At 30.4% G+C, this 144,179-nt stretch overlaps 2 protein-coding genes and 1 pseudogene across 3 annotated transcripts; all 3 read left to right on the top strand.

Annotated features, from left to right (window-relative positions):
- Positions 1-32,415: 32,415 nt before the first annotated feature.
- Positions 32,416-37,801, top strand: LOC111306655 (serine/threonine-protein kinase 52-like). Its single transcript, XM_022904440.2, has 6 exons — positions 32,416-33,709; positions 35,161-35,282; positions 35,483-35,691; positions 35,767-35,941; positions 36,586-36,720; positions 37,350-37,801. Exons 1-6 carry the CDS (start codon positions 33,376-33,378, stop codon positions 37,554-37,556), a joined length of 1,182 nt encoding a protein of 393 aa, XP_022760175.2. The 5' UTR covers positions 32,416-33,375; the 3' UTR covers positions 37,557-37,801.
- Positions 37,802-62,930: 25,129 nt separating this feature from the next.
- LOC111307107 (homocysteine S-methyltransferase 3-like) lies at positions 62,931-70,612 on the top strand (annotated as a pseudogene). The gene is made up of 6 exons (XR_016331978.1): positions 62,931-63,620; positions 69,120-69,403; positions 69,514-69,634; positions 69,762-69,965; positions 70,139-70,210; positions 70,300-70,612. The product of XR_016331978.1 is annotated as a homocysteine S-methyltransferase 3-like (transcript).
- A 131-nt stretch (positions 70,613-70,743) lies between these two features.
- LOC111306654 (LOW protein: PPR containing-like protein) lies at positions 70,744-73,406 on the top strand. Its single transcript, XM_022904439.2, has one exon. The coding sequence runs from the start codon at positions 70,792-70,794 to the stop codon at positions 73,318-73,320; it is 2,529 nt and encodes an 842-aa protein (XP_022760174.1). The 5' UTR covers positions 70,744-70,791; the 3' UTR covers positions 73,321-73,406.
- The last annotated feature ends 70,773 nt before the right edge of the window (positions 73,407-144,179 follow it).

Below are 144,179 nucleotides of genomic sequence, written 5' to 3'. Positions count from 1 at the left end.
TACAAAAAGTAGACATGATACAACTGGTAAGTCCACACAGCTATCATGGAGCATATATAACTGGTACTAGTTGTAAGTATCATAGTGGGGCAAGAGGCCACTCTATTGAGACCTGTAGACAGTTTCATCAAGAGGTGCAAAAACTTTTGAATTCACATCAGTTGGAGGTCTACGAAGAAAAAGAAAGCTTGAAGAATGCTGAGGTGTGCATGACTGATAGGCCTGAAAAGCTGTTTCCCAAACCAGTGACAATTCGGTGTGGAAACAAACCAAAATCAGTCATAGACAAGCTCCTCCCTAGGCCAGTAACTTTTAAAGTCCCGACTCCTTTTCCATACAAAGATGATAAAGCTGTGCCCTGGAGATATGGATGTGACACTGTAGTGCAGGGGCAAAAAGAAGAGGTCTCCAAAGCTGATGCTTCCAATATTACTGGTGTAGGAGGCATTACTCGAAGTGGGAGATGTTACACCCCAGAAATGCTAGAGAAGGCTAGAAGAGAGAAGGCTAAAGAAGGAGAAAGATGAAATAATCCAGAGATAGAGCCTGAAGAAGATCAGCCAAAGCAAGTATCAGAAAGGGAGGTTTGTGAATTCCTGAAGCTGGTAAAACATAGCGAATATTCAGTTGTGGAACAGTTGAATAAAATGCCAGCTCGAATTTCATTATTATCACTGTTGCTGAACTCAGAGCCACATCGGAATGCCTTGCTGAAAGTGTTGAATCAGGCATACGTGGCACATAACGTGTCTGTCGAATATGTGAATCACTTGGCTGAAAACTTAGTCATGCCAAATCACATTTCATTCAGTGATGATGAGATTTCTTTGGAGGGAAAGAGAAATGCTAAGGCCTTGCATATCACAGTAAAGTGCCAGAGCCATATCATAGCTAAAGTCCTTATCGATAATGGTTCTGCCATCAATGTCATGCCTATGTCAACTTTGGCAAGGCTACCCATCGACTATTCTCATATGCGAGATAGTCAGATGATTGTGAGAGCCTTTGATGGGACCAGAAAAGAAGTCCTGAGAGATATTGAGATGCCCTTACAAATTGGGCCATGCACCTTCAATGTAAAATTTCAAGTGATGGACATCTCTTCGTCCTACAGCTGTTTATTAGGAAGACCATGGATTCACATGGCAGGAGCTGTGCCCTCTACTTTACATCAAAAGATCAAGTTCAATGTAGAAGGTCAATTGGTAGTAGTAGTTAGGGAAGAAGACATGCTGGTGACTCAACCATTGAACACTCCATATGTAGAGGCTGCCGAAAAAGCATTGGAATGCTCCTATCGATCTTTTGAATTGGTCAATACTGTAGGTGAAGGATTCCAAAGTCAACCTTTTTCAAAGATAGTGGTGAGCCAAGCCATCAATAAAGGCTGGTGTCCAGGACTAGGGCTAGGCAAAAATTTACAGGGAATTAAAGAACCTCCAACAATAGCAGACAATAGCGATAGGGCAGGCTTAGGCTATGGGATGGCAGAGTGGGAAGTCAAAAGGAGGCCATCAAGAAAGACACCAAGACTGATGTTCATCCCACACTTGTATGAAACCTTCAGACCTGGAGGATTCATGAACCCAGATGCTAGAAAAAGTATGGAAGATGATTTTGCCCAGTTAGCCATTAATGCTGTTGAAGATGAGGTGAGGGTAAATCAAGAAGAGTGGGTTCGTCTCTGTCCATCAGATTACGAGATGAACAATTGGAGTGCTATCGAGATGCCTTCGACTTTTGATTTAGATGCAATGTAATTGTAACATCCCAATAGCTATTGCCCAAGGCATTGGGGTGATCTTTTTGTTCGGGCCATTCATCATTTATTATTTTTAATAAAATTAGGAAGTATGCATTTTCATTCATTTCTTCTTGTGTTTTCATTATTTCCATCTTCCCAAGCACATCTTGCCAACATATCCCATTTCATTCAATTGCAGGTCTTTAAATGAACATGAGGATAATCATGATAACAATCAAGAGGTTAGCTTTGAGAATTCAATTAACACTGATGAATTTGATAATGAAGAGAATTCTGAAGAATATGTTATGCCTCCGGACCTAATGAGGATGATTGAACACTAAAATAAGCCGATTGAGCCCCATCAAGAGTTAGTAGACTTAGTGAATCTGAAAGATGTAAAAAATAGGAAAGAGGTCAGAATGGGCACTTCACTTTCATCTGAAGATAGACAACAACTGACAAACCTACTCTGAGAATTTATAGATATATTCACTTGATCTTATCAGGATATGCCAGGGCTGAGCACAGAGATAGTGGAGCACAGATTGCCTCGAAGGCCAGAATGTAAGCCAGTTCAACAAAAACTGAGACGAATGAAGCCCGAAATGCTACTAAAGATTAAAGAGGAGGTGAAGAAACAATTCGATGCAGGTTTTTTACAAGTGGCTAAGTATCCAGAATGGGTAGCCAATATAGTCCCAGTTCCTAAGAAAGATGGAAAAGTACGAATGTGTGTGGACTATCGAGATTTAAATAAGGCTAGCCCAAAGGATAACTTTCTTTTGCCTCATATTGACATACTAGTAGATAACACGGCTAAGCATTCGATTTTCTCCTTTATGGATGGTTTCTCGGGGTATAATCAGATAAAGATGGCTGCAGATGATATGGAAAAGACTACTTTTGTGACCATGTGGGGAACTTTCTGCTACAAAGTCATGCCTTTTGGGTTAAAGAATGCTGGGGCAACATATCAAAGGGCCATGGTAACACTCTTCCATGACATGATGCACAAAGAGATCGAAGTGTATGTAGATGATATGATTGCAAAGTCTTGTGGGGACGGAGATCATGTCACCAGCTTCAGAAAGTTATTTGAGAGGTTGAGAAAATTTCAGCTAAAATTAAACCCAACCAAGTGCACCTTTGGGGTAAAGTCAGGGAAGTTGCTAGGCTTCGTAGTCAATGAAAGAGGAATTGAAGTCGATCCCGACAAGATACGAGCCATCCAAAATTTGTCACCTCCTAGCACACTAAAAGAAGTTCGAGGTTTTTTGGGTAGATTGAACTACATTTCTCGATTCATCTCTCAGCTTACCTACAAATGTGATCCCATCTTTAAGCTTCTTCGTAAAGATAATCCTGGAAAATGGAATGAAGAATGTCAAAAAGCGTTTGATAAAATCAAGCAATATTTATCGAACCCTCCAGTATTGGTGCCACCTGTTTCAGGAAAACCTTTAATTTTGTACCTAACTGTATGTGAAAATTCAATGGGATGTGTGCTGGGGCAGCAAGATGAGGCTAGCCGGAAGGAGAGAGCTATTTATTATCTGAGTAAAAAGTTCACTGAATACGAATCCAAGTATTCTTCACTGGAGAAAATGTGTTGTGCATTAGCGTGGACTACCAAAAGACTTAGACAGTACATGCTCTATCACACTACATGGCTCATAGTAAAATTGGATCCCATTAAGTACATCTTCGAGAAGCCTTCTTTGTCTGGGAGAATCGCTAGATGGCAAGTAATGCTCTCGGAATACGACATTATATACGTGAGCCAAAAAGCAATAAAAGGGGGTGCTATAGCAGAATTTCTTGCAGATCGTGCTACTGAAGAGTATGAGTCGATGAAGCTAGAATTTTCTGATGAAGACTTGATGACTATCTCTCAACTGGAAGAAAGGGAGCATGGAGAAAAATGTTGGAGAATGTACTTTGATGGAGCTGTCAATGCCTTGGGGCATGGAATTGGGGCAATTTTGATTTCTCCAGAAGAACAGTACTACCCTGTAACAGCGATGTTAAATTTTAATTGCACAAATAGCATCGCTGAGTATGAGGCATATGTTATGGGCTTGCAAGCTGCTATAGAAAGAAGAGTCAAAGCACTGAAAGTGTTTGGAGACTCAGCTCTAGTTATATACCAATTGAAAGGAGAATGGGAGACGAGAGACTCAAAACTCGTTCCATATCATAAGTATATTCTAGAGTTGATGAAACAATTTGAAGATGTCCAGTTCGATCACTTACCTCGAGAAGAAAATGTGATTGCTGATGCATTGGCTACTCTGGCTGCAATGATTCGAATTAATGATGACACTGACATTCAGCCTATAAAGTTAGATGTTAAGGATATACCAGCGTATTATTCTAATGTAGAGGGGGAAGAAGATAGAAAACCCTGGTATTATGACATCTTACAGTATGTCAAGGATCAGCAATATCCAGTTCATGCAACAAAAAATGATAAAAGGGTCATCCGAAGATTGGCTATGAGCTTTTTCCTGGACGGGGATATCCTTTACAAAAGAAGCAAGGATCAAGTACTATTGAGGTGTGTAAATGAGACTGAAGCGAAAAAAATCATTGGAGAGGTGCATGATGGAATATGTGGGGCACATACTAGTGGATATATGATGGCAAGACAGATTATGAGAACGGGATATTACTGGTTGATGATGGAGAATGATTGCATTGACTATGCTCGTAAATGCCATAAATGCCAGATATATGCTGATAAGATTCATGCTCCGCCGTCTGTTTTACATGTTATGGCACCACCATGGCCATTTTCAATGTGGGGCATGGATGTCATTGGTCCAATCACCCTAAAGGCTTCTAACAGGCATAGATTCATTTTTGTGATGATAGATTACTTCACAAAATGGGTAGAAACAGCTTCATATGCAAATGTGACACACTCTGTGGTTTGTAAGTTCATAAAAAAAGAGATCATCTGTAGATATGGACTTCCGGAGAAAATTATTTCAGACAATGCCAAGAATCTAAATAGCAAGATGATGCAAGAAATATGTGCTCAATATAAGATCAAGCATCATCACTCGGCACCATACCGTCCAAAAATGAATGGGGCAGTTGAGGCAGCCAATAAGAACATAAAGAGGATTTTGGAAAAAATGACCGAGACTTACAAAGATTGGCATGAGAAGTTGCCATTCGCATTGCATGCATATCGAACGTCAGTTCGCACCTCTACTGGGGCAACCCCATTTTCGTTGGTTTATGGGATGGAGGTTGTACTACCAGTGGAAGTAGAGATCCCCTCTTTGAGAGTCTTAAAAGAAGTCGAGTTAGAAGAGGCTGAATGGATTCGAGAACGTTATGAGCAGTTAAATTTCATAGAAGAAAAGAGATTGACTGCACTGTGCCATGGTCAGCTATACCAAAGAAGAATGATGAGGGCTCATGATAAGAAAACTCGGCCTCGTTGCTTTCGAGAAGGAGAGTTGGTTTTGAAAAGAATTCTCCCAATCCAGCACGATAGTAGAGGAAAATGGACTCCGAATTGGGAAGGGCCGTATGTGGTGAAACGGGCCTTTTCGGGTGGAGCGTTGATACTGACTGAGATGGATGGAAATGATTTATCCCATCCTGTAAATTCTGATGCTGTGAAGAAATACTATGCTTGAAAAAAATGACAAAAATGGAAAAATGGAAAAATGAAAAATGAAAAAATGAAAAAATGAAAAAATGAAAAAATGAAAAAATGAAAAAATGAAAAAATGAAAAAATGAAAAAATGAAAAAATGAAAAATGAAAAAATGAAAATGATGAAAAAAGGTGAACAAGGAGGACTCAAGGCGAAAACCCCAAAAGGGCGGTTTGAGTCATAGGGGGTTTGTCTAAGTTGAAAACCTGAAAAGGCGGCTTAGATAAGGAGAATACAGCATCGAATCTGAAAGTCTACTGATATGGAGGTTAGCAAATTTAGAAGAGTTCCAAGTTGTTAAATACATCAGAGGGTTGAGTTTTCAGAAAAAACTTTAAGATATGTTATCATGATTATCTTATTGTTCATTTTGGGCTTTGTCCCCATACCTATCCTTGTAATTCTTTCTTGGCCAAAGTTTACCGACATTTGCTAATAAAGAAACATTTTATTTCATTCTTTGCTTTTTTTTTTTTTTTTGATGACTGTTTCCCTACCATTCATATCCCTTTCTTCTTAATACCCCATCATGGAAGAAATGTGTAAATGCATTCTCCCTTTCTGAGTTGAAAATAATGATTGATGAATGAATAACAACATAAAAAGATTTTTACATTACATTGAATAAATCAAGAGTGATAAAGGCAGAATCGAGATGTTCAGCTCCTGATTAAGACATTGAATTGGAGAAGAGATTTTTGTTACAGGAAGAGTATGAATGGAAGAAATAATTAAGAGTCACACTGGTTCGATCTTAGAAGAACAGTGCAATTGGATCCTTGAGGAATCAAAGGGCTTGACACCCAAGAAAGAAAAAAAGAGCTTGAGAAACTTGAGTACCATACATTGAACAGGAATTAATTGGCCAACATTTGCCTAGCATGCATTGAAATTCATATGCATTTGCATAGCATACACTACTTTCAAGAAAGTATAGTGTACAAATTCAAGAAGCAGGGGTGTTCCAACATCTCACATGGAAAAGACAGATATGAAAAGACTTTGCAAGTTTGAAAAGAAACTTGTCAGGTAAGTTCCTAATCCTTGAAATAGGATGTCTCTTGGTATCAGGGTTGATTTATAAGACCTTTGGGCATAATCTCCTGAAATCCCTTCAAACACAACTTTCAACTCCTTCGGACATGATTGTCTAGGAGTATTTACTTCTTCAAAGTTCGTTGCCTCTGTTTAGAGGAGCAATTTACTTTTCCCAAAGTCGCGTTGCCTCTGTTTAGAAGAGCAATTTACTTTTCCCAAAGTCGTGGTGCCTCTGTTTAGAGGAGCAATTTACTTTTCCTAAAGTCGTGGTGCTCTGTTTAGAGGAGCAATTTACTTTTTCAAAGTTCGTTGCCTCTGTTTAGAGGAGCAATTTACTTTCCAAAGTCGTGGTGCCTCTGTTTAGAGGAGCAATTTACTTTTCTCAAAGTCGTGGTGCCTCTGTTTAGAGGAGCAATCTGTTTAGAGGAGCAATTTACTTTCCAAAGTCGTGGTACCTCTGTTTAGAGGAGCAATTTACTTTTCAAAAGTCGTGGTGCCTCTGTTTAGAGGAGCAATTTATGTTTCTCAAAGTCGTTGAGCCTCTGTTTAGAGGAGCTTTGGTAAAAAAAAAAAAAAAAAAAAAACACCAAAAAATGTTGAGTTGAGTCTTGATTGGGTGTCTACGTCTTTGCACAATTTTTGTTTCACAAAAAATGTGCAAAGAGGGGCAGCTGTAGACACCCAATTTGGTCCAGACCCGGATCAATTGGGCCTGGCCCAAATGGGTAAGTCTGTACATTTTTTTCCTTTTCTTTTCTTTTCTTTTTCCTTTCATTTTATTTTTATTTTTTAATTTAATTTTATTATTTTATTATTATTTTATATATGTATATATATTTTTTTTCTCTTCTTTTTTTGTTTTCTGTAAATATTTATATAATTATCTGTTAATTTTATTTTATTCATTTATCTGATTCTTTTTTTATCCGATTATTATTATTATTTCTTATTTTCTTTTTTTTTTTTTGGATGGCTAAGATTAAATGTGGAAGAATCCTACTAGGAGTGGGGATTCAATCAAAAGAGTCCAATTGGATTCAAAGATTGAATCCCCGTCCAAAGAGGAATTGGGATTGATCAGGAACTCCTGATCAATCCCTATAAAAGGGACCCTCTGGAACAATGCTGAACACACAGAAAACAGTAAGCAAAGCTATTGATTTGAGAGAAAAGGAGGCGTTTAGGAAGCTAAGAAAAGTTTAGGAGTGTTCTGGGAGTGAGAAAAATTTTTTAGAAATTTTTGGCGAAAATTTTTTCTGGAAATTTCTGGGAAATTTCCAGATTTCGACGAAATTCCGGCGAAGTTTGAATTTTCCGACGAAAATTCCGGCCAACCTTGAAGTTTTCGGTGACCTACCCAGTTTTCGGCAAAGAATCCCAGAAATCGGTGATCTTCCGGCCAGATTCCGGCGATATTTTCCAAAATCCGGCACCGGTGTTCTTCGGTTTTTAGAGAGAAGGGAGAGAAAAAAGGAAGAAGAGAGAGAGAGGGAGGAGCGTTCTGCCGAAAAAATGAAGGGGATTGCCTTTTATACCCTCCCAAAACGACGTCGTTTTGGCCTTAAGTAACCCAGAGGATCCGCGCGTTTTGCCGAACCCGACCCGACCCGGACGTCGACCCGCTTTCTGACCCGCGCGTGCCAGCCCCCCTCCGAGCCGAGCCAAGCCTCCAAGCCGCTCCCCCGAGCCGTTTTCTCTTCCTTGAGCCGAGCCGAGCCGAGCCGCGATCCGAGCCGCTCCAGGTTTTTTTTTTTTTTTTTTGAATTTTTTTTTATTTCTTTGTTTATTTCTTTGTTTATTTTATTTTTTATTTATTAGATTAGGTTTATGTAATATTCTTTTTTTTTATTTTTTATTATTTTATTTTCTTTAAATAAAAATAAAAAATTTCAAAAAAAAAATATTTTTAGGGAAAAGTTGAAAGTATCAATTTTCCTTAAAAGAAAAATAAATTTCCAAAAAATATTTTTGGGAAAAAGTTGAAAGTATCAATTTTCCTCAGAAATAAATTTCAAAAAAAAATATTTTTAGGAAAAAGTTGAAAGTATCAATTTTCCTTAAGAATAAATTTCCAAAAAATATTTTTGGGGAAAAGTTGAAAGTATCAATTTTCCTTAGAAATAAATTTTCAAAAAAAAAGGGGTTTTTGAGGAAAAGTTGAAAGTATCAATTTTCCTTGAAAATCGAAATTTTCAAAAAATATTTTTGGGGAAAAGTTGAAAGTATCAATTTTTCCTAAAAAAAAAATCATTATTTCCTTCCTTTCTATCTTAATTTTGATTTTGTTTTTTTTTCTTTAAATAATCCGACGACGGAGCCTCTGCAAGTGAAACAGTAGTTTTTCTTGTATACTCTTGAGGTGAGGGAATTTTCTCAATTTTCTGCTAAAAGTATTAGAGTCAATTGAGAATAATTTCCAATAATTAATTACTTGGTAAAATTTTAAGGCTTTTGGATAACACAAATTTAAGCTGGTACCATCTTTTGATGGGCATTGTGAGGGTGCTATAACCTTCCTCACACGTAACCGAACTCCCGAACCCTGTTCTGGTTAGCAGACCTGAACCTATTCTTTTAGGGACCCTTAAGCTTAGGTGTTCCCTGAAAGGATAGATTCCTTAGGTGGCCAATCGCACCTAGATAAAAAAGATTGGTGGCGACTCCCTAAAAGTCAATGTCTAGCGATAGATCCCCGGATCTAGACGTTACGACAATAGGCATTCTAAATTATCATTTATTTGTCATCTTTAATTACATTCATACATTTATATTAGATATTTGAATTTTTAAACCTCTTTCCAAAAAATCAATAAAAATTTGATTTTTAGAAAAGTTATGAAAATGAGCTTGCTCTGAAAGTCTACTTAGATGTTAAGGATTTTTAGAGAGGTTCGTAAAAATATAAAAAAACCAAAACCTTAAAACCTAACCTTGAAACCCTAAACTTAATGCCAAAACCCAAAGTCATCCAAATTTCTAAGGATTCATATGAAAATCTCATATGAAGTAATCTGTTTTCAAATATCACCTAAAGGATGGGGTATTTGAGAAATTTTATTTCATTAAACTCTTCGTATAACTCATTAACCCAAAATAATAATAAGATCAAACAAAATAATAGAAATAAAAATGTGATCTTAAGTACAAATAGTCACACTTAAATTCTACTTAGAGGTTGAAAAATCTGGTGATCTCTTAATATTTAAGGGTCTGATTTTAAAATCGTATCTCATCAACATGTATGACACGTATTTGCATATCTCCTTTTTTAGATTGTTGCTTGCATTCATTACGCATGTTCATGTCTTTTAATTATTATCATTTGTTAGTTATTTGTAGCATCATCGATTTTTTGCATAAAATGTTTTTATAGAAAATGTTATTCAAAAAATGGATTTTGAAATAAGACTAAACTAACATTCTGAAGGAAATAATTTTTAGTACTCTACCTAGATGTTAGAGAGTCACCAACAATTATCATATGCAAAGAATGTTATTTTCATTTTAAAACGAATATCATGGTGAATTTTAGGTAGAAAGGATTATCCTTAAATTCTACCTAAATGTTGGAAAATTTTAAGGTAATTATTTATCATAAAGATTTTCACAATATTCCTAAATAAAGACTTTTAATAAAATTAATTTTTTTTTTTTAAAAGTGAAAGAAATTATTATTAAATTTTAGATTGAAACTATTTTTATCCAAAACCAAAGGTAATGCATGATTAATTGATACCAATTTTAAATCATGCTTTATCTTTTTTATATTGGATAAAAATAGCTTCAATTTGAAATTTGATGATAATTCTCTTGACCTTTTTTGAAAAAAATCAATTTTATTTGTTTAAAAAAACCTTATATAGGAATATGAAAATCATTATATTAAAAAATTACCTTAAAATTTTTCAACATTTTAGTAGAATTTAAAGATAACTTTTTCTACCTAAGATCCACCATGACATTTCTTTTAAAATAAAAATAACATTCTTTATAGATGATAATTATTGGTAACTTTTTAATCTCTAGGTAGAGTATCAAAAATTATTTCCTTCAAAATGTTATTTTTATTTTATTTTAAAAATTTCCCTTTTTCTAGATAACATTTCTTTGAGGAAAACATTTCAGGCAACAAAACCAACGATGCAACAATTAATAAAGAAACAATACTAATTAAAGGACATTTGCATAGGAGATGAAGCAAACAACAATCTGAAAATAAAAATATGCAAATGGATGTCATGCATGATATTGAGATGAAATTTTGAAATTGAGTTCTTAAATATAAAAAGACTATACAAACTTCCCAACCTCTAGGTAAAATTTAGCTATGACTATTTATATTAAAGATTTCATTTTTATTTTCTTTTTTTTTGTTTAATCTTATTATTCTTGATCCTTTTTTTTTTTTTTTTGGTTAAAGAATCATAGGAAAAACATAATGAAAAAAATTTTGTAAGTACCCCACCCTCTAAGCAACATTCAGGAATAGATTGTTTTATATGAGATTGTCATACTAATCCTTTGAATTTTAGGATGGCTTTGGTGTTGAAATGAGTTCAAGGTTTTTGGATTGGGCTAGTTTTAGGGCTTGGATAATTAAGGGTTTTAGGTTAAATTTAAGGTTAGGGTTTAGAGTTTAGGGTTTAATGCTTGGTTTAAGATTTCATTTAAAGTTTAGGGTTTGGTTTAAGGCTTAGGGCTTGGTTTAGGGTTTTGTTTTAAGGTTTGGATTTAGGGTTAGGTTTTAGGGTTTGACTTTAGGTTTAAAGGTTGACTTTTGGTTTAAGCATTTTGGTTTTAAGGTTTGACTTTGCTGACTTTTGGTTTTAAGGTTATGGTTTCAAGATTTGTAATTGGTTTAGGGTTTTGGTTTTAGGATTTGACTTTAGTTTAAGGTTTTGGTTTTAGGGTTTGACTTTGGTTTAGGGTTTCATTTTGGGGTTTGACTTTGGTTTAGGGTTTCATTTTGGGTTTAGGGTTTAGGGTTTGATTTGAAGGTTTGACCTTGAGGTTTGACTTTTAAGGTTTGGTTTAGGGTTTGACTTTAGAGTTTGATTTAGGGCTTAAGTTTTAAGGTTTAGTTTTAGGGTTTAGGTTCAGCTAAGGTTTAAGGTTTGGATTAAGGTTAGGTTTTAAAGTTTGGATTAGGGTTAGATTTGGCCAAGATTTAGGGTTCGAATTACGATTAGGATTTAGGGTTTAGATCAGGGTTGGATTTTAAGGTTTGTATTAAGGTTAGGTTTGGCCAAGGTTTTGGTTCGAATTAGGGTTAGGATTTAAGGTTTCAACTTTGGGGTTGGGGTTTAACTTTTGGATCTAAGGTTTGACTTAGAGGATTAGGGTTTGACTTTAGGATTTAGAATTTGATTGTGGTTTAAGGTCTACCATTGTTTCTGTGAACGTCTCTAAAAATCCTCAATATCTTGGTGAACTTTCAAAGCAATCCCAAAAACCATGGTTTTAAAATTTATTTAGGGTTTTAATGCTTATGCAAATTATGTATGATTAATGCACTGAACACATAATAAACATGATATCAATATCAAATGCAACCAATTGATGAATGAAATGGAAATAATGCAAAAATAAATTATTATGATAATTTCACTAACATTTTGCAAACTAATAACTATGCATGAGACAAAAAAAAAAAAAAGCAAAGTAATAAGGGCAAAAATGAGGGAGGGGGTTCAACCAAGCCATGGGGAAGGCCTAGGCTAAACCTCTGTAAGGCCATGTGAAGGTATTTTTTTGTGTTGGCCATGCATATAGACTATGTACCCATTTTTAGAGTTTATTTCAAACATTTGGAAAACAAGATTAAAAACCACTAAAATTCATGCAAACATTATTTTTATTTTTGGTAAATTTTATAAACCAATTGGAAAACATGGAATTTTAATTAAGAACCAAAGCAAAAAGTGCATTTTAGTACAAGAATTTAGCCAGCAAGAGCAAGATGGAAGTCTTGGCCAAACAACGAGGGAGCTAGGTTGTGAGCTTCCCATGGCTTTTCCCACAATCGTGAACTTTTTTTTTTTGCTAGGATAGACTCCAAACACTTGGAAAACAAGCTTAGAAAAACATTTTTATGGTTAAAGGATTTTTATCAAACATTTAAAGAACTATCAACAATAAAAAAAACAAGAAAGGATATTATTACCAAAGTAAAAAGCTAAAGCACTAAAAAGACATGAAAGCATAAGGATAATCAACTCCAACATCACAAGTTCATCCTAAAGTAAAACGTTCATCCTATGGAGAGGGAGGTTTCCCTAAATCCTATAATTTAATATTGATTTTCATGATTTTAATACACCAAAATTAAAATAATATTTAATTATGATTTAGATTTTTTCGTGAAAAACTGACCTTAAACAGGTCAAAATATGAAAATATTTCTAAAAGATATTTTGGTAATTTTACCCATTTTTAAGTGCAATCTAGATTTTTAATACATTAAAATTTATAAAATAATATTTAAATATGATCTAGAGTTTTCACCAAAAAAAAGACTCCAAAAAAGGTCAATTATAAAAATGCCTCTAAAAGGCATTTTGTAATTTCATCCCTTTTTATGTGCAATTAATGCATCAAAATTCATGAAATAATATTTAATTATGATTTAAAAATTCAAGAAAAACCAACCTCAAAATAGTAAAATTACAAAAATACCCTTAAAGGTTATTTTTGTGATTTCACTCTTTTTTTAAGATCCAACAAGATTTTTTAAGAGCCCAAATCATAATTTTATCAATAATGAGTCTCATATTCCTATTCAATCACAAATTCAAAAGGTTGACCTCAGTTTGATCGAATTTGACCAAATTTAACTTTTAAGTTGACTTTTAACTTTTTTTTTTTATTTTTGCTATTTTCTTTATGTCATTCTAAAAATCAAATTATCCCAAAGTCCTAGAATATTTGTGAAAGCTAAAAAGTCTTAAGCAACACTTAGATCCTAATTTTAAAAGCATTGTGACTGACAAGAACATACATATACAAAATTAGGTGTCTACAATGGCTATTAAAAGGATAGAGAGATACCAAGTCAATCTCATTGATCTTCTAAAAGATTGTTTGGATTACATCAAATTCAAGAAAAATTTTATATGAAGTTTGTTAGGTGAAATTCATGAAATGTTTTATTAAATCGATTAAATTAAAATGAAAACCGAAAAATGAAAATTATAGATTGAAAGTTTTTATTACATAAATCAAGTATGCAAAATTTTTTTAAAAAATTTAATAAATTTGGATATGTTTTTTATATAGGTATTTTTATTAAAAATTTCGTATGTTAAGTAAACACTTATTAAATTTAATTATAAACAGCATTTTCAATAATTTTTTTTTACATATTATTGATTTTCTCATTAAATTCTATCAATTTATCAATTTGAATTTGTTGTTAAATTTTTATTAAATCATTTTTAATTAAAAAAAAAGCTTTACAAACTTTTTCTAAAGAATTCCATATAAGTTTTTCCCTCAAATTCATGGTGGGGTTTCAATTGTAATTGAAAATAGTGCCAAATGTATCAATGACATCCAAATGAGGTATCAAAAAGGTTCAGTTAGTCATTGTTAACCACCGACTAAATTTTCTCTAATGATTCATCTCACTGGTTTTTTCTTCTTTTTTTTTTTACTTTCTTGTGTTTTTCTTCTTTTTTTGTCCTTGAATTTTAGTTGTGGAGACAAAGTATTCCTACACTTAAGTTTTCATTTTTTTTCTTTTATTTTTATTTAAAAATTATGAATAAATAAATAAATAAAATTAATATTATATAATAAATAAATTTATTTTAATCATTTATTATCAAAATTATTATTTGATATAAAATAGTTTTATAGTTTCTAATAATTTATTTATTTTAAAAATTTTAAATTTAAATTTTTTACATACAAATTTTAGTCTAATATTCTTAAAGATCATTTCTCTACTTACTCTAATTGAACTTACTATCACTATTGCAATTACATCAAAATGCATATCCTCTCCATTGATTTTATTCTCACCACTATAGTAACTATTCTCACCTTTATTGTTGTTTCAATCTCATTGGAGCCAATCTCACTACACATCCAAATAGACCGGTTCCCAAATTCTAAGATTCCCTCCAAGAATCTAATTCTTTATAACCTAATTCCCATATTTAGTTAACAGAATGTGATTCCTTGAGAGTATCTAAGATTAACAACAATGTCAATAATGGGTAAAATAACTTGGAATAAAAAACCTTTGTCTCCCTTATGATTTCTTAAATTCCTAATAGAATGCAAAATTTATCCCACATTTTGCTCTCAATAATTGGCATTTAGTATCCATTATATCCTTCAATATCATAAAAATGGCATTATAAACCAAGGTTCAATATGACATGTGCAAAGGTATTGAAGTTTCAACATTTGATATTTGATATAACGCATGAAAAAATATCATTTTATAAAAATAGAAATTAATTCAGTTATTTTAGTTTTTTTAATTGAGCTTTTTACAATTAATTTGATTTTATTTAATAAAGATATAATAATAAAAATTATTAACCTATGTATATTATGTCAACAATATTCTAATTATTTGAAATGAAACAACTATTTGCAATAAGATATTATTTTTAATTGATAAAAAATTTATTATATTATGTATATTATTAACGTATGTATATCATATGTCAAGAGCTTTTTACATGTTAAATTACTTATTTATTTTTTTATTTAACATATAAGTTATTTAACATGTAAAACAAATACGTGACACTTTGCATGTTAAATAAATATAGAATAGATCACTTTACATGTTTATTTATTTATTTATTTATTAATCTTTTTATGAAATAAAAGATAGAATAGACGACGTTTGCTTATAATAAACATCATTTGTTATGAAATAAAATGACATTTGTTACAAATAAATGTCATATATTCCATCTTTTATATTTCATAAAAGTATAAAAAAAATAGAATGTTTGATGGAAAGCAAACCCAACCCACACATTGTTAATACACATGCACACATATCAAGTTGCCATTAATAAATTACATCTACTAATTATTTTTATTTAATAAATTACAGAAATTTAATGTATGTATGATCATAAAATTAATTATTATTATTCATAAATTATATTATTATTTTTATCAGTTATTTATGTGTTAAATAAATATATTATGAAAATCTTAAATAAATATTTTTATAAATGTCGTATTGTATATGTGTTATTAAGGATAATATGATAAAAAAATTTTAAGGTAATTTTAGATTCCACAAATTAACCACAAAATTTTGACATTTCTTAAGGTTAACAAAGCACAAGAATCATCTATTTTCTTCAACTGCCACTTTCTTCTAAAATCTTTTACTCTTTCAATATCTAAGAATCCAAGAACTAAATGATTTTAAGAAATTGTTCAATAATGTTATCGTGCCAAATAACTACTAGAGATGACAAATTCAAGAAGATATAGATGTGTAATATCATTTTTTTATAAATTAAATAAATAGAAATTGAAAGATTAAATATAGGTTAAAATTTTTTTTAATTAATGTCATCAATGCAAAAGCAAATATTTACAGATATCCCCACGACTGCAACTACAAGAATACAAGTGATTAGAAGGTAGGATTCCATAAATTTTGCATGCTTTCCTTATCCTCATGAAATAGAGCAAGAGACATCCAAATCTTGGTATTTTTAAATGTCAAGTTTAGATTCGAGTTCTTGTTAATTTTTAAATTTATTTATATTTAAAATTATTAAAATATTTGAAAATTATTTTATAAATATTTAATATATTGAAATGCATTTTAAAATTAAAAAAATATTTTTATCAATAAAATAATATATCAAATTGAACTTAAATTTGAAAATCCGGTCCAAGATTTAATCGGAATCAAATTTGGTAGGTTGCTTAGTCTAGGAACAAGTCGAATTAGAAAATAATTTGAATAAAATGGGAAAACATAAGAGAAGGAATAATAAACTAGCTAGAAGAAGAAAAGAGAACTCTCTATCTCTAATTACCCTCATTTCCAATGGTTTGCAAAGGGGCTTGCTAGACCATTTAATAAATAAGATGTCTTATACTATTACTATATATAAATATATTATAATATTCTACAAATCTTTGCATCATGTACAAAATTTGAAAATCGAATTGTACCCTTTATAGCTTTAGGACCAACTTTGTCAAAAAAAAAAAAAAAAAAAAGCTACGGTAAGAATTGAAAACAATGAATCAAAGCTAAAAACTTTGAAATCTAATCATTTTACATTCTTCAAATCGCCACTCAATTATTAACAGCTTTGCTTGTCATCTAGTTGTGCTCTTTGCTTTAGTTTCAGTACTTTTCATGCTTTTTCTTCCATTCATCGTAAGAATGTACGCTAGCCTAATAGCTTTATTTTTTCTTTTAATTATTCTTTATTTGAAATATTTAGATATAATAATTTTAAATATAATATAAAGATAATATAAAAAATATAAAAGTGATTAATTTAAAATTTTGCATGATTTTGACAAAAAAAATATTTCGTATTTATTATATTTACTTAAATTTAACACAATAATTTTATTATTTATATATATTTAACACAAAATAAATATGACACAAATATGAGTAATAAGAAATATTGGTATGATTTTTATGCCAAGTAACATTGCTGTAATCGTTGACTTCTATGAATTCCTAGAACTTCTTTTGAAAATTCCAACATTGCAAAATCAAAAGAAAGTTAAAGACTTTAGAGCTTGAGAAACACAATGATAAGTGCTTCAGCTCTTGACTACAAAATTGATTGTACTCTTAGAATATTTTCTGTTGTAATTTTTTCCATGCTGTAAAACAGCTTGCAATGGAAATTTAATTAAGCCTAGATACAGCCTATAAGTTGAACCTTTGTCGCTAGTCATCGTTTGTCTATGTCGAGCATCATTCCATATGAACATTTCCCGCTAAGAATGAGACCTTGTCGGCTCATCCCATTTGAGTAACATGCTTTAATCAAAGATTAACTGTCACAACTCACAAAAAACCAATACCAATAATAATTTAACTTTGGACAATCGATTCTTACCTGTTTAACAAAGGGTTGAAGATTTTTCTTTCTCTAAGCCTAAGGTTAGTAGAGGAGAGGACATATTAAAGTTCTGACTTCCAAAACAAGGGTCATTTGGATGGATCTAATGAGATTGAAAATAAGAATAAATGTGAGATTAATTATTATAAAAATAAGATTAAAATTAATAATATAATATATGTTTGGATTCAAACATAACGGTGATTGTAAAATAAAAAAAAATAATCATTAAAATTTTTACTCTAAAAATATACTGATAAATTATTTTTATGTATATTTTAATATTATTTATAATATTTTAAATCTTGAAATTTTTATTCTCAATCAAAATATTAATACACATTATTTATTAATTTATTCTGCAATAAATTTTTATTTATTAATTTATTATATAATAATAAATTTATTTACTATAATAAATCAATAAAGTTATTTTAATATTTTTAACTAAAAAAAAAATAAAAAATGAAAAAAATAAAGATATAAACATTTTTGTTCAATCATTAAAATTTCGAGAGTAAAAAAATGAAAAACAAAAATAAATCATACGTAAAATTGAAAATAGAGATACGGTGGAGCAATAAAAATTTTCACTGAACTTAAAAGGTTTAATGAAAAATTGGAGGTACAATTGATTTACTATTATCTTTTCAAATTATATCAGTGAGATTGAACCTCAAAAAAATGTTAAATCGCACCACAAATGGATCCAAATAATCTTAAAATTAGTGGAGAGGATGGATAAAGATTTGAGTGTGCTCATACATACATACATATATATATATATGTATGTATGTATAACTTATTTAATTTTTTTTTTTCAAACATTTTTAATAAAAGTTTAATATTATTCATAAAAATATCTGACAGATGTTAATAAAGGCCGGAGGGGGCCTTGGCCGCCCCACAAATTTTAAAAGCCAAGTAACACTTGGTGTTTGTTAAGAGAATCAAAAGAATCTTGAAACTCTGTTCCGATCGCATTATACCTGGTTGACTCAGGCTGGATTTGGATGCTAAGTGCATTTTAAATGACGCACAGTTAAACTCCAAAAATCTCTAATAAAAATCAAATGAAAACCTAGTAACGTGCCTTTGTTAAAAAATAATATAAATTTTTTATTAAAATTTTAAATTTTAATATAAATTTTTTTTAATAGTAATTATAATAACTTTTATTATTTTTTAATTTTATCAAAATTAATTTTACCATTTATCTAATTTGACTCTCAATTAAATCAATTAAGAGAACTTTGAATTCTAAATGGCATAGGCGCAGGCGGTTAGAAGGTCTCATCACGGTTTTACTTGGGCAATTGAAAAACAATTGATCCTGAGAGTCTTATCAAGAATTTTGTTTCATAGTTTTGCTTCAGTGTTTAGTGGCGTAGCCAGAAACAATTTTGAACGGAGTCATGTTTCAATTCTTGTAAACACAATATTTTTTTACATTATATTATTAAAATAAATTATGCCAGAATAAATTATGTTAAAATTTTTTCTATTAAGTAGCATTTAAGATGAGTTATCAAACATATTGAAAAATTAAACTGTTGAAAATTTTCCTTTCAATGCATTATCAAACGCACCTTAATTTTTGTGATAATATATTTGAAAAATGTCACATTTCACATTTTAATTGAATTTTCTTGTTAGTGTATTGCCATATCTTATTTAATAAAAAATTTAAAAACAATTATTTGATATAAATATAAAACTTTTTAAGATTTGTTTTAAAAAAATTAAATATCACTTATCTTCACTATAAAAAATATGAAAATTATTTGACCTCTCTCTATATATTTTTGTTTAATTTTGATGGATCAAGATAAAAAAAATTACACAAAAATTTTACATTTATATCTATATAAGATTAATTTTTCTAAAGTTGAGGGGAAAAATTGACCCCACTTTTTATATGTAGCTATGCCCCGGATGTCTATGTGGGAATTATAATTTAAAAGGATTATTATTTGTGTATTTGTTGTACCAATAAATCATTATTTCTAAATTTTTAAAATCAAGAAATTTTTTACAAGAATTGAATTATAATCATGTCAACAAGTTAAATTGATTTTTTAATTTCTTTGCAACACTCTAAACCTACAATCAAATATCAAATATGTTTTTATTTTTTTAATCAACCATAAGTTCTCTCCTTATAATTTTATCTTAAATTTTTCTCCCACCATCATGCAATTTTTTTCAATACAAAAATTAGATAGGAACCCTTTATAAAAGGTTAAAAACATTTTAACTTATTCTAATCTTAAAGTTTTAACTTCATTCTTTTAGGGTATATTTTATTTTTCTTATTTCGATGAAAAATATATTGTTTAAGTAAATTTTAAAATTGATTTATTTATGCCTTTTCTTATAAATCGCTCACAATTTTTATTTGATATATTATGTTTGTCTGTACATTTCTTTATAAATTCATAAAATTTATACTTTTGTAAGCTATTTTTAGTATATTTCTTTCATATATATTTATATAAAATTTATAATCTTGTAAGTTATTTTTAGTATATTTCTTTCATATATATTTATATTAATAATATAATAGTATATATCTAAAGAAAAAATTAAGATCCAATATAATATTAATTGGTTCTTGAAAATCGAATGTTAGCCACTGATAAAAAATTTAATATTTTTCACTTAGGGTACATTCGGCACATAAAATTAGTTAAAAGATAAAATATTAATTGTAAACACTTCATTTTGTCTAAGATTTTTCTGCAATAAAAAACAAAGCTTTAGGCCCAATAGGAAAATTTTTAATTTTAATTTGATTTGATTTGATTTTTTTTAAAAAAAAAGTCAAAAAAAGAGAGAAAATAAAAAAAAAAGTGATTTTGGCTTGATTTATGCAAATCTTGTAAAAGGGAAAACTCAAAATCAAATACATATTACAAAATCGTAATAAAATCATAATCAAATCAAATCACATGCAATCACAATCATAAATTCGATTTACTTGCCAAAATAAAGAAGGATTGAATCCCTATAAAATGGTATTCAAGCACACACACACAAAGGGGGGAGCATTAAAAAAAAAAGATTATACGGAAACTCTTAAGATAAAAGAGAGAAATTTGTTTAGCAACCAAAAGGTTTTGGATTTTGGGTTTGATTTGTTTAGATTTTTTAGAAATGGGATTTGGTGTTTTTAGGTTTGAATTTCTGTAAAGTTTTACATTTTAGGGATTTATGGGTTTAGTTTTCTAAACAATTTGTTGGATTTCTGAAAATTCTCTATCGACTTTTGGGATTTATTCATCAATTTTTTGGCACCTATAAATCAACTAGAGAGAAGACAAAAGAATAACCATTTAAAAAAAAAAAAAAGGCATACTCAAACACTTATAAAGAAAAGCCTGAAATTTGAGGCACATAGATCCGCGTGTTTCACCATTCATAACCTGACCCAGTTGCTGGTATTCTCTTTTCATTTTTCACTCCATTTTCTATTTTTATTTTATTTTTCTTATTTATTTTATTTATTTTGTTTATTTTTATTTACTCTTATTATTTCTTATTATAAATTGAAAAAAATACATTACTTATTATTATGATTTTTTTTTCTTTGTGAGTTTCATTTTACTTATTTACAAAAAAATAATAATAAAATGTTTCTAAAATTAATTCATGAATCCTACCAAACTATTGGAGGATTTTTTATGAATTTACATTTTTATGCATTATGTTAAACTATTGGAGAATTTCATAAATTACTTTTTGATAAAATATCATATTTTCATCATACCAAACTATTGAAGGATTATATCTTAAATTAAATCTTACCAAACTATTGGAAGATTTAATATGTTTTTTCAAAAAAAAAATTTTATAAATATCTTTCAAATAAAATCTCACTAATATATTGGAAAATTTGCATAAAAGTAATTCTTATCAAACTATTGAAAGATTCTACCGATTATGTTTTTAACTTATATATTAATAAATCTTATGATAAAACCTTTTTAAGGTGGGACATTGGTCTCTATGAATACTCTTGAGGTGAGAGAATTATCTTAAATTACTACCAAACTATTTGAGTAATTTTAGGATTAATTTTCAATATTAAATATTTTAGTAAATTATAAATATATTTAAGGCTTGGATAATTTGAAATCAAACTGATACCATCTTTTGGATGGGCGCTGTGGGAGTGCTATAACCTTCCTCACACATAACTATACTTTCAAACCTAAAATCTGATTTCATGGATTAGAGTTTACTATTTAAAGATACCTAAGTAAATCTTGGGACTCCTCTTTGAATAGGATACATTTGATCAAGTGGCTAATCACACCTAAACAAAAAAGATTGGTGGTGACTCTCTTAATTCATGTTTAGCAGTAGGTCCACAGATTTATACGTTATGACAATTTGGTGACTCCACTGGAGAAAATGAAAGTTAAGCCAGTAAATGATTTCTTATTATCCAAGCCTTACCTAATAAACTTGAGATTTGTCTTTTTCTTTTTCTTTCCTTTTTCTTTCTTTTTCTTGCTTATATTTTGTTTAACAATTCATTTATTTATTTCATAATCTATCATTCATATGCATGTGCATAATATAAGCTCTACACTCGAGCTCTATCCCTTAGGAGAAAGTCAAGTACCTATGTCTTTATGAGATTTCATGTCTTTATATGGGCTTGCAAAACAGTCCCACTCAGATTGAACCTTTTCCATTTGTGGTTTATGATGAGCGAGGATCGAGGTGCCTTACTAGTCTGTGATGGACAATGATGTAAAGAACAATTTGAGAACCTTTAGACTACCAAACTTTTGAACCTAACATGTAAATATACCCTAAAGGTCCAAATTTAGGTTAGAGCCATGCCTTCCCTTGTGTTAAAAAATTCTCAATAGAATACATTGATGGGACATTTATTTTGCTTGTAAATTTATGCCTTTTCTTTAAATACTAACCCTTTACATTATTTTATATATATATTATATTGTTCTTTATGTATATTATGTTTACTAACCCTTTTTCTCTTATTAGGTATGCATGCAATTACATTATTAAATCATTTTTGTTGCATTCATGCATCATTACATTCAATCTCATGCATAATTTGATGGTCATATAAACATCATTCTAAATTTGCACATTAATTATGGAAAATCAAGGTTTGAGGATAGTTCAACACCAATATTACACTCTAGCTAAAGCTAGAAAAATGAAACAAGATAATGCTAACTGTGTTGAGAAATTAGAAAACGCCTAAGAAGAGATTAAAAGAGAACTAAGCAAAACCTTTAAGGCATTGGACAAGTTAAATAAAGGAAATATGGTAGAAAAAGACATTTTACATGATGTTGCCGATCCTCTATATCCTTTGGGTTATAGTCCATATCAAGCCCAATCCACTCCAAGTCTTTCATCATAATAGTTTACATTTTCGATAGGCTATACTTATTCAAAAATGCCACATACACCTAGCAAAGAGAATGTCCAAAGCTACAACAACCCTACCCTTGCTGAAAAGGTAGTTTAATTTGTCTAAGTTTCTAATTTGGACATCTCAAAAGAGAAATTAAAAATGGTTAAGGCTTTAAAAGATTCAAAAACTGATTATAAGATGAACATGCTAGATCAAAGGTTGTGAGCTATTGAAAGAATAGATTTTTATGGCTCCATGGATGCTGCCAGCCTTGGTTTAGTCCCAAATGTTGTGATTCCTCTAAAATTTAAAGTTTCAAAGTTAGAAAAGTATAATGATACTAAGTGTCTAATAACTCATGTCATCATGTACTATCAAAAGATGGCAGTTTATGCTAGTAATGAGAAGATACTTATACATGTATTTCAAGATATTTAGTTGGTTTTACTGTAAAGTGGTATGTTCAATTAGATAGGATTCGCATTCAATCATTGAAGGATTTGACCCATTTCTTCATCAATCAATACCGTTATATTATAGATATGGCTTCTGATCACCTTACTTTGTAGAGTATAAAAAAAGGTGATGAAATCATTCAAAGAATATGTTTAAAGGTGGTAGGATGTAGCTGCTCAAGTTTACCCCCTTGACTGACTCAAGTTTACCCCCTTAACTGAAATGAAAATGATGGTTTTGCTTGTAAATACTTTGAAATCGTCCTATTATGAGAAGATGATAAGAAATGCAATAAAATTTTTTATTGATATGGTGATTTTAACGGAGATTATTAAAAATATCATCAAAAGTAGTAAGCTTAAGAAGGAAAAGATCGACAATCTCAAGAAAGGTGGGATGCCTAAAAAAAAAAGATAAAGCCTAAGTGGTGAGTTTTGATGGGTAGCAATATAGAAGTTATGCTCCATATCTACCATATGTTCATCCTGCTTACTATCCAATAGCCAATAATATTGCACAAGTTCCTTACGAGCCTTATTTTCTAACCATGAACAATATTGCTCTGAGTTCTCATCAACTAGCTTTTTAAGCACCTGCATATGGGCTTAATCCTATTACTACACTAGTTCTAAGGCCAACAATCAAGCGAGTGATTTGGAAAGATTCAAGGACAATCAAGAAAGAGCACGCATTGATCCTATCCCCATAACCTATACCGAGCTATTTTTAAAATTGGTCATGAATAACATAGTATTCCTAATTTTTTTGGAACCATTGAAGCCACCTTATCCCAAATGGTACAATGTTAATGCCATATGTGACTACCATAATGGGAATGTGGGTCACTCTATAGAAACCTACCTTGCTTTCATGCATAAGATACAAAATTTGATTCGAACAGGCTTAATGAGCTTCAATGAATTAGGGGAGCTAAATATCTACAAAGGTCTTTTGCCTAATCACTTAAGGGTATGATTTTAGGAAAGTTCATTGAAATTGATTATCATCTTAGGATTTCTTGAGAATATGAATCTCTTTTATATACTTGAATTTCATCTTATTTTTTATCATTTTAATAAAAGTGATAAATTTGATGCATTTTTATGTCATGTCCTCTTTTATGTGAATCACTGTTACATATTTTTACGTTCTTATATCTTTTTACTATATTCATTCTTTGATTTTGAATAATGAATGTTCAGACAATCATGACAATAACTCATGATTTGATTTTGAAAATGTCATTCCTGATGATTCGATTGATAAGTTAAGATTGTTTATTCATTGAAACTACTAAATAAAAAATATATAAATCTGGTGAAGAGCTTTAAAAGTGATGTAACATGTGATCTTTGCAATTGTTCATTCATAAGTTTACTCTTAATCTATAAATATTTCTCATCTCAAACATTAATACTCTCAATGAAAAATGATCATCTTTCTCCTATCTTTAAAAAAAAGTAAAATTATCCTTTGCTACCCCATTTGAGCTTGTTGAAAATTTCTTTTATAGAATCCTAACCAAAGATCACCCCCATATTAGGAGCAAAGTTGAAAAGCTTGTTTATCTTTAGTGATTTTAGGGGCAAAACCCTGTGTGCTCAAATTTTTCTTAAAAAATGATGAAAAAGGAAAAAAAAAAAAAAGGAAAAAGAAAAAGAAGATGCAGAAGAAATTAATGGGGCAAAATATCAAGGTACTCTATATCAAAAAAATGATTCTTGGTTTGATATCCTTTTAAATATAATTTGGGCCTGTTTTATCTATTTCTTTCATAACCCCTTGTTTGAGCCTACATTTCGTCCCTTAAAAGTCTATTTTGATCGAATATGAATACTTAAATTAGAGAATCATGAGTTGAATTAAAGTAAATTTACCATTAGATTGTTTGGGACTTTGATCAAAGTGTCACTGATAGATAAAGGGAAAAGAGAAATGAAAAGCAAAAATGAGAAAGAGGTGTACAAAAAAAATAAAAAAATGAAAAATAAAAAAAAGGAGAAAAAAGAGAGACTTAAGCTGGAAACCTAAAAAGGCAGTTTAAATAAAGATGAAAACTTTAAAAAAATCTTTATTGAAGGTTCTAGGAATGATGATGATTGGTTCAAAGATAAGGATATTGATGGAATGTGTTTTTAAAGAAAACTTTGAGTTGAAGTTTAAAATTGTCTGAATAGTCATTATTTTAGATGTTGATATCCCATTTACATAGTTACAGCATTTTACTTTCATTTATCTTTGAGTTGTTTTTTATCATATATTTTTTTTCAATAATAAAGGTCTATTTTTCTTATTCTTTACCAAGTGTACATCCCTAGAATGAATTAAGAAAATGTATCATGTTTGTCATGAATTAGAATGATGGTAAATAAATGAATGACATTGTTCATAAATGATTTTTTTATTCTTTTGAAAGAAATCCAAGATGAAAGAAGTGAAAGAAGCCCTAGAAAATAATTTAAAATGGTCAAACGAGGTGACCTACTGACGAATTCAGTGATAGATTGATTGACATGACCTGTGAGTTATGACCAAATGAAGAGAATGATATAGGTCAGTTGACAGAATTTGTTCTAAGATTGTTAACACTGAGAAGTTAAGAAGAAATGGTAGAATCTTAAGAACCTTATTACCACGATTAAAATTTCATGACATTGATTTAGTAACATCTGCATAACATACGTTATGTTTAAATCCTTGATAATTGCATTTATGTCATAGATAGGACATACATCTATATTGTTGCATTATCACTTATCATTCATTTTCGATCTCGGCTCGATCTAGATCATCTTTTTTACTTACGATTTGATCTCGATCATTCATCTTCGACCTTAACTCGATCTTGATCGCTTTAACTTTTTGACTCATGGTTCGATCTCGATCACTCATTTTTTATCTTGGTTCAGTTCAAATCTTTTTCTGACTCATGATTTGATCCCGATCATTCATCTTTGACCTCGACTCAATCTTAGTTACTTTATTTTTTAGATTCGTGATTTGATCCCGGTCACTTATTTTTTATCTTAGCTCGATCCAGATTATCTTTCTAACTTACGATTCAATCTTAGTCATTCATCTTCGACCTCGACTCAATCTTGGTCACTCTATCTTTCTGACTCTTTTGATTTTGTTATGAAACCTTTACGAATCTAGAACTTCTGTAAAATTTGAAATATTATGAATCTAAAAGTCTTTGCGAACCTAAAACCTTTGTAAAACTTGGAATCTTGCAAATTTTTTATTTTTGTGAATCTAAAAGTTCTTGTGAACCTGAAACCTTACGAATTTAGAACCTCTGTGAAACTTAAAATCTTGTGAATCTTCCATTCTTGCAAATCTGAAAACCTTTGCAAATCTTGAATCTTTGCAAATTTTGAAATCATATAAATTTTTTTACGAATCTTAAAATATTAGACTCTTTCAAGTTTGTTATGGAACCTTACAAATCTTTGAATTTCTAAATTGTGGATCTATGGATTTTAAGCTAAAATTTTGAATTTTATTTTTTCAAACTATGGTTCAATCCTGGTTACTTATCTTCGATCTTGGTTCAATCCAAATCATTTATTTTTTTGACCTGTGGTTCAATCTCAGTTACTTATTTTTTATCTCGATTTGGTCTAGATCATGTTATTTTTCTGACTCGCAGTTCGCTTCTCAGTCACTAATTTTCGGTATCGACTCAGTCCAGATCATGTTATTTTCTTATTTGAGTTTGATCCCAATCACTCATTTTTTATCTCAGCTAAATTTAGATCATTTTAATTTTTTGACTTGCGACTCAATCTTGGTTATCTTCATTTTAGCACACCACGTTCACTTTCGACTTTGATTTAGTTCAATCGTTTTCACATTCTAATTTGACTTCATTCGAATCATTTTAACTTTGAATTTTGATTTGATTTTTCAAACTCGAACAAAATGGATGTCTTTTATCTTTGCATAATTCTTATTTCACAGAAATTATGCAAAGAGGGATAACTGTAGACACTCTATTTTGTCTAAGATTTTTCTAGGACAAAAAAAAAGCTTTGAGCCCAATAGGAATTTTTCAATTTTAATTTGATTTTAAAAAAAAGGTAAAAAAAAGAGAGAAAAATTAGAAAAACAATGATTTTGGCTTGATTCATGCAAATTTTTAAAAATGGGAAACTCAAAATCAAATCACATATTACAAAATCACAATAAAATTATAATAAAATCAAATCACATGCAATCACAATCCTAGATTCGACTTACTTGCCAAAATAAAGAAGGTTTGAATGCCTATAAAATGGTATTCGAGCACACACACAAATGGGAGGGAGCATTCAGAAAAAAAGATTATACAAAAACTTTTAAGAGAAAAGAGAGAAATTTGTTTAGCAGCCAAGAGGTTTTAGGTTCTGAGTTTGATTTGTTTAGATGTACTAGAATTGAGATTTGGTGTTTTAGGGTTTGAATTTCTGTAGAGTTTTGCATTCTAAAGATTTATAGGTTTAGTTTTCTAAATAAGTTGTTGTGTTTCTAAAAATTCTCTGTTGGCTTTTGGGATTTATTCGTCAATTTTTGGGCACCTATAAATCAGTTAAAGAGAAAATAGAAGAATAACTACTTTAAAAAGAGAAGCATACTCAAACACTTTTGAAGAAAAACTTGAAATTTGAGGCACCTAGATCTGCGTGTTTACCATACACAACTCGACTCGATCGCTGATATTCTCTTTCCATTTTCCACTTCATTTTCTATTTTGATTTTATTTTTCTTATTTTATTTTTATTTACTCTTATTATTTCTTATTTTAAATTGAAAAAACTACATTACTTATTATTGTGATTTTTTTTCTTTGTGAGTTTCCCTTTACTTATTTATGAAAAAAATAAGAATAAAATGTTTCTAAAATCAATTCATGAATCCTAGCAAACTATTGACAGATTTTTTATAAATTTAAATTTTTATGGATTCTATCAAACTATTAGTGAATTTCATAAATTACTTTTTGATAAAATATCATATTTTCATCATACCAAACTATTGAAGCATTGCATTTTAAATTAAATCTTGCTAAACTATTGGAAGATTTAATAAATTTTTTCAAAATAAAAATTTTATAAATATCTTTCAAATAAAATCTCACCAAACTATTGGGAGATCTACATCAAAGTAAATCTTATCAAACTATTGAAAGATTTTACTGATTATGTTTTTAACTAATATATTAATAAATCTAATGACAGAACCTTTTCAGGATGGGACACTAGTATCCATGAATGCTCCTGATGTGAAAGAAATATCTTAAATTACTATCAAATTATTAGAGTAATTTTAGGATTAATTTTTAATATTAAATATTTTGGTAAATTATAAACATATTTAAGGCTAGCATAATTTGAAATCAAACTGGTACCATCATTTAGATGGGTACTGTAAGGGTGCTATAACCTTTGTCATATGTAACTATACTCTTAAAACTAAAATTTGATTTCATGGATCAGAGTCTACTGTTTAAAAATACCTAAGTAAATATTGGGACTCCTCTTTGAATATGATAGATTTGATCAGTTGACCAATCACACCTAAATAAAAAATATTTGTTGTGACTCCCTTAATCCATGTCTAGCGGTAGGTTCATAAATCTATACGTTATGATACTAATCATTTTATTATATGTTTATTATGCACTTAAATAAAAGGATTGGATTATTGAAAGGGTTAGATATCCTATGTCAATAGGATAACTCTATCCTTTAGAAAAGTAGTAAATTGTTTTCAATTCATAGGATTAGATAATTTATCAGAATTTTTAAATAATAAATTTTCTATTTTACCTTTAAATTTAAAAACCTAAATTTTAAATTATCAAATATTTAAAAATATTTTTCATTCTCTAAATTTTCTTTGCTATTCATTGATGGAGAAAACCCCTTTGTTCTCCATGAAAAAAAGCTCTCTGTTTCTTAAACTTTTTAGCCCTAGAGCGTCTTTTCATCTCTCTCCATTATTTTTTTTTTTTCAGATTTCTCACTATCAACTGGAGTTTTTTTTCAATTTTTTTAAAGATTTCTCGATAATAAAAAAAACCTTATCTCTTAATTCCATGGAGGGATTATGAGCTAGCTTTGATTCTAAAAGCTTAGATTCATTTGCTTGAATCACTTTCTCTGCTTGTGAATGAATACGATTGAAGATACAAATTTATGATTTTTTTACTTTTATTTTCTCGAGAACCAAATAAGAAAGTAAATTTTAAATTTGACCTTGAGGAGAATTAGGTGTTGGTTTCTAAAATGTTCCATGTGTTCAAGTCTTCCAAATGCAAAGGAAAGCGCATCATCAATTGGAAAGCTATAGCTTTAAAATCAAATTAGAATATAAAAGGTAATTTTGACCAATAAAAAATATTATCCCATTCTAATATTAATATTGTATATAACAAACATGATAAAAGATAAAATAATATTTTATCTTGTTTTTAATCATTACACACATTAAATATAACACAAGATGATATAATTTAATTTAATCTTATTTATAATATTATATTATTTATCATATCTTAATCTTATACACCAAACGTAGCTTTAAATCTCTAAAATAAAATGTAAAAAAATTGAATAAAGTATTTAAGTGTATTGTGTTAATGCATGTAACATTATCCTATACATATATATATATATTATAATTTATTATGTCAACAAGTATTGAAATATTTCTTTCATAATCTTATACACCAAATGTAGCCTTAAATCTCGAAAATAAAATGTAAAAAAAGTGAATATATTATTTAAGTGTAGCATGTTAATGCATGTAACATTATCCTATACATATATATATTATAATTTATTATGTCGAAGTGTTTCTCTCTTTTATTAGAAGAAATAACAATATGATATGTCTTATACGATATTGGGATAAAATTTCATGTTCACTTTGATATACAAAGTGCCATCGAAGAATAAATCAACATGTTGTCGTTTAATGGTGTTTGAGTAGTGAATATTTATGTTGTCATTTTTGTAATGTTTCAAGACCAAAATTGTGTCTATGGTCATAAAATCAAAACAATTTAAAGAAATTTGATATACAATTACACAAATGCTTGATCAATACAAGACAAAAATGGAGCAAATTTGTCCTAAAAAAATAAGGTTATCCTCGCTGGCACCACCGAAAGGCAGATTTTGATTCCTTATAAAGAAAACGTTATTTCAATATTTGTCAGTGTCATCAATTTCTATAATGCCATTGGATACTTCATGTCTTTTTCTTATTTAATTCAAGGCATTATGTATAAAAAAACTCTTGAATTAAAATTAAATAATTATTTAAATTTATATTATTTTATTACAATCAATTAAATTTTTAAATATTTATTTTTATCAATTGAATTTTTATTAGATGAAAACTTTTTAATCTTCAACACCCATTTTGTCCAATTAAAGACTTACTTAGATAAAAATAAATATTTAAAAATTCAGAATGATGAAAATAGATATTTAAAAGTTTAATTAGATAAAAATAAATATTTAAAGGTTTAGTTGATTACAATGAAATAATAATAATTGGGATAATTATATAATTTTTGTTAAAGTGCTTTTTTTTAATACTTAAGCCTTAATTCATTCAAGAAATATTTCACTTATAATAATTATAATATAATTAATCAATCATAATTTAAAATTGTGTGGAGTCCATCAAAATTTTATATGAATTTTACTCTTATAAGTTACAAATTCATACATAATTATTTATTGTGATCAGAAGATCGTTGCATTATGGTAAAAGAAATTATAAGTTATATGCTCCTGTTCGATAATGCTCGGAGATTTTGCTAAATTCAATTGGTAACTTAATAACATGTGACAATGTAAAAATAAAAAAAGAAATTACAAATATTAGAATTTGAGTCATAACAAATTATATTCCCTCCGTCCCAAAATAATGGTCCCCTATTGATTTTTTTTTTTGTCAAAATAATCCCATTTTGACCTTATTTTTCGAAAAATAATATTAAATTAAAATTTTTAAAAAATATGATTTAAAATTTTTTAAACTCAAAGTTTACAAATCTTATTCTTAAAATTTTTTAATTCTATTATTTTATTAAAAATGACAAAAATTGAGTTAATTTGACAAAAAAATAAAAAACAATAATTTCGAGACAAAGAAAGTATTATATGTGTGAAAAAATTAAGGCAGCAAATTACCATCTTACTTTTCACAAGTCAAAATAGTTTATATATAAATAGCTATTATTAACTTAATATTTATTTGAAACATTTAACTATATTTTTTCATGACTATTAAAAAAAATTCTCTTTTTTGTTATTAAATGCAATTATCATTGACGGAGTATATAATATTGTTGTTATATTTATATATATTTGAAAATAAGATATAAAATTATATTTTATTAAATATATTTTAATAATTTATATGCCCATGGTGGAGTTTGAAAATTCCATTACAAGTATATCAAATAATTTTTTAATATATAAACATTGAAGAGATTTTCTTCATTTTTTAAAATTTATTTGGGTATATATAAATATTGGGGTTTGAATAATAACTCCTTTTTATTTTATGAAATTCTATTTTTTTTCTCTTCAAATTTGAATTTGTATTGAAAATCTCAGAATTTTAACTATTAAGATGGATTTTTTAAATTGATGTATTGTATATAAATATTATATTATACATTGTTATTGAATTATGAAATGATACATGATAAAAAAATTAATTTTAAATATATTTTTAGGATTAAACATATTTACTTTTAAAAATTAAAATTTTTAAAATTAATTTTTTATGATTAGTGCATGAACTTAACATCAAATATAAATATTTTTATTTATGAAAAAATAACCATTTATATAAATAAATCTATTTTTTATTTTTACATAAAATATTCAAATTCTTTAAATAGAATTACATGCATATAAATAAATTAAAAATGATAAAAACAAATTCATAAGTGAAAAATTTTTAAGGGAAACTGATTTATATGTTTGAGGAATAAAACAGAACGAACAATGTAACAGAGCACTGGCTTTTGTTCTTTAGCTGTTCTATGTTTTTTTTTTGGGGGAATGCATTCCCTAATTTGAAGCCTTTTTATTTAAAGAGAAAAACAAAAGGAAACAACCCCGGCTCTTTTTTGACTTCTTCTCTTCTAAATAAAAAAATAAATATCCTTCTTCAACTCCAATTAATCTCTTCGTTTTTCCTTTGGATTGGTTTCCTCTTATTAATCTCCTCCATAGACAGCCCTTTCCTTTTTTTAGCCGCAAAAATAAAAAATTTTTCCTATTTCTCTCGTTTCCTTTAGCTCTTCAATGACCTTTTTCCATCTTTGCTTCTTTAAACAAAAAAAATTTCAATTCAACGGCACCACCACCGACCTTTTTGTTCCCTCCTCCTCCTCATCCTCTCATAGTCAACTTTTTCCTCTATCTCTATATATATCTTTAAATACCTTATTTTAATTTATTTTTCTGTGGTTTTGATTATTTTGTTATTGTATTTATATACTCAACTTTGCATGCCTGTTTCTTTTTCTTGGGTTTTCTTTGTTTTCGAGTTTTAGTTACAAAGTTCATTCCTTTTTTTTTTTTTTTTGTTTAAAAAATTATTTTTTATTTTGAAAAAACTTCTGGGCCATCGGTCTCGGTCAGCTAATGGTGGGAATTGGGTCGTTTTCTTAGGGGGCTTACTTTTTCGTTTTTCTTGTTTTTGTTCTTTCCTGTTTGTAATTATTTCAATAGTTGGTGACAGTGGAAATTTTGGTTTTTTTTCTTCTTTTTCTGCTACAAAGTTTCATTTATTTGGGGTCTAAATAAAAAGATAATTTTACTTTTTTTTTAATACAAAATCATGAATTTTGGGTTATAAGGTCAATATTGGATAGAGTCTAATAGGAATTGGGGTTGGTGAAACTAGGTTTCATAGCTGGGATTTTTTAAAAAAATTTTTTACTTGGTGATTTTGTTGTTCTATGAGTATGGATTTGAAAAGCGGAGAGGAAGGTGGTGGTGTGAAGACACCAAAGAAATCAGACGAACAAGAAGGAGGTGGAAATTCAAAGATGAAGGGCACTGGAGGCATTAGTAGCAAAGATATGATCTTTAGAGCTGATAAAATCGATTTAAAAAGCTTAGATATGCAGCTGGAGAAGCACCTGACACGGGTTTGGTCGAAAAGCATTGAGAACCAAAAGCCTGTAGAGGAGTGGGAGATTGATTTGTCTAAGTTGGATTTAAGGCATGTTATAGCTCATGGAACCTATGGGACAGTGTATCGTGCCACTTATGATAATCAAGATGTTGCAGGTACTTGTCATCAATTTCCCTTTCCCTAATGCTTGTTATTTGTTACTGTTTTAATTTGATCTTTTGTAAAGGACGGAAACAGAAGAAAAGAAAATTTGGAATCCATATCCTTCTTGTATTTCTGTTGGTTCTTATGCTTTGTAATTTCATGTTGATTAAAATGGCCAAATTATTTGATGCAGCTTGAAAATTCTGTTTTAGCAGCAATAATTCCTTGGTATTTCTAGTACATAAAAATATGTTAATATCTGTAATTGGACTTTGTATTGATGGTTTGTCGAGTTCAATTATGGATTTCTAAAACCCTTGTAGTCTCTTCTAAAGTAGTAGCATTATGCATTAGTTCAAAAGACAGAACTCTATTTATGTCAATGATGTCTAGATGGTAAATATTAGTTGTAAAGTTTGGTGGTGTAATGCGTGCAAAGCCAGATTGAGGCCTAACTAAGGCGTGATGTACAATATTTTTGGTACTTCATGTCTTCATGATTCATATAAGTTATAAGTTATAACTGTTTGATGGCAGTCTGCTTTTGGTAGTGCGTTGGTTCAAAAGTGCTCAATTGGAACTACCCTGACATTAGAGCACTTAATTCAATTGACTTTATCGTGTAATGGATAGTGTTCTTGGCTATTTCTGCTTGATATTGGTGTTCCTACTCTACTCTGTTCTATGTAGTTGATCATTGGTTGATTTTTGGAAAATTTTTGAAGTTTTCATCCTTTTAATCTGATTTTTGTTTTACTTTTTGATTGTCCCACCACCTAAAACGCTGACTAACAATTAAATATAATTTGTTTTCACTTATAGTTGAGAGAATGCAAATCTAATTTGGATGCTATTTTTCTCATTTGAATGTCTACAACCACACATGGAAGCTCCTAGGTAGGTTTGACCACCTCTGTCTTTTTTGTAGTTGAGCATTAACGGATTCAACTATATCAGAATAACTGTGTGCTAATCAAAATGGAAGATGGTTATGATGAGTTTTTCATTGATTTAACTGTTTGAATCTTTTATGGTCTGCTCTTTGTTGTTCATGATTTAGTGATAAGTACATAATTTGGTTGATGATACAGGATGCATAGAAACCAATACTTTCTCATTCACTAGGCATGTGACAATAAGAATGCTTGGTTGATTTCTAAAATACCATGAGGATTTTAGGCCTTTGCAGAATTTAAAACCGTATGGTAGATAAAATGATTGGGAGTACCTTGAGCTTTTGAATATTGTAACGAACTTGCAATGAAGTTTAGCTGCTGGTGAATTGATATAGTAGGGGGTTTTACTCTTGGATTCATATAGGGGGAAATGGGACATTGCTTGTGATGAATAGGAAACTTATCTTAGTCAACTCTCTTTTAACATTGATTACTTTGGGAATTAATAGCCTTCAGTACCTTTTTTATTACAAAGTCTCACTGCACCGTCATGTTGAATATTGTAGTTAAGCTGTTGGACTGGGGTGAGGATGGTATTGCCACAACTGCTGAAACTGCTGCTCTGCGAGCATCATTTCGGCAAGAGGTTGCTGTTTGGCACAAGCTTGACCATCCTAATGTTACAAAGGTCCAATTTTTCTTCCACTTTGTATGTTTGCTTGTTGATATCAACATGACAGCAAAAGCCTAAATGCATTGTTATTCATTTCAAACAATTGGCAAGAAGTTCACTCTATCTCCTTGCATGATTAGCTCACTGTTTTTTGATCTTGTAGTTCTTGACTCGCTAAAAGTTAAACTTCTCATTTTTTTAAATTTGAGTTTCAGTTTATTGGAGCCTCGATGGGAACTTCAAACCTTAAGATTCCTTCAAAAAATCCTTCAGCTGATAGTCATAATTCCCTTCCTTCTAGAGCATGCTGTGTTGTGGTGGAGTATCTCCCTGGTGGCACTCTGAAACAATACTTGATAAGAAATAGGCGAAAAAACCTCGCCTTTAAGGTTGTGATTCAACTTGCTTTGGACCTTTCTAAAGGGTAAGTGGATGCCTTTTATCCTTGGTTTGGAAATAAAATTTCTGTAATGATGATTATACTTCTTTCAAATTGCAGTCTCAGCTACTTACACTCGAGAAAGATTGTACATCGTGATGTTAAAACTGAAAATATGTTGCTAGATGCTCACAGAAATCTCAAAATTGCTGATTTTGGTGTTGCTCGTGTTGAAGCTCAGAATCCAAGGGACATGACTGGTGAAACTGGTACTCTTGGATACATGGCCCCAGAGGTATGCTGTAAATGTTTTGATAATTTATGTCATCAGGCATCTTCCCATCCACATAATTGATGTTTTTATTTTGTCCAAAATGAAAACATCCTACTTAAAACCAATTGGTAGTAAGTGGAGAGGTGCAATTATTATATTTAAGTTCTAACAGATTAATTAAAATGGAAATTTTAGATGATTAATGCATTCAAATATTATATGGTGGTAAATATATTCTCCACACTAGGGTTGGTTGTATCTGTTTTGCATTTGTCGAGGTCTCTCTTAATGAATGTGTGTTGCTATCACTTGGGCTCCTTTTGATTGATATTTTTGCTTTTCGCTATTTGTCTCTGGTTTTTATTTCATTTTTTGTTTTGTACTTTTTGCTTTCTATTAAAAGAAGCAAAAGGCATATGGCAAAAATATCAATCAAATGGAGCCTTAGTTTCCTTATAGATGAATATCTAATGGAAATGAAGACCCACTTTGATTTGAATACTTTGTTATGAAGAATTAATCCTCCCCATCTCTTTTATATTTGAGTGCCATGTATAAAAAATCACATGCACGGGAAGAGAGGAAATGTGAACTTCTTGAGACACCCACTGTTCTTTTTTCTTTTTCCTATGCTAATCCATAAAGCTATTGCAATCATTATGTAGGTTCTTGATGGTAAACCCTACAATAGAAGATGTGATGTCTACAGTTTTGGCATTTGCTTGTGGGAAATTTATTGCTGTGATATGCCTTATCCAGATCTTAGCTTTGCTGATGTGTCATCTGCTGTTGTTCGACAGGTTAGTGTGCACGTTTTTTTATTTTTACCAGTAAAACATTCCTATTTTTACTGTTGAAGTTTCTGTTTAAAAGATTACGACAAGAGGAGATCCTGAAGCATGTCTTATCATTGTGTTTAATTGGTGGTTTTGAAATGGCATCGAAGAATGATTACTTTTCTTTTGATTTGTGAGTCTTTGCAAGCTTAGGGTCATTCATAGGATTTTTTTTTTTTTTTTTTTGATGTGGGAGTCTTTGTATGCTTCTCTTTATTAATATCATTTGTATCTGACTTGGTTTTACATGATTAATGAAAGTTTTTGTTTAATATTCAAATTGTACATTTTTTTAAAATTCAAAAGCTCTCATTTAGATTATCATGTTGCAAGCCTTGCTTTATAGTTTTTTAGATGCATCGTATAATTCTGAGAATATAATTTTGGGGTCTTTGTTGAAATTTTTTATCTTCTCCAATTGTATAGATCCGACTTTCCGATGTAGTATGCGATTGTCTTGTTCTCACCAGTGGTAATTATGGCAAAAAATTGTGAAGTCATTATTCATGTTTGTTACTATATTTGTTCACATATATCACCGTTAAAGGATTGGATCGATTGTGGGAGTTAAACAATACATGGTTTATTGGCAGAATTTACGACCAGAGATCCCGCGATGCTGTCCAAGTTCCTTAGCAAACATAATGCGAAAATGCTGGGACGCAAATCCAGAGAAACGTCCCGAAATGGATGAGGTAGTGAGAATGTTAGAAGCAGTTGATACAAGCAAGGGAGGAGGGATGATACCGGATGACCATTCGCCAAGCTGCTTCTGTTTTGCCCCTGCTCGTGGTCCATGATTCTGGAGCTGGATCTGCAATGGGGATCTGAAAAACGGTTTTTGATATTGTTATGTAACCGCCACACTTTTAAGAAAAGCTTTACCCCCCGTTGAAATTCATTTAATGCCTTCTTCTATTCATTCGGGATTGGGTTTCTCTTCGTTACTTTTTTTATCATTATTTTTCAACACACTCATCAATAACGTTCACATGTGTAGGATTCGTTTATGAAGTGGGAAAATCATACTTTTGAACGATGCCAATGAATATATTGAAAAATAATGAAACAAAAAAAAAAAAATGGGAGCCTTACCCATTGATCAGTGTTAAAGAAAATTTTGCTCTTTTATCTGAAAAGATAAATAGAATTTTTTTGATAATAAAAAAAAATTATTTTCTAAAAGTAACTTCTTTTTGGAAAATGCATACATATTCTGATGTACTGCTCAACTCCTCAAGACTGCAACCTGCCCTCCAACTTTGTATTTGTTCATTCATTCAAATTCGGTCAACATTCATCAGTTCCATCCTTGGACAAAGATTCATTATCGACTTGAGATTTTGTTTTTAAACTAGCTTCCATCACTCACATTTTTTTAGTATAAAAAAAGAAATTATAAGTATTAAAATTTAAAATTTAAATATATTAAATATTATTTTTTATAAAAATAATTATATTAATTAATTAAATTAAATTTCGAATTCGTTTCCACCACTCACTTTAATATCTACAAAAAAGATTTGGTTTTTTTAGGCCTCCCTGGAACATTGGATGAATAGAAATAAGGTAATGGTAGTAACTGGGAAATGAGAGCCCATCATGCCTTTGTGTTTTTTTGTTAAGAATAAAGTTTATGTTGGGTTGAAATTTGAAAGGCAGGATTGGGTTGGGTTCAAGTCATAGCCCACAATCTTAAACTTGGGTTGGGTTGAAGGGGTTGTTCATTATTGATTGGGCTTTTCTGATGGTGTTGCAAAGTTCAAATGGTTAGAACTCTGAACCCTTGCACAGTTGCTGCAAATTAATCAGTTTTAGCATAAAGCCATGATAGGGAAAAAATCTAACTCAATGAATAATAAAACTCCAGAGTCGACAGCAACTCGCAACTCAGTTAGGAATCAATGAAAAAAGACGAATCATGAAATAAAAAATAAGATTATGAATGTCGTTTATTTTTCTTTAGAGTCTATGTATTTTGAAATCTACTTCTACTTATTTTTCTCCATTTTAAAAATTTGCACCAAGTAATTCACCTTTTTTTTTCTTTTTGGCATTTGAGGACAATTATAAATGATCTTTTCAAAATTTAAAAAATTTTCATCTAAACGCAATCTTGAAGCACTCCTTAGCAAAATATTTTTTTTCTTTTACTTTTGCTTTACATATATTAAAAATTCTTTAAAAAGCACGAAAACCAAAAAAAAAAAAAAGTAACAAAAGCACTATCACAACAAAATTTATGCTATATTTAGATTGAAAGGAAGGGAGAAATAAAAACCCTTAAGTTAAATTCCCATAATCGACTATATATTGTTGGAATGCTATTCAAATGCCCCTAATACAATTGAGAAAAAAATAAATAAATTCCATCACATCGGAAATGCAATGGAATCTAAATGAACCTTCAAGTTAAATTGAAAATAGTGTTAGTTTCGGGAGAAGTGAATAAAGTACTCCTAGGAAAGATGGTATACTCAAATGAAAGGACGTGAGCATTTGGAAGCAGTAATGGAAAAATCTTCATAAACTCGTTGAAGTAAAAGAAATACTATTGGTTTCTTAAAGTGAAAATTTGTTGTCTTCTTCAGAATTAGCAACAATGAAATGAAAAGCATACGAAAGACATTTTTCTTTAATGGATATGCTAGGTTCGATCTCTCAACCTCATGAATATATCGATGGCAGGCAAAGCATGCACTCATGTTTATCATCTTCAATTGATTCCCGTGTTAAATTGCCAAATGTTTCCCATTAATTTGTCTTGTTTTGGTTGTGTAGATAAGGTGCTCGTCAATATTTGAAGATTTTATTATTATTATCTTTTCCTACTACATATGTGAGTGTGATTCCACTTCCAAGTCCACTTGCTACTTGAACAAACTTTTTCTTCACTTCGCCCTTAACTTAATCCTCCAACACAAGAAACAAAAGGGTATCTGTTTCTTTTTTTTTATTGGAGGGGGCAAATAAAAAATGGGTTTTGGAGTTATGTAAAATTAAAAAAATAATAAAAAAAAATTGGGACGCTTTGAAGGCTGTATACATGGTAAAGAATTTGGACTGCAAAACGGACTCTATACAAGCTTTTATTTGTTAGAGAAATGTTATATACAATTCGTAAAAACACAGTATTTTTTTTAATGTAAAAAAGGTTACATCATTGCTTAAAATTTCAAAATACCTTTTATTTTTTAAGAAATGTTTATAAGAAGTGTATGTAGAAGTCCTCATTTATTTATTGTAAAATAGATTACTCTTAAATTGAAATTTATTTTTGTCACTACCAAGGCAATCACTGATAAACTTGAATGTACAGTCACTTATTTTGAAACAGATAAGATTAGTAAATAAGCCAATTTGCCATTGTTGAACTCCACACAACAACAACAAAGATGCATTGTATACAACAAATAACGTGCCAGCCAAAAAAATATGGACGAAAAATAATTTGTAATTCAATGTGTGTTAAAATTTGTCAATATGATTGAACCATCCAAATTCTTTTAATGCCCATAGACATGAAAAATGCCTAAACCTTCTCTCTTAAGTAGTCCTTGTTGCACATCTTAAGGCATATTAACTAAAAGATACAAAATTTCTTCTCACCTAAGACAATTTGTTTCATGCCTTAATACATTTTCCCTTTATGTTACCAAAAAAATGCCAAACAATTTGGAACCAAAAGAAATTTCCTTTGAACTATGCGATCAAATATGGAATATCCTATATAACCTGATTTTTATCGTCATAAGAACTTTGAGTGAAAAACAAGGTGGGGCATTAGTCATGCAAAAACAATTGATGGTTATAACACAAAATAAAAGAAAAATAAAAACAAAAAGAAGTATTTTATCTCTTTTTTTCAAATAATTTACTCTTCTAACTAAGTGATCAGGTCTGAAATGATGAACGACCATCTTTTTCTATCCTTTGCATGTAAAAAAATTATCCAGTTGTGACCTATTTTAGTCTATTAAATTTTTTGTTAAACCTTGGTCAAGGATCATCTTTTACACTAGAGGACAAAATAAGGATACTTTTTAAGAGACCAATTTTAAGGAAAGTATTTGATATTGATAGTGTCTAACATGTACCTCAGAGATGAAAGCCTAAGGCAAAAAGTGAATCAAGTTTCGATTAGAATTCCAAAAACTCAATAGAGTAGTTTGCTAATGATGAAGTCAAATGTTTCAAAGAAAAACGTAAAAACAAAAGAACAAAGAAATAAATACATGCACCTTAAAGATAAGAGCATGAGGTAAAAAGTGAATAAGGTTTCTGTTGAATCTTAAGTAAAACTTCAAGAAAGTCAAATGCTGAAGTTGAAGTTAGATGTTTCAAAAATAAAAAAAAATAAAAAAAAGCAAAGAAAGAAAGACATGTTCATCAGAGATAAGAACATGAGACAAAAAGCGAATAAAGTATCAATTAGAATTTCAAATAAAAAAAAGACAAAATTCAAGAAAAAAGAGTGCTAAAGTTGAAATCATATATTTTCGAAAAAAAAAAGTAAAAGTAAGGAAAAAAAGACACATAGCATTTTATACAGAGAAAACTCCATAAGATCTTTGGCCTAATTACCCTGAATAACATATTTTAAGCCTATTTATCCATTCTTTCAGAACCCTAAACCTTGGCCTACATTACATACCTTAAAAAATCCATTCTTATCAAATACGAACACTTGAATTGAAGAGCTATGTCCCTGAAAATTTGTATATACCTGTTAATATTTGGAAAGGTTTTATCAAGTTTTTCATTGTTAGAAAACATAAATCTAAGGTGAAAATTCAAAAAGGGCAATTTAGAGCTAGAGCCACTTTTAAGACCTCAAAAGAATTAGAGTTCCATTGTTCTATCTATAATAAAAATTCACAATGCAAAACATTTTGAAAAATCAGTACTCATTAAAAACTTCACATTTTATCAAAGAGTGAAAATAAAAAATCTAGCCTTTTTCTCTTCCCAAAATTTTTTTTCAAAAAAAATGGTTAGTTTTGATGCAAATTGAAGTATCATGTTTTTAATAAAAGAAAAATATTTTAGAAAAATGATCTCTTTTGTGAGCCTAAGAATAATCATTACAACTTTTGTCGAACCTTTTTTGCAATATGTCAACCAGTGAAAAAAATTGAATTGTCAATTACCTCAATCCCCAATAATTTTTAATAGTAATCATCAATTTTCTAAAGATTTGAAAGTCATGATTTTTTAACTTTTCGCATTGATTACGAAGATACCTTATGTAGGGTAATTTTATGATCACTTTTGAAAAAGTTCAAAGATTATTTTATCTACATGTTGCAAAAATAAAAAAAGATATTCGAGTTTGCATCACTTGTATTCGCATTTGTATGTGCTTCATAAGAAAGACATTTGCATCTACATCTACATCATGAAAGAGTTATTTGCATTTGCATCAATTACATTCGCATTTGTATGTGCATCATACGAAAGATTTTTTCATTCATATCCATATATGAAAGGGACATTCACAATTGCATCACTTGCATCTATATCATTAGAAAGACATTTGTATTTGCATCATTAAATCTGTATCATAGAAAAAGTATTTGTAAAGGCGTTTACATGAAAGGAACATTGGCATTTACATTATGAAAAATCACTTGTATTTATTTTGAGGGGCAAAAAGAGATAAAGAAGTCTATCATAAAATGATGAGAAAAAGAGAAAACAGTTTGAAAAAAGACTAAAATGTCAAAAAAGTTTGAAAGGTTGAAAGAAAAATGATCTGTAAAAAGCGAAGGGATGGTTGAAAAAATGAAAAAAAGATAATACAAGATAAGATTTAAGCTCGGTTTAGCTAGTAAATTAAGTCTAGATCAACTGGCACCCAGATGATATTTAAGCCCAATTTTGCTAACATACTAGATCCAGTATAGCTGGCACTCGATCAACCAAGCCTAGTCTAGCTGACACCTAGATTAAACTAAACCCACACCTAAGATAATCTCTAAGACCTTCGGGCATAATTTTTAAGATCTTCGGGCAAAACATTTTAAATTTTTAAAGTTTCAATGCCTTTACTATAAAGAGCATTCAAATATTTTGAAATTTCTAAGACTTTCGGACATAATTTGCAAGACCTCCGGATAAAATATGTTAAATTTTCAAAGTTTCAAAGCCTCTAATATGAGAAGCATTAAAAAATTTCAAGATTTGTAAGACTTCCATGTATAATCTCTAAGATCTCTAGTATAATCTCTAAGACCTCCAAGTAAAACATTTGAAATTTTCAAAGTTTCAATGCTTCTGATATGAGGAGCATTCAAAGATTTCAAGATTTGTAATAAAATTTTAAAGTTTTAACGTCTTTGATACGAGGTGCATTTAAAGATTTTGAGATTTGTAATACATCTGGACATAATTTCTAAGACCTTCATGTATAATCTACAAGACTTTCAGGCAAAACATTTTAAAATTTTAAAGTTTCAAAACCTCTACTACGAGGAACATTCAAAGTTTTTGGGATTTGTAAGACTTCTTGGCATAATCTCTAAGTCCTTCAAGTAAGATTCATAAGTCTTTCGAGCTAAATCTATTTTAGTTTTGAGATTTGTAAGACCTTTGGGCATGATCTCTTATTTTATTTTTAAAAGTTATTGAGTTTTTGTTTAATAGATTTTTTAAACTTGTTTTCAAATGGTCAAGTTTATTAGTTTAAAAAAAAAAGTTGAAATCAAAATAAAAAAAACAAAACAAAAAAAATCAGGAAAAACTATAAAATTAAAAAAAATCAAAATAAAAAATACAAAACAAAAATATTTTTTTTGAAAAGCTTTGAATCGTTAACTCCGAACAAAATTATTATCTATGTCTTTGTCCTATTCCTAATTTCAGTAATGTACAAAGAGAGGTAACTGTATATACTCAATTTTGTATAGGTTAATTTGAATTTATTTAATTTTTTGGCTCAATTTGCATATTTTTATTTGAGCTGGTTTAAATGTTAAATTGAATTGGGTCTATTCGAATTTGTTTCAAATTAGTTAATTTTTATTTTATTTTATTGATATTATTATTATTATTATTTAGAATTAATCAAATAATTGGAAAATTAACAAAATATATACAAATAAATTATTATTATTATTATTATTATTATTATTATTATTACAATTAAGTTAAAAAAAAAAGAGAAAACAATCAAAAACAAAAGGAAAATAAAATAAGAGGAAGTGGCTGGCAGCCACCACTAATTTTCAAGCTCAACACATTGAGCTAATGCCCTGCTACTACCCTCATAGACCTTGCAACACCTACAATTTTGTCCATTATGAAATTTACAAATAAAAATTCATAAATAGCATGTACAAGGAGGAGCCAACACCTATTCTTACCTTGGAGCCCCTCTATTCCACAAATGCACTTATGAGCATCTTCACCCAAGTCCAGGAGAACCTAGCTTTTCCACAACCCTTGCAAGCCCAACCTTTCCTCAACACAATGCCTACGAAGACCCGTGAAGGCCTCATATGTCACAACACTAGACAACCCAAAAACCTGAACACACCAAGTGAGCTTATTCCCAGCACCCACTCTTACCCTTAACCCTTTCTCAAAAAAATCCTTATAGCGAAAGCCTTTACCAGTGTGAGGCTAGCACCCATCTCAAACCTAAGAAGCCAGTACCCTCCTCAACAACCTACCTCAAGACAAGCCTCCCTTGCATCAAGTCCTCATTTCCTTCACTTATGCCATCATCGTCTTTCCATCTCTACTAGAACTAGACCTTCACTAAACCCTATTTATCCCAGCATCTTCATCCAGTCCTAGGACAAACTTTGCCTAGCCTTCACCTAGCTTTGTCACTAAACCCCTCCTTCAAACCCATTAGAGAAAACACCTAGTCGACATATACCTGAACCCACTAGCCTTTTTACTAGTATGGACACCAAATTTATCCAGATTTTTAATTGGGTCTTGATTTAATATTTATTAGATATCAAGTTTTTAGGCCAAGGTCCAATTTCGATGCAACCAGGTTGGAGGACTCGATTTTGAATCAATGGGCTTGAGGCTCGATTTTGATTGGGCTCGAGGCCCAGTTTCGTCTTTCTAAGGCCCAAGCCTCTATTTATTTTTTTTATTTTATTAAATAAAAATTAAAAATTAAACATAAAAAAAAGAGAAAAAAAAGAAAAAATAGAAGAACAAAATGCTAAATAAAAGAAACCAAAAATAGAAAAAACAAAGGGGCAAGGGTGCTTGGTGCCGTGCACGGCACCGCTAGCACTACCTATCTTTGCTAGGGCCTTGTGCTGCACAGGGCCAAAGCCAAGTAAAAGGAAACAAAATGGGTAAGAGGGCTAGTGCCTAGGGTGCCGTACACAACACCCTCTCTTTGTCAAGCCCTGTGCCACTTACCCAGGCATAGGGCCATAGCCATCCCAAAAAAAAAAGAGGAGGAAAAGAGACCCTAAAAAAAAAAGTTTCCAAAGTAAAAAAGAAAAGAAATTTCTTGTTGGCAAAAAAAAAAAATAATGCAAACAAAAATCACAATCTTCCCCGAATCGACGAGCAACCCAGCGCCAAGACCTACAAAAACAAAAAAAAATATATAGTTGGTTTTAATTTATATATATAAAAAAAAAGAGATCGAAACTTTAAACCCCGATCTATGTCAATTGGGGCTATTTTAGGTAAAAATGAGGTCGAATCTAGGGAGAAGAGGTTGAGGGGAATGTTTTGGTGTTTTTGGTATTTTTTCAATCATCGGCAATAGCAGCCAATGACCGATAACGACGACGATGGCGATGAGACATTGACCCATTGGCCCACCTACGTTTTGGCTGAAATAGAAGAAAAGAGGTTTTTTTTTTTTCTGAGAGATGAGAGAATGACTGAAAAAAATTTTAGACCTTTTATATAAATCGCTAAAACCAAAACAATGTCATTTTGAGCCCCCAGGATTCGTGCATCAACCCGTGACCTGACCCGGGGTTTGTGCACTTGACCCGATGACCTGCTTCACCTTTAGCTTCAATCGATCTAACTGAACTAGCCCTAAACCATTGAACCCGAATTAAATCAGCTCTAAACCGCCAAACCATCTGGACTAGACCTATGTTGATCGGACATTTGATCGATCCTGTTCAAGTAAAAAGAATTTTTGAATTTTTTTTAGATTTTTTTTATATATTATTTTTGTTAGTTTAAATTTTTATTATTAATATTTACGCATGTTAAAATGTTTAAATTTGCTAAAATAAAATTTTGTTGTTTTATAATAATAATTAATAAAATAAATAAATAATGAAATATATAGTAAAAATTTATGATAATTTTGTTATTTTTAAAATAAATCTTATAACATAATACAAAAATAATGAAAAAGTAATCTATTAAGAATAAAAATATAAAAAAGAGAAAAAATGAAATTTTATCTAATGATAGGATTCTAAAAGTGTTTTGAGTTAGATGCTTTAAGAAATCCCTAAGTGAGAAGATTTTTTTAAATATTACTAGTGTATTGGAATAATTATAGAAAATCTTCAATATAATAAAAATTACTTTTTTCTTCAAAGTTTTAAATGAAAAAAAATAATAAAAATCAATAAAATTTCTAAAAGAGTAAAATAAAAAGTGTACATTAATATATTAGCATTTTGTATCGCATGCATGACATAAGTTTTTACAACAAGTAAAATCGAGCCTCCGAGATGAGATTCTAAGGTATTTCGAGGAGCGATGCTTAAGAAATCTCTAGGTGAGAAAGAATTCTTTCAAATGTTATCAATGTACTGAAACATTTTAAAAATTATTTCAATAAAAAAGTTCTAATTTATTTTTCTTTAATAAAATTTGAATAATAATTTTTTAATTAATATTAAAAAAAACCAATTTTCAATAAATAAAAAAATTAAGAAAATTATTTTTCAAACACCGAAAATAAGATTATTTTTTTATCAAAATCAATGGATAGCACATAGTTAATTGGTACCATTTTAATCGGACACTGTGGGGATGCTAATCCTTCCCAACATGTAACCGACTCCCAGATCTAAACTATTTCACAGACCATAAAATTATCTTTTTAATAAATTTTAATTAATTTTAAAATCTCATTAAAAGGATAAATTTTAATAGGTGACCAATCGCACCTAGCCAAAAAAGATTGGTGACAACTCCATTTTTTTATTTTCATTCAAATTCATTGAGTGGCTCCAAAACCGTTCCAATAGCTTGGCGATTGCACTGGAGAAGCTTTTGTTTTCAAAGGTCAAGCCAAAATTAACTATATGTTATCCTTAATTTTTTATTTAAACAACCTAATTGGTATTTAATTGTTAATTTCCTAGATTTTTATTTTCATTTTCAACAAAAAAAAGCCAAAAAATAAAAAAACAAATCGAAAACAAAAAGGAAGATTTCACATATTTCTTTTACTATGCCCTTTTATGCTTTATTTTTTTGTATATATTAATAAATTAGGATACATTTGCACACATAATGATACGTTGCATTTCATGCATGAGCTTTATACATGGGTTTCATCCCTTATAGGAGGAAGTATAGTACCTATGCTCTTATGAAGTGATAACTTTTGTAATAGCAAGTGAAATACTTCTACTCAAATTGAACCATTTCCATTCATAGTCTATAATGGGTGAGGATCGGGGAGGATCGGGGTACCTTGCTAGCCCAACATGGATGACAGTGAGAAACAATTTAAAAACCTTTAGATGCGTGTCAATCTAAACCAAGCACGTAATAAGCTATAGGAAGGCAACCTTAAGTAGAGCTTTGCTAACCCTTTTGTAGAAAGCACCTAAGTCCAAAACATGTAAGAATACAAAACAACAAAACAAAAACAAAAAAAAAATCTCTCAAAATTCTTTAATCTCAAACCACATCTTCACACTAACTTGATTTTATTTTCCTTTCTTTTTCCTTTTACATAAATCATATAATATAGTTTTGCATTGAGGTATTTACCCTAGAACATCTTTCTCCCAAGAAGTTTTTCATGGATCCTATAGAACTACGGATTTGCTTATCTCTTCTAGGATGATAAATCTCATGTAACAAAAGTTGTATGAATCAATGAAAGTTTCTAGTGCTGGAATTTGTCTAAGAGCAAATATCTCACATTTGCATTCATGCATCATGTGCATCATTTTTTCAAAAAATCAAAAACAAAAAAAAGAATAACATTTTCAACGTATGGCATTTTGATTTTTAAAAAATTTATGGTAATAAAGATTCAATAATAGCTTACTCAATAAAAATTTTGACTCAACCTATTCGCTATTCACACAACACCAGAGCTCAAACAAGAATCATGGATAGAGAATAGGCTAGTCGATTTAAGAGGATGAAAAATGTTAAAAAAGAACTAAAAGGGGATATTGATGAGATAATGGACATGCTTAAGAATCTTGATAAAGGAAAAGCAATGAAAGAAAATCTCAGCTTTCAAGAATAATCGCCAAACATGGTGGATCCTATATACCCTCTAAGGTTTGAGCCACGACTGACCCAACCTTCTCAAAGAGCCAGAGTGCAAATTTCTACTCTTAAAGGATATTCCAATCCTTATCCAAGAATGAAATCCACACCTATTTTAGGATAGTTCCAAAATTTTGCTAATCCTGTTATGATGAAAAAATCACCTAAGCCAATTTTGGTTCCTGATTTGGATGATCCTAAAGAGAGAAAAGAGCTAGGGATAAAGACACTTGAGAAAGTAGAAGATATTGGTGCCTAGTAAAAGATGAAATTATTAGAAGAAAGACTTAGGGCTATAGAGAGAATAGATTTTTATGACTCTGTAGATGCAGCTGAACTTTGTTTGGTCCCAGACGTGGTTATTCCACCTAAATTCAAAAGCCCTGAGTTTGAAAAATATGATGGCATGAAATGCCAAATGATTCATATCACCATGTATTGTCGTAAGATGACGGCATAGGCTTATGATGAGAAGCTGTTGATGCATGTATTTTAGGACAGCTTTATGATATCTGTAGTTAGATGGTATGTTCAACTAGACATGACTTGTATTCATTCCTGGCAAAAGCTCATAAGTGCATTCCTTACACAATATTGGCATATCATAGATCTAGTTTCAGATCGTCTATCTTTATAAAACATAGAAATAAAAGTAACAAAAAGCTTTAAAAGGCATGCACAGAGATTGAAAGATGTGGCTACACAAGTACAACCTCCTTTCACTAAGAAAAAAATAACTATCTTATTTGTGAACACCTTAAAAGCATCGTACTATGAGAGACTGATAAGTAATGCAACAAAAAACTTTGTAGATATGGTGATATTAAGTGAGATTATCGAAAATGCTATAAAAATGGTAAGCTCAATGCAGGAGAGATAAGTGAAGCAAGGAAAGACAAAGCTACCAAAAAGAAAGAAAATAAAGCCTAAATAGTGAATTATGTGAGGCAACAGTTCAAAGGTTCCACGTCATACCCATTACCATTCTATAAACAATGTTACATCTATCCCGTATCCATATCAACCATATTAGCCACTCCAACAAACAACTTATCTACCTCATTTTTAGCCATCCTTTTGGACACCCACCTATCTCGTTGTACCTACTCGACCAGAATAGAGACCTAGTTTAAATAGTCATCAGAAAGCCCTAAAAAATGTTAAAAAAAGAACCACTTTTGACCCTATTCCATATCTTACACTGAATTATTACCCCAACTTATTTAAAATCAATTTTTGGAGCCTATGCATCTAGAACCCCCTCAACCCCCTTACCCAAAATGGTATGATCCTAATGCAAAGTGTGATTAACATAATGAAAATCAGGGCCACTCAACTGAGAACTATCCCACACTAAAATACAAGGTTAAAGATCTCATTAAAGATGAAAAAATAGAATTTGAAACTAAGAGGAATCATCATGTCACTGAAAGTTTTCTACCTTAATATGAATAATTTGGATGCAATGGAAAGATGAAGAATTGGATAATGGTTTTGTGGTTTTTCTGAGAAAATGATGGTTCATTTGGTGTTGTAAAGAGGTAGATTGATTTAAAAAAATGTGCCCATTTTGTTTCCTTTTTCCACTTCTATATTAGACATGTGTATGGACTTTATGACTTGTATAAAAGTTGAATCTGAATGCTAAAAGCCTTTTTTTTTTTTTTTTATCTCAAGCCTTTAAAAAAATAAAAATTTTTTTTTCTTCTTCATAATAAAAAGTCTCAAAAAAATTTTATGGTCGTTATTATGAACCTACCCAAATAAAATATTCCTATGTCCTTTTCATATCCTAAAATCACTTGAAAAAGAAACCTTAATGCTCCAAAGGATACAAGTTTGAACTTTGTGATACCTCTTATCAAAGCAACAAATATTGAAATGATCAATTTGGAAAAACTTTTTGAGTTCATTGAAAATCAAATTAATATGATGCTTTTTTTTATCTAGATGTTGGTGAGTCGATATGTGTCAAGACTATGCTTCAAATAAAAAGTCATCTAGATAGCCACGAATACACAAATGCTCATTTTTTTATCTAGGGGCATGTTGGCAAAAGAGAATGATTTCCAATTGCCCTAAAATTATCGAGTTCATACCACTATCCAATTTGGTGATGATTTGCACAATCGAGACCCAAATAAACTCTTTTAACATGATTTTTATTATTACATAAACCTTATTGATTTATCAAAATAGGGCAGAGATTGATTGTCATATGAGCTATAAAAACAAAAAAAAATAAAAAAAATGTTGATGGTTACATTGTGCACTCTAGATATTCAAACGATCTCAAGAAGAGAAAAAAAAGTAAAAAAAAAAGAAGATAAGAAAAAAAGAGGCGATAAAAATAAAATTTTAGGTTTATCAAGGAACCATTCTTCAGCACAAGTGATTAGGCTTGAGATGACAAATGGCCATCTTTCTTCATCCCTTCACAAATAAGAAATTATCCATTTGCTACTCATTTGAGCCTAGTGAATTTTTTCTAAATGAACCGTGATCAAAGATCACCCTCTACATTAGAGGAAAAACATAAAAAAGATCTATTTGATGAAGTCATGTTTTGACGACAAATGAAAAATGCCTTAAGTTGTAGAAGCAAATGTCAGACAAATTGAGTTTTAAAAGTTTTGAACATATTTCAACAAATGCTGAAATATGCAAAGAGCAAAAGTAAAAATAAAAAGGGAAGAATGAGATGATTGGATGTTATGACTGAAGAAATAAAAAGGATGAATATCCAAAAGAAAGTCCTTCACATGATATGAAATGATCCTTAGTCCAATCACTTTCAAATACATGTTTTACGCCTATTTATCAATTCCTTCAGAACCTCAAACCCTGGCCTATGTTACAACCTTGAAAAGTCCATTTTGATCAAACATGGACACTTGAATCGAAGAATTTGTTCCTTGCAGAATCTTTATGACCAACTTCACCTTTGTCCATTTTTTTTTGCAAGATTTTCTCTTTCACAAGAGCATTTAAGTGCACGATGAGATCGTCAAAAAAAAAAGAAAAAAAAGGAAGAAAAAATAAAAAAAATAAAAAAATAAAGCTATAGGGTGAAAACCCAAAAAAAAAAAAAATAGTTTAGAGCAAAATTGAGATTGCAACATGAAAACTTATTGTAACCAATGATTGAGATAGAAAATCTTGGCCTTTCCCAATATGATCTTGAATTTACCACAGCTAGGCTTGATATCTATTAAAAAACCACATTGTGATACTAAAAAGGGTGTCAAAATTGATTTAACCACAAAAGAACCTTCAAACAGAATTTGTTGTTGAGCCTGGATAAAAATTCAGTTTTCCATATCAAGCTGTAGACCTCAATTTGACGATTAATCATCCAAGTCATTTGAAAAGATGAAAATACCATTCTGTTAAGACATGTGCACAATAATGATCACCATTTTTTAGACACTTAAGAGTCACATTGTTTCATAAAGGTTGACTAAGATAGTTTTTTGTGAGATTTTGTCATTAAAATAAAATGTTTTTGAGGAAAAAAATAAAAAAAAAGAACTTTGAAGAAAATAAATGGCATTATGGGAAACACTTTTTAATACAAATGTATGTCTAATCAGCTAAGTTTCACCATAGTTTGATGGCTTATTTTCTTCAATTCACTTTCACCAAGTTTGAGTTGATCATATGCATGTTTGATTTGAAGATGAAAAAATGAAAAAAAAAAGTTAAGAAATCCAAATTGTGAAGAAGGAAAGCAAAATTTGATGAAAAATGAGCAACAAAGAAAATGATTTGGAATTGAAACGAGATGAATGTTTCCAGTTTGAAAGAAAAAAATTTTGAAAAATTTAAGAAAAGAAGATTTTGGCCAGTTGCATATCTTGATTTTATTTTTGTCATAATGTCTAGATCTAGGGATCTATCGCTAGACATTGACTTAAGGGAGTAGCCACCAATCTTTTTTATCTATGTGCGATTAGCCACCTAAAGAATCTATCCTTTCAAGGAACACCTAAGTTTAAGGGTCCCTAAAAGAATAGGTTCAGGTCTACTAACCACAATAGGATTCGGGAGTTCGGTTACGTGTGAGGAAGGTTATAACACCTTCACAACGCCCATCAAAAGATGGTACCAGCTTAAATTTGTGTTATCCAATGAGCTTTAAAATTTTACCAAATAATTAATTATTGGAAATTATTCTCAATTAACTGTAATACTTTTAGCAAAAAATTGAAAAAAAAATTCTCTCACCTCAAGAGTATGCAAGAAAACTACTTTTTCACTTACAAAGGCTCCATTGTCGGATTATTTAACATTAAAAACATAAAAAATAAAAAAAAAGAAAAGAATGATTATTTTTGTGCAGGAAAAATTGATACTTTCAACTTTTCCCCAAAAATATTCTTTTGAAACTTAATTTCGAGGAAAATTGATACTTTCAACTTTTCCCCAAAAATATTTTTTGAAAACTTTTAATTTCGAGGAAAATTGATACTTTCAACTTTTTCTCAAAAATTCATTTTTGCAAATTTATTTTTAAGAAAAATTGATACTTTCAACTTTTACCCAAAAATATTTTTTGGAAACTTTTAATTTCGAGAAAAATTGATACTTTCAACTTTTTTCCAAAAATATTTTTTGAAAACTTTTAATTTCGAAGAAAATTGATACTTTCAACTTTTCTCAAAAAATATTTTTTGGAAACTTTTAATTTCGAGAAAAATTGATACTTTCAACTTTTCCTCAAAAATCGATTTTTAAAAATTTATTTTTAAAGAAAATTGATACTTTCAACTTTTCCCCAAAAATATTTTTTTTATTTTATTTAAAGAAAATAAAATAATAAAACAAAATAAAAGTGAAAATAAAAAATAATAATAATAAAAAAATAAAGAAAAGTAAACTAAAAATAAAATAAAGATAAAAGAATATTAAAAAAACCTAATCTAATAATAAATAAATAAATAAATAAACCTGAAACAGCTCGGAGAACGGCTCGGCTCGGCTCGGCTTGGCTTAAGGAAGAAAAACGGCTCGGAAAAGCGACTCAGGATGTCGGATCGATTTGGCTCGACTAACGGCTCGGGGAGGCAGAACACGCGCGGGTCGAAAAGCGGGTCGAAGCTCGGGTAGGGTCGGATCTTGGCAAAATGCGCAGATCCTCTGGGTTATTTAACGCAAAAATGGCGTTGTTGTGGGAAGGTATATAAGGCTAGTTCCTTCGTTTTTCAACAGACCGAACCTCTTCCCTCTCTCTCTTCCTTTCTTTTCTCTCCCTTCTCTCTAAAATGCCCGAAGAACTCCGATTGAATATTCACCAGATTCTGAAATTTTTCATCGAAATCTGGGTTTTTCACTAGAAGTTCGTCGAAAAATTGATCGATTTCTGAAAATGTCATCGAAAACTAGGAAGTTGGTAGAAAACTTCAAACTTGGCCGAAATCTTCACCGAAAAATTCAATGTTCGTCGAAAAATTCACCAGAATTTGGAAATTTTCTAGAAAAAAAAATTTCATCAAAAATCTCCAAAAAAATTTTTCCCGATTCCTAAAGCTGTTCTAACGCTTCTAAACCCTTCTTAGCCTTCAAATCTCTTCTATATACCTTTTTCTCTCAACCAGTAGCTGTTTTTCTCACTATTTTCTGTATGTGTGTTCTGTTCCTGAGGATCCCTTTTATAGGGATTGATCAGAAGAGTTTCTAATCAATCCCAATTCCTCTTTGGATCGGGATTCAATCATTGAATCCAACATGGACTCTTCTGATTGAATCCCAATCCAATTTCTAGCCGAATAAATAAAAAAAAATTTAAATGAAAATAAATCAGATAAATCAAAAAAATTAACAGATAAATTAAAATTAAATAACAGATAAATTATAACATATAATCTTATATACCTATAAATATTAACAAAAAAAAAAGAAAAAGAAAAAAAAATAATAAAGATATATATATTAATAAATAGTAATGATAAATAAATAAATAATAAATACCTAAGATAAAAATAAAAAAATATATATATAAAAAAAACAATAATAATAATAATAAATAAAAATAATAAAAATAATAAAAATAATAATAATAAAAAAATAGACTTACCTATTTGGACCAGGCCCTAATTGATCCGGGCCTAGACCAAATTGGGTGTCTACAGTTTTTTTTTAAGAAAAAAAAATTTTAAGCAATTGAATCTTTTGACTTTGCATTTGCATCATTAGCTTATCCATCATTGATAGGAATGTGCGCATTGGTATTTTTGGAAAAGATGTTTGCATTCCATAAGTATCATTATTTTAAGAAAAAACATTTACATTTCATTTGCATTATTATTTTAAAAGAAGTCATTTGCATTGTAATGGTGTTCGTTAATTTTGAAAACATTAAAAAAGAAAAAATATATTCAAAGGATTAAGAATTTCAATGAAATGGCACAAAATGAGAGCTTTAACCTCAATCAAGCTAGCAGGAAAGTTATTGACCTAGTGAAATTGGCATTAGTCAAGAAAAATATTATGATAAATTATTTTCAAAGTTCTCGATGGAATATCCGAGTATTAAAGTATGAATTTCATTTTCTTGGTGGTGATATCTAAAACATTTTCAAAATTGCTCAGTGGTGATATCCGAGTTTAAAGTTTGAATTTGCACTTGTATTTTCTCGATAGTGATATCTAAGTGTCAAAAAAATCATTTGCATTTTCTTAGTGGTGATATCCGAGTGTTAAGGTTTGAATTGCATTGTCTCGGTGGTAATATTCGAGTTTCAAGGTTTGAATTGCATTTTCTCGATGGTGATATCCAAGTATCAAGGTTTGAATTGCATTTTATCGATGGTAATATCCGAGTATTAAAGTATGAATTTCATTTTCTTAGTGGTGATATCTAAGACATTTTCAAAATTACTCAGTGGTGATATCCAAGTTTAAAGTTTGAATTTGCACTTGTATTTTCTCGATCATGAAATCTGAGCATTAAAAAAATCATTTGCATTTTTTCGGTGGAGATATTCGAATGTTAAGGTTTGAATTGCATCTTTTCGGTGGTGATATTCGAGTGTCAAGGGTTGAATTGCATTTACTTAGTGGTGATATCCGAGTGTCGAAGTTTGAATTACATTTTTTCGGTAGCGATATCCGAAGTCATTTGCATATTCTCAATGGTGATATTCGAGTGTTAAAGCTTCAATTGCATTTTTTTGATGATGATATTCGAGTTTCCTTCGATTGTGATATCCGAAGACATTTTATATTCTCGGTGGTGATATTCGAGTGTTAAGGCTTAAATTGCATTTTCTCGATAATGATATTCGAGTTTCCTTTAGTGATGATATTCGAAGTCATTTGCATATTCTCAGTGGTGATATCCGAGTGTTAAGGCTTAAATTATAGTTTCTCAATGGTGATATTTGAGTTTCCTTCGGTGGCAATATTCGAAGTTATTTGTATATTTTCAGTGGTGATATCCGAGTGTTAAAACTTGAATTACATTTTTTCAATAGTGATATTCGAGTTTCCTTCTATGGTAATATCTAAAGTCATTCACATCTTTTCGGTGGTGATGTCCAAGTATTAAAGCTTCAATTGCATTTTCTCAATGGTGATATTCGAGTTTTCTTTGGTGGTGATATTCGAGTGTTAAAAAATCATTTGTATTTTCTTTGGTGCGATATTCAAAGTTATTAACATCTTCTTGGTGGTGATATCTGAGATTATTTATCCTTTGATGGTAATATTCAAAGTTATTTTTTGGTGGTTTAATTTATTTTTGTTGAACCTCTACTTAGGATAGCATTTTTAAGATGAGATTTTTAAAGTCATTAAGCCTCTGCTGAGAAGAGTTTTTTTTTAAAATAAAATTTTAAAGTTATTAAGCTTCTACTAATGGGAGCCTTTTTAAGATGAGATTTTTAAAGTCATTGAACCTCTGCTAAAAGGAGCTTTTTTAAGATAAATTTTAAAGTTGTTGAGTTTCTGCTTAGAGGAGTATTTTTTTTCAAATTTTAAATTTTCAAAAATTATTGAGCCTCAAGTAAGAGGGACGCTTCAATTTGATGAGAAAAGCTTTCAGATTAGTTTAAAAAAAAAAACTCATTGGATTTCGAACAAAATTGTTGTATTTATCTTTGTCTTTGCCTTATTCCTGATTCTCAGTAATGTGTAAAGAGACACAATTGTAGACACCAATTTTGTCTAGATTTTTAATCAGGTCTTGACTTAATATTTATCGAATATCAAGTTCTTAGGCTAAGGCCCAATTTCGATGCGACCAGGTTAGGGGCCTCGATTTTGATTCAATGGCTTAAGGCTCGATTCTGATCAGGCTCGAGGCCCAATTTTGTTTTTCTAAGGCCTAAGCCTCTGTTTATTATTTTTATTTTATTTTATTAAATAAAAAATAAAATTAAAATTAAACAAAAAAAGAGAAAAAAAAGGATAAAATAGAAGAAAAAACGCCAAACAAACAAAACCAAAAATAGAAAGAACAAGGGGGAAAGGGTGCTTGGTGCCATGCACGGCACCACTAGCACCACCTACCTTTGCCAGGGCCCTGTGCTGCACAGAGCCAAGGCCAAGTAGAAGGAAACAAAAGGGGCAAGAAGGCTAGTGTCTGAGGTGCCGTACACGGCACTCTCTCTTTGCTAGTCTTGTGCCACTTACACAGGCATAGGGCCACGGCCAAAGCTTTATAAATAAAGCTCTGTGGCCGTCTCTAAAAAAAAAAAATGAGGGAATGAGACCCTAAAAAAAAAGTTTCAAAGTAAAAAAAAAGAAAAAAAATTTTCTTGTTGCAAAAAAAAAAAACCACGTAAACAAAAATCATAGTCCTCGTTGAATCGATGAAGAACCCAGCCCCAAGCAAGACCTGTAAAAACAAAAAAATATATAGTTAGTTTTAGTTTATAAAAAAAAAAGAGATTGAAACTTTAAACCCCGATCTATGTCGATCGAGGTTTTTCAAGTAAAAAGGAGGTCATATATAGAGAGAGGAGGTTGAGGGGAATATTTTGGTGTTTTTGGTATTTTTTTTCGATCGCCGGCAATGGTGGCCGACGACTGGTAGCGGTGGCAACAACGACGAGATATCAACCGGCCAGCCCCTCTGTGTTTTGGCTGAAAGAGAAGAAAAGAAATTTTTTTTCTAAGAGAGGAAAAAATGACTGAAAAAAATTTTGAGCCTTTTATATAAACCATAAAAACCAAAATGACGTCGTTTCAATAAGGACCAAAATGAGGCTATTTTGAGCCCCTAGGATCCGCACGATAGCTCGTGACTTGACCTAGGGTTCGTGTACCAAACATGATGACCCGCTTCACCTTTAGCTTCTAACTGGTCCAACTGAACCAGCCATGAATAGTTGAACCTGAATTAGACCAACTCCAAATTGTTGAACCATTTAGACCAGATCGATGTTGACTGGACCGTTGACCAATCTGGTTTAGGTACAAAAAGTTTTTTTGAAAATTTTTAAGAATTTTTTGATATATTATTTTTGTTATTTTAAATTTTTATTATTAATATTTATGCTTGTTAAAATGTTTAAATTTGCTAGAATAAATTTTTGTTGTTTTATAATAATTATTAATAAATAATAAATAATGAAATATAAAGTAAAAATTTGTGATAATTTTGTTATTTTTAAAATAAATCTTATAAAATAATACAAAAATAATAAAAAAATAAGAAAAAAAAATTTTATCCAATGATGAGATTAAAAGGTATTTCGAGTAATGATACTTATGAAATTTATAGGTGAGAAGAATTTTTTTTTAAATATTGCCAAATGTATTGGAGTATTTATAAAAATTTTTTAATACAATAAAAATTTTTTTTATAAAATAAAATTAAAAATAAACTAATCTATCAAGAATAAAAAATATAAAAAAAAATTTATCCGATGATAAGATTTTAAAAGTATTCTGAATAGAGATGCTTTAAAAAATTTTTAGGTGAGAAGATTTTTTTAAATACTACCAATGTATTGAAATATTTATAAAAAATCTTCAATATAATAAAAGTTCTTCTTTTCTTCAAAGTTTTAAACAAAAAAGAATAATAAAAATCAATAAAATTTCTAAAAGAGTAAAATAAAAAATGCACATTAACATATTATCATTTTGCATTCCATGCATGACATAAGTTTTTACGAAAAGTAAATTCGAGCCACTGAGGATAAGATTTTAAGATATTTCAAGAAACGATGCCTAAGAAATCTCTAAGTGAGAAAGAATTCTTTTAAATGTTACCAATGTACTGAAACATTTTGAAAATTATTTCAATAAAAAGGTTTTAATTTATTTTTCACAAATAAAATTTGAACAATCAATTTTTAATTAATATTAAAAAAATCAATTTCCAATAAATAAAAAATCAAGAAAATTATTTTTCAAACATCGAAAATTAAAATTTTTTTATCAAAATAAATGGATAACACATAGTTAATTGGAACTATTTTAAACGGACGCTGTGGGGATGCTAATCCTTCCCCACACGTAATCGACTCCCAAACCCAAACTGTTTCGCAGATCATAAAATTATTTTTTTAATAAATTTTAATTAATTTTAAAATCTCATTAAAATAATAAATTTTAATAGGTAGCCAATCACACATAGCCAAAAAATATTAGCGGTGACTCTATTTTTTTATTTTCATTTTCAAATTCGTCAAGCGACTCCAAAATCGTTACAACAGCTAGCCCTGATCGACCACCCAACATATACACTAGTCTTGACCGTAACCCTTGTAACATTGTCGAAAGACACTCTGCCACAAAAAACCCACTGCCATACCAAATCAAACCACCAAAAATCCATCCTTGTATCACCACCATTTACCCACAACCAAACCCAAAATACCACCATTCACCAAACCATCGCATCACAACACCAAACAACCCAAAAACCTGCATGCACCAGCCCCAGTTGTAACCCTTACAAGCATTAACTCAACCTCTCCATAGCCTAGACCCCTTGCCCGTTCCAACCAAATCACCCTCTCCACTACCAGAAAAAACCCAAATTTCACAAATCATCACCAAACCTAGAAAAAAACCATAAACCTATTAACCAACTTCTACAAACTAAAACCCATCATCGCCTTACTCCCAATCACCTTAAAAACCAACCACAACCAAAAATCAAAGAAAAAATCAAATAAAAAACACATTATCCTCCTTGTATGGAGGAACCACCAGTACCAAAGCCACCTTGAAAAAAAATAAAAATAAGTTTTAGTTAAAAAAATAAAAAAAGAGAGAAAAAAGAAAAGATTTAGCTAAAGAGAAGAAGATGAAGTTGTCATGGCAATGAATGAAGAAACAAAAAGAAAAAAAAAAATAGATCTATTTGACGAAGACGGACAACAACGGCAAAGAGGTTAATGCCAAAATCTGGGCTTGAAGAAGAGAAACTGGCTGTTTGAGAGTTTTTAAAAAATGCTAGGTGTTTTTTGTTAAAGGGAAGATGAAAAGTTTTTAAAAAAATAATAATTTATAGTTAAAAAAATGAAGAACTGAGTGGGTCCACCTGACCTAGAGGGACTCGGCCTACAACCTATCAGCTTGGCCATTTCTAAAGCCTTTTGTCTAACCCAAAGAAAGCCTAACCATTATGGATCCTCTTTGGGCTCTTGTTATGGACCCTATTATTTAAGTTATTTTGGGCTTAAGTTTCAAAGGTATAATTTGGATTTTTTTATTTAGTTATGCCTTATATTTATATGTTCTAATGCTTGTTAATATGCATTTATAGGAAGTAAACTTATTTATGAACAATTATGTTATTATAAAACTATTAGGGTGAGATAACAATAATATTAGTATTAATAATAATAATTAAAAAATATTTTTTTGAATTTTCGATGATGGGATTTCGGGAAGTCTGAGTAATGATTTTCAAAAAATCTCTAGGTGAAAAAAGTCTTCTAAAAATTGCCAAAATATTGAAATATTTAGAAATTTCATTTCAATACGAAAATTTTTTTTTATTTTCTTTAATTTGAGTAGTTTTTTTAATAATATAAAAATATGCATTTTTTGAAAATAAATTTATTTATAGATAATTATATTATAATATAACTTTTAAATAGAAATAATTATTATAAAAGTAAATAAGATTTTTGAAGATGAGATTATAAAGAAATTCGAGTAATGATTCTTTAGAAATCTCTAGGTAAAAAATTTATCTAAAATGCCATCAATGTATTGGAGCATTTAAAATAATTTTCGATAATAATATCTCATTTTAGTATAAAGGATAAATTTTAGAAAATATTATTTGATTTTAAATTATGGATATTATACTTTATGTTTTTTTGATATATAAATATTGAAAATAAATTTGAGCTGTCGAAGTTAAGATTTTTAAGAATTTTGAGTAGCGATTATTGAAATTTTCTTAGGTGAGAAAGTTCGTTTTAATATTGCCAAAGTATTAAAATATTTTCAAGAATTTTTTAATAAATAAGGTTCTTATTTTTTCCAAACAAAAGTGCTAAAAAAAATAATAATAATAAAATAAAAATATGTTTTTTTTACAATAAAAAAAATTGAGAAATTAAATTTTAAATATTAAAATTAAGACCATTTTAGTCATAATTAAATGATAACACATAATTAATTGGTAATATTTTAAACGAGCATCATGAGGATGCTAATACTTTTATATGCATAATAGACTCCTGAACCCGAACTGTTTTTGAAGACCTAAAAATTAATTTTTAATAAATTTAATTAATTTTAAAATTTTATTAGAAGATAAATTTTAATATGTAATCAATTACATCTAATTAAAAAAAATTAATATTATTTTTAAATTCGTCCAATGAACCTTCAATACCCGTTACGACAATATATAAGTAAGAAAATGAATGGTATTCAAGAGGGCAAATTGAAAAGGAAGAAATTAAAAGCTGCAAGGGGTAAAAAAGTTTTAATACTTAATTAAACTTAAATAAACTTATTAACATGTGAACAAAGTTTGGAAATGGTATGAGACGTAATATATCTAAATTTGATTCAATAATTAATGTATAATTTTTTTGTTTAAAAGAATAATGTTTTAATTCTTTTTCTCCGATAAAAAAAAATAAGGGCATGGTTAGTTGCCCGAATAGAAGCTTAATAATTATCGATAAGGATTTAAGGATCATGATTAGGGTGTTTGGGTTTTCGTACACGGCAAGTGTTTCATGAGCTGGTGTAAGCAAAAAATAAAATAAAATAAAATAAAGAAGAAGAAGAAGAAGAAGAAGACTTGAATTGTGCTTTACTTTGCTGAGTTTTGGTTGCCATCAGCCATGCATAGGATTAATTGTAATCGAAGAATCAACCCTCGGCAATGGGATACGGCGCTTAGTACTCCTGCTATTGCATTCTTTTTTCATCCATACGGAATTGACACATAAGCTAGAGGGTGATGTTACTTTTGCCCCCAAAATTCACTTTAGGGAAAAAAAAAGTGGGGTTTCTTTTTGTTGTGTTTATGAATGCTTTCCTTTTTCGACCAAAGAAAAAAGAAATTGTGAGCTAGCTAGTTTTGGAAGGAAAATAAAAATTTGTAGGAAATAAGAGATTAATTCTTCTTATATTTAGAATAATGCATCTCATTTATTTTTAAACTCGTTTTATATTTTTTATAAAAAAAGCACAATATAAGAATAAAAAAAAATTTAAAGCGAAAGCATAAATCCATGTCAATCAATCATGCTCTTGGAAAAGGTCAACCAACATGTCCTACATGAAATTGTAAATCTATATTCTATATATTGTATATAGTCTTATCTTAGGAGTTCTGAACCATGGTCAATGATCTGAGAGGGAGAGGTTTAATTTCCATGTGTGGTTGAAATTGACAACTAGTTTCCTACCTTACCCGCAACAGATTGCTAGCTTTTAAACCCAAAACTTTCAAAAGAGATGAGCAACATTTCTGATCCATCTTAGGCAATAAAAAAAATTGGGCACATCATCTAAAAATTGTTAAAAAGAAAAAAAACAATAAATGAAAGAGTTCCAGCACCTTCAATGGCTGGATTTGATGAGTTCATTTCCATTATGCATTTATGCTTCTTGTTGGCTAAAGCAACAAGAACAATTTGGATCTCTATATTTTTAATTGAAATGTTTACATGACTGATGGTTCCACTAATATTCTCTGTCGTCTCACTTGATAAATTTTAGGGTAATACTCATCTTCTTGATAATGCTTCTATAAAGTATATATTCAACCTCTTTATTAGGAAGAGATAATATTGTTTGACCAACCAAAACATGTAAATATTTGTTTAATCTCATTATCATAAAATATAGTATGAATTCCAAAGCAAAACCGAGACTAGTTAACGAGTTGTCACCTTAAGATAGAAATTAAATACATTTGAATTATAAATAATTCAAAGGTATGGATCTTTTTTTATTAGAGAATAAATCCCATGTCTCCAATTTATAAAAATTTTCCAAACCTTTTAAAAGAGAATCTAACAAATATAATTGAGAAAAATAAAATGAGGTTTACTATAAGATGAGAGATCAGTGGTAGATCTAAGGTGGATGTATGAGTAAAATCAAACATTAATTATCATTTGAATTTTTTGTATAATATTTCATTTTTTCATGATTTTTAAAATTATAATTTTTTAGAAATATTCCAATCCATCTATTTAGTTAAACACTCTTAAAACTTGACAGAATATATATATATATATATATATATATATAAATATATTTATATCACGTCACTTTCTTGTGAACGTTCACAAGACATAAATGTTTCCACCAAAAAATAAAACAAGCATCCATCAAATTTTATTGCGTGAATATATACATGAACATTCACTCGATGTTAAACTAAAATATTTCATCGAATTTTAATGATGATTGAAGTTAAAATAGATAAATTTAAAATATATTAATAGATCGTAAATTTAAGAATAAATTTTTAAAAGCAATAAATAAGAATAAAACATTATATGAATCTTATAGATGTTTGGTGCAATTTACTCGTGAACATGTATATAAGAAAAGTAAGAACACCCTCAAATAAAATAAATAGAAACCACATGGGCACAATTCGAAATATATAAATATCAGGGAGAAATTTGTAACTTAACATGATATCTTGGCTCTATAAAATGGTAACGTGTGTACCCCGTTAACAGTAACAAAGCAGAAAACTGACCACCTTTGCTTTCTTTCCTTGATCTCTTTAATTGCCAGTTATAGCCTACAGTTTCTCCGACATGGGATTGGAAGGCGTGGAACGGTCGGTGTTGGTGACTGATTTTCTAGCTAAGTGCGGTGGGTATGCAGTGGTGGATGGTGGGTTCGCCACCGAGCTTGAACGCCCTGGACAGGACCTCAATGATCCTCTATGGAGTGCCAAATGTCTTATCAGTTCTCCCCACCTTGTCCGAAGGGTACTTGCTTTTCTTCTTTACTTTCGACGTGTCTGTTAATATGACATACGAAAGTGGCTTTTGTTTGTTCTTGGGTAAACTTAGTATAACACGACAAACTGGTTTTCGTCCTTTCATAGTCATTCACTTCGATTTATATTATCCAATATATATAAATTAAATAAAGAGATAAAGAATCAAGAGAGAGAAATTTTTTTTTTAAGTGTTTTAGGTATATGGCATCGCGTTGCCTCTAATCGCATTCCTTCCCCTTTCAATGGGTGTGTGTCATTAAACTCTTTGAGCATTTCTCTTGTATCGATCATCCCAATATTCTATAACTTACGAGTACGTATGTTTATGGGTTGGGTAAGATTAAATTGGATTCATAAATTAAAAATTTTGGTGTTTTAAAATCTTTTAAAATTCAATTTAAATTTAAAAAATAAATTTTAAATTCATTAATTTAATTTATATAATAAAAACAAAAAATATAATTAAATTAAATTTAAAGAGATTATATTTAATTCATATATATATAAATTTAAAATAAAAATTATATATGTAAAAATTTAAAATAAAAATTATATAAAAATAAAAATTAAGTTTGATAAAATATATTATTTTTATTTTTATTTTATATATATATGTGAATTAATTTATATATAATTTACATATATATAAAAAAAATTATTTATGTGAATTCTGGACAAACCGAGTTAGATTTAACTTTAAATTTTTTATCCAAAATTCGATCTAAATTTTAAATAAATCTAAAATTTATATCTAATTTCATTTAATTGATTTTAGTTTTTATCCAAACTTTTTTAAAACTTAAACGGATATTTGAGTTTTGAACAAGTAGTCTGACCATTGAATAAATCATCTTATGAGTTATTAAGTATAAGATTATATATCGAAGTTTTCTATGAATTATCAAATATAAAATTATATGTTTCGTTAAATTGGTGTGATCTAATATTTATTAAATTTTAAATTTTTATGATCTTATATTTAAGTTCATTGGTTCACTTATTATTATTATTATTTAATTTTAAATTAAATATTTAGTACGATATAAAATTTTAGATTATATTTTATTATTCATGTCTTATATCCCTTAGTTTATTATATGATAGTTACATGTAAAGGGAATATTTTAAAATGGTATTCTCTTACACTTATTAAATTTTGAATATGTTTTGATCTTATTTCGAAGTTAAATCTTTTATTTTATTATCAATTAATTTTAAAGTAAACATTTAACGTATCATATTTTAATTCAAAAAAATTATATTTTAATATTTATTTTAAAAACTTCGATTATTTTTAAAATTTTATATAAATCAAAGTGATCACATTTGAAAAACCAATCATCTAAAATCTAGTATACCAAGTCTGAAATTTAACTCAAATACTTCACAATTTTTTTTAGGAAATAATTTTAATCAAATTAAAGTTTGATTTTCAACAATTACAATTTTTTTTTTAATTTCGTTTAATCTTTGATCTAGACATAAAAAAAAATTCTAACTTACGCTTGTTGGTTTATTTACTACATTTATTTAGTTCTATTTTCATGGGTCCCTATCAATTCATAAATGTAGGAAATATTTTTCCTTTCAATTAATATACAGACTTACTAAGTAGTGGCCAAGGGAACTTACTTTAAGAATTATATAAATTGCATGAAATCAAAATAATTAAATTTAAAAAATACTAATTTTGTTTGATTGATTTTTTTTTATTATTAGTTTTTGCTATTTTCTATTATTTTAAGTTATTTTTAATTTTTATTAAAAATAATTAATAAAATATGTATAAAAAATAGTTAACGTTAAATATTTGTCAGAATTATAAATTGAGCTATCATGTGACAGCATTGTGTCAAAAGCTATTCTTCACGGCTAAGAGGCTTTTTTATGTTGTCTTGTTTGATTTTCATGACTTTTGTCTACTCTTACTTTGTTTCAATCAGAATGCTTAATATAATATATTTTTTATTCTATGGTAGGTTATAGCTTCATCTAAGCATCAAGGCATGCCACGAAAGGTTTAAAAAATTTGCTAAGTATTCAAAAAATATTCTATCAATTTCTTAAACTATTTGTATAATATTGCATTTAATAAATAATATGGATCATGATTCCTCCATTTTGTAAATATTTTCTCTTAGACTAAATGATCTAAAAAATCCGTAAATTATAATTAAAAGATCAATCAACTTTTTATTTTTTTATTACAATTAATCAATTTTGTAATATTTATTTATATCTAATTAAGTTCTTATTAAATAAAAATTAATATCATTAATTTCTTAAAGATAAAATTTCATGTGACATTAATAAAATAAATAAAAATTTACCATATATTGCAATTAATATATATTTGACAATAAAATAAAATAAAATATTTTTTCTCTTTTTCTCTTTTTAAAATCTTTTGAGAGTTCAATTGATTATAATTTAATAACTGATTGATTAAATTTTATCACGTAATTGAATTTTATCTATTTAAAAATTTAATTAAGTTAAAATAAAAATTAAAAGTTTAATTAATTATAATAAAAATTAAATGCTTAAATGATTGTGAATTATAATTTGAGAGATTTTTTATCCTCCAACGTTTGTCTTAATATGAAAGGTTTTTTCTTGCCTTCTTTTTGCGCAAAAGATCTTAACTCAGTTAATTAAAAAAACGATAATAAAACTTTCATATTTTTTAATATGAAAGTTTTTTTCTTTGCACAAAAGATGTTAGATCCTTATATTTTGGTACTTTAAATAATTTTTATTAATTTAATTTAATTGATTTATTTAATTTGTGTTAAAAAATGTTAACTAACAAATTTGAGATTCATACTCTTAACTTTTACAACTCGTTTCCCTTCCTCTAAGTTAGTATTTCCTTTATAAAAAAAAAATCAGGCATGAGACATCATATAACATGTTGAATTTCACAATCTAAAAGGTTCATAAATATAATGATCTAAATAGCAAAATTCCTAATATGATAATAAAATTTTATCTTTAAAAAGTTGTATCATCTACATATTTTGATTCCACAATATGTATATATATATATTTTTAAAGATTTTAGATCATTTAACACAACCGACTAACAAAAATTGATTGAAAAAAGTTAGGAAAGGAGTGTTTAATTTCATATGGAATTTGCTTGTTTCATTTTTTCTAATCAATATGGAATATAATCATTTTCTTATAACAATGATTAAGAACATACTAATATTTGTGTGATTTATTAATAAAATATTAATTTTTTAATTTTAATGATTAAGATTTATTTTTTTTTTAATTTTATATATCTAAAAAATTTAGAAATAAGAACGTGTCGTGATTAAGAGACCTGTGAAGTTGTGATGTCCAAAAAGTGAGACAAACCAAAAAAACCTTTGTTCCTTTAAAATTCTTTTTTATTAAAATAAGGGAAATTGGCAATGCTTTCGCAGCTAAGTGAAAGTGGAAAAAGTATCTTATTAATTTGAATTCAATTTGTACAAGAAACTGAAGATTAAGATAGGAAAGAAGGTTTCCTCTAACTCTACAATCTAAGACCGGAAATTTTGAGAAATAGATAAGCCAAAAAGCAGTGAAATATTTTGTGCATAAAATGACTGATAGGATAGGATAATAATTATCTAATGTCTTATTATCTCAAAAAAAAAAAAGTATAGAATTGCATAGAAAATTAATTATTTTCTTGATATAAAATTATTTAATTTTCTCAAACTGAAGAGAATTATTTTTAATTTATGAATTGAATTTACATATCTTATTATATTAATAATTTATATTGTTTTAAATTTTGAGAAATAATAATTTTGATCAATATATAAAATTATCTTATATTAATCATTGCACACATCAAACACAAGATAAGTTGATATTATTTAATATAAATTTTTTTATAATATCATTTTATCTTATCTTATTATAATCTTATGTACTAAACACACTCTATAAATCTCCGTTTTGATACGTTTTTGCCATAATAAGGCCATTATATAGCAATTTAGTTGTCCATAGAAGTTATTATTCTTCCAATTTCATTTCAAAATTCAAATTCAATCACTTCGCATAATATCACAAACCACATTAGAATATTTTAAAGATACGTTATGATATATAAGTTAAGATTTAAATTTATAATTGTGAGATACTTTTTTATGAGATAAAATTATAAGATTTTAAAATTAAAATGGATAACATCTCACAAATTGAGTACGAATCTTTGAAAATGATATCAAAGCCATTACCAAGAAAGAACTAAGTGTTGTACTATGATAGTTACCTCTAAAATCCTGTAAGAGCTAAATGTCGTAAGATAGAAATCAAATCACAATGTCTAGTATGATACTAGTTTTATGTGTTTTGTATTAACTTGACATAAATTTAATATTTAACCAGAAAGTTTGTAACATCCTAGTCTCCTATCAAAATATTTTTAAAATCTGTTATGATATATAAGTTGAGATTTACACTATACTTTTAAGACATTTTTTGTGAGATAAAATCATATGATATTCAAATCAAAATGGATAATATATCGTAAGTTTAGTTTGGATCTCCACACTACGTACTCACTAAAACTAAAATTATTCAAGGGTCGAATGATTTGATAGGTCATAGGTCTAGTCGAGCCAAACCTAAAAAAATAATGTTTTTTTTTTAAATGAGATCAAAACTTAAAAAAAAATTTTGAGAAAGGAAAATTTATAAGTGTTAAAGATTAAGTCTTAACCTCATTAAAATTTACTTTTTAATTTGTAAATAATTTTCATATAAGATTATTAAAATATACTTTTAAATATTAAACTATTAATAAAAGACTATTTTTAATATTTTAATAATAAATTTAAATATAACCAATTTAAATAGTTAGAAGTAGGTTTTTAGAAATGTTAACTAGGCATCTTGACTAGGGTTGGCAACCCAACCCGCTTTCGACGGATTCTGACCCGACTCGACCTCGTAGAGTCGTTTTATTTTTTTTTGAAAATCGAATTTTCGATCGGATCGAATCGGATAATGCTAAAAGAAAATTGATATTGGGTCGGGTCTGGGTTTTAAACAAACCTAGTCCGATCCGATATTATATAAAAATTATTTTTTTAATTATTTATTTATATATATTTGAATAATTATATATTTAAATATTTATTTACAAAATAATATTTCATTAATTTTGGATCAAATTGGGTTGGGTACAATTTACACAATATCAAATTAGATCAAGTTCGGATATGAAAAAAATAAAAAAAAATTTAAATCAAATCAAATTCAAATTTAAAAAATATAAAATCAGATCGAATTCGAAACGAATAAAAAACTACCGTAACACAACTCGTTATCAATCCTAATTCTGACTTGGCTAAGCGAAAAACACCCACTCACAAGGATGTCGAGGAATAACCCACGTGCTTTTTTTCTAAAGAGGAACAGATGTTCTTTTATTTCTCTTTTTTTTGCCTATTAACATGTTTGATGTAACATATTGCAGGTTCACCTAGATTACTTTGATGCTGGTACAAATGTGATTATAACTGCATCTTATCAGGCCACTGTTCAGGGTTTTGAAGCCAAAGGCCTGTCCACAGAAGAAGCTGAAACTTTGATTAGGCGAAGTGTTGAAATTGCTTGTGAGGCTCAGAAAATTTATCGTGACAGATGCACCAAAGATTCGCGGTACTTCCTTGATAATGAGGACATTACCAGACGTCCAGTTCTAATTGCTGCTTCTGTGGGCAGCTATGGGGCTTATTTGGCTGATGGATCTGAGTATAGGTAATGTGAGGAGGTTAATATTTATGATTTTACTCATCATTATTATAACATTAATTGTTTGAAAATTTTGTTTCTGACAATATTTCATATATTCCTGTGTTCCTTCACAGTGGCAACTATGGCGATTTAGTGACATTGGAAACATTGAAGGATTTTCACAGGAGAAGGGTAGCCAACTGAGGTGCTGATCTCATTGCATTTGAAACAATTCCTAACAAGCTAGAAGCGCAGGTATTTTTGCCAATTGACCTGGTGTTGACATGTTCTATAGCTGTTCAAACCAATGGTTTGACAATGTCAAAGTACTATTTTCTCAGCTCTGGTTTTTCCTTTTGATTTTTGCTTGAATCAAGTGCAGGCGTATGCAGAGCTTCTCAATGAGGAAGGGATAGAAATTCCAGCTTGGTTTTCTTTCTCCTCCAAGGATGAAATCAATGTGGTTAGTGGAGATTCTATTAGCGAATGTGCCTCCATCGCAGATTCATGCAAGCAAGTTGTTGCTGTAGGAATCAACTGTACCCCTCCTAGATTTATCCATGGACGAATTCTCTCTATTCGGAACGTAATTATCATTTGGTGCCACAAGCGGAAGATAGGGGAAGAGGTTTTAAGTTGCAGGTACTGGGATTTGAATCCCAGACCTACTAGATACCAACTGTGACTGTATGAATTAATTGAACTAAGCTCTGGATTCATAGTAAGACTGTTATGCTAACAATGATCTTGTAATTTCAGGTGACAAATAAACCAGTGGTCATATATCCTAAGAGTGGTGAGACTTATAATGCAGAAAGCAAGCAATGGGTGGTGAGAAAAACTGCCCGCATTTTTTTTCTAATGGGTTTGTTTAGAACTGAATTGGGATCAAGAAACTGAATTGATGTTTCCATTTGCAGAAATCAAGTGGGGTAGCAGATGAGGACTTTGTATCATATGTAGACAAATGGCAAGAGGCAGGTGCTTCTCTCATTGGTGGGTGCTGCAGGACTACTCCAAACACCATCAGAGCCATATCCAGGATTCTCTTTGACAAATCTTCACTTTTCCCATCCAAGGCTGAAGTGTAGATAATTAAATCAGATGTTAATATGAAAATTTGCTTTCTTGGGCATTGAGCACAATAATCCTGATTTAGCAGAAATCTCCAAATGAAATCAATGTAAATATGTTCTCTATGTGACAAGAAAAGAAAGAGGTTTATTTCCCTTGTCTTGAGGAGTTTGTTTGAGAACAAAAAATGTTAGAGGAGTTTGGAAAATTCCAATTGTAACAAAGAAAAAAAAAAAACTTTCAATTTTGCGCGTGCATATAAGCCCAAAGAACGGCAAAAAGATCAGCTTAAGTTGGCCGTTACTGCAACTGCAGCAGCAGAAGCACACCCCACAACAATGGCAGCAACCTCTCTTTCTCCTCTAGTCTCCACTCAAACCTTAAAAACTGTCACTAACCAAACACAACACAAAACCAAAACCAATGACTCCTCTCCAATTGTTTCTCTGAAACATTCCAAAAACCTCACTGAACTCAGGAAACTACACAGTCAAATCACTAAACAAGGCCTAATTCACCATCCCTCCAGTATAACCAAGCTTATTTCTACATGTACTGAAATGGGCACTTTTGATAGCATAATTTATGCTAAAAGCATCTTAAATCAGTTTAGAAAAGATAATGAAAATGATGTTACTTTATTTATGTACAATTCTTTGATTAGAGGTTATTCTTCTATTGGTCTTGGTAATGAAGCTATCTGGGTTTATCTTGAAATGCTGAGTCTTGGCATTTCGCCCGATAAATATACCTTCCCGTTCTTATTAAGCGCGTGCACAAAGATTTCCGCGTATGCTGAGGGTTTTCAGGTTCATGGATCGATTATAAAAATGGGTTTTCAAGGAGATGTGTTTATATTAAATTCTTTGATACACTTCTATTCAGAATGTGGGGAGATTGTGTTGGGGCGCAAGGTGTTTGATGAAATGGCTGAAAGAAATGTTGTATCTTGGACTAGTTTGATTTGTGGCTATGCAAGGTGGGGTCTTGCTATGGAAGCTGTTGAATTGTTTTTTGAGATGGTGGAGGAAGGCACTGGACCAAATTCAGTTACAATGGTATGTGTAATTTCTGCATGTGCAAAGTTGAAGGATCTTGAATTGGGTGAGAGAGTGTGTAGATATATTGGTGAGTTGGGAGTGAAAGTTAATACTTCAATGGTGAATGCCCTTGTTGATATGTATATGAAATGTGGTGCTTTTGATACTGCAAAGCGGCTTTTTGACGAATGTGGAGAGAAAAACTTGGTTGTTTGCAACACAATAATGTCAAATTATGTGCGTGAGGGGATGGCTAGAGAAGCACTTTCTATCTTGAATGAAACGTTGGGACAGAGGCTAGTGCCTGATAGGGTTACTATACTATCTACAATCTCAGCATCTGCGCAATTAGGCAGTATTTTTTGGGGGAAATGTTGTCATGGTTATGTTTTGAGGAATGGACTTGAGGGATGGGATAGTATTTCAAATGCTCTGATTGATATGTATATGAAGTGTGGCAAACAGGAAGTGGCATGTGCAGTTTTTTATCGCATGGCAAACAAGACAGTGGTCTCATGGAATTCATTAATTGCAGGTTATATTAGAAATGGTGATGTTGATTCAGCTTGGAAAGTTTTCAACAATATGCCGGAGAGTGATCTTGTGTCCTGGAACACCATAATTAGTGCTTTGGTAAAAGAGAGCATGTTCAAAGAAGCCATTGAACTTTTCCGAATGATGCAAAGCGAGGGAATAAAAGCAGATAGGGTCACTATGGTGAGTATTGCATCTGCCTGCGGATATTTAGGAGCACTTGATCTTGCTAAGTGGATCCATGCTTATATTAAAAAGAACAAGATTCCCTGTGACATTCGGCTAAGTACAGCTTTAGTTGATATGTTTGCTAGGTGTGGTGATCCTTCAAATGCGATGAAGATCTTCAATCAAATGAAAATAAGAGATGTGTCAGCTTGGACTGCTGCCATTGGAGCAATGGCCATGGAGGGAAACAGTAATCAAGCCATTGAGCTTTTCAACGAAATGCTCAGGCAAGGAGTCAAACCTGATGGAGTAGTATTTGTAGGATTGCTAACAGCATGCAGCCATGGAGGGTTAGTTGAAGAAGGGCAGGATCTTTTCAGGTCAATGAAGTCAGTCCATGGAATCTCTCCCCAAGTTGTGCACTATGGGTGTATGGTTGATGTGCTTGGCCGTGCTGGATTGTTGGAAAAAGCTCTAGAACTCATAAAAAGCATGCCGGTGGAGCCTAATGATGTAATTTGGGGGTCTCTTTTAGCTGCGTGTAGGATGCACAGAAATGTGGATATGGCGGAATATGCAGCTGAAAGGATCAAAGAATTGGCTTCTGAGAGAACTGGGAACCAGGTGATTCTATCTAACATATATGCCTCTGCTGGGAAATGGACTGATGTTGCAAAGGTGAGGCTGCAGTTGAAGGAGAAGGGGGCACGAAAAGTGCCTGGATCAAGCTCAATAGAGATAAATGGAGAAATTTATGAGTTCACTTCTGGTGATGCATCACATCCAGAAATGATCAACATAGCACCAATGCTAGATGAAATGCATTGCAGAGTAAGGGCTGCTGGCCATGCTCCCGATTTAACTAATGTTCTGCTCAATGTTGATGAGCAGGAGAAAGAATATTTGCTTGGTAGACATAGTGAAAAACTAGCAATGGCGTTTGGGCTAATCAGTACCAATCAGGGAATGCCAATTCGGGTTGTCAAGAATCTTCGAATCTGTTCCGACTGCCATTCATTTGCCAAATTAGTGTCAAAAGTATATGATAGAGAGATTATTATCCGAGATAATAACAGATTTCACTTTTTTCAGAGAGGGGTCTGTTCTTGTGATGATTATTGGTAATGCCGTACCAGAAAGTAGAGAAAACTTGTAACTTTAATGATTCTTGTATATTTTTCACATGCAAAAAAAATTTTCTTGTTACACAAGTACACCTGTTTACTCGCAATACCGAAATGACCTTCATAAATTATCCATCATTTAGATGCGGAAGGCATAAGCAGGCTCGACAACCAGACAACATGTTTACCAAAATGTTTATGCAATGTGGTTGATAACTACAAACGTCCATGGGAAAGAGATGGGTGCACAAGAACTTTTCATCCTAAATTCATTTCATGTACTATGAAACTACATTTAACAAAATAACACATATTTACTGGGTGAAATGGGAGAAAGATACGCATGTTTCCAACCTCTCCTACTTCGGTTCCAACGCTTTCGTCCAGTTGTTTAAACAATTTACCCCGGAATCAGGCACAGGGTATGTGAAAACTTATGGACCCTTTTACATGCACTTCACAATTGTGGGAAAACGGAACAGAATCGATGAAAGCTTGGAAAGGAAAAGATAAGTCTATCGATGAAAGCTTGGAAAGGAAAAGATAAGTCTATTGAAACATAGAGGATCAAAAAATTTAAAAAGGTATTCAAGGAAATCAAATATCATTTCTTTAAATAATGAACATTTGATAAGCTAAGTCAATTCAAATTAGATCTTTTCTCAAAAAGCTCATTACACTTGTAATGTCACACCCCGAGATCAAGACGCAACACGATCATATTACCTTAAAGTAAATCTCAAAGTAATACGAAGTTTTTTTTTTTAATCATTCTAAAATTCTTTAATAAATTGATATAGTCTGTCTAAGTAAAATCTATATCTTTAATCCAACATCTTTATATATCAAAATACAAATCATATAAAATAAAAAACCGTCTCATAAAATCTCTTTGGCCAACATTTTTTTTGACAACTAAGTGATCTTTCCTATTTGATCTCCTAGCTTTTCACAAAACTAAGCAAACTTATCACTTACTCATCTATAAAAAAAAAGTAAAAGAGGAATGAGCAAACCATAGCTCAACAAGTATGGGCTTACACACCCTATCGGATCAAGCATCGTTTTCATACATGTCATGTAGATCATTCAAAACATTTGTCAAATCATAATGTCAAAATATTTCAAAGATCATCTTTCTATCAAACATTTCGTAAATTCATAAATCAATATCAAAACATGTCAATTCATAAATTATTGCAAAATCTGCTACCATTCAAATATCATAATCAAACCAAATCATGAATCAATTATTAAAAATCATCGTAAATCATCTTTATATACAAATCATGGATCAATCTTTAAAATCATCATAAATCATCATTATTATTAGTTTATCATTAGCTACAGTCATTGTTATAACCCGTGACATTGGTCGTATCGATAATTTCATCATCATAATTATTGCTAACTATTATAACTCGCTAGCCAGGGCCTTACGTTAACTACTATAACCCGTTAATAGAGCCGTATAATCATGTCTATACTAACTACTATAACCCATTAGCAAGGGCTGTAGAACTAGTTTTAATGTCGATGATCCCACTTTCCAGGGATGAAAAAACGTAGCCATCATAGAAATCATTCTTTAAACATAAATCATTTTCTCATTTCATTCATAAGCATTATTCATTGTTTATATAGAGAAACACAAAATAATCATATGCTTGATCCTATTTTCATACATCGAAAATAATGAAATTAAACATTTATTCATTTAGAAACATACTTATATATATATATATATATATTCAAAAACAAGCAAAGTGTGTAAGATTCTACTTACCTCCTTTCAATTTCATCATTTAGTTTTTCCTCCAAAATAATTAATGGCCTATTCAAGATAATTTCAACATAATAGAAATTAATCAACCCATTTGAGACCACTTATACCAAAACAACTAAGTTAAACAAGAATTAACTCAAGTAACTAATTCTGGTAGCTTGCGCTACTTTCACTAAAATGACTATATCTTGAGATATCCAACTCAAAATTAAAATCTTTTTAATGCATTAGAAACTAAACTCGACAAAATTTCTAACCATATATGGTCCATCTCATGATTCCTTGTGGATTAATATTAACAATTTTTGCAATCCACTTTATATGCTGCTACTAGACAGCCTATATACCTTATCATAAAAATTATATATTTATTCATAAGAAACTCCAAATTTAATTCCGTTTGTTTCATTGGAAAGTAGACTCAATAAGCTTTCCAAACATATATTTTAATCTATAAATCCTTGTATAAAAATTAAGAGGAATTTCGTAATTCCTCCCTACTGCGGCTACTAGGCAGCCTACACATCTTTAGGTAAAAATTAGATAACTCTTCATAGAAAACTCGAATTTGACTCTCATTTATTTCATTAGAAAGTAGATTCAATTGTTTTCCAACGATATACAATCATCATAGCAGTATTTAACCCTTTAATGTAGAATATAACCTTAATCCATTTCTACAAACATATGTTTCATATCAGGATTCATACAAAACAAAAATTTTTCTTTCTATTCCTATCAAATTTTTGTTTCAACAACAAAATCACATTACCAACTTTCTCAACACTTAATTTGACCTTAATTAAAGCCTAAATTATCTACTTGAAGAAGAATAATGGAAACCCTAAAATTTTAGGGTTTCTTGATTACAAATTACACCTCAAGACTTAACAATCAATACTCTAAAATTGAAAGAAATTATTTACTCACCTCTGATAGACAATTCTCTTTGTAGATTTGTTATTTTCCCTTCACTTGGAATCCTTCAATTTATCTTTTCTATATAAGAAACAGAGGAGAAATAAATTTGTATTTTTCTTTCGATTAGTCGTCAACTGAAAACTGAATAAGCTAACCCTATTAATAAAAATTAGGTTATTTATCAATAGGTCCTCTGCATTTCTCAGTCTTTATTAAAGACTCCCTCCATTTATAAAAATATTTGAAATAGTCCTTTTTTTTAACGGGTATTACATGCAATCTTGCTAGATTTGAACTTTTATAACTAACCTTGCCCCACAGCTTATAGCTGATGGAAACTTGCCCCAGACTTAGTCCTTTTACCTTGTCTCTGATCTATCTAGCTTTGTACTATTTTGCCTTGCCTTAGTAGGATTTACCCTTAACTTTTCCTTCGTTTAAGTTGCTTTTTGTAGACTTTCAACTTAAACTATCCTCTTTTGGTTCAAACTGACTTTTTCGAGTTTTCAGTTCAAACTAACTTTTTGCTTTCTCTTTTCTCTTTCTCTTTTTTTTTCTTCTTCTTTTTTCCTTTGTTTTCAAGCGAAATATTCCTTTATAGCATCAAAATTTATAGGACTTGGTTATTTATCCCCATTTATTTCTAATAAGATTAAGGCTCCACCAAAAAATGTCTTCCTCACCATATATGAACCTTTCCAATTTGGTGCCCACTTTACCTTACTATCTTGTTGATTTGGTAAGATTTTCTTTAAAAACATTTCTTTTTCACAAAAACATTGAGGTCGTAACTTTTTGTAATGCACTTGCATCATCCTCTTTTGGTACATCTGCCATGACAAAATGTCAAGAGCCTTTTCTATTTTATGAGGTTTAATTGTTTGAAATGATCTCGAACCCAATTTGCCTCATCCAATTCCACTTCCATCAATATCCTTAGAGAAGAAATTTCTACCTCAATCAGTAACACTGCTTCTATCCCATATACTAGTAAAAATGGGGTGGCTCATGTTGAAGTTTGGACTAATGTCTTATAGGTAAGTAAGGCAAAAGATAATTTTTCATGTCAATTCCTATGTGTCAGTCATCTTTTTCAGTATCTTTTTTATATTTTTGTTTGTAGCCTCTATCGCACCATTCATCTTTAAACAATATAATGTTGAATAATGATTCTTTACTTTAAAACTGCATGTATACCTTTTTCATCATTTTGCTATTCAAATTGCTAGTATTATTAGAGATAATTCTTTTTGTGAACCCATACCAACATATTATCTTTATTGTTATAAATTTGCATACTACTGATTATGAAATACTAGCATAAGAGGCTACTTTTACCCATTTTGTAAAGTAATCAATTACCATAAAAATGAAATGATGCTCATTTGAAGCTTTTAGGGTCATAGGCCTGATCACATCCATTCCTCACATAGAAAATGTCCATGGAGATGCTAACACATACAATGGGACTAGATGGGAATGAATTTTATCTACATAAATTTGACACTTATGGTATTTTTTGGCATAATTGATGTAATCATTTTCTGATGTAGACTAGTAATAACTTGCCCTTATTATTTGTTTGGCCATCATATGTCCATTGACATGTGTCCCACAAATCCTCTCGTAGATTTCTTCTAATATCTTTCTTGTTTCCACAATGTCTACACATCTCAACAATAACTGATCTCGATTTTTTTTGTACAAGATTTTCGCATCGAGCACAAACCTTGCTACTATTCTTTGAATAATTCTCTTGTCATTCTTTAAAGCCTGATCATGATATTCTTGACACTTAATATACTACACAATATCATTATACTAGGGTCAATAATCTATTTCTTTTTCAACATTTGAACAATAGGTAGTGAATCTCGCATATGTACTCTAATAGGTTGAGTTCTTGTATTAGCATTTAATTTGAATATCATGGTCAAAGTAACTAATGCATCAATAATCTAATTCTCTTCTTGAATAATATGTTAAAATTGGATCTCTTTGAACTGCTTAATTAAATTAGCTATATGCTTTTGGTATAACACCAATTTCGGGTCCTTAGTCTCCCATTCACTTTTTAATTAGTAGATTACCAAAACTGAATCCTCATATACTTCTAATACATCAATATTCTTTTCAATGGCCATCATAATCCTATATCACATGCTTCATATTCAACTATGCTATTTGTATAATTAAAATCCAGTCTTATAGTGCTAGGGTAATAATTTCCCTATAAGGAAATTAAAACTACCCTAATGCCATGCCTCATTATATTGGATGCCCTATTGAAAAATATTTTTCACAACTTTTTCATAGGCTCTTTTTCTTCATATTCTAATATTGCCATCAAATTTTCATTTGGGAAGTCAAACTTTATAGGTTTATAATCTTCTGTAGCCCTATCAACAAGAAAATCAACTATCGTACCTCTTTTGATGAACTTTTATGACACATATACAATATCATACTCTGAAAGCATGACTTGACATCTAGCTATTCTACCTAAAAGTGATGGCTTCTTAAACATGTATATGAGGGGATCTAGCTTTGATATAAGCCAGGTTGTATGATAATGCATATATTGCCTAAGCCCATGGGTAGTCCACACCAATGCATAGTACATTTTTTTCAACAGAGAGTATTTACTTTCATACTCCGTAAACTTCTTGCTCAAGTAATAAATGGCCAATTTTTTTTCTGCCAATTTCATTTCTTTGCCCTGATACACAACCCATTGAATTCTCTTATACTATTAAATACAAGATTAATGAGCCGTCTGCAATAAGTGGTACCAACACCGATAGGCTTGTCATATATTCTTTAATCTTGTTAAAAGCATTTTAACATTCTTCATCCCAACTGCCAGGATTGTTTTTATGTAGCAACTTAAAAATTAGATCACATTTTGAAATGAGTTAGGATATAAATAATTCAATCACCCCAAAAAGCTTCTCAACTTCTTTTGTGTTTACAAAGTTGCTAAATTTTAAATGGCTTGAATCTTATTAGGGTTTACCTCAATACCCCTTTCACTGACTGCATATCCTAGCAATTTCTCCAATTTAGCGTTGAATGTACATTTGGCTTGATACATCTTGAGCTGGTACTTTTGCAACCTTTCAAAAAGCTTTTTAAGGTTAGCTACATGACCTTCTCCTTCCCTAGACTTTGCCATCATATTTTCAACATATACTTTTATCTCTTTATGCATTATGTCATGAAAAAGAGTGACCATCATTCTTTGATATGTGACACTAGCATTTTTAAGCCCAAATGGCATAACTTTGTAACAAAATATGCCTTACATCGTCACAAATGTAGTTTTCTCCATATCCTTCTGAGCCATTTTGATTTGCTTATGTTGTAACGATTTTAAAGGTCATTAGATGAATTTGAAAATGAAAAGAAGTCATCACCAATTTTTTTTTGATTAGGTGTGATTGGTCACCTATTAAAATTTATCATTCTAATAAAATTTTAAAATTAATTAAAATTTATTAAAAAGATAAATTTTTGAGTCAACAAAAATAGTTTGGGTTGGAGAGTCGATTATACATGGAGAAGGATTAGCACCCTGCAACACCTGTTTAAAATGATACTGATTAATTATGTGTTATTCTCTAATTGTGACTAAAATTATCTTAATTTTGGTAGTTTAAAAAAATTATTTTCTTTATTTTCTTTATTGTAAAAAAACATTATTATTATTATTATTATTATTTTGGTATTTTTTCTATTTTTGAAAAATAAATAAGAGCCTTACTTATTAAAAGAAACTTTCTCACCTAAGGATCTTTTAAGAATCATTACTTGAAATTTTAAAAAATTCTATCATCGATGGCTCATATTTATCTTTAAAATTCATATTTATAATACATGTAATAAAATGTAATAACTATCATTAAATCCCAATAATATTTTAAAATACATTTCTTATTCTATTAAACAAACGAAAAATCTTTATCGAAAATTATTCTAAATACTAAGATACATTTATGACATTTTAGATAAATTTTCTCACTTAAAGATTCCTAAAAAATATTACACAAATTTCTTTAAAATCTCATTCTCAAAATTTTATTTACCATTTTTAATAGGTATATATATATATATATATAATAATGCACATGGATTAATTCATGATGCTATTACATGAAAGTTTATCTTTAGAAATGAAAAATAAGTGGAAAATTTTTATATTGAGAATCATTCTAAATATTCTAATTCTTAGACAATATTTTTAAAAGAATTCTCTCACCTAGGGAATTCTTGAGAATCACTACTCAGACTTCCCAAAATCTTGTCATTGGAAGATTTTTATTCAATTTTGATTTTGTTACACTTATAAATATAATTTTATAAAGTTAAATTATAATCTTAATCATATTATAAATTTTTTTTTAAAAAAAGATGAAAATAATATATATGACTTTCTTTACCAACAATAAAAAAATAATGATAATAATAAATATATTTTGTTTTGTAAAAAATGCATGCGAAATAAATAAATAGAGAGTGGGTCACACGGAGTTTACCAAACGTTGGGTTTGAAATCTAGACCCAATTTGTGGTGGGCTGAAATAAAAATAGGTCTAATAGGACTAAATCAAATTCAAGCAGAATCTGAGTTGGACCTGGGTCACGGGCCACCAATTGAGTGGGTCAACCTAGATCGCAGGTTGGGTTAACCCTTTGGTTTGGGTTTGACCTACCTAGTGCCCCATTCTCTCTCTCTCTCTCTCTCTCTCTCTCTCTCTCTTTTTTTAACTATAAGCATTTTTTTTAATATTCATTTCTTATTTTTCATAAAAATAATTCCTTCTTTTCCATTTCAATTTTTTTTATGCCCAATTTTCTTTCTTTTTTTTTTTTTGCTACTTTTGCTTTATTTTTTTACTATTTTCTAGTTCCATTTATGCTTTTTTTTTGTTTTTTGGTTTGTCTTCTCTCTTTTTTTTTCGTTTCCCTTTTATTTGCTGCCAATTTTTTTTTTACTGAATGTTTCTCCTCCCACATCTTCTCTCTTTTCTCTTTCTTTCGGTCCTTTTCCTTTTCAGTTTTTTTCTTTTAGGTTCTACCCATGCATCTTTTCATGCCTCTATCAGTTTTTCACCTGTAGTTGTTTGGTTTTGCATGTCCACCTTTCCCATTTCACATCTCTAGCCATTTTACCTTTTTTCACGTGTTCATGCATGACTTTTGTCTGGCATGGCATTCTTTTTTCATGGCTTTTACTTCCAAAGTTCTTAGGCTTTGAATATGGCTTATCGCTAACTTAGGCCTTTTTCATTTTATTCTCTCTCTCTCTCTCTCTCTCTCTCTCTCTCTCTCTCTCTCTCTCTTTTCTTTGTTTTGTTTGGGCTTTAGGCTTTGGTTTTGTATTTAGTTATTACTTTATATTATCATTTTTAAAATTTAAAATTTAAAATTTAAAATTTTTTTATTTTTTAAAATTTATTTTTAACATTTATATTGTTATTATTATTATTATTTATTTGGGTTTTTTTATTTAATGGCCAACAATTGGCTTGAAGGACATGCCTCTTTATTGGATTATTTTAGGCATTTATTTAGGCCTTACATCAAAGCATTTAAAAATAAACCGTGTAATGAACTCAAAAATTGATAATTAATGCCAAATTACAAAGACAAACTCAGATTAAAATAACAAAATATCTAAACAAAATTAAGTATCTATAGTTATGGCAACAACAATAAAGCTGCAAAAATGAAGAAAAAGAACAAAGTTATAGACAAGGCATTTCTAGAAAGCTTTTTAAGGATAATAGTCTCCCCACTACTGTGCAAATATACGTTATCTCCATGATATAATGCCTAATATAAAGAAGAAAGAGATTGTATTTCTATTTCTCCTTGAACTCACTTGAATTAAGAACACAAAGAAGAGTCCAAGAAGGAAAAAACTAATTTTAATCCTATAAATATGTAAAGTTTTTTTTTTGTTAAAAATGTGTTTAAAGAAGTATTTATGACCTTATTAAGTGTCTTAAACAACCTTTCATGTAAAAGCATTGTTCAAATGAATTGATGCAACTTTTAGAATAAAAGATCATTTCCAATGGACTTATTTTTAAGGTTTCAGATATGAGTCCGAATTCCCAACATAATGTATGTGAATGCTTGCTTTCCAAAATGTGAGTATTCGAATGCTCTCTTGGACTTTGGATTTTTCTATCTAGAATGTGAGTTTTTGAATGCCCAACTTAGAGTATTTGAATGCTTGCTATCTAATTGTCAAATTTGATCATTTTGAAATAAAGTAATCAAATGTCCCTTATTTCATTCCATAGATTATTTATACTTTCTAAAACATAATTTTATCAATATATGCATTCTACATGATTTAGAAAACCAACATAATAAAAAAAACATTGTTCTTTGATAATATATTCAACATATATAATGTGTATGTTACATGAGTAAAACTAACTTATATAATGTGTGTTCCAAAGAAATAATACTTTGAAAAATTCGTGAAATACCCAAAGCTGAACTCTTTGTCGGTGAAGAAGTAATGATACCATTTTTTTCCTTCGTTGGTTTTAATATTAAGAATTGTTGTTTATACTTTCAATATTAAAAATTGTTGCTTATACTTTAAAAGGGAAATTAAAAGACAAAGAACATAGACATCATTAGACAGATGCAAAGACTAAGGAAAACATGTGGTAGAATAGAAGAATCGTAGGTTTCTTTTGCTACGAGACTTCTCTCTCTTTTGTTCGCACTTTACGCTAACTGTGGGGCTAAACCACATGGCTAGGGTTGGCAGCCTAACCCACAACCGGTGGGTTCCGACCCGACTTGACCCCATAGGGTTGATTTTTTTTTTTTGAAAATCAAGTTTAGTGTCAGGTTGAGTATTATTAATGAAAAATCGAGGTCAGGTTCAAGTTATAGGCAAACCCGACCTGACCCGATATTATATAAAATTTTTTTAATTTTTAATTTATATATATTTATATTTATATTTAAAAAATAATATTTTATTAATTTCGAGTCGAGTTCGAATTTTATGGTTATAAAATCAGATCAAGTCAGGGCGAGTAAAAACCTACTCCGACCTGACCTGTTGCCAACCCTACACATGGCATGACCTTGCCGATAGTTCAGCTTTGCGAAAACCAAAACAGGGAAAAACAAAAAAAATAGGTCCAATCAGATAGATCAAGCCCAAAAACCCACATTGTTTTGAGCCTTTTAATTAGATCTCAATGTCTACAGAGCCCAAAGTAATAGGGGCTTATATCATAGTATTTTGTATGCAACTATGGTCAGACCAAAAATTTGAGGCTAGAAAACTCTGCACACATTAGGTTGCTGGGCCTGTCTTATTTCCAAGGTTGCTCAAATTGGAAGAATTGAAGTCTAAACTCTAAAGAGTAGAGACTAAATAATCTTTTTAATGTGTCAGACGGCTGCACGGTATGTTGGTTTTGATAAAGAATTGAAATTTTAGTTTAGTGATTAAAGTTTAAGTTTAAATATATTTAAATTTAATTAAATATGTTGGAAATTTAAATTCTAATGATTAGAGTTTAAATCTTAATAGATTTAAATTTAATTAAAAATGTTTGAAATGATGTCATCCAATCTGCACAAATATTAGCTTGCTGGCGAACATGATCTCTTGAGACGTTATAAATCTTGTTATATGCATAATACTCAAACTAATTGAACTAGGTCATTTATAAAATTTGCATATTAATAAATATTTTGTTATATTGTTTGATTTATATATATATAAAATCGTAACTTTCAAATAAAAGCAATGAATTAAATGTTACATTTTATGGTGATTATATAAATTAATTTAGTTTTTTTATTATTAATATGTATTTGATTAATTAGGCTCTTACAATATTGATGTAAAAACAATTATTATTTTTTATCTAATCTGATTTCTTACAGGCAAAGAAGATAGATTGGTAAATAAAAGCATGATAAGTAAGTGCTTCTCAAACTAATGCACAAAAAGTGGATTTATGCATCAATGAGACATTTAAATCTTGAATAGATAAGCACATCTAGCTTGACATGTACACCTCAATTTTTTTTTTCTTTTATCAAAATACCCTGACTTGAGAATTTACAAGTCAACCAATATTGTGGAAAACCACTACATGTTCCACCGGGGATTAACTAGCGATAAGTGGATTGAATTTCTAGACATAAAAAATGAAAATAAAACAGTTAAGGCTCGATAACTACCAGCAGGCCCATAGATTTTAATGTTGGCTGCATTGCAGCGCCACAGATTTTGGTTGCTGTAGTGAGATGAGGAAAAGATTACGTAGTTTTGAAATCCCAATCCCAAAAATAATGCTAAGTAGAGAGTTTAATGAAGGGACAAGCCTTTGAAATAGACAGAAACCTCATGATTTGGTAGGCAATTTGGAAGGTGATATAATGCTTGGAGGTTTGAAAATTAGTGACCACCGCATAGTTGTCAACATGAGTTAGTGGTGAACTTATAATCACGTCATCACATCTACATCAATTTTTAGTTGTGTCATTTAATGCTCGTATTAAAATCTTTTTTTATTGGTTTCCTTTCTTTGATCCTACAAAAACAAATCTAAACTTATATATATATATATATATATATATAATGAAAGTGCTTCTACAAATCTTTCCATTACCTCAAATAAACTTCAAAGAAAAAATTGGTTTACAACAAAGGCGTATAATTTTTATTGACTAATTACTTTATCCACTGCTGCGAGTATTTTGATTCAAATGATTAGTATATAATTTTTATTAAAAAAATAAAATTTGAATTCTTTATTCTCTAATAAAAATAATATTATTTTATTATTGACAATCGGAGAATAATTAAAATTTTAAGTTCGGATGAAAATTAGTTGGTCTTAATAAGAATTAGATTTTCTTTTTCTGTTTCACAAATCTCATCTGAGAGTCAACTAGTAATATTGTAATATTACTTAAATTCTTCCTTTTACGTTTAATTTTGTGGGTCCTCCTTGCAAACATTCCCCTAATCTTGACCACTCAATGGAACCCATAGGATTTATTGAGCTCAATTTGATACTTACAATTGTTGCTAAACAGAGAAACGACTAATAAAATATTCAAAAGTTGTCCATAAGATGAGTAGTAATAAACCTCAGTCTTTGAGTAATTTCTATGATTTAATTGTAGCACGAAGAAAATTTATTTTTAAAAAAGATTAATAAATTTTTTTAAACTTGTAATCTATCTTGATTTTAGAATGAAAAACCCTTTTATCATTTTAAAAAATTCAGAATTTAACTTAATTTAGTTATATAATTATTTAAAAAATATGATATATGTGATATATAATAAATTTAAATTTTAAATTTTAATATTTATAATCTCTTTTAATATCTATAGACCTCACAATAACAAAAAAATAAAATAAAATCTTGAAAAAAAAAAGAATATAACATCATTTGGTCCAACATGTTTTCTACTGATTATTACAAGCTTTTCACTGCCAAAAAAAAAAAAAAAACAAAATCCAAGATCTCAAAAGTGGGCTCATAAATTGTCACAATGATGAACATTTTTTTTTCCGTATGCAATGCCATTCTCACCGCCTGTCGCTTAATGCTTGAGATATCAGCGTTCAACTCTTTAAACAAAATATTGATTTCAACCTTTTTTTTTTTTCTTATCATTCATTTTTCTGGGGGGCGGATTGTACGGTAGTACATAAAGCACTTAATCAACCATTGGTTTATGGATTTCTCTTGAATTCAAGTTATTTAGGTCATGTTTAATATATAGAATTATTAATAAAATAAAATTATAATTATTTTATATAATTTTTTATTTGTATTATAAGGAAGATTAATATTCTCTGGATATAAGATTATTAAATTTTTTTTTTAAAAAAATTATTTATAAGTCATAAGACTATATTTACATGTTTAATTATACGTTTAAAAATTATATTAATAATTTAGAATGTATAAATTTAAAAAAAAAAAATTTTAACAAATAAATAAATTATAGTATCATAATCTTTGTATATATCAAATATAAAATATAATGATATTATTTAATTTAATTTTATTTATAATATTATTTTATCTTATATTTTTATATCATATATATCAAACATGATTTTAATGTGCATATATTATGATTGCAGCAATAAATGTATATCTAAATTATCAATAGGATAATGTTGAATCACCAAAATTGTTGGATTTGGATGCTATCTCCCACGATACACCCCAAAAAAAATTTGTCTTCAAACTTGTAACAAAATATATTCATTACCAATGTGTATATTTGGTTACAAAATCGACGGATGAATTTCAATTCAATTAGCAGTATCATCTGTACATGGATTATATTAAAATCATCATTCAAGGGGTCCGTTTGTCGCGTCATGGTCATCATGAATAATTTTTTATATTATTAATTTACAGTTTTTATATTATTAATTAAAATTTTCTATTTTAAATTATATATATCAAATTATTCATGAATTAATTTAAGTCATTTATAAATTTATGATATCTATGAACCCAATTTATTGTGAATAAATGTACCCAGCATTTAATGTCATTTAAATTTAATATTTTGAGTTTAAATTCATATCTATGGAATAATATAAATATCCTTGAATGAAATTTAAATCATTCCTTAGTTAAATTTATTTTTTATTTTACTCTATTGAATAGTATAATTATTTATGAATAAAATTTAGATTGTACCCATTAATATATGCTTCTTTGGTGTATTCATTTAAACTTTTCGATAAAGATGATAAAATAATTTGTGGTCGACCAATTTTGCATCATCCTTATTTGATAGAAACGGTGTTTTTTTTTTTTTTTTTTTTTAAATTGGAGTTGGGAAGAGACGAGTTTGCATGTAAAATATAATGGGGGTAGGTTAGAGATAAGTATAAATTGCCTTGTCCTAATTTGTCCTGGAATATAAAAATATATATTTGTTATTTATTTAATTTTATGTTTATTTATATTTTATTAATAAAATTATTATTTAAAATTTAATTTAAAAGATTAACTTAATAAAATATTATATTTATAAAATTAAGATGTAATTTATATTAAAAAATAATAGTTTATGAGAATTATACTAAATAAAAATCATTTAAATAATTTTAGGTATAATTAAGCCGATTACTGGTTTTATATATATATATGTGTATGTTGAATTGAGGTCATGTATTACAAATAATAATTTGATGTTGGGATGGGGAGGAATTGGATAAAACAATTAAGGAGTCGAGTTAGGGTTAGAACGAGTATAAACTCTCCCTAAATTACCTCATGAACATTCTTATTTTTTTTATGTAAGCAAAAATTATGATTGCGCTTTGTATATATTTAAAATTTTTTATTTTAGTTCATTTTTTATGTTCCAATACTTTGTTAAGTATAAATTGTTCGTTTTGAATCATTAAAAATTAAGTTTTTAATTTTAAGTTTATGTATAAGAGTTGGAATTGAATGAAATTATTTACATTAGATACTATTTTGTATTCATTTCTTTCAAGTTTTTTTATTAAAAGTTACAAGTTCAATTTTAGAGAAATATGTATTATTTGTTCATACTTATAATAAACGCGTGAACAATAATGTAATTATCAATAATTATTTTTCTTCTTTAGAATAAAAGTCTCAAGTTTGAGTTATGCATTTTAAATTATTGGTAGCATTTTGTAGGCACCAATTTTGTCTTAAATATAATTTTGTTTATGTTATTATTATTATTAGTAAAAAAAAAAGAAGAAAAAGTAAAAAAAAAATCTTTTGGTTTCAACTTTGACAACTAAAATCAAATTGTTAGAGTCATTTTTTTTCTCTCTCACATTACCTAACTTAGCAGTATGAAATCCGGTGACCAAAAAGTCACTGGACAGATCTCCAAACTTTTTCACAAAAAAATCCTAGGAGATCTGAGATTTGAATCCCAGAAGCTCTATAAATAAAGCTGATTTCAGTAAAACAGAACAGAGAGAAAAAAAAGGGAAGCCTAAGGGTTCTGCAAAACAAAAACAGAAACAATCACAGTCCTCTTTGATAGAGGAACCAGCAGCAAATACCAAAAAAAAATTCAAAAATAAAAAAGACTTTCTGAGAATAAAATTCTTGATTTAGGAAGTTTGAGATTTTTTTTTTTAAATCTGATTTTGAGAGAGTGTTTAGAAAACAACAATGATCAATTAGGGATTTTTTGAGAATTTTTGAAAAATTTTTTGGGTCGTCAGATTCTAAAAAACTTCAAATTTTTCAACGATCATTGAATTTTTTGACTATCGAAAACTGAAAAGTTGGCTTGAATATGGGATTTTTGAATTTTTTAATGTCGGTTGAAGTTTTTGGCCATCGATGCACGACAACAATCGACTAAAATTTGGATTACCATGACGGTTGATGAAAAGGTTGGGCTTTTTAAAGAGAGGCTCTAGGGTAGAGAGAGAAGGGAAAGAAAACATTAAAAAAATCGAAACAAGCCTTTTTATAGGCACTCCAAAACGACATCTTTTTCGACGTTTGACCTGCACCTAACCTGCGCAGGATCTGTGCATTGACTCAGGCGTCAACCAAACCCGTTTGGTATTTTTTTTTTATTTTCTATTTTGATTTTGATTTTATATTGATTTTTATGTTATTTTTATTTTATTTTTTATGATATTATTGTTATTATTTTTATTTTTATTTTATATTATTACTAGTCATAATTCTTTTAGAAATAAATAAATAAAATAAAATAAAATATGGACCTAAAAAATATAATATGCAAAAAAAATTAATAATAATAATAATAAATATTTAAGGAAAATAAAATTTTAATACAAGAAAAAATGTTATTTAAATTTCACCAAAGTGTTGGGATAATTTAAAAAATAATTTTTGCTATAAAATAATAATAATAATAAAATTATAAATAAAAGATAAATAAAATAAAAATGATAAATTTTTTAAATTAATCTTTTAAATGTAATTTTTAGAGAAAGCTAAAAGAGTTTGGTTTTCTTTAATTATTGCAAGTAAAAATAATTTTTCGAATTTCACTATAGAGTTGGAATAATCCAAAATTATTTTTACTAGAACAAAGGTTTATTTAAACAATGTAAAAAAATAATTAAAAAATAATAAAAAATAATAATGAAATAATAATAATCGATATTTTGAATAATATTTTTTTAAAAAAAGTAAAAAATTGAAAGAGTTCGATTTTCTTTAATACAAGCAAAAGATAAATATTTAGATTTCGTCGGTGAGTTGAGATTATCTAAATTTTTTGAAATAATAAAAAATAACAATAAATAGTAAAATAATAACAATAAAATTTTAAAATAATCTTCATAAGAATTAATTAATTAATTAAATCCCTTAATTATTATAAAAATAATTTTATTTAGGATTTCATCAGAAAGTTAGGATGATCCTAAAACTTGTTCAAAATTTTCAAGATTTTTGCCAAAGAGTCAGGATAATCTTAAATTTTGTTTAATAAATTTTTGGAACTCATCAAATAGTTGAGATGTTCCTAAAGTTATTTTTTATTAAATAAAAAAAATCTTATGATGAGATTTTGAGAATTTGGTGAATAGTCAATTTTCTCGAAATATTGTTTAAATAATGGTTTTTTATAAATTTCGTCAAAGCGTTGGAGAATTTATAGAATATGAAATAATAATAATAATAATACTAATTTCACAACAAAAAAAAATGTTTTTCATAAATAAATTTTAAGAAATTAAATCTAAATATAAAAAAGATCGTATCATTAAAATTAAAGAATTACATATGTTTAATTAGTATCGTTCCTTAAATGGGCCACATGAAGGTGCTAATACATTTCTTACTTATAATCGTACTCCCAAACCCAATCTTAATTTCATAGACCTAAACTTCTTTTAGTAAATCTTAATTAATTTTAAGATTTTTAAAAGATGATATTTTTGGGCGGTCAATCACACTCTAAAAAAAGATTAGTGGCAACTCCAAAAATTTTCATTCAAGTCCAACATTCGAGTCCCCTCGGATAAAAAATCATTATGATAGCTTGACGGCTCTATTGGGGATGCTAAAGTGTCAAGCCAAAATTAAACATGTGTCATCTAAACTTTGATTTTATGGTCAGATATTTAATTTTAATTTCTTATCTCATTTTAGAATTAAAAAAAAATTTTAAAAATTTTGATGGTTTCATTTAGTTTTGTTATGTTATTGTACTTATTTTATATTGTTGCTAATTATATTGTTAATTTATTAATAATTGTTACATTCCCTCACACACCACACATTTGCATTCATGCACGAGTTCTATACCTTAGCTCCTAAATCTATCCCTTTTTAGAAAGGAGTAAAGTATCTATGCTTTCGTGAGGTTATAATGCCTTCGCTTAGGTTAGCGAAATATTTTCACTCAAGTTGAACCCTTTCCATCAGTAGTCTATTTTGGGTGAGGAATGGGAGCCTTATTAGTCCTGGGTGGATGATAGTGAGAATCAATTTGGGAACCTTTTTAGTTTGTGTTAATTACCAAACCCTGCATATAATGAACCTTAAAAAAACCAACCTTAGATAGAGCTATACTAGTTTGTAGATTATACCTTAAATTAGGACACATGAGGGAATATTTTTTTAATATAATTACTAACCCTATTTGGTTTTGCTCTCATTTTATTTCATGATCATGCATCATCATAAACACTTGCATATGGGATGTGCTTGTCAATATGCCAATATCAGATAGAAGATATTCAATTTTGCTTCGAAAACACCATTATGATGTTCTCAATTTTGAAGCCCACCGTGTATGAAGAGACTGATATGGTGATAACTCTATCATTAGAAGCCCAAAGTAGAATGAGAAACCGTCTGAAAGAATCTAAACAAGAAATTTTGCCTGAAAAAATCAAATTAGGACTTCAACAAAATGATATCTCTAAGTTCATCGAGATCTGATGCCATGTAATAACTCCTAAGAAGATGGCTTTCATGAAAAAATATAGTTATATTGCTTCACTGCTTGAGGTGTTTATAGAAAATCAGATGATAAAAGCTTTAGTTTAGTTTTGAGACCCTACATATAGATGTTTCATATTCAACGAGATAGATATGACCCTAACAATAAAAAATTACACTACATTGCTATGGTTACATTTTTTCAATCCAGATAAAATCTATTAGCGAGTTCAAAATTTTGGATCTTGAAGAAAACTTACTTGTATGATAGGGGTCCTTATTCATAATGTGAATTCATATATTCAAACAAAAGGCAAAAGTGATTGCATCCCATGAGGAATCTTTTGTGATTACATCATCAAAATCTTAGAGGATGAACGAGGCATGAAAATGATAGCTTTGGCAATTTATAGCTTGATCATTTTCCTGAAAAGTCCTAGGGCACATTAAGGTATCAGTGATTGACTTTCTTGAGCATATGGACAACAAAATCAAACCTATTCCTTTTATACTAGCAGAAACCTTTAGATAATTGAATCACTGTCAAAGAAAAGGATGGCGTTTCATAAGGTGTGTATATTTACTATACATTTAGGGCAAAAAGTCATCTTTAACATTCTAAGTGTAAATTTCATCCCACTTATAGCAATAAAAGTAGGCCAATTAAAGAATGTTGTAATATTAAGTAGCCAAAATCAAAGACCAAGGAAAAATGGGTTGACTTTGTAAAATCTCACTAGTACTAAAGTTATATGGAAAGTTCAATGGATGCCACGAGAAGCCATATTGTACAAACATGATGACAAGCTATGGGTTTCATTTTTAGGATCATGGAGAGGTATAAGCTATGCTCCGACACTGGTTCGTCTATAATTAGAGTCAGAGTAATTTATTCCGATGACTCATGGGTTTCAAGAATTAGAAAATTTTTTTTTAAAAGGTAAGATTTCTAGGAAAGATGAAAGAGATTATCAGAGAATGAAAGCAGACTTGAAAAGTATATCGTAGGGGATATATAGATAAAGTCACACTTTAATATTTGATATAGAGAAGTCAACGTATCACAAGCAAAGTTAGTCCTAAAGAAGAAAAACCATGCCACCAAGAAAATGCCCATTGTGAAAAGATCCCTGAAGAAATCAAGATTATGAATTGCAAATTTGAAGAAGAAAAAGAAATATGGGAGCTTGAAAAAAAGAGGCTTCAATATGAGATTAATGAATAGAAAGATAAGACTGATAAGAGTGACGTAAAATCTTGAAGGCTTGAAAGAGAACAAAAATAGATTTTTGAAAGCTGGCATAGGTCCATCACTTTAATGATCACAGAGCTTGAAGAATTCAAAAAGAACATAAAATAGCTTCTATCCAATTTGTTGTCTAAGGAAGAAAAACTTAGTTTGTGAAAGAAAAGAAGATACTACAAAGTCTTGTAGAAGACTTAAAATAGCAAATGCATTATCAACGTGAAGCCATTCAAGTTTTGAGAGAAAAACAAGATCAATTTGAACACAGAGCATAGTGTTGGAAGGAAGAATGTCAATTGAAATAATCTCAAACCACTCGACTAATAGAACAGATAAGAGAAGTCTACTTCAAAGTAAGAGACATGGTCCAAGAAGCTAAATAAGTAAAGAAAAAAGTTTACCCAAGATAGCATAGCCAACACTTGATCAATTTTCTAGATAATGCTTATAAGCAATACAAGCATGTAAGGCACTTCTTTTGGAAAAATTTTATATTATAATAAAAGAAATATTCAGTAAGAATAATGTGAGATTATGATATGGTAGTTTAAGTTTAGACTTAAAATCTTTTACAAATATTGGATATATAACAAGCATATCCTTTGCATTCATGCATCATATGTGTGTTCCATTTAAAAAATGCATCATGACTAAAAGAAAGAGGCCTTGAAATAATAAATCTCAAAGAGTTTCCCTTAACTTGATCAAGTGTAATGATAGTTAGGCTATTAGAAAACATAGACCAAACCATTCATCATCGTTACAATACTCTCTCACAAGTCAAAATCATGGAAAATGAGCAAGTATCTAGAATGGAAAGGATGGATAAAACTTCAATTTGATATGCAAGAGCAAATGATTAGGTCACAACAAGAGTTGATAGAACAAATGACTAGGTTTCAAGAAGAGAGTAAAAAAGAAATAGTTATAATGATGGACATGATAAGAAAAATAACCAAGGGAAAAGGGATAGCTGAAGAAGTGTCCACTGAGAAAGAGCTTCAAGTCTAAGAAAATACTAATGACAAGGAAGATCCATTGTATCCATTGTCATAACATATAGATCTGTAAATTTATAGCTAGACTTAACAAATTAAAGAGTCACCACTAATCTTTTTTATAAGGTGTCATTGGCCACCTAAAGAATCTATTCCTTTAAGGAGCTCTTAAGCTTGATGAAGGGTCCCTAAAATAATAGGTTTGGGTATACTAACCAGAACAAGGTTCAAAAATTTAGTTACATGTGGAGAAGGTTATAGCACTCCTACATGCCCATCCAAAGGATGGTACCATTTTATTTTAAATTTATCCTGAGGTATTGAGTCTAATGGTTTCAAATTTTTATGTTGAAATATTGGAAATAATTTATAAGATACTTCCATCAATTTGGTAGAATTTCTAAAAATATTTTCTCACCTCAAGAGTATTCAAGGATCCCATTTGTTTCTTTGAAGAGGCTCCGTCATCAAAAAAAGGTTTAATTATTTTTATTTAATTATTTTTTGTTAAAAATATATCTAATTATTCCACAATTAATTTTTAAAATTTTCACCATTTGGGCCTATTTAGAAATTCTTTTTATTTCTCTTTTCTTTTCTGGAAAGAAAATAATATGACAATTGTTTTTCTTGAAATTTTATTTAAATTCTTCCACCATTTAGGATAAATTTAAAGAAATTTCTCACCTAAAGATTTTTTAAGAATTTACCATTTGAAATTTCTAAGAATCTCATCTTTGGATAATTATCAAATATTTTCAACCCAAATTTTTATTTTTTATTTTTTCATTATTTTTATATATTTTTTATTTTTTAATTTTTTGTGTTTGAAAATAAATATTAATTATTATTATTGAAACTTTATCTAAATTATTCCACAATTTGGGATAAATTTAGATAGAATTTCTCACCTAGGAATTTTATAGAAATTTACTATTTGAAATTTCTATAAATTCCATCATTGAATAATTAATAGTTATTCTCAAAAAAATATTTTTTTTTATTTTTTTATGTTTTTATTTTTTAAAAAAAATTTAATCATTCAAAAAACACTAAAAAAAACACATAAATAAAATACTGAATAAAAAATACCAAAAAAATAGAAACGACTTAGCTGGAGCGGGTAAATCGGCTCGGCTTAACAATAGGGTCTGGCTGGGATAAAGGTTGACGGATCGGGTTGCACTCGGGTCGGATCGCCCGAATGGAAAACAAGCGGATGCTGGGTCTTCTTAAATACCAAAATGGCGTCGTTTTGGCAAAACTATAAAAGCCCAAGTTCAAGCTTTTTGCCTCAAATCTCTTTTTTTCCTTCTCTCTTTTCTTTTTTTTTTCTTTCCCTTCTTTCTAACCCTGTTGAATCTTCGGTTGAATATCAATCAGATTCTAGAAATTATCACTGAAATCTGGGTTGGTTCACCGGACGATCACCAGAAAATTCAAACTTTGTCGAAATCTTTATCGGATTCTAGAAACCCTAATCGAAAAATTCACCAAAAACTGAAAAATTTTGTCGGAATCTGAGAATTTTTTAAATTTTTCCAAAAAAATTACTAATTTTTCCAAAAAAATTACTTTTTTTTCCTAAACCCAAAAATCTTCAAAAACCTTTCTGATTGCTTTATGCTTGTGATTTTTTATTTTTGTTTCTGTGTGTTTTTTTTTCTGTGTTTTTTATTCTGGCAGTGTATGTATTTATAGGACCAGATCAGAAGAGTTTCTGATCAATTAAAAATCTCCCTTTGATTGGATTTTCTCATTATCAGAAAACTTGAAAATTATCCTAGAGAGATTGAAACCAATTGCAAGGATTTGTATTTTCCCTTTTTTTTTTAAACAAATATCCTATTATCCTTTCATGGAAGATAAAATTATCTTTCTCAAAATATTCACATGAATCCAAGAAATGGTTTATCTCTTGAAGACTGTACTGGTTTTCTTCCAAAGCAAAGAAATCAATATCTTGCTGTTTTAGCAGATTTGTTGATAGAAGACTTTGGAAAGCTATTTCTTTAAAATTCTAAAATTCTTTAGCCTGTTTGACTAAGAACTCAGCTAAGTTGGTCATCCCTTTTCGAAAGCTAGTTTTATTTTCTGAGAGATGGGATTTCCAAACTTTGTTTAACAAATTGTAGACTTGTGGTTCAAGTCCAGGATTATAAAAATGTTTTATCTCTGTGTTAGAGAATGTGAAATTTGTTCTTGCCAACAATTGTTCTGTGGAAGAAACAATTTGAGAATAACTCATAGGAGTCCATTCGTTTGGATCCTGAGCAAACTGTGAGTATTCGGGTTGAATTCTCATAAAAGGGGGTCGATAAAGAGGTTGTTGGTAGAGATATAATCCTTGGTTAGGATTATTGTAAAAGTTAAATCCTTGGTTAGGATTTGTAGAGATCTGAGGTTTTGGAGAAGAAGGAGTAGAAGAGGAAGAAGAAGAAGAGAATTTTTTACCTGGTTTCTTCTTGACAGTTCTCCATCCACTAGTATCATGGATTGGGTGTTTTTCTCGATCCATGAGGTCTACTTAGGAAGTCTGCAAGGAGATTTTTGTCTCCATTGATGAACTCTATCGGAAAATGATAAGAACAAAAAAAATTGTACCATTTAATTCGCCTGGTATTATCAGAAAGCTTTTTATTGTGGAGAAAGTTTTTGACTGCTTGGTTATCTGTTCGGATAACAAAGAACTTCGGGGCTAAATAGATGTGAAATCGCTGTACACCATTTTTTATGGCTAATAATTTTTTTTCAAAAATAATATAATTTATTTCGTTCGGTTTGAACTTACCAGAATTATATCCACAAATCAATTCATCTTATTGATGTAGATTTTTAGCTTTTAAGACACATCCCCAATGTTCATCACTGGCATCTGTCTCTAAAATTAATAGGTCACCTTGTTTAGGTAGATAGACCTTAGGTATAGTGGTTAAATCTGATTTGATCTATTTGACAATATCAGAATCATGAGTGGTCCAGACAAAATCATTATCTTTACGCAATTTACGCAAAAGATAGCTTTCTTTTTTGGAAAGGTTTTTGAAAAATTGCCTGCCATAATTAAGTATACCTAACAGCTGCTGTAGCTGTTTGACATTATCCAGGTCTTCTGGAAAGTCTCTGATCTTGAAAATAATGTGATCCTGCAGGGTTATTCCGTTAGCAGAAAGATTAAGACCAAGAAATTCAATTTCGGTTTTTTCAAGTTCAACCTTTTTGGGACTTAAAATAATACCGTGTAAAATAAATTCTTGAGCAATGAGATTCAGGTATTTCCTGTGCTCATCTATCGTATTAGAAAATATTAAAATATCATCAATATATACACAACAAAATTGTTTATGTTTGCTAAAAATTTTGTCCATCCAACGCTGAAAGATTTGAGGGGCGTTGCATAGACCGAAAGGCATAACAGTCCATTGGTAATGGCCTGCTGGTGCACTAAAAGCAGTAAGGGGTTTAGAGGTTTCATTTAGCATGATTTGTCAAAAACCTGACTTACAATCAAATTTAGAAAAGTATTTAGCATTTTTTGCTAAATTAATTAAAACATCTTTTCGAGGGATAAAATAGCCATCAAAAACAAGATTTTGGTTTAATTTCTTGTAATTAATAACCATACGGGGTTTACCTCGTTTAATCTCAGAATGGTTTCTTACCAAAAATGCTAGACTGGAATGTGGACTGGTAGTAGGTTCTATCAGACCTTTGTCAAGCAATTCTGAAATTTGAACTTCAAATTCATCTATATCCTATTTGGTATAGATCATTAGTTTTACTCGAATAATCTCTTTTGGAGATTGAAGAGTAAGTTCACAGTATCTTGGACTGCGCTTCCAAAGCTTCAATGGGTCTTCACTGAAGTTTTCTTGTAAAATTCTATAAAGCCAATGTTTTTCATTAATAGCTTTAAGTTCATAAATATGTGTTATTTTTGGTTGAAAACCATTATCACAAACATGATTGTGCTTGGATAATAAAGGAACATCTATTGATTTTTTGTCAATAGTAAAACAAGATAATCAGAAAAAACTCAAAAAGGGTAAATATTTATGTATAAAATTATTTCCTAATAACATGTCTCCATGCATATTGGGAAAACATAATATTTTAGGTATAATAAACTTTATATCGTTTAAGGCAATAGGTATATTTTTTTCCTTTAGGTTAACAATGGTTTCTTTACCATCGATACCGACTATTATTATAGGATGCTTCATAGGTTGCCATTTGGTTGACGGCAAAGCATTAGGTCGACAGCTAGAGATTGATGCTCCTGTGTCAATCAAAATATTCAAACTATAGGTTTTATAGTTTTGAAAATAAAAATAACCTTTAACGTAAGTATAATATCTTGCTTTATTAGCAAAAGATATTATTTCGTTAGAAATGCAAAAATTATTTATAGAATGAAACATTTTTATATCTTCTTGTCTAGGTTTTCTAGAAGAAAAAGTATGTGAGTTAATCACAGAGTTAACAGAATGATAATGGGTTTGATTATCAACTGTACCTTGCTGAGATGGATTATCTCCGACAAAAATAGGAATTTGAGCAGATTCTGTATTACCTGATTGGCGCATACTATTTGCTCGTCGTAGGATGTCTGTACTGTTGGTACCATGAAATCCTGAAAAAGAACTTCAATATGGAGTACAAAAAGATTGGTTACTAGTTATACTCTCAATATCATCATATGTTTGACGTTCAAAAATATTTACTGGGGGTAAAACCAGGTTTGGATTAAAACTGGTTGCTTCATTTGGATTTTTAAAGTAAAAATTTTTTTCGGATGAGAAAAATTCTAAACTTGGAACTTTCTGTTTTTCAGAAGTACTAGTAAGATCTTCGAGACACCATCATTTTGGGATTGATAAATCTGTGAGATTTACTAATTTAGGTTTAATTTCTGAATCAAAAGAGTTTGGTTCAAAAATTTCAATAATATTAGAATCTATCGGTTTGATAGAAGTATTAGTAGTATTTGTAAATTCATAAACCGCTGACCAGTTGATGGAAAGATCATGCGATGTTGATTCGAAATCAGAATTGAGTATTTTGATTCGAAGACATAAACATTTTTCAATGTTTTCATCAAAAATAGAAATAAAATAGTTTGGTTTTACTTTAAATAAAACTACTCCTGCTGCTAAATTGGATTGGATTTCTCCGATTACAGCATTAGCACGGTTTTGAAAACGGTGGTCCATTAAAACAGCTATTATAGGCATATCCTTTGTGGATAAAAATAGTGGTTTAATGGTGATCAAAATCATTCCTATATCGATGTATTTGACCTTTGGGTATTTAGAAAGAAAATTGTTTATTTTCTTTTTGGTAAAAAGAGAAATTTCTACTGAGCCTTTTTTAGTGTCAGTAGCGACAGTATTACCAGATAGTTTTTCTATATGGCGTTTAGACCAAGGTTGAAATTGTTTAAACCAACTTGTTTTGTAAATCTCATCTGGTTTGATGAGTTGTAATTCTTTAATTTTATCATCAGAAATAAAATGAGTTTTTCTCATAATATTCTTGAGTTTGACCATTCCTTTTTCGTTGGTAGTGGTTGTACCTGTAGAAGAGGAAACTGAAATAGTATTTGTGTTAGATTCAGTATTCAGTATAAAAATAAAATGAGATTCATCATCAGAAGAACTATAATCAGTTTCAGAGAAAACTTCATAATAAATTTCTTCATCAGATAATTCTTCAGCAAAACAAATTTGAGGAAAACTTTCATCAAGTTTTTTGATCATTTTCTTCCCACTTTTTCCTTTGTTAGGACAAGCATTTGCATAGTGACCTTCTTGATCACAAAGAAAACATTTACAAGTTGTTTTAGAAGAGGGTTTTTTCTTCTTTTTAACAACAAATTTACCTTTTTTAGGTTTAAAAGTCGTAGGTTTCCATTTTTTCCAAAAATATTTTCGTTTTTTCTTAAAACGAGTTTTCTTTGAAAAAGATGGTTTGTTACAACCAAATTCGAATTCATTTTCCAAAATCTTTGTACATTGTTTATACGAAAGTTTGGATTTTACCTGTTTTACAGCTTTTTGCTTCAAACAGTATTCTGTTACCTGGGTTTGAACGTAGTGTATTCTACATCCAAGAGTATCATAGAGTTCTATACTGGGATTTGCAGCATGAACAGTTTTGAGTTTTAACTCAAGGTAAACAGGGTAATTTTGAGAACTTAATTCATCCCATGGTGAGGGAAGTTTAAGAAAATATTGTTGTAACCAAAAGTTTGAATGTTTTTCATCTAATTTTTGATATTCAGAAAGATAATTTTTAGAAAATTCATCTAAAAAATTTATATCACATAATTTTAACTTTCATAAAATAAATTGAGCTTCTTGAGTAGGATCCAGAGATTCTGTACTACCGCAAAACTCATTTTTCAAGATTTGGGTTAAATCTTTCAAAAGTTGAGGGATATTACCGACAGCTAACAGAGAAGATTTCTGCTATTCTCTGAGGGTTGTATTTTCCCATTTCTTTAGAAATTGTAGGACATCACCTTGCCATGTGCCACAAAAATAGTTGAGGAATCGTTCACGTCCCCATGTATCCTTGTAATTTGTGACTACAATAGACATAGATTGTGCCCAATCATCTATGGTTTTTCCATAGTTTTGAAGAGGGACTTTGGTTAAGTCTAAATATGTACCTCATTGTGATACCGTTCATTTGTTTAACGAATCGATAAAAGGGATTTCTTGCTGAGCCTGACTTGTTTGGCCAGAATCAGAAGTTTGTTTTATCTCATCTTTGATCTCATCCTTGTTTAGGTGAGCATATTTTTCCTTGAGATGAGGAAGATGTTGATCCATTAAATCCGGATCTATTAAATCTGGAAATTGCCTAATATCATCAATATCTGGGTTAGATATTGCTTCGACTTTTCTCTTCCCACTCGCCTCTGGTTGAGGGGTTGGAATTTTTGTTAGTTCTGGATCTGTTTGATCATCAGAACTATCATCTTCATCAGATGTGTTTTCATCGGATGAAGGGGGTTCATCCTTTACTACTGAGTTAGTAGCAAGAATTTCAAAATTATCTTCTACAATATCACTAGCCTCTTCACTACTGATACTGGTTGTATCATAGTTGAGCATATAATGATATTTGTATTTAAGAAACAGATATTTATGTTCTTCATAAAGAGTTTCTATAGCATTAAGGTAATCAATCCGTTGTTGCGAATCATTACAATGCTCCATTTTTTATTTAAAATTTTTAATAATATATTTATAAGAGTCGAAATCAAGTTGTTCTTGTTTCGCCTTTGCAAAGGCAGAAGATGAGGGTTTGTCATCGTTCATCATAATATTGCCATAGTAAAGTGGTCCAAAATCAGTAAATGTTTCAGGGGGAACATGCTTTTGGTCCATCTTTTCTACAAGCATATCAACTTTATCTTCTATATTATCAATTTTTACAAAAAGTTTATGAAAAAAAGAAGAAGTTAAATCTATTAAACCATTTACAGTTCTACTTATGCTAATATTACTAGATTCATACTTAGGATCTATATGCAAGTCATGATTATAAGACTTATCTTGACAAATACCAGAATTTTCTTCATAAGTTTCCATGTTTTTGGTGCTTAAAACCATTGTGCTGTTCTAAAACGCTAGCAATAAAAGGCAACTCAGGCCACAAAAGCCAGTTATCCACTCAGATATGCAATTATGAGCTTTGAAACAAAGAGCTTATGCAGAAGATGCAAGTAAGAGTAAAGAAAATCTTACAAAATGAATAACAAGTAGATCTTTCTTGTAGAAACTAGGTAAAAGATCCTCTTCTTCTTCTTCCTCTTCTACTCCTTCTTCTCTAAAACCCCAGATCTCTACAAATCCTAACCAAGGATTTAACTTTTACAATAATCCTAACCAAGGATTATATCTCTACCAATAACCTCTTTATCGACCCCCTTTTATGAGAATTCAACCCGAATACTCACAGTTTGCTTAGGATCCAAACGAATGGACTCCTATGAGTTATTCTCAAATTGTTTCTTCCACAGAACAACTGTTGGCAAGAACAAATTTCACATTCTCTAACACAGAGATAAAAGATTTTTATAATCCTGGACTTGAACCACAAGTCTACAATTTGTTAAACAAAGTTTGGAAATCCCATCTCTCAGAAAACAAAACTAGCTTTCGAAAAGGGATGACCAACTTAGCTGAGTTCTTAGTTAAACAGGCTAAAGAATTTCAGAATTTTAAAGAAATAGCTTTCTAAAGTCTTCTATCAACAAATCTGCTAAAACAGCAAGATATTGATTTCTTTGCTTTGGAAGAAAACCAGTACAGTCTTCAAGAGATAAACCATTTCTTGGATTCATGTGAATATTTTGAGAAAGATAATTTTATTTCTTCTAAGCTAAACAAGCTGAAAAGAATTCTTCTCTTTGAAAAAGCTGCGGTGTTCTTAACCCCAGAACTATTCCAGCAAATTAACTCTTTTATCTTACAGTCAACAGAAACACTATTGGTTGAAAAGTTTTCAGAGTATTATACCTCTACTTATATGTATAATACATCTTTTGGACAGTATATACCTAAACTAAAGTTTTGACTCGACCACGAAAGTTTTGATATAAAAAGTATTGAACTTGGTTTAGTTGGACAAATAACTGTACAAAATTATTCTTTTCACCTTTTAAAAGATTTCCCTGCTTTTATAAAGCAACGCTTTTTTGAATGTATTAAATGGTCAAAACACCTTTTTTACGTTCATTTTACTATATACAGTTTTTTGGGTACCTTTCAACGAGAGAGATTTTACAATGCTCCTTTATTATCCAAGCACAATCATGTTTGTGATAATAAGGGAACATCTATTGATTTTTTGTCAATAGTAAAAATAAGATAATCAGAAAAAACTGAAAAGGCTAAATATTTATGTATAAAATTATTTCCTAATAACATGTCTCCATGCATATTGGGAAAACATAATATTTTAGGTATAATAAACTTTATATCGTTTAAGGCAATAGGTATATTTTTTGCCTTTAGGTTAACAATGGTTTCTTTACCATCGATACCGACTATTATTATAGGATGCTTCATAGGTTGCCATTTGGTTGACGGCAAAGCATTAGGTCGACAGTTAGAGATTGTTGCTCCTGTGTCAATCAAAATATTCAAACTATAGGTTTTATAGTTTTGAAAATAAAAATAACCTTTAACGTAAGTATAATATCTTGCTTTATTAGCAAAAGATATTATTTCGTTAGAAATGCAAAAATTATTTATAGAATGAAACATTTTTATATCTTCTTGTCTAGGTTTTCTAGAAGAAGAAGTATGTGAGTTAATCACAGAGTTAACAGAATGATAATGGGTTTGATTATCAACTGTACCTTGCTGAGATGGATTATCTCCGACAAAAATAGGAATTTGAGCAGATTCTGTATTACCTGATTGGCACATACTATTTGCTCGTCGTAGGATATCTGTACTGTTGGTACCATGAAATCCTGAAAAAAAACTTCGATATGGAGTACAAAAAGATTGGTTACTAGTTATACTCTCAATATCATCATCTGTTTGATGTTCAAAAATATTTACTGGGGGCAAAACCAGGTTTGGATTAAAACTGGTTGCTTCATTTGGATTTTTAAAGTAAAGATTTTTTCCGGATGAAAAAAATTCTAAACTTGAAACTTTCAGTTTTTCAGAAGTACTAGTAAGATCTTCGAGACACCATCTTTTTGGGATTGATAAATCTGCGAGATTTACTAATTTAGGTTTAATTTCTGAATTAAAAGAGTTTGGTTCAAAAATTTCAATAATATTAGAATCTATCGGTTTGATAGAAGTATTAGTAGTATTTGTAAATTCATAAACCGCTGACCAATTGATGGAAAGATCATTCGATGTTGATTCGAAATCATAATTGAGTATTTTGGTTCGTAGACATAAACATTTTTTAATGTTTTCATCAAAAATAGAAATAAAATAGTTTGGTTTTACTTTAAATAAAACTACTCCTGCTGCTAAATTGGATTGGATTCCTCCGATTACAGCATTAGCACGGTTTTAAAAATGGCGGTCCATTAAAACAGCTATTATAGGCATATCCTTTGTGGATGAAAATAGTGGTTTAATAGTGATCAAAATCATTCCTATATGGATGTATTTGACCTTTGGGTATTTAGAAAGAAAATTGTTTATTTTCTTTTTGGTAAAAAGAGAAATTTCTACTGCCTTTTTTAGTGTCAGTAGCGACAGTATCACCAGATAGTTTTTCTATATGGCGTTTAGACCAAGGTTGGAATTGTTTAAACCAACTTGTTTTGTAAATCTCATCTGGTTTGATGAGTTGTAATTCTTTAATTTTATCATCAGAAATAAAATGAGTTTTTCTCATAATATTCTTGAGTTTGACCATACCTTTTTCGTTGGTAATGGTTGTACCTGTAAAAGAGGAAACTGAAACAGTATCTGTGTTAGATTCAGTATTCAGCATAAAAATAAAATGAGATTCATCATCAGAAGAACTATAATCAGTTTCAGAGAAAACTTTATAATAAATTTCTTCATCAGATAATTCTTCAGCAAAACAAATTTGAAGAAAACTTTCATCAAGTTTTTTGATCATTTTTTTCCCACTTTTTCCTTTGTTAGGACAAGTATTTGCATAGTGACCTTCTTGATCACAAAGAAAATATTTAGAAGTTGTTTTAGAAGAGGGTTTTTTCTTCTTTTTAACAACAAATTTACCTTTTTTAGGTTTAAAAGTTGTAGGTTTCCATTTTTTCCAAAAATATTTTCGTTTTTTCTTAAAACGAGTTTTCTTTGAAAAAGATTGTTTGTTACAACCAAATTCGAATTCATTTTCCAAGATCTTTGTACATTGTTTATACGAAAGTTTGGATTTTACCTGTTTTGTAGCTTTTTACTTCAAACAGTATTCTGTTACCTGGGTTTGAACGTAGTGTATTCTACATCCAAGAGTATCATAGAGTTCTATACTGGGATTTGCAGCATGAACAGTTTTGAGTTTTAACTCAAGGTAAACAGGGTAATTTTGAGAACTTAATTCATCCCATGGTGAGGGAAGTTTAAGAAAATATTGTTGTAACCAAAAGTTGGAATGTTTTTCATCCAATTTTTGATATTCAGAAAGATATTTTTTAGAAAATTCATCTAAAAACTTTATATCACATAATTTTAACTTTGATAAAATAAATTGAGCTTCTTGAGTAGGATCCAGGGATTCTGTACTACCGCAAAACTCATTTTTCAAGATTTGGGTTAAATCTTTCAAAAGTTGAGGGATATTACCGACAGCTAACAGAGAGGATTTTTGCTGTTCTCCGAGGGTTGTATTTTCCCATTTCTTTAGAAATTGTAGGACATCACCTTGCCATGTGCCACAGAAATAGTTGAGGAATCGTTCACGTCCCCATGTATCCTTGTAATTTGTGACTACAATAGACATAGATTGTGCCTAATCATCTATGGTTTTTCCATAGTTTTGAAGAGGGACTTTGGTTAAGTCTAAATATGTACCTCATTGTGATACCGTTCGTTTGTTTAACGAATCGATAAAAGGGATTTCTTGCTGAGCCTGACTTGTTTGGCCAGAATCAGAAGTTTGTTTTATCTCATCTTTGATCTCATCCTTGTTTAGGTGAGCATATTTTTCCTTGAGATGAGGAAGATGTTGATCCATTAAATTCGGATCTATTAAATTTGGAAATTACCTGATATCATCAATATCTGGGTTAGATATTGCTTTGACTTTTCTCTTCCCACTCGCCTCTGGTTGAGGGGTTGGAATTTCTGTTGGTTCTGGATCAATTTGATCATCAGAACTATCATCTTCATCAGATGTGTTTTCATCGGATGAAAGGGGTTCATCCTTTACTACTGGGTTAGTAGTAAGAATTTCAAAATTATCTTCTACAATATCACTAGCCTCTTCACTACTGATACTGGTTGTATCATAGTTGAGCATATAATGATATTTGTATTTAAGAAACAGATCTTTATGTTCTTCATAAAAAGTTTCTATAGCATTAAGGTAATCAATCCATTGTTGCGGATCATTACAATGCTCCATTTTTTATTTAAAATTTTCAATAATATATTTATAAGAGTCAAAATCAAGTTGTTCTTGTTTTGCCTTTGCAGAGGTAGAAGATGAGGGTTTGTCATCGTTCATCATAATATTGCCATAGTAAAGTGGTCCAAAATCAGTAGATATTTCAAGGGGAACATGCTTTTGGTCCATCTTTTCTACAAGCATATCAACTTTATCTTCTATATTATCAATTTTTACAAAAAGTTTATGAAAGAAAGAAGAAGTTAAATATATTAAACCATTTATAGTTCTACTTATGCTAATATTACTAGATTCATACTTAGGATCTATATGCAAGTCATGATTATAAGATTTATCTTGACAAATACAAGAATTTTCTTATAAGTTTCCATGTTTCTGGTGCTTAAAACCGTTGTGCTGTTCTGAAACGCTAGCAACAAAAGGTAACTCAGGCCACAAAAGCCAGCTATCCACTCAGATATGCACGTATGAGCTTTGAAACAAAGAGCTTATGCAGAAGATGCAAGTAAAAGTAAAAAAAATCTTACAAAATGAATAACAAGTAGATCTTTCTTGTAGAACCAACAATACAAGCTTTTAGCAAACCTTTATACAAGACAAAGCTCTGATACCATTTACAAGGGGGGTACGGAAATGATCTATGTATAAAAGATTACAAAAAGCTATCTCTATATATGGATTAGAAACTAAAAGATTAGAGGGAGAAAGAGTAAGAAAAAAAGTGTGTGGGATTTGGACAATTGGAAGTTCTGCCTAAAACTTTACAATGAACCTCCTTAAATAGAAAAATTCTATCTTATGAACAGTAGTCTGTACAGTTGCCCACTACAGTATACAGTAGAATTTTTATCTACAGTACCACTATAGTGACTTGCTACAGTGTCTTCCGTAGTATGTCTCTGTCTTTTTCTGTTACAGTGACTGCTACAGTGACGTTTTATCTTCTGCTACAGTTGACTGCTACAGTATTTTCTGTCTGCTAGTCGTTGACGCCGAATGGAGTTTTGTCCTTTTGTGTTGGCTGTTTGTTCTGGCTTATTCTGGATTAGAATTGGCACAGTTTATCCTTCTATAGCATTGTTTAGGTTATGAAATTCTTCATCCAGTTCGTTAAAGGACTGGGGTGAGTGTGGAGAATCTAAATGTGATTTGTTCCATAGTTGCCATCCTTCCTGATACTGATATAGGAGATCAGTTGGATGATCCAGATATTCTATTTTAGATAATTTATCCAAAAGCTCTATCGCTTCTGGTGCATTTTCGATGTCAAGATCTTCATGGGGTTCAATGAATCTTTTTACAAAAATACGTCTGCCATCAGTCCAACAAGCTATTTTTAGGTAGTCTTGTTTGGTGGCTAAATGGAAAAAGAATTTTGCTTTATCCATAAGGTTAGTTCTTGTTTGGAAGTGATAAGAGTTGGGCTTGGTATATTTAGAGATGATTTTGTTTAAATCATCAGAGAATTCGATGTGGTTTGTGGGTGGATCAAGTATATCATAAGGTTGAAGAAAGTGTCCACCGGATACGGTATCAAATTCCCATATTTGATAGGGTTGGTAAAATCTTTCTCGTTGAAAGGTACCCAAAAAACTGTATATAGTAAAATGAACGTAAAAAAGGTATTTTGACCATTTAATACATTCAAAAAAGCGTTGCTTTATAAAAGCAGGGAAATCTTTTAAAAGGTGAAAAGAATAATTTTGTACAGTTATTTGTCCAACTAAACCAAGTTCAATACTTTTTATATCAAAACTTTCGTGGTCAAGTCGAAACTTTAGTTTAGGTATATACTGTCCAAAAGATGTATTATACATATAAGTAGAGGTCTAATACTCTAAAAACTTTTCAACCAACAGTGTTTCTGTTGACTGTAAAATAAAAGAGTTAATTTGCTGGAATAGTTTTGGGGTTAAGAACACCGCAGCTTTTTCAAAGAGAAGAATTATTTTCAGCTTGTTTAGCTTAGAAGAAATAAAATTATCTTTCTCAAAATATTCACATGAATCCAAGAAATGGTTTATCTCTTGAAGACTGTACTGGTTTTCTTCCAAAGCAAAGAAATCAATATCTTGCTGTTTTAGCAGATTTGTTGATAGAAGACTTTGGAAAGCTATTTCTTTAAAATTCTGAAATTCTTTAGCCTGTTTGACTAAGAACTCAGCTAAGTTGGTCATCCCTTTTCGAAAGCTAGTTTTGTTTTCTGAGAGATGGGATTTCCAAACTTTGTTTAACAAATTGTAAACTTGTGGTTCAAGTCCAGGATTATAAAAATCTTTTATCTCTGTGTTAGAGAATGTGAAATTTGTTCTTGCCAACAGTTGTTCTGTGGAAGAAACAATTTGAGAATAACTCATAGGAGTCCATTCGTTTGGATCGTGAGCAAACTGTGAGTATTTGGGTTGAATTCTCATAAAAGGGGGTCGATAAAGAGGTTGTTGGTAGAAATATAATCCTTGGTTAGGATTATTATAAAAGTTAAATCCTTGGTTAGGATTTGTAGAGATCTGGGGTTTTGGAGAAGAAGGAGTAGAAGAGAAAGAAGAAGAAGAGGATTTTTTACCTGGTTTCTTCTTGACAGTTCTCCATCCACCAGTATCATGGATTTGGTGTTTTCCTCGATCCATGAGGTCTACTTAGGAAGTCTGCAAGGAGATTTTTGTCTCCGTTGATGAACTCTACCTAAAAATGATAAGAACAAAGAAAATTGTACCACTTAATTCACTTGGGATTATCAGAAAGCTTTCTATTGTGGAGAAAGTTTTTGACTGCTTAGTTATCTGTTCGGATAATAAAGAACTCCGGGGCTAAATAGATGTGAAATCGCTGTACACCATTTTTTATGGCTAATAATTCTTTTTCAAAAATAATATAATTTATTTCGTTCGGTTTGAACTTACCAGAATTATATCCATAAATCAATTCATCTTGTTGATGTAGATTTTTAGCTTTTAAGACACATCCCTAATGTTCATCACTGGCATCTGTCTCTAAAATTAATAGGTCACCTTGTTTAGGTAGATAGACCTTAGGTATAGTGGTTAAATCTGATTTGATCTGTTTGACAATATCAGAATCATGAGTGGTCCAGACAAAATCATTATCTTTACGCAATTTACGCAAAAGATAGCTTTCTTTTTTGGAAAGGTTTTTGAAAAATTGCCTGCCATAATTAAGTATACCTAACAGCTGCTGTAGCTGTTTGACATTTTCCAGGTCTTCTAGAAAGTCTCTGATCTTGGAAATAATGTGATCCTGCAGGGTTATTCCGTTAGCAGAAAGATTAAGACCAAGAAATTCAATTTCGGTTTTTTCAAGTTCAACCTTTTTGGGACTTAAAATAATACCGTGGAAAATAAATTCTTGATTAATAAGATTCAGGTGTTTCCTGTGCTCATCTATCGTATTAGAAAATATTAAAATATCATCAATATATACACAGCAAAATTGTTTATGTTTGCTGAAAATTTTGTCCATCCAACGCTGAAAGATTTGAGGGGCGTTGCATAGACCGAAAGGCATAACATTCCATTGGTAATGGCCTGCTGGTGCACTAAAAGAAGTAAGGGGTTTAGAGGTTTCATTTAGCATGATTTGTCAAAAACCTGACTTACAATCAAATTTAGAAAAGTATTTAGCATTTTTTTTCTAAATTAATTAAAACATCTTTTCGAGGGATAAAATAGCCATCAAAAACAAGATTTTGGTTTAATTTCTTGTAATTAATAACCATACGGGGTTTACCTCATTTAATCTCAGAATGGTTTCTTACCAAAAATGCTGGACTGGAATGTGGACTGGTAGTAGGTTCTATCAGACCTTTGTCGAGCAATTCTGAAATTTAAACTTCAAATTCATCTATATCCTGTTTGGTATAGATCATTGGTTTTACTCGAATAATCTCTTTTGGAGATTGAAGAGTAAGTTCACAGTATCGTGGACTGCGCTTCCAAAGCTTCAATGGGTCTTCACTGAAGTTTTCCTGTAAAATTCTATAAAGCCAATGTTTTTCATTAATAGCTTTAAGTTCAGAAATATGTGTTATTTCTGGTTGAAACCATTATCACAAACATGATTGTGCTTAGATAATAAAGGAACATCTATTGATTTTTTGTCAATAGTAAAAACAAGATAATCAGAAAAAACTGAAAAGGGTAAATATTTACGTATAAAATTATTTCCTAATAACATGTCTCCATGCATATTGGGAAAACATAATATTTTAGGTATAATAAACTTTATATCATTTAAGGCAATAGGTATATTTTTTTCCTTTAGGTTAACAATGGTTTCTTTACCATCGATACCGACTATTATTATAGAATGCTTCATAGGTTGCCATTTGGTTGACGGCAAAGCATTAGGTCGATAGCTAGAGATTGTTGCTCCTGTGTCAATCAAAATATTCAAACTATAGGTTTTATAGTTTTGAAAATAAAAATAACCTTTAACGTAAGTATAATATCTTGCTTTATTAGCAAAAGATATTATTTCGTTAGAAATGCGAAAATTATTTATAGAATGAAACATTTTTATATCTTCTTGTCTAGGTTTTCTAAAAGAAGAAGTATGTGAGTTAATCACAGAGTTAACAGAATGATAATGGGTTTGATTATCAACTGTACCTTGCTGAGATGGATTATCTCCGGCAAAAATAGGAATTTGAGCAGATTCTGTATTACCTGATTGGCGCATACTATTTGCTCGTCGTAGGATGTCTGTACTGTTGGTACCATGAAATCCTGAAAAAAAACTTCGATATAGAGTACAAAAAGATTGGTTACTAGTTATACTCTCAATATCATCATCTGTTTGATGTTCAAAAATATTTACTGGGGGCAAAACCAGGTTTGGATTAAAACTGGTTCCTTCATTTGGATTTTTAAAGTAAAGATTTTTTCCGGATGAGAAAAATTCTAAATTTGGAACTTTCTGTTTTTCAGAAGTACTAGTAAGATCTTCGAGACACCATCCTTTTGGGATTGATAAATCTTCGAGATTTACTAATTTAGGTTTAATTTCTGAATCAAAAGAGTTTGGTTCAAAAATTTCAATAATATTAGAATCTATCGGTTTGATAGAATTATTAGTAGTATTTGTAAATTCATAAACAGCTGACCAGTTGATGGAAAGATCATGCGATGTTGATTCGAAATCATAATTGAGTATTTTGATTCGAAGACATAAACATTTTTCAATGTTTTCATCAAAAATAAAAATAAAATAGTTTGGTTTTACTTTAAATAAAACTACTCCTGCTGCTAAATTGGATTGGATTCCTCCGATTACAGCATTAGCACGGTTTTGAAAACGGTGGTCCATTAAAACAGCTATTATAGGCATATCCTTTGTGGATAAAAATAGTGGTTTAATGGTGATCAAAATCATTCCTATATGGATGTATTTGACCTTTGGGTATTTAGAAAGAAAATTGTTTATTTTCTTTTTGGTAAAAAGAGAAATTTCTACTGAGCCTTTTTTAGTGTCAGTAGCAATAGTATCACTAGATAGTTTTTCTATATGGCGTTTAGACCACGGTTGGAATTGTTTAAACCAACTTGTTTTGTAAATCTCATCTGGTTTGATGAGTTGTAATTCTTTAATTTTATCATTAGAAATAAAATGAGTTTTTCTCATAATATTCTTGAGTTTGACCATACCTTCTTCGTTGGTAGTGGTTGTACCTATAGAAGAGGAAACTGAAATAGTATCTGTGTTAGATTTAGTATTCAGCATAAAAATAAAATGAGATTCATCATCAGAAGAACTATAATCAGTTTCAGAGAAAACTTCATAATAAATTTCTTCATCAGATAATTCTTCAGCAAAACAAATTTGAAGAAAACTTTCATCAAGTTTTTTGATCATTTTCTTCCCACTTTTTCCTTTGTTAGGAAAAGCATTTGCATAGTGACCTTTTTTATCACAAAGAAAACATTTACAAGTTGTTTTAGAAGAGGTTTTTTCTTCTTTTTAACAACAAATTTACCTTTTTTAGGTTTAAAAGTTGTAGGTTTCCATTTTTTCCAAAAATATTTTCGTTTTTTCTTAAAACGAGTTTTCTTTGAAAAAGATGGTTTGTTACAACCAAATTCGAATTCATTTTCCAAAATCTTTGTACATTGTTTATACGAAAGTTTGGATTTTACCTGTTTTACAGCTTTTTGCTTCAAATAGTATTCTGTTACCTGGGTTTGAACGTAGTGTATTCTACATCCAAGAGTATCATAGAGTTCTATACTGGGATTTGCAGCATGAACAGTTTTGAGTTTTAACTCAAGGTAAACAGGGTAATTTTGAGAACTTAATTCATCCCATGGTGAGGGAAGTTTAAGAAAATATTGTTGTAACCAAAAGTTGGAATGTTTTTCATCCAATTTTTGATATTCAGAAAGATATTTTTTAGAAAATTCATCTAAAAACTTTATATCACATAATTTTAACTTTCATAAAATAAATTGAGCTTCTTGAGTAGGATCCAGGGATTCTGTACTTTCGCAAAACTCATTTTTCAAGATTTGGGTTAAATCTTTCAAAAGTTGAGAGATATTACCGACAGCTAACAGAGAGGATTTCTACTGTTCTCCGACGGTTGTATTTTCCCATTTCTTTAGAAATTGTAGGACATCACCTTGCCATGTGCCACAAAAATAGTTGAGGAATCGTTCACGTCCCCATGTATCCTTGTAATTTGTGACTACAATAGACATAGATTGTGCCCAATCATCTATGGTTTTTCCATAGTTTTGAAGAGGGACTTTGGTTAAGTCTAAATATGTACCTCCTTGTGATATCGTTCGTTTGTTTAACGAATCGATAAAAGGGATTTCTTGCTGAGCATGACTTGTTTGGCCAGAATCAGAAGTTTGTTTTATCTCATCTTTGATCTCATCCTTGTTTAGGTGAGCATATTTTTCCTTGAGATGAGGAAGATGTTGATCCATTAAATCGGGATCTATTAAATCGAGAAATTACCTAATATCATCAATATCTGGGTTAGATATTGCTTCGGCTTTTCTCTTCCCACTCGCCTCTGGTTGAGGGGTTGGAATTTCTGTTGGTTCTGGATCTGTTTGATCATCAGAACTATCATCTTCATCAGATGTGTTTTCATCAAATGAAGGGGGTTCATCCTTTACTACTGGGCTAGTAGCAAGAATTTCAAAATTATCTTCTACAATATCACTAGCCTCTTCACTACTGATACTGGTTGTATCATAATTAAGCATATAATGATATTTGTATTTAAGAAACAGATCTTTATGTTCTTCATAAAGAGTTTCTATAGCATTAAGGTAATCAATCAGTTGTTGCGGATCATTACAATGCTCCATTTTTTATTTAAAATTTTCAATAATATATTTATAAGAGTCGAAATCAAGTTGTTCTTGTTTCGCCATTGCAGAGGTAGAAGATGAGGGTTTGTCATCGTTCATCATAATATTACCATAGTAAAGTGGTCCAAAATCAGTAGATATTTCAGGGGGAACATGCTTTTGGTCCATCTTTTCTACAAGCATATCAACTTTATCTTCTATATTATCAATTTTTACAAAAAGTTTATGAAAGAAAGAAGAAGTTAAATCTATTAAACCATTTACAGTTCTACTTATGCTAATATTACTAGATTCATACTTAGGATCTATATGCAAGTCATGATTATAAGACTTATCTTGACAAATACAAGAATTTTCTTTAGTTTATCTCTTTTGAAACTTAAATATTCTCATTTGAAACTCAAAGATTCTCATTTGAAAACTCAAAGATTCTCATTTGAAGATTTTTTAAAGATTCTCATTTAAAACTCAAAGGTTCTTATTTGAAAATGTCTTAAAAATTCTTATTTAAGATTCAAAGGTTCTCATTTGAAGATTTTTTAAAGATTCTCATTTAAGACTAAACGGTTCTCATTTAAGACTCAAAGATTATCATTTGAAAATATCTTAAAGATTCTCATTTAAGATTCATAATTTCTTTTTCAGGTGACTCAAAATTTTGTATGTCATGATCAAGGATGCAAGAGCAACAATCTAGATTCACATAATAATGTAGATGCCATATCCTAAATCATAATTCTAATGCTTACTAGCTTATGCATGTCCAAGTAAAACTTTAAATATTCATCGAATCATGTGCATGTACTATTCAAACAATGTTGCAAACATAATGCATATAATGCAGATAAATGTCATAAAATTTTAATTAATTATGGTAATATGATTATCAAGACCCCACCATCTTACAAGTTTCATCAACTGATCTTCATTATTTTCACCACTTGATCACCATTCATAGGCTTCTTAGCACTAGCTATTTCAGAACATGTTGTTTTCATCACTTGATCACCATTCACAGGCTTCTCAGCACTAGCCATTCCAGAATGAATTTTATCTGTTGATCTTCATTATTTGATCATAATACACAGGTTATGTCGACCAATCTATCACCATATTCATCTATTGATCACATCATCTTTTTAGATTTTTACCTTCTATTCATCTTGTTGAGCAATCTCAATGTTCATCATTTGGCCATCCCATGTGTCATTTTTTTAAGTTTCTGCTATCTCTTCATCATTTTTGCCTTCGATCATCCTGGATTTCTTTTCAAAGGAATACGACAACCTTTTAAGCATATATTCATTCATTCACTATCATTTTAATTCTTGACAAACACAATGTAATTATACATTTTCTCGATTCATTCTAGAGATGTGAGAATAAAAGAGCACAAGGTGCACTGAGAGAAAAGCAATCAATGATGAGTGAATCTGGTACAAAAACAAATTGGGGAAAAAACAAGTTGGATGTATGTTATTAGGGCGAATGAATATTCATACAATTTTGAACATTAATCCAAGATTTTTTTTCAAAAACCCATTCCATTGACTATCGAAATCATCTTAAGCTCATCAGCTTTGAAGGATCTTTAATGCCTTGATCTTCTATATATTTGAACTATTTATCCAACTTTCAGCTTAGAGCTTTGTCTACCTAAATCACCCTTTCGGGTTTTTAATTTGAGTCTTCCTTTTTCTTCTTTCATCTTTTTCATTTTCTCTTTTTTTTTTCTTTTCTTTCATTTTTCATTTTTTTCTCTTTTTCATTTTTTTCATCCATTTTTCTTTTTTTCTCTTTCCTTTTTTCATCCTTTTTTTTTTCATCTTTCATCCATTGTTGTATCTCTCACACATTAATCTTTAAAGCAATATAGCATGATTCCATTATTCCATCATGAGTATGCCTTTGCCCAACATATGATCATTTAATTCGAGCATTCACACTTGATCCAATAAACTTTTCAAGGTTGTATTGTAGGCCATGGTGAGTGTGGTCATGAAAAAAAATGGATAAAATAGGCTCAAAACATGTGTTTAAAGGGTTTAGAACCAAATGATCATTTATTATTTGATGTAACTTTGCATTTTGCCCCATTCCACATTATTTCACTACTTTTTCCTTTTTCATCTATCTCATTCTTCACAAAAAGATTTCCCTTACTTTACGTCAAATCATGTGTGGCATTCATTTTTCTTTTTTTTTCTTTTACTTTTTTTCTCTTTCCCTTTTTGAGATTTTTTGTGATCTTTTACCTCTTTTCTTTTTTAAAAATTACCCCCCAGTATAGAGGCTGATCTTTGGTTGGGGTTCTTTAAAAAAGATCATAATAAGCTTAAAGGGGTAGTAATAAATGGTTTTTTGAATGGTAAAAGAAATATGATCATTTTTCATCTCAAATGTAAATGCTTTCTTTGAAAATCTTCTATTGAACAAAATAAGCTCATGGATCTTTATAAAAGATTGCATCTTCAAGATATATGCATCTTATATTTATTAGTAACCTTTTTTTTGCTCAAATAATCTTTTCAAATCAATGTGAATGAGTTCTCAAAATTAAATCCCAGAATTATTGTTAGCATCATTGTTTAAGCATTCATCATTGAGATTAGGAATGAAAAATTATTAAACGTAACAAAGCATGGAACAATGGTTGAATAAAAGAAAAAAATATAATGAACTGCATTATCTGCCTTTTATTAAAATGATAACAAATGAAATCATATTGCATATTACTTTAAAAGAAATCCTAGATGACAAGTAGCATTCAACATCAAAATTATGCCCATGTGCAATCAGGTGAGGGATTTTTATTGACATCTTGCCCCCCTATTTCATCGAAACTCACTAAGCCTTTCCAGATTAAACTTTGCACTTTATATTTGAAAGCAGGGCAAGTTTTAATAGAATGACCCACGTTTCCACTATGATAATCGCACGTCGCATTAGCATCATATCACTTTGGATAAGGTGGCTTCAATGATTCTAGCATAATTGGAGATATTAAATTGTTCTTGATGAATTTTAAGAATAACTCAGTATAAGTCATGAGGATAGGGTCAATATGTGCCTTTTTTTTGGTTATCTCGAGATCTTCTTAAACCACTCGCTTGGTTGTTAGGTTTTGAAATTGATATAGTGATATGACTAGAATCATATGCAGGTACTTGAAAGGCTGATTGGCAAGTTTGTAAGTAAGCTGGTTGTGGATATAGTTGATAAGGGTAAAGTGAGATACTATTCACAGTAGGATAATATGGGGCATAACCTTATGGTGGATAGGTTTGATATCCCCTAAACTATCTATCAAGGCTCGCTGCTTGAGCTTCAGTCTCTTTCTTCTCTGGTACATTTTTGGTTTCCCCTCTTTTCAACTTGTCATTTTTAATGGCATTCTCAATGATTTCGCCTGAGATTATCATGTCGGTGAAATTTTTAGTGGCATTCGTTATCATATTTTCATAATAGGGAGATTTTAAAATGCTGATGAACAATATCATGATCTCTTTCTCAGTTAATAGAGGCTGCACTTGAGAGCCTATGTCCCTCTATCTCTGGGCATATTCTTTGAATGATTCAATCATTTTCTTTTTCATATTTTACAAAGAAAGACGATCAAGGGCCAAGTCTATAATATCCCGGTACTGATTAATGAAGGCATAGGCCATATCACTCCAAGAACGAATATGGGTCATATCCAGCTAGATATACCATCTAGCAGCAGAACCCGTAAGGCTATCTTGTAATACATGCATCAATAGCTTCTCATTATTAGCATGGGCAGCCATTTTTGGTAGTACATGATAATGTGGGTTTTCGAACACTTTGTACCATCATATTTATCAAACTCTTGCACTTTAAATTTTAGAGGAATTACCACATCTAGGACTAAACAAAGTCTAGTAACATCAACTGAACCATAAAAACTAACTCCTTCCACTGCTCGTAGCTTTTCTTCTAACAAGTTCATCTTCTGTTTAGCTTTTGAGGCTTTTAAAGTCTCATTCTCTTTGAACCTCAACTTCTCTTTCTCTTTTGGATCATCCAAATTAGGAATTGGTATTGGTTCTATTGTCTTTTCAGTAAAGACAGAATTTACATAACTTTGATACTATCCTGGATTTGAAGCTGATGGCATTTCAGGGTATGTATACCCTATAGGATAGGTAAACTGCTGAGGTGGTAGACCTTGTGCAGCTTAGGCTTGTTGTGACCCAAAACTAAGAGGATATAATGGGTCATCTACCTCTTGTGATGGATGGTCTTATTGGCTAGTACTTTCTTCTATACTCTTTTCTTTGTTTAATTTGTTCAAAGCCTCTAAAATCTTACTCAACTCCCATTCTAGCTTCTCTTGAGCTTTCTCTATGCTCTCGAGACGATTGGAATTTTCTTGTTCCATCTATCTAGCTTGAGCTCTTATGTTGTATTGGCGAGTTGGATTCTTGCTTGGTAGAGCTATCATTAAACCTTGAATACCACAACTGTGATTAGAAATGATATGCTATGCTTTATGTTTGGTATGTTGATGCATGAATGGAATGTGGATTTTCATGGATGAAATGAAGATGATGCAAATGCACAATGTTACATATGACAACGAAAATGATGTATAACATGATAATGCAAATGCATAAAGTTAAACAAATAAAATAGTTAGATCATAAACTGTTCCTTCTTATGTCTTAACTTTAGATTACATCTATCACTGCGTAGGAAGGGCTCTATCCTAAAGCTGGCATCTTAAGTGTACACTATATGTAGGGTTAGGTGATTTTGACCACTAAAGGTTCCTAAATTGTTCTTTACATCATAGTCCATCATAGACTAGTAAGGCATTCTAATCCTCATCCATCACAGGCTACCAACAGAAAGGATTCAATTTAAGTGGGAGTATTTTGCTAGCCATTATGAAGATTATCATCTCACAAAAGCGTAGGTACTTTACTCCTTCCTAAGAGGGACGAAACTCGAGTATAAAGCTCATGTAATGCAAATGCATGTGATGGTGTGTGTGAAGGACCATATAAGTTTCATACCCAAAAAAAAAAAAAGACCAAGACGTTAGTAAACAAATAACACAAATCATTACAATTTAAAACCATTAGACTAAAGGATAGGATAAATTTAAAAATTATGGCTTAACTCTCTATGGCTGTCCCCAGCGGAGTCGTCAAACTGTCATAACATTTAGATCCATAAATCTGTAGCTAGATTTAACAAATTAAAGAGTTGCCACCAATCTTTTTTACTAGGTGTGATTGGTCACCTAAGGAATCTATTCCTTTAAGAAGCTCCTAAGCTTGACAAAAGGTCTCTAAAACAATAGATTCGGGTCTACTAACAGAATAAGGTTCAAAAGTTCGGTTATATGTGAGGAAGATTATAACACCCCCACATGCCTATCAAAAGAATGGTACCATTTTATTTTAAATTTATCCTAAGGTCTTGAGTCTAATGGTTTCAAATTTTTATGTTAAAATATTAAAAATAATTTATAAGATTCTTCCATTAATCTGGTAGAATTCTTAAAAATATTTTCTCACCTCAAGAGTATTCAAGAATCCCATTTGTTTCCTTGAAAAGGCTCCGTCATCAGAAAAATGTTTAATTATTTTTATTTTATTATTTTTTATTGAAAATATATCTAATTACTCCACTATTTGGGCCAAATTAAAAATATTTTCTTTTCTTTTTGAATTTATAAATTTTTCATAATTTGGGCCTATTTAGAAATTCTTTTTATTTCTCTTTTTTTTTTTAAAGAAAATAATATGACAATTATTTTCCTTGAAACTTCATTTAAATTCTTTCAATTTAGGATAAATTTAAAGAAATTTCTCCCCTAGAGATTTCTTAAGAATTTATCATTTAAAATTTTTAAGAATCTCATATTTGGATAATTATCAAATATTTTCAATCCAAATTTTTATTTTTTATTTTTCATTATTTTTATATTTTTATATTTTTTAATTTTTTGTGTTTGAAAATAAATATTAATTATTATTATTATTGAAATTTTATCTAAATTATTTCACCATTTTGGATAAATTTAGATAGAATTTCTCACCTAGGAATTTTATAGAAATTTACCATTTGAAATTTTTATAAATTTCATCATTGGATAATTAATAATTATTCTAAAAAATATATTTTTATTTATTTATTATTTTTTTAAAATTTAATCATGCAAAAAATACTAAAAAAACACAAAAATAAAATACTAAATAAAAAATACCAAAAAAATAGAAATGGCTCGACTAGAGTGGCTAAATCGGCTCGACTGCAAGCACAAAAGATGGCTCAAAGCGAGGCTTAAGGAAAATCGACTTGGCTCGGCTTAGCAGCAAGGTCTGGCTTGGACGCGGGTCTACGAATAGGGTTACGCTCGGGTCAAGTCACCCGAATGAAAAACGCGTGGATCTTGGGTCTTTTTGCCAAAACGACGTCGTTTTGGCAAGGCTATAAAAGCCCAAGTTCAAGCTTTTTGCCTCAGGTCTCCCTTTCCCTTTCTTTCTCTTTCTTTTTTTTTCTCTCCCTTCTCTATAACCCTATTGAATCTCTGATTGAATATCAACCAGATTCTAAAAATTATTATTGGAATCTAGGTTGGTTCATCGACGATCACTGAAAAATTCAAACTTCGTCGGAATCTTCACTGGATTCTGAAAACCTTTATCGAAAAATTCAACCGACGTAAAAAAATTCATCGAAAACTAGAAAATTTCACTGGAATATGGGAATGTTCTAGATTTTTCTAGAAAAATTACTTTTTTTCCTAAACCCAAAAATTTTCAAAAACCTTTCTGATTGCTTTTTGCTTGTGATTTATGATTTCTGTTTTTGTGTGTTTTTTGTTCTCGCTATGTATATATTTATAAGACTAGATGCGAAGAGTTTTTGATCAATTAGGAGTCCCCCTTTGATTGGATTTCCTCATTATCAGAAAGCCTGAGAATTATCCTGGAGAGATTGAAACCAATTGCAATTCTGCCAGTGTCTATGCACGGTAGGATTTGCATTTTCCTTTTTTCTTTAACTAATATCCTATTATCCTAAAATAAAAATAAATAATCAAAAATAAAAAATTAGAATAAGAATAAAAATAAAATAAAATAACAAACATCTAAGCCTAACTACTTGGCCCAATTAAACAGGGCCTAATAGGCTTAGGCCCAAACCCTATTGGACCAGGCCCTATGGGCTTAGACCTGAACCAATTAGGGTGTCTACATCCACCAGGGTTTACCTACCTTATGCTCAAATCTCTCATCAAGTGCATCTACAAATGACACAGCTTGAAAGGCTACCACATGATCAGTTTAATTTGCCTCTCTTCACGATTCAATCACGGAGTCAAGGACATATTAGTCTAAACATTAGGGCAAGCCATGTTTAGCCCATTATGGTCCCAAATTTAGATGACCCAAGAGAACAAGATAACCTAAAAAAAGGCATGCCTGAACAATCTAAGAATATAAAAGCACAACAAAAGTTAGATGTGGACATCAATTTGTCCAGAAATACAAAATATGAAATATAAATACAAAATACAAAATACAATAAAAAATATACCAAAAATAATACAAAATAAAAAAAAAAACAGAACAGAACAAAAAAAATCAAGGATGGCAGCGATGCCTTCCTTGACACCACTGTCACCAGACCTTACACCCCAGCCTTTTGATCACTATACCCTACCCTCCACCCCTCTAATTACTCATCCCGTTGACAAACTGTCAAATAAGATATAAATGAATAAAAGAGGTATAGGGCTCGTGCTTACACCCCATGCCGAGCCTCATGCCCTTCCCTCAAGCACACACATGGCTGAAGCTCTATAAATAGAGCTCCTAGCCAAACCAAAAAAGACAGAGAAAAAATGGAAGGAGATTCTGCAAAAAACAAAAAAAACCAAAAAAAATCAAGCAGTCCTCCTCGTAAGGAGAAACCCAGCGTCGAGCTTCTTGCACGAAAAAAAAAAAAGTCAGTTTGAAAAAAAAAGAGTCAAAATACAAAAAAATATATAGTTTCATCGAAACTTCACTAGTAGATCTAGGGATATTAGGACTTTTTTTAGTGAAAAGGAAGTCGGATCTGTGTTCAGGGGGGCGAGAGGAGTTTGTGAGAGTTTTTTGGAATTTTTTGACATCGTTGATGACAACCGGAGCTTGCCACCGGCAAGGATTGCGACGACCGTCACGACGGACGACCACCTGCCTCAGGTCAGCCTGAAAAAAATATAAAAAATTGGGCATTTTTTTTTCGGAGGAGGAAAAAATGGCTAAAAAATTTTTTTTTGCTCTTTTATATAAATCGTCATAACCAAAATGACATCGTTTCATTAAAGGCCAAAAACGATGTCGTTTTCTCCTCTGAGGATCCGCGCGTCGATTCATGACCCGACCCGATTACTCGTTTCTTTTTCAGCCCTTGATCGGTCCATCTGAACCGAATCAGACCGAACCGGACTGCGTTCGAACCACTGAGCCACCCAGACCATGCCCAGACCAAGCCGAACCGCCGAACCGAATCGTGCGTTGACCGAACCATTGATCGATCTGGTTCAAGTAAAAAAAATTTTTTTTGTATTTTTTGTATTTTTTATATATTATTTTATTAATATTTATGCATATTAAAATATTTATATTTATTAGATTAAATGATGAAATATGTGGTTAAATTTTTTTTATAATTTTGTTAATTTTTAAAATAAACTTTAAAAAACAAAATAATATAAAAATAAATTTAATAATATACTAAACTAATAAAAAATGTAGGAAAATGAAATTTTTATCCGATGAGATTCAAAAGTATTCCAAGTAGTGATGCTTACGAAATCTCTAGGTAAGAAGATTTTTTTTTTAAAAATACAACCAGTGTATTGGAGTATTTATAAAAAATTTTCAATACAGTAAAAATTTTCATTTATTCAAAATAATAAATAAAAATTGATTAATATATTAAAAATATAAGTGATAAAAATGAGAAGAAAAGAAATTTTATTCGATGATGGGATTCTAAAAGTATTCCGAGTAGAGATACTTTAAAAAATCTCTAGGTGAGAAGATTTTTTGTAGAATATTACCAGTGTATTGGAATATTTATAGAAAATCTTTAATATAGTGAAATTTTCATTTTTCTTCAAAATTTTAAATAAAAATATTAATAAAATAATTAATAAATTTTCTAACAAAGGAGAATAAAATGTGTGCATAAACATGGTAACATTTTGCATTGCATGCATGACATTTTTTTACGAAAAATAAATTCGAGCCTCCGAGGATGAGATTTTAAGGTATTCCGAGAAGCGATGCCTAAAAAAATCTCTAGGTGAGAAAAAGTTCTTCTAATGTTACCAACGTAGTGGAACATTTTAAAAATTATTTCAATAAAAAGGTTTTAATTTATTTTTCTCGAGAATAAATTTTTTTTTCTAATAAATAAAAAATCAAAGAAATTATTTTTTCAAACACCGAAAATTGGACTATTTTTATCAAAATCAAAAGATAACACATTGTTAATTGGTACCATTTTTAACGAGCGTTGTGTGGGTGCTAATCTTTCCCCAATCGTAACTGACTCCCAAACCCAGATTATTTCGCAGACCGTAAAGTTACCTTTTTAGTAAATTTTAATTAATTTTAAAACTTTGTTAAAAGGATATGTTTAAGTAGGTGACCAATCGCACCTAGCCAAAAAAGATTGGTTTCGACTCCGTTATTTTTTTATTACATTTTCAAATTTGTCGGGCGGACACAAAACCGTTACGACAGCTTGGCGACTCTGTTGGGAAAGCTTTTTGTTTTTGAAAGTTAGGCCAAAATTAACTACTTGTTATCTTTAAATTTTGATTTAAATAGTCTTAATCAATTTTTAAAATTTTTATTTTTCATTTTTAGTAAAAAAGGTCAAAAAAATAAAACAAATCAAAAATAAAAAGCAAAAAATTCACATACATTTCTTTTACTATGCCTCTTATGTTTTATTTTTTTGGTATATGTTACTCTCAATAAATTAGGATATATTTGCACATAATGGCACGATGCATCTCATGCATGAGCTCTATATCAGGCTCTGTCTTTTATAAGAGGAAGTAAAGTACCTATGCTATCATAAGGTGATAACTTCCGTAATGGCAAGCGAAATACTTCCACTCGAATTGAACCATTTTTGTTCGTAGCCTGTAATGGGTGAGGATCGAGGTGCCTTGCTAGTCCAATATGGACGACAGTGAGAAACAATTTGGGAACCTTTAGACCCTGTCAACCCAAACCCAACATATAATAAGCCTAGGAAACCAGCCTTAGGTAGAACCTTGTCCACCTTCTTATAAGAAGTATCTGAAAAGAATAAAAGTTGTGTATAATACGAAACAAAACAAAACAAACAAAATATCTCAAAACACTAAAAAAATAAAAAAATATTTTTTTTCTTAAATCACATTCTCACACTAACTCAATTTTGTTTCATTTTTTTTGCATTAATCATATCATACAGTTCTGCATCAAGATATTTGCTTTAGGACATATTTCTCCCAAGAAGTTTTCATAGATCCTATAGAACTACAGATTTGCTCATCCTTAGTTAGTGTGCCATGTGGTCATATAATGAAATGCATGTTTGGTTGAAAGAAGCTCAACAAAAGAATGAAGATTGTTTACCTACTGGTTATATGTCTGAATCACTCGAGAAAGTGCATTTAGATCTCACACATAATGATTTAAAAGAGTTAGCTGTTGTCTGAGATCAGTTAAGTGAAGAAATAAAAGAAAGCTTTTGTAAAAAGTATGGGCATATTATATCCCTCATTTAAGTAGTGATCGATAAACAACTAGTCAAAACAGCTATACAGTTTTGGGATCCATCCTATAGATGCTTCACTTTTAATCAGAAAGATTTGGTGCCAACTATCGAGAAGTATTCAATTTTACTCGGGATAGAATTACAATGTCCAGATAAAGTATTTACCTAAAAGCCAAAATCAGGTTATCGTAAAAAATTGCCAAGCTTATGGGGGTTAAAGTAGAAACCATTGATTCTTTCGTGAAGTCTGAAAGTGAACATCTTAGCATTCGTTGGGACTTTCTTCGAAACTTTATTCAGGAGCATTTAGATGATGATCAAGGTATAGATGTGTTTGCTTTAGCATTGTATAGCATGGTAATCTTTTCGAAGACTTTGGGTTATATTGAGATAACTGTGGTAGACTTTTTCGAGCAAATTAAAATCCAAGCAATTAATCTCGCTCTAGCAGTCCTAGTCGAAACCATCAGGTCATTAAATTTTTATCGACAAAATGGAAAAAGATGATTTATAAGATGTGCATCTCTATTATACGTATGGGTTAAAAGTCATTTCAAGTATGAGAAGAGTGCATTTTTGAAACCATATCTTCCAAATAAGGCATCAATCGAAGAGTTTTGTAAAAGCTAATGGCCAACATTAAAGACTAAGAAAGATTGGGTCATTTTCTTGTGAAGGCTTATTGGGGATGAAATCGAGTGGATGGCACATTGGATGCCTCGAGTGCCTTTGTTGTATCGTGGAGAAAATGAGTCGTGGATATCGTTGTTAGGATTATGGGGTATTGTAAGTTATGCTCTATTGATGGTACTTAGGTATTTTGGTACAAAGCAGTTTGTTCCTGCTACTTATGGTCTGGTCCAAGTAGAATTCATTTATGGGGAACCAAATCCATAAAAAACTTCGAAACAGTTGATCCAAGCATGGAAAAGAACACAAAGAATGAGGATATGGCCTCTCATCGATAAAGTCACTTTTGATTACCAGATTTGGAAAGTAAGGCGGCTTAGAGACATAGTACTCCCTCCTGATGATAGCTCATATCAATTAGTTAATCTTTCAGAAGAGGTGCAATTATCAGAAGTTGAGCTTGTCAAAAAAGAATTAGAAGCTGAAAAAGAAGAAATAAAAAGAGAAAATTTGAGACTTCACGAGAAAGTAGGGTAATTGAAATATGAAGCAGAGATACAAGGGAGTAGATTAGAAAAAGTCATAAAAGAATAAGATCTGACCAATTGTGATTAAAAATATCTACATTAGGAAAATAAAAGGTTACGAGTTCAATTCAAATTTGGAAAAGTCACTAAGTTTTACCTTAGTCGACAACGTGAAATAGATAGCTCCGAGAGGGAATAAACCAATGGAAGGGCAAAGCTCAAGAAAAGCAAGAAAATATCACTAAAATTTTTCAAAAATGTTAGAATTGAAAGGGATTATACTCTACAACCTCAGCAAGATTGGTGGAATGCCAAAATGAAAAGGAAAGGTTGAAAGTCATGCTCGTAAAAGAAAAAAGAAAGCACTTCGAAGTACTAAATGAAAAAGAATCACTCCATCGATGATCCAAGGGTTAGAGATACAACTACAAGACCACAAGAGCCATATTTCAGCAATGATAGATGAGTGACATAGAAGGAAAAAAGATTGGATCTTCACATGTGATTCAGAAAGGGATGCTCACAAGAGATAGAAGGTAGAAAGCTTAGGAAGGCAACAGTACATAAAGCACTTGACTAATCAAGTTTGCAAGGCAGTAAAGAAAGCATGGGAGATGGTTGAAAAGGTAGAAGCATTAAGAAGAGAAGTCAATCCCATAGAGGAATATGGACAGCGCCTAGTGAACTTTCTAGATGAGGCGAAAGACCATTATGAGTAAGTCAAATGCTTCTATAGATATAACTCTAGGATGGTAAATCTAATGTAATAAAAGTTATATAGGATCAATAAAAATTTCTAATGTTGAAATTCATCCAAAAACAAATATTTTTCACTTGCATTCATGCATCATGTATATCATTTTTCATAAAATAAGTAAAAAATAAAATATTAAACACATAGCATTCTAATTTTTTTTCTTTCTTTCTTCTTTTTCAAAATAAAAACTTTGTGGTAATAAAGGTTCAAAAATAGCTCGTCCATAAAAAATTTTGACCCAACCTATTCATCATTCATACAATACCAGGACTCAAACAAGAATCATAGAGTAAGAACAAGCCAGTCGATTTGAGAGAATTGAAAAAGCTTAAGAAGAACTAAGAGGGGATTTCAGTACAATAATGAATATGCTCAAAAAACTTAACAAGGGAAAAGCAGTGGAAGAAAATCCTAGCTTTCAAGAGCAATCGTCAGATATGGTAGATCATGTCTACCCTTCAGGGTTTAGGTCACGACTGACTAACCTTCTCAAAGAACTAGAGTACCAATTCTTACTCTTGGTGGATATCCCAATCCTTATCTAGGAGTGACATCCATACTTGCTCCAGGATAATTTTAAAATTTTGTTAATCCCGTTATGATGGAAAAACTACCTGAGCCAATCTTAGTTCCTAATTTGGATGATCCCAAGGAAAGAGAAAAGCTAGGGATGCATACACCTAAAAAAGTAAAAGATACCAGTGCTTGAGAGAAGATAAAGTTATTGAAAGAAAGGCTTAGGGCTGTAAAGGGAATGGATTTTTATGGCTCCACAGATGCGGCTGACCTTTGTTTAGTTCCAGATGTGGTCATTTCACCTAAATTCAAGGTCCCTGAATTTAAAAAATATGATGGCACAAAATGTCCGATGACCCATATCACCATGTATTGTTGAAAGATGGTAGCACATGCTCATGATGAGAAGTTGTTAATACACATATTTCAAGATAGTCTTATGGGTTCTGCAGCTAGATGGTATGTTCAATTAGATAGAACTCGTATTCGTTCTTGGCAAGAGCTTACAAAGGCATTTCTTACATAATATCGACATATCACAGATCTGGTTCCAGATCGTCTATCTCTACAAAGTATGAAAAAAAAGCAATTGAGAACTTCAAGGAGTATGCACAAAAATGGAAAGACATGGCTGCACAAGTTCAACCTCCTCTTACTGAGAAAGAAATAATTATTTTCTTTGTGAACACCCTGAGAGCATCGTGCTATGAGGATTGATAGGCAATGCAACTAAAAACTTTACAGATATGGTGATATCAAGTGAGATCATTGAAAATATCATAAAAATTAGTAAGCTCGATGCAGGAGAGACAAGTGGAGCAAGAAAAGGTGGAGCTCCTAAAAAGAAAAAGAATAAAGCTCAAGCAGTGAACTATATTGGGCAACAATTCAAAGGTTTCACTCTTTATCCTACATCAGTCTACCAAGCCCATTACCCTTTTGTAAACCATGTTACATCCATTCCTCATTGATATCAACCATACTAGTCATTACCACAACTAACTTATCCACCCCGTTTTTAGCCATCCTTTCAGACACCCACCTATAATCGTCCTGCTACACCTATCAGACCAGAATGAAAACCCAATCCTAATAGTGGTTTGAGAGCCTCAAGAAATGCCCAAGAAAAAATCACTTTTGATCCCATTCTATTAATTTTAACAAATCAAGAGGCAGTGTGTAGTTATCTGAATCTTTGTCATTATCAAGTTCATCAACATGAATTAAGTTTTCAAAATTAAATCTGAGATTATTGCCATGATTATCTTCGTGTTCATTGTTTGGGACCCTACAAAGGGTAAAATGAAGAGAATATTGGCACACAAAAATGAAATGGCAAGAAAATGATGGAAAGAAAAGAATGGAAAGTAAAATAAATATGAAAACAATAGAAGAAATACGAATGCATCTTCTAAGTCTTTTATTAAAACAACAAACATAAACACACCATAAATGATCTCCTAATACTCATAGAAAGTAATTAGGGATTTAAAGTTTCACAATACATTACTTTTCCAAAGTTTTAAAGATAACAGGTAGCTCTGTAACTTTCTAATTATCCAGCTCAAAATCTGGAGGAAAAAGGTACATAAATAGCTCTTCACTTCGACTCTTCTTTCCTTCATCATCCATCATTTGAATGGCTAGCTCTGAAAAGTCTTCCACGAATATTGTACTTAGGGCTCTCGGTTAATTTGGATAAATATATCCTCCCGAGTGAAAAGAATCATAGAGGTATGAAATGACCATAGGCTCTGACTCTAGCTCATATCCCCTACGATTAGCTATCCTCTTATCTCTTTTCTTACTCACCATTCTTATTCTGTCCCCTCTTGTTGGCTTATATCCTAAGCCAAATCTATCTCTCTTTTCATAAATGGTCGATGGCTTCGTGATTCCTTATAGGTTCTTCTCAAGTCTGATTTTAGGTTGCCATCTCATCTTGCTAAGTTATTTGACTACCATTTTAGTTATCGTAGACAAGTGTGACGAATACAATTTAGATCCTTCAGCTATATATGTTGCATTGGCAATCTCGAAGGATCTATAAGAGTATTTCAGAGCTTCATCTATTGATTCCACATAAAGAGTATTTATCGATTGAGTTACCAATAAATCTTATTTTCTTGCCACACATGTTAGCTTTCCTTTAACAATGAATTTAACTTTTTGATGTAATGAGGATGGAACAGCACTTGCCATATTGATCCATGACATACTTAATAAACAACTGTATGAAGAAGAGATGTCCATAACTTGAAATTTCACATTGAAAGTGCATGAGCCAATTTGCAATGGCACTTTTATATATCTTAGCACCTCTCTTTTGGTTCCATCAAAGGCTCTCACTATCATATGACTAGGTTTCATATAAGATCCATTAACAGGGAGTTTTGTTAGAGTAGTCACATGCATAACATTGATGGATGAGCCATTATCAATCAAAACCTTAGCCATTATATGACCTTTACATTTCACAGTAATATGAAGAGCCTTGGTACTTACTCTACCTTTAGAAGGAATCTTTTCATCACTAAAAGAGATATAGTTTGAAATCATCAGATTACCAACAAGCTGTTCCACATATTCAATAGAAGCATTATAAGACACATATGCTTGATTTAGCATATTCAGTAAAGCATTACGGTGTGACTCTGAACTAAGCAATAATGACAATAACGAAATTATAGCTAGCATCTTGTTAAGCTGTTCTACCACGCTATACTCGCTATGTTTTATTGACTTTAGAAATTCACATGCTACACTTTCAGATACTAGCTTCTAACATTCTTTTTCTGAGGTTACGTCAAGACCACTATGACTTTCTTTTTCTTCTTCTACCTTTGCTTTCTCTTTTTTAGCTTTTTCTAGAGCCTCTGGGGTATAACACCTCCCATTTCGAGTTATGCCTCTTACTCCTATTATATTGGCAGTATCTGAGTTGACTACGATATCATAATCATACTTTTAAGGTACTACTTTATCATTCTGATATGAAAAAGGGCCAAGAACTTTAATTATCACTATCGATCGAGATACAGGCTTTTCTAGCTTCGATGTTGGCTTCTCATCATAATAGATGTTATCAGTCTATGCACAAACTTATTCTTTGAATTAATGATAGACGCTTCAACTTTCACCAACTCTTCTCTCTCTTGGTAAAACTCTATTCGACCCTCATCCATCAATTTTTACACCTCTTGACGAAATTGGTGACAATTCTCGATAGAATGCCCCAAAACACCTCTATGATAATTATAGTTTTTAGTTGAGTTAATTATTTTAGAGCAATTTTAAGGTTCTATTGGCTTCAACATGTCAGCTTTGACGAAGACTTCGAACACCTTAGCCATCGAAGTCTTAATTTCATTTATTTTTTCCTTCACGTGGCTTCTTTGCCCATCAATTAAGGCATTTATTGATGGTCTGGTATGATTTGGTAGAGGGTTCCTAGGTGATTATCGAGATTTGAATAGGGCAAGCCCTAAGGATGACTTTTCTTTACCTCACATCAATACTCTAGTGGATAATACTACTAGGCATTTCACATTTTCTTTTATGGATGGTTTCTCAGGCTATAATCAGATCAAGATGGCTCGAGATGATATGGAGAAAACTACAGTTGTGATCATATGGGGGACATTCTGTTACAGAGTCATGCCTTTTGGGTTAAAAAATGCTAGTGCCACTTATCAAAGAGTAATGGTGACTCTTTTCCATGACATGATGCATAAAGAAATAGAGGCATATGTGGATGATATGATTACAAAATCTCATTAAAGAGAAGATCATATAGTCAATCTCTAAAAGCTATTTGATAGGTTGAGAAGATTTCAGCTGAAGTGAATCTCGCTAAATGTACATTTGGTGCAAAGTCAAAAAAACTATTGGGCTTTGTGGTCAGTGAAAGAGGAATTGAAGTGGACCCAAATAAGATACAAGCTATCCAAAACTTATCTCCTTCTCGTACCTTAAAAAAAGTATGAGGTTTCCTACGGAGATTGAACTATATTGCTCGTTTCATCTCTCAACTCACCTATAAGTGCGATCCTATTTTCAAGCTTCTTAAAAAACATGATCCAGAAGAATGGAATGATGAATGCCAAGAAGCTTTTGATAAGATTAAAGAATACTTGTCAAATCCACCTATGTTGGTGTCACCAATCTCAAAAAAATCTTTGATCTTGTATTTAACAGTGCGTAAAAATTCAATGGGATGTGTGCTGGGGCAAAGAGATGAAACTAACAGGAAAGAACGAACAATATACTACTTAAGTAAAAAATTCACTGATTATGAGTCCAAGTATTCACCATTAGAAAAGATATGTTGTGCATTAGCTTAAACAGCTCGAAGGCTCCGACAATACGTGCTTTATCATACCATTGGCTCATAGCAAAGTCGGATCCTATTAAGTATATCTTTGAAAAGCCCTCATTGACAGGAAAAATAGCATGATGGCAAGTTATGCTTTCAGAATATGATATCATTTATGTGACTCAAAAAGCTATAAAAGAAAGTGTCGTAGCCAACTTCCTTGTTGATCGTGCTGCCAAAAATTATGAACCAATGAACCTGGAGTTCCTTGATGAAGATGTGATGGCCATTAAAGAAAATAAACCTATTGAAGAGTCTTGGATGATGTATTTTGATGGAGCTGCTAATGCTTTGGGTCATGGTATTGGAGTAATTTTAATATCTCCTGATGGGCACTATTATCCCATTACAGACAGGTTAAATTTTAATTGCACAAATAATGTGGCTGAGTATGAGGCTTGTGTTATGGGTCTGCAAGCAGCAATTGAAAAGAAAATCAAAGTATTAGATGTGTTTGGAGATTCAGCTCTAGTTATCTATTAGTTACGAGAAGAATGGAAAACTAGAGATTTCAAGTTGATAGGTACCATAAGTACATTTCTCAGTTGGTTAAACAATTCGAAGAAGTTCAATTTAAGCATTTGCCTAGAGAAAAAAACTAAATTGCTGATGCACTAGCTACTCTAGCTACAATGATTAAAATAGAGGCAAATACTAAAATCCAACCCATCAAGCTGGATGTGAAGGAAGTTGATGGGAAGCCATGGTATCATGACATCATACAATACATTAAAAGTCAGCAATACCCATAACATGTAATAGAAAATGATAAGAGAACTATTAGAAGGTTGGCTATGAGTTTCTTTCTTGATGGTGACGTCCTTTATAAAAAGAGTCGAGATCAAGTACTCTTAAGGTGTGTAAATGCAGTTAAAACGAAGAAGATTATTGAAAAAATGCGTGATAGAGTTTGTGGGGCACATGTAAATGGTCATATGATGGCTAGATAAATTATGAGGGCTGGATACTATTGGTTGACAATGAAGAGTGACTGTATTGATTATGCCAGAAAATACCATAAATGTTAAATCTATACTGACAAGATCCACACTCCTCCAACAGCGTTGCATGTTTGGGCTCCTCCATGGCCATTCTCTATGTGGGGTATGGATGTCATCGGTCTCATCATTCCAAAAGCTTTAAATGGATATAGATTCATCTTTGTGATGATTGATTACTTTACAAAATGGGTAAAAGCCGCATCATACGCTAGTGTGACCTAATTTGTGGTATGCAAATTCATAAAAAGGGAGATAATATGCAGATATGGGCTTTCAGAGACAATTATTTATGATAATGCCAAAAATTTAAATAGCAAGATGATGAATGAAGTTTGCACACAGTTCAAGATTGTCACCGTAATTCGACACCATATCGTCCAAAGATGAATGGGGCAGTAAAAGCTACAAATAAAAATATCAAAAGAATCTTAGAAAAAATGATTGATACTTATAAAGATTGGCATGAGAAGTTGCCATCTGCTTTACATGCTTATAGAACATCAGTCCGAATATCTACTGGGGCCACTCCGTTCTCTTTGGTATATGGAATGGAAGCTATGCTACCGGTCGAAATGGAAATTCTCTCGTTGAGAGTCTTGATGGAGGTAGAATTAAAGAAAATAGAATGGGTTCAAAATCACTATGAGCAGTTGAACCTCATTGAAGAGAAAAAACTTACAGCACTTTGTCATGGTCAATTATATCAAAAGAGAATGATGAGAGCACATGACAAGAAAATTCATCCTCGTTGCTTTAGGAAAGGAGATTTAGTGCTGAAAAAGATCCTTCTAAATCAACATGATGATCGAGGAAAATGGACACCAAATTGGAAAGGCTCGTATGTGGTGAAAAAGGTTTTTTTTGGTGGGGCATTGATTTTGGCAGAGATTGACGAAAATGATTTACCTGCTCTAATAAAGTCAGATGCTGTGAAAAAATATTTTGCTTGAAATAAAAAAAATAAAAAAATAATAACTCATTTGAAGCTGAAAACTTGAAAAAATACAACTTGGATGCGAAGAAGAAGCATCATTCCACAATACAGGGATAAGTGTAGTTTGATGAACTCTGAAAGATCAAGGAAGTCATCTAATTTAGTTTTAAAAAAAAACGTGGGAATATTCTGTTCATGATTATCTTATGATCATCATTTGGGCACCTTTATTTCAACTCAAATATTTTGCCATGCACTTGTTACCAGTCTAAAAAATATCTTTCTTTTGGAAATAACACTTATCCATTCCTTTATTCTTATTTTTGTCCGCCATATGACTAGAAGAAATGTATGATTGCATTTTATTGGCCTTGGATTTAAAATGATGAAAAGAAAAACAAACATGAAAGATCTTAGCATTACTTTTTAAAAGTTGACAAAGGCAAATGAAAAAGAATGAGAAAAGCATGACAAGACATTGATGTTGCAGACTTTTGAAGAAGAAAAATATTGTAGTCAGATGTTAAAAACAAATTGGTCGTATAAGAATTATGATAAAAGAAGCTAAAAGTTAGAGATTTCGAGAACCTTTTTACTACAATGAATAATTTTGATTGCATTACATGTATTGCATTTAGAGCACTCAGTACATGCATCTATGAGCAGTTTTAATAAGGACAGAGACTTTCCAATTCTTGATCAAACAAAAGATTTCAAAAGAAAAAATTTATTTGTTAAAAGAAAAAAACTCAGTTTTAAGAAAAGATGAAATTTTTAAAGTTGTTAAGCCTCTACTGAGAGGAGCCATTTTTAAGAGATTTTTAAAGTTGTTGAGCCTTTACTGAAAGGAGCCCTTTTTCAAATGAGATTTTTAAAGTTGTTGAGTCTCTGCTGAGAAGACCTTTTCAAGATGGATTTTAAAGTCGTTGAGCCTATGCTGATAGGAGCCCTTTCCAAGATGGATTTTAAAGTTGTTGAGCCTTTGTTGAGAGGAGCTTTTTCAAATAAGATTTTTAAAGTTGTTGAGCCTCTACTGAGAGGAGCATTTTTCAAGATTTTAAAGTTGTTGAGCTTCTGTTGAGAGGAGCTTTTCCAAAAGAGATTTTAAAGTTGTTGAGCCTCTGTTGAGATGAGCTTTTTTTAAGATGAGAATTTTAAAAAATTGTTAAGCCTCTACTGAGAGGAGCTTTTTTTAAGATGAAATTTTTAAAATTATTGAGCCTCTGCTGAGAGGAGTCTTTTTCAGATTTTAAATTTTTAAAAGTTGTCGAGCCTCAAATGAGATGAGCATTTTCGAAAAAAAAAAATCATTTGGATTCCGAACAAAATTATTGTCTTTGTTTTTGCCCTATTACTGATTACCAGCAATATGCAAAGAAGGGCAGCTGTGGATATCAATTTGTCTAGAAATACAAAATATGAAATATAAATATAAAATACGAAATATAATAAAAAATATACCAAAAATAATACAAAATAAAAAAAAAACACATAACAGAACAGAAAAAACAAGGATGGCAATAGTGCCTTCCCCTGCACCACTACCACCAGACCCTACACCCTACCCTTCTAATCACTATACCCTACCCTCCACCCCTCTAATTACTCATCCAATTGACAAACTGTCAAATAAGATAGAAATGAATAAAAGAGGCATGGGGCTCGTGCTTGCACCCCATGTCGAGCCCCATGTCCTTCCCTTAAGCACACATACAGTCAAAGCTCTATAAATAGAGCTCCTAGCCAAACCAAAAAGGACATAGAGAAAAAATGAAAGAAGATTATACCAAAAATAAAAAAAAACAAAAAAATCAAGCAATCCTCCCTGTAGAGAGAAACCCAGTGCCGAGCTTCTTACATGAAGAAGAAAAATAAAAGTCAATTTAAAAAAAAGAGTCAAAATACAATAAAAAAAAATAGTTTCATCGAAACTTTACCAGCAGATCAAGCGATTTTGAGACTCTTTTTGGTGAAAAGGAGGTTAGATCTGTGTTTAGAGGGTCGAGAGGAGTTTGTGAGAGTTTTTTGAAATTTTTTGACACCATCGATGGCGGTTGGAGCTTGCCGTCGGCAAGGACTGCGACGGTCGTCACGACGGACAGCCACCGACCCCAGGTTGGCCTGAAAAAAAAAACAGAGGAAATAGGGCATTTTTTTTCAGAGGAGGAAAGAATGGCTAAAAAAATTTTTTCTACTCTTTTATATAAATCGTCATAACCAAAATGACGTCGTTTCATTAAAGGTAAAAAACGACGTTGTTTTAGCCTCTGAGTATCCATGCGTCGACCCGTGACTTGACCCGGGGTCCGCGCACCCCACTCGACGACCGGTTTCTTCTTCAACCCTTGATCGATCCATCTGAACCTGACCATACCGAACTGGGCCGCGCTCGAACTGCTAAGCCACCTAGACCATGCCCAGATCGAGCCGAACCACGAGATCGAATTGCCAAACCAAATCATGCATTGACCAGATCGTTGACCGATTCGGTTTAGGTAAAAAAATTTTTTTTTTGAATTTTTCTTATTTTTTATATATTATCTTATTAACATTTATGCATATTAAAATATTTATATTTGTTAGATAAAATGATAAAATATGTGGTTAAATTTTTTTTATAAATTTGTTAATTTTTAAAATAAACTTAAAAAAAGAAAATAATATAAAAATAAATTTAATAATAATACTAAACTAATAAAAAATGTAGGAAAATGAAATTTTTATCTGATGATTAGATTCAAAGGTATTCCGAGTAGTGATGCCTACGAAATCTCTAGGTAAGAAGTTTTTTTTTTTAAATACTATCAGTGTATTGTATTTATAAAAAATTTTCAATACAGTAAATTTTTTTTTTAAATAATAAATAAAAATTGATTAATATATTAAAAATATAAGTGATAAAAATGATAAGAAAAGAAATTTTATCCGATGATGGGATTCTAAAAGTATTCAGAGTAGAGATACTTTAAAAAATCTCTAGGTGAGAAGATTTTTTGTAAAATATTACCAGTGTATTGGAATATTTATAAAAAATCTTCAATATAATGAAATTTTCATTTTTCTTCAAAATTTTAAATAAACATATTAATAAAATAATTAATAAAATTTCTAACAAAGGAGAATAAAATGTGTGCATAAACATGGTAACATTTTGCATTGCATGCATGACATTTTTTTACAAAAAAAAAATTCGAGCCTCTGAGGATGAGATTCTATGATATTCTGAGAAGCGATGCCCAAAAAAATCTCTAGGTGAGAAAAAGTTCTTCTAATATTACCAACGTACCGGAACATTTTAAGAATTATTTTAATAAAAAAGTTTTAATTTATTTTTCTTGAGAATAAAAAATCAAGGAAATTATTTTTTCGAACACCGAAAATTGGACTATATTTATCAAAATCAAAGGATAACACGTTATTAATTGGTACCATTTTTAACGAGAGCTGTAGGGGTGCTAATCCTTCTCCACACGTAACCGACTCCAAAATCCAGACTGTTTCACAGACCGTAAAATTATCTTTTTAATAAATTTTAATTAATTTTAAAACTTTATTAAAAGGATATGTTTTAATAGGTGGCCAATCGTACCTAGCCAAAAAAGATTGGTGGCGACTTCATTAATTTTTTATTTCATTTCCAAATTCGTCGGGCGGACACAAAATCGTTACGACATTAGATCTCTTGAATGAAAAGGCTACGAGCTATTAAAGGCATAAATATTTTTAGCATAATTGATGCAAGTGAACTCAATCTGGTTCTAGATTTGGTAATCCCACCAAAGTTTAAAGTACCAAAATTTGAAAATGTGATAGAATCAAATGCCCTCAGGCACATATCACTATGTTTTGTCAAAAAATGATTGGGCATACAAACAATGAAAAGTTGCTTATCCGTTATTTTTAAGATATTCTTACCAGATCAACTGCCATATGGTATATTCAATTAGATAGGAGTCATATTCATTCATGGAAATATCTGGCCAAAGAATTTATTACTCAATATAAGCATGTCACAAACATGGCTCCAGATAGACTATCCTTACAAAACATGAAAAAGAAGGCTAATGAAAACTTTAAAAAATATGCTCAAGGATGGTGAGATGTTGTCACTCAGACTCAACCTTTTTTTACTGAGAAAGAAATAACTATTCTATTTATCAATACCTTTTAAGCCTCGTACTATGACAGGTTTATTGGTCATGCCACAAAAAACTTTGCTAATATGGTGATTATGGGTAAGATAATAGAAAATGCCATTAAAAATGAAAAGATCGATGGAGGTGATGTTTCTATATCAAAGAAAGAAAACCATCCAAAAAGAAAAAAGTAGAAGTGTAAGCTGTCACCAATGAAAAACCAAAACCAAGACCTTTTATCCTATACCACTCGTATCATGTATACCAATCTTTTTACCCAACTATTTTCAATATTTTTCAAAATCCATACCATTACCAACCAGTGCAAACCTAAATACCTACCTTTCAAACCAATGTTCATCCTCGAGCATCTTCACCATGACCTTCTTCTTAATCAAACACCATAGACTTTAATCGAAGGAAACTTTAAAATAATCAAGAGCAACAATGATTTGATCTAATTCTTATGACTTATATGGAATTGTTCCCTCATTTATTCCAGAAACATTTGGTGGCTTGATAACCCATAGAGCCTTTAAGACCTCTACATCCAAAATGGTATTATCCTAAAGCTTTCTGTGACTATCATTATAGGATTCATAGCCACTCTCTGAAAAAATATACAGCTTTCAAACGTAAGGTGCAAAGCTTGATTAATAATGAAATTTTAAATTTCACAACCAAGGTCAGACCAAGTGTAGAGGCCAATCTGTTACATAATCATGATAAGGGATCAATAAACACTTTAAATAGAGAGACAACTAGGAATATTAAAAAAGAAATAAGTGACATCAGGATCCATAAGCATTAAATATTTGTTGCCCTAGTGAAAGCCAATATGATTCATCCAATACCTAAAAACTTAGACAGTGGAAACTTCACATATAATCTTGATCAAATTTATGAATTTCATATGGGGTAATTGGTCATTTGCTTTAGGATTGTGAAGCATTTTAATAAGAATTACAGAGAATGATGGATTCTTTTCTGGTCAAATTTTATGAGAAATATAAAGAAAGTTTAATGAATGTTGTGACAAAAGATTCATCCAAAAGTAGGCTTTACCAAATGAATTTTGAGCATGTTACCATCTTTTATGAAAAAAAACTGAGTGTTAAAGTTGATAAGCCAATTCATATGAATTTTGAGCCTATCATGATCTTTTATGATGAGAAATTGAGTGCTAAAATTAATGAACTAGCTTGTACAACTATGCCAAAGGTGATAATTGAGGTGTCTAGCCTATTTTCATGCAAAACTGATAAGGTAGTCCCTTAGAAATATGATTGTAATATCATATCACAAGGTTTGGATAATGGTTCCCTTCAATATAGCTCATATGATGCAAGCATAGCAAACATAACTCATGTAGGAGGCATAACTCGAAGTGAACATTGCTATACCTTAGAAGCACTGAAAAAACACATAAAAGCAAAATAAAAGAAGGGAGATGAGTTTAGAAAAAAAAAATAAACCACCTAACAATCAAGAAACTCACCCAGCCCCAGTACTAGATCAAGAATGTAAAATTTTGATTCAAAAAAAGAGGCTTGTGAGTTCTTAAAACTTATTAAGTACAGTGAATATAGTGTGGTGGAACAATTAAATTACTTACTAGCTTAGATTTCTATGCTTTTGTTGTTATTGAATTCTAAGCCTTATAAAAATGCCTTGTTCAAAGTACTCAATAAGGCTTATGTAGCTTACAATATATCTATAAAGAAACTTGATCGTATAGTGAGAAATATCACAATAAGAAATTTTATATCATTTAATGATGATGAAATTCCACCTAATGATAGAGGTGATGCTAAGGCCTTACATATTTCCATAAGATACAAGGATCATACATTTGTAAAAGTGCTCATTGATAATAGATCCTTTTTAAATGTCATGACTATGACTATAGTATCTAGATTGCCAGTCAACATATCTTACATGAAGACGAGTCATATGATAGTAAGGGCTTTTGATAGGACTCACCACGAAGTGATGGAAATATCGAGCTGCCAATCCAAATTGGTCCATATACTTTTGATATAGTCTTTCAAGTCATGGATATCACTCCTTCCTATAGCTGTCTTTTAGGAACACAATGGATTCATATGGTAGGAGTTATTCCTTCTACTCTGCATTAGAAGGTGAAATTCATAATTGATGAAAAGGTAGTCACTATTATGGGTGAAGAAGATTTACTAGTGACTAAACCCTCTATTGTATTATATATTGAAGCAGCTGAGTAAGCCTCAGAATATTCTTTCAGATCCTTTGAATTTATTAATGCAATGTATGTGAGTGAAAAATTAAAAGTGCCTATTCCATGTCTATCCAAAGCTTCTAAGATAGCCCTTAAAGAAGTGGCAGAAAAAGGATAATAAGTATAGGCTAACTTGCAAGTGTCATAACATATAGATCCAAAAATCTATAGCTAGATTTAACAAATGAATGGAGTCGCCACCAATCATTTTTACTAGGTGTGATTGACCACCTAAAGAATCTATCCTCTTAGGGAACTCCTAAGCTTGACTAAGGATCTCTAAAAGAATAGGTTCAGGTCTACTAACCAGAACAAGGTTCGAGAGTCGATTACATGTGAAGAAGGTTATAGCACCCCAACATGCCCATCCGAATGATGGTACCATATTATTTTGAATTCATCCTAAGGTCTTAAGTCTAATGGTTTCAAATTTTAGCGTCAAATATTGAAAATAATTCATAAGATTCTTCCATCAATCTGGTACATCTCTTAAAAAAATATTTCATCACCTCAAGAGTATTTAAGAATCCAATTTGGATATCTTGAAAAGGCTCCATCGTTGGAAAAAGGTTTGATTATTATTATTTATTATTATCATTCATCTTTTTTTGTTTGTTGAAAATATATCTAATTATTCCACCATTTGCGCCAAATTAGAAATGTTTTCTTTTTTTTTTCTTTGAATTTCTAAAATTTCCACCATTTGGGCCTATTTAGAAATTCTTTTTATTATTTTTTTCTCTTTGGAAAGAAAATAATAATAATTACTTTTATTGAAAATTTTCATCTAAACTATTCCACCATTTGGGCCAAATTTAGAGAAAATTTCTCACCTAGAGATTTCTTAAAATTTTACCATTTGAAATTTCTAAGAATCTCATCTTTGGATAATTATCAAATATTTACAATCTAAATTTTATTTGGAAAAGAATACAATTATTTTTACTGAAATTTTATCTAAATTATTCCACTATTTAGGCCAAACTTAGATAAAATTTCTCACTTAGAGAGTTCTTAGAAAATTTACCATTTAAAATTTCTAAAAAATCTCATCATTTGATAATTTGTATTTAATTTTAAAATTTTTATATTTTTTATGTTTTTTTAAATTTTTTTTATTTGAAAATAAATATTAATTATTCTTATTGAAATTTCATCTAAATTATTTCACCATTTGGGACAAACTTAGATAAAATTTATCACCTAGGAATTTTATAAAAATTTAACATTTGAAATTTTTATAAATTCCATCATTGGATAAATAACATTTATTCCAAAATTTTATTTCTTTTATTATCTTTTTTTATTTTAATATAATAAAAAACTAAGAGAAATAAATAAATAAAATGCTTAAATAAAATAAATAAGAAAATACCAAAAAAAAAAAGAAATCGACTCGGCTTGGGCTAGAAGACAGTTAGGCTCAAGACAAAAAAAGTGGCTCGAAAACGCGGCTCGAAGAAGTCGGCTCGGCTTGGCTCGATTCCAAGGGTCGACTAGCACTCGGGTTAAATGCGAGTTGACGCTCGGGTTTTGTCACCCGATTTCAAAACACGCGAATCATTAGGGAATAGTAACGCCAAAACGACGTCATTTTCAGCAAGTATAAAAGGTTCCAACCTTTGTTTTTTTCGTAAATGGCTTTTTCCCTCTCTCTCTCTCCTCTTCTTTTTTCCCTTCTTTCTCTTTAAACAGAATCTAGATTCCAGTTGAATGTCTGTCAAAATCTGGAAAAATTCTTCGAAAACTTCAAAGTTGGCCAAAAATCTCGTCGAAAAATTCAAGCTTCACAAAAAAATTCACCGAAATCTGAAAAATTTCCAAAATTTTTTCAAACAAAAAAATACCAAAATTCCTTAAAATTTTCTAAAAACTTTAAACTATCTCTAACACTATTTTTTATTTTTTTCCTCTATGTTTTCCCCTTTGATCCCTTGTTTGATTCCCCTCTAATTCCTTCCCATATGTTTCTATTTGAGCCTCTATTTATAGGCATTGATCAGAAATAATTTCTAATCAATTTCTATTCCCTTTTTGACTGGGATTCAATCCTTGAATCCCAATCCAACTCTACCAATCCCTGTTCCAGAAGGAAATAGAAATTAAAGCTTCAATTTCAGACCAAAAAATAAAATTGAATAAAAATAAAATAGCAAAAATAATAAAATAAATAATAATAATAATAATAATAATAAATTTAAATTAAAAATTAAAACTAAAATTGGGCCAGAATTGAGCTAAGCCCAATGGGCTTAGGCTTAGCCCCTGTTGAATCAAGCCCAATGGGCTCGAGCCTAGGCTTGAACAAATTACGGTGTCTACAGTTGTCCCTCTTTGCACATTTTCTGTGAAACAAGAATTGTGCAAAGACGTAGACACCCTGCTCATGGTCATCCCAACAAATTTGTGCTTTTTTTTTTTAAAACAAAACTCCTCTAAATAAAAGCAACAGACTTCAAAAATAAATGGCTCATCTGAATAGAGGCAATGAACTTTGAAAAATAAATGGCTCCTTTGAATAGAGGCAACGAATTTTGAAAAAAAAATGGCTGTTCTAAATAGAGGCAACGGACTTTGAAAATAAATGGCTTCTCCGAATAGAGGCAACGAACTTTGAAAAATAAATGGCTCCTCTAAATAGAGGCAATGAACTTTGAAAAATAAAATACTCATTGACAATCATGTCCAAAAGAGTCAAAGTTTATGTTTAAAGGAATTTAAGAAAATTATGCCCAAAGGTCTTGCAAATCGATCTTGATACCAAGAGATATCCTTTTTCAAAGGTTAAAAACTTACCTCACAAGGTTTTACTCAAACGAAAATTAAAAAATCAAAAAGTCTTCACATCTGTCTTTTCCATGTGGGGATCCTAGAATACCCTTACTTTTTGAACTTATGCATTATGCTTGCTTGAATGCAGTATATGCTATGCAAAATACAATGCGTGTAAAATTCAATGCATGCTATGCAAATGCTAGCTAATTAATTCCCATTTAGTTATGGTACTTAGGTTTCTCAAGCTTTTCCTTGGGCCTCAAACCCTTTGTTCTGCAAAGGTCAAGTCAGCATAGTTCGTAATCATTTTTTCATTTAATTCTCACTTTTTTTTTGCAAGAAATTCCCTTCCAAATATGTGTCCTTATTAGGAACTAAACATCTCAAATTTACCTTTATCACTCTTAACCTTTTCAATGTAATGTAGAAATATTTCATTCTATTATTTATTTATCAATCATTATTTTAATCTTAAAAAGTAAGAATGCATTCACACATTTCTTCCATTGTAAGGTATTAAGGAGAAAAAAAATAAGGATGGTTAGGAAATAACCAACAGCAGAGACACACAAAGAATAAAGTAGAATATCTTTTATTAGTAAAAATGCCGACAAACTTTGGGCAATGAAAGAATTACAAAAAAGGGTATAGGGAATGTAAAGCCCAAAAATGAATAATCAAATGACCATGATAGTATATCTCAAAGTCCCTCTGAAAACTCAACCATCTGATACACTTAACAACTTAAAGCTCCTCAAAATATGCTAACCTCCATGCCAATGAACTTTCAAATTTGATACTGTATGTTCCTCATCTAAGTTGCCTTTTTAGGTTTTCAAGTTAGATAACCTCCTATGACTCAAACCGCACTTTTTGGGTTTTCGCCTTGAGTCATCCTTTTTTATTTTTCTTTTTTTCATTTTTATTTTTGTATTTTTGTATTTTTCATTTTTTTCTCTTTTTTTGTAAGCATAATACTTTTTCACAGCATCAGAATTTGTAAGATGGGATAAATCATTTCCATCCATCTCTGTCAGTATTAATGCTCCACTCGAGAAAGCTCGTCTCACCACATACGGCCCTTCCCAATTCGGGGTCTATTTCCCTCTATTATCATGCTAATTTGAAAGAATTCTTTTCAAGACCAACTCTTCCTCTCAGAAACAATGAGGTCGGACCATTTTGTCATAAGCCCTCATCATTCATCTTTGATATAGCTGACCATGGCATAACGCTGTCAATCTTTTTTCTTACAATGAGATTAACTATTCATAGTACTTTAGAATCCACTTAGCCACCTTTAGTTCAACTTCCTTTAAAACCCTCAAGGATGGGATCTCTACTTCCACTGGCAATACGGCTTTCATCCCATAAACCAAAGAAAATGGGGTTGCCCCAGTAGAGGTAAGCACTGATGTCCAAAAGCATGCAATGCAAATGGCAACTTCTCATGCCAATCTTTATAGGTCTCAGTCATCTTCTCGAGAATTCTTTTTATATTCTTATTATCTACCTCCACTGCCCCATTCATTTCAGATGGTATGACGTTGAATTATGATGCTTAATCTTGTACTGGGCACATATTTCTTACATCATCTTACTATTTAAATTCTTTGCATTATCTAAAATGATTCTTTCTAGAAGTCCGTATCTGTAAAAAATTTCTTTTTTTATAAACTTACAAACTATAGATCGTGTCACACTTCCAAATGATGCTACTTCCACCCATTTTGTGAAATAATCTATCATCACAAAAATGAACCTATGCACGTTAGAAGCTTTTGGGGTACTAGGATCAATGACATCCATGCCCCACATAAAAATGGCCAGGGTGGTGCCAAAACATGTAACGCAGATGGTGGAGCATGAATCTTATCAGTATAAATTTGGCATTATGACATTTTTTAGCATAGTCAATGTAATCACTCTCTATTGTCAACCAATAGTACCCTGCTCTCATAATTTGTCTTGGCATCATATGTCCATTGGAATGTACCCCACATATTCCATCATGTACCTCTTCAATAATTTTCTTAGCCTCAGCCTTATTTACACACCTTAACAATACTTGGTCATGGCTTCTTTTGTAAAGAACATCTCCATCTAGGAAAAAATTCATGGCTAGTCTTCGAATGACCTTTTTATCATTCTCTGTTGCTTGGACAGGGTATTGTTGATTCTTAATGTACTATAAGATATCATAATAGCAAGGCTTCCCATCATCTTTTTTTACATTAAAGCAGTGAGTCAGCATGTTCTTAACATCTAACTTGATGGGCTGATGTCAACATTATCACTAATTTAAACCATTGCTGCTATAGTAGCCAAGGATCAAAAATCAAATTCTCTTCTCGAGGCAAATGATCAAATTGAATATCTTCAAACTACTTGATCAACTCTAGAATATACTTACAATATAGAATGAATTTCGAATCTCTTGTTTCCCATTCTCCTTTCAATTGATATACAACTAGAGCTGAATCTCCAAACACCTTCAATGCCTTAACCTTTCTGCTATAGCAACTTGCAAACCCATAACACATACCTCATATTCAGTGATGTTATTTGTGCAATTAAAATTTAACCTGAAGAAATCAAAATTGCCTTAATTCCATGTCCTAAGGCATTGGTATCTCAATCAAAATACATTCTCCAATGGTACTCTTTATACCCTTCCCTTTCTAGTTGAGAAACAATCATCAAATCTTTATAAAAAAATTTTAATTTCATCGGCTCATAACCTTCAGTAGCATGATCTACGAGAAACTCAGCTATAACATTTCCTTTAATTGTTTTCTAGTTTACATA

Source organism: Durio zibethinus, chromosome 22, assembly GCF_047325235.1.
Source record: "Durio zibethinus cultivar Kanyao isolate XHJ-2024 chromosome 22, ASM4732523v1, whole genome shotgun sequence".
Taxonomy (NCBI): domain Eukaryota; kingdom Viridiplantae; phylum Streptophyta; class Magnoliopsida; order Malvales; family Malvaceae; genus Durio; species Durio zibethinus.
Note: the sequence above shows the minus strand (reverse complement) of the source record. Positions and strands in the feature narration are given on the sequence as shown.

Coding starts and splice junctions, on each gene's coding strand:
- LOC111306655 (XM_022904440.2), top strand. CDS start 33,376: ATGAGTATGGATTTGAAAAGCGGAGAGGAAGGTGGTGGTGTGAAGACA. Junction 33,710..35,160: donor TGATAATCAAGATGTTGCAG/GTACTTGTCATC, acceptor TGAATATTGTAG/TTAAGCTGTTGGACTGGGGT. Junction 35,942..36,585: donor TTGGATACATGGCCCCAGAG/GTATGCTGTAAA, acceptor ATCATTATGTAG/GTTCTTGATGGTAAACCCTA.
- LOC111306654 (XM_022904439.2), top strand. CDS start 70,792: ATGGCAGCAACCTCTCTTTCTCCTCTAGTCTCCACTCAAACCTTAAAA.